The following is a 128855-nucleotide window of genomic DNA, read 5'->3' as shown; positions in this document are numbered from 1 at the left end:
CCAGCATACTTTCAGTACAATTTCACTGTTTCAGTGATAATACACATTTTCATTTTGGTAGCATATGGGTCAGCTCTCATGTTAATAATAAATATTAAAAAATTTTTAAATATGCATGTAAAGAACATTTATAAGAAATAAAAAGGTGCCATTATGTTGAAATTAATTGTGAGGTAACTCATAAGAATCATTCAATTAATCACGATTAAATATTTTGATTGACTTACACCCCTAGTTTAAAATAACTGCACTGCTACATCGCTTGTAAGTTCCTTCGGTAGTTTTGGACTTGAAAAGGTGTTAAACTTTTGCATGCAGATGAGGTGAACTGCAGAATAGCTCACAGTTTTTTTCACACAGTCAGTTGTTCCATCATTCAATTCCAAACAACAGACATGGCTTACAGATGTGAAAAATGTTTTAATGAAAACTTTTTACGTGTGCAAATGGTATGAAAACGGGTAAAGGTAAAACAGACTTGAAAAACTATATTAATTATATGCACGTTCATTCCCTTTTTAAAGAGTTATTATTATTATTATTATTATTATTATTATCTATGTCTGTAAAGGCAGCTAAGGTGTATAGCCCAAAAAGACAACTAACCTGAAATTAAACTGAAACCGAATGGAGCAGCATTGATGAAATTTAGTCGAGCTGTGATGAACAGAGCTGAAGGGGATTGGAGATCTGTGACGACTGACCAATGACATATTGCTGTTCAGTCCAAGTCACCGGGGGGCATCATGAGCTGATGGAAAGAGGAGGAAGAGTAACATGTGAGCCCTGGTTTGTCCCAGTCATTGCTTGTTTGACAATATTTACTCCTCAGAAAGACGGAAACTGTATACAAGACGATTTAGGCTGCTTCCTGTGGAGAACAAATAACTACCTGGGTGTCACTTGTTTACACTTGCTGGAAGAGGAGATAGTCCCACATGTGAGAGTAACATAGTCCATGCCCACAAAAATATACAATGGTTACATATAACCCTTCGTTTTATTTTCAACACACGTTTGAGGCTGTTCTTCAGAGCAGCTGTGCAACAATTAAGATAAAATTTCAAATGTACAGTTGTTACAGTATATATCAATTGATATTCTCATCAGCATTGGTAGAGTTACTAAGTTACTTCTTTATTCCAGATAAAATATCTCTTTACCTATGAGATGGAGCCCAGTGGATAGATCATGCTGACTTCATCGATTCATTAACTCTCCCTCCAGCAGCTCAGAGTTCACATCTCAGCAGTCTGCTGGGTGTGTTGGTACAAACCTTTATACCACCCATTTATGTTTCCCCCTGGATGAATCATAATAGCTTTGGTGACCCCTGCTGACCATTAAACAATAGCTTGAGGTCTAAATTTGATTTTATAAATATTAATTTGTTAACATGATGATGTTAGCATTTCATTCAGAACCCCTTGCCTCCGCACAGATGAAGAACTGCATGCGTACTTTCAGATTAGTTTTCTTTCCAAGGTAAAACCTATAAAGTTGGGCTGCCAGTGAGCAAGACACTGCATGAGCCACAACTTGGCAGCTCATTCTTCACATTGTAAAAAATAACACTTCAGTACATTTTTACATCTGGAAGACTTATTTTAGTTTTCTTTCATCTTTGAAAAAAACAACATATCCCCCCTTCTCTTATCATTCACAGTATTTTATCTAAAGCATTATTCATAATGCTTGCCTCATACTTACACAGTGGCTATTCGCGTCAAAATGTTTTGTCAGCTTCTCTTTAAAGAGTGTAATTTATCCCATCATAAATCTGTTGAAGGAGAGGATTGGGTGGCCTGAGGCAAAGAGACACAGGCAAGTCAGAGAATTTCAGAAAGACTTGAACATCATGGGAATTGCTCATTAAAAAAAAAAAAAATCCTGAGTGCTAAACCACAACCTGTTATATATGTAAACAAGAAACAAATATAAGAGTTAATCTGAATTCGAATACCATTTTCCAGATAGTAGGCAGACTAAATACTGCAAATGCTTCAAAGGGAAGACTAATTCCTAACTCAGTCAAGGTCTCAGACCAGAGTCGATTGTGTCCATAAATGTTTTAACTGTGAGGCAGTGGTTGAATTGAATTCTACACTGCAGGTGAGACCATAAACTGGAACTCTTGTATGGATAAAAGCACCGTGACACACTGAGTGGGTGAAATAATTTTATGCCTTCCCTTGCTTTATTATATTCTTTCATTACCTTGTATTCAAGTTTGTTTTATTCAGCGTGGCACTTGGTGGGAACATGCAATTAAAGTGCAACTGCAGACTTTCTAAAATCCCTTTTAGACTGAATGCATTACATCCACAATGGGATGGTCTCCGCTGAGGTCGTCATCCAGATAAGAGAAGCAAAGTGGTGATAAAAAAACTTACTATTCATGTGGCACTTTTTTTGCCCTGGGCTTTTCATTCAGGCTAACTGTTATTGGTGGAGCATGATGTAGCAGAACAGCATATTTTTGTTTTGAAGAACAAAGTGGAGTTATCACAGTATTAATACTTCACACACCTTTCCCTTTTGTTGTTAACTTTTAATCTTTGTTCACTGCTCTTTGTCAGCGTGCTTGTTTGTCAGATGTGATTATGAGTCTCATGTCTGTTTCTCCTGACCTGCAGAATAAACTGCAGAGCAGTTTTTCACTATGTGAGCACAGCAGAGAGTCCAGATACAGTGCCTGGCTGTATGCTTATATGTGAATGTATTTATGCATTCAAGCTGCTGATTGAGCTTTTGGAGTTGAATTCACATTTGTGTTGGTCTTTTGTCTTCCTGTTGTCAGTCTTCCCTGTTTCAGCATGTGTTGTGCTGGGATTATTTGGAGTCTCTTAGAAACAAACAGTAATTTTGAGCCTTTGCTCTAAAACCAGATTCCCACTCATATGTGATAACATCACAATAATCCAACTGTTGTCCAGATTTGTGTGCCTTGTGCATGAAGATGGTCACATGCGCTTCTCCAAATGAGAGCTATTTCATCAGATACAACGTGAAAAACAGGTACAAGTAGTTAAAATGGATACATTGTGTGTTGCATAAGTAGATGCTAGCCTGGATAAAAGCAGTGATGTGTGTGTCTGTTTCTGTGAAGGTTATGATACACCAGGCAGGTATAGCTGATTATTTTCCAATGCTGCTGCTTTTAGTTATTTGGGTCATGGCTCTCGAAGTGAAGACTCACAGATGCACCCATAGGTGCAACTGGCTGCTCAAATTGTCGAGGACACAATGCTGGTTTGTGCTTTTACAGAATCCTGTCTGAGAAAGAAAACCCAGAGGAAAGAGACTGTACCTATGTGCTTTAAGACTTAAGACTCCATCCCTGGGGAGGGCAAAGAATGGCAATCCTTCTTTCTCCACAGCAACCCAGGCTGTCAACGGTGGGTCAAGGTTTACCTGGCATTTGGGAGGGAGATAGTTTTGATCAGATTTATGTTATAAGGGACCGTGTCAACCTAATTAAAATATTCATGCATTGCCACTGCTGCTCTAGAAGTGACACTAACGACCCTTATCAACGTTAGCTAACGCTAGCACTCACCTTTGCTTTGACAATAAAGAGTTTCTCGTCCTTCACCTCCCAAACGGCAGCATTACTGACACATCCTCAGAGCTGTCCGTACTTTTGTGTGCCCTCATCCTGGCGGCAGTGTAAGAGGAGGGATTCTCCACAAGATAAATGGAAACATCGCCGGCAGAGGCTTGGCTGTTTTAACGGCTGAAATACAGCGACAGGTACCGTGTATGGGTTGCGAGTGCCACAAACATGCAGTTTAATCTTAGATTTTGTGTTTTCTTCTTTAAAGAGATGATCTAAATATTCGTGGCTTAAAACCGTTTGGAAATTAACAAGTTTGCGTTGCTGTTCTCCAGCATTTCTAGTGTTTGCCGCCATCTTGGACCCGTTTTTTTTTTTTTTTTTTTTGCCCTCCAGGGTTCAGCGCGAGTCACGTGACTGGAAACTACGAATTAGCCGCTGATGATAGCATGAGTTAGCTGCCTTTTTTGACCATTTGTCACACTGTAAGCATGGCACATGGCCCCAAAAACGAAGGATTAAAGTTAACGTAAATGTATATGGCGCTTGTGTACTTTTCCTACATGTGAATACATCAGAAAAGACGGTCATGATGAACGTAGGCTCTCTGTGCTGCTATCTTGACCGCCTGATTTACGACAGGGTTTAGTTTCCTTTACGGCAGGATTACAGCGCCAGTCACTCACAATCACAGTCCTGCACTGACCTCCTAATGGCGAGGACTAGCATCGCCCTATGGTTATTTCAGGTGAAGCAGGTGGATTTCACCTGTATTTTAAGATGACACAAGTCCTTTTAAATGATCTTAAGGCAAACTTTATACTCAGGGTGCCATGTACACAATCATTCATTATTTAAAATTCTTTTTGTTTTCTCTCTTAACCACCAATTAGACAAGCAGACTTGTTATTCCTTTTAAAAAATACAACTTAAGAACTCCTCAATCATTTTAATTCTACCCCTTGTGGTTATGTTTTGTTTGTGCAAGGAAGCAGGTGACGGGTTGTGAATATTATGTTTGCAGCCACCGAAGGTAACATGTCTAATAAGTTGTTAATGCAGGGTTAATGAGCATCTGTGAAGGTGTTGCCTCTGTGAAAGAAAATGTTCACCCTCACCATGGCAACAGGACAAAGCCCCTGCCTCCAAGTAATTCACTTTGCAGATACATAAATGTGGTGGTATCGCATCAGAAGAATAATGATACTGTTAGAAGAGTGTGAATTTGGCTTTCCAAACACCAATGGTTCCAGCCATTTCTCTCCTAACAGCATAGAGTAATGTGTCCCTTTTACAACGAGTGGAAATGGCATGATTGATGAAGTAAAATTAGGTTAATTAGCTCATCAGGCCTTTCCTGTATTAGAGGAAGCCATTTATCCAATTTATGTATTTTTACGTTGTGCACAGAATGTCTAAATTCTTCATAAATGGCGTCTCCACATAAAAACACTGAAGTTTATAATTGTTTATAATTGTAGGTTGTAAGCCTTACCCTAAGCCTTACCCTTTATGTTTTGCTCAAAAGCAAAACATAAAGGGTAAAATACATCCCGAGGCATTGGCTAAAGCTCATGTGAGCAGTCTGAAAGGAACATTTGAAGTGTTTCTTAATGTACAGCAGTGTGAAATCCCCTCGCGGTGCCTTCTTGCTCCATCTTCCCTATGTCTCCTATACCTACCAGCACAAAGCACAGCCAAGCTGGGAAGTTGACCTCATGCACAAATACTTTCATTTGGCCACAGGAGTAAGTCTACATGGTAAAATATTTAATTCACAACTTAACAGCAATATTGATTTAATGTGAAAATCAACAGCTTAAGAAATGCCATAACTGAACTGAAGCAGTCCCTGGTGTTCAGTTTTTGAGAACGCTTTGCACATTTAAAGTGATAAAAAAAAAATCTCTCTTTTATGACCACAAGATGCCTCTCCGTTCTCTCACTTACATAATTAGTTGTGTTTTGTTTTTAATGTGTGAGTTTTTGATTATTAAAGCAATTATTAAAACAAACTTTCAGTGATGACTTTGAGCACTAGTAATGGTCATGTTGAACAGTTTTGCTTCGAACAGGCCTCCAGCACGTTTAGTAAATGATCTCTGCCCATTTTCTGCCTCTGTGAAACTATAATGAGACAAGCAGGGACATTATCTTGATTAAAATCAATTCCTATTGGATTATACTGTGCTACGTTCCCTCGCTTGGCTTCACTCATTAGAGCACAGAGCAGAAATCAGAAATGAGGAGGCTCTTCAAAGTGGACATCCATGGACCACCTGACAGACTCCTCAGTTATTCTGAGGCTGTCATGGCGTTTTATTATCCAACATGTTTTCATTCTCCTGTACTATAATTGCATTGTGTTTTTTTTTTTTTTTCACGGAATATATTTGAAAATAATGTAGATTCAGTTTACTTTTTAAGACACTGTCAATTAGAGAAATTGTCACAATCCCTCTGGTGCTTACTGTATGTAGTGAAGAAAAACAGGAGGTAAGAAATAGAGGAAGAGAAAACCAAAACCAGCAAAGCGGAGATGGAATTTAAAAAAAGATGGAAAAAAGGAAGGGAGATTTTTTTTTTTTTTTTTTTAAAGGAAAGGACAAAGAGACTAAATCAGGTTTTGGATAGTTTGGAAGCAGGACAAGGGTGGAAGAAAGGAGGAGAAATGATAAATTATTGGGAATGGGCAAAGACAAGGGGTGAGTATGGGAGTCTGGATACAGGAGGAGAGCATATAAAAAGGGATGGGCAAAAGTGAGGAATAAAAAATGCGAAGAAGGGAAGGAGAGAAGAAAATGGAGTAAGGGAAAAGACAGTCGAAGGGGGCTAAAACTAAAAGGAAGTATGTCAAGGTAGGAGGTGAAAAATAGAGGAAAAGGAAGAAACCTGGGGAGGAAGGGAGCGAGGTGATTCCTTTTCACGCCGTCGCTTCTGTCCTGTGCAGGCTGTCTGTGCGCGCGAGGCTCGTCAGTGACCTGAGTCTCTCTCGGGGTGCCGTTCACCCTCCCGCATTCTTCAGCACGAGCACATTTCACGTTACCGGCGCTGCTCCGAACCCGACAGCCAGCAACCGGCAACCGGCAACCGGCAACCAGCCAGCCAGCCAGCCCGCCGTCCGCGCACCTGAGGAGGGGGAGAGGACACACACAGCACACCGAGCGAGCACCGACCGGGGAACATGGAGAGCGCTTTAAACGGCTCGGACGCGGGTTACCGGAGCCAGCTCCCCGCGCTCTACAACAACAACAACAACAACAACAACAACAACAGCGGCGGCTTCTGCCGGAACTTCACCAACAGCACCAACAGCAGCGGCTTCACGGAAGTGCGATGCAACGGGGACCCCGGACCGAGAAGCGCCTTGGAGGATGATGCCAACCCGGTCATCATAGCCATTGTTATCACCGCTCTCTACTCCATAGTGTGCATGGTGGGGCTGATCGGCAACGTGCTGGTCATGTACATCATCGTCAGGTAAGACAGTCTGGAGGGAAAAGCAAACATATGCCTTTGAAATTTTCTGAGCACAACTCTAAGCCAGGGAGGCATCCCAACCTGTTGGACGCAAAGGACATGAAGGTATGTGTCTAAGTGTTTACGAGGCCGAGTGAGACACGTGAATGCGGCGCTGACGGCGCTGCCGCTTCAGCTGCCGTTTGTGCGTAAAAACGCCTCCAAGATCACAGCGAGTCTCTCCGGTGCGCAAAGGCTGATGCACAAAAACACGCTTAATATTCTCTGACAATGTCCTCAACAGAGGACTAACATAAAAGGCCACAGAAAGGCCAAAGCGTGTCTCTTCCATACACGATGCCGGAGCTTAACAGCTGATGTTGCTCGAAACAACATGATGCAACAACATGATGCTGTTTTCATACACTCGGCGGTCTGGTCTGTTCCCTTCTACTGGGCTTGTGCTGAGTCCCATTTAATTAGATGGGTGAACTTGAACAGTTGCCGCAGAAACAAACCATTGGCACTCAAATGGCTTGCCAATCGTCAAGTTGAACATGACCGGCTTTATACAAAAATGAATAGACTAGTGAGCACCTGACAGTCTCTAAACCTCATAGGAGCAGCATAAAAGACTTCCACTAGACGCTTTGTGCTCCCTTGTTGCTTACATCCTGAATCAGTTTAAATTTACATCTTGAACTCCTGTTAGATAATATTTCATTTGTTTGAAAAAAAAATGGCATAATGTCAAGTTCACCGCAATCATTCCCTCAAATCACCCTTCACAAAAAGAAAGATTAAATAATACATGACTACTTGAGTATGAATGAAAGCTTTCAAAATATTCCTTCTTTCTTCCTGATATAAACTTGAGATTTTTTACCTTGAGCTATATTTGCACCCAAAACACACCTGGAGAAACCAATTCACTAAAGGGCCCTTGAACAACAACGTAACTCAGTGTTGTCTTATAGAACCTGGATGTTTCTAATTCTGTCAGCATTGATTGTAACAAATTTGAAATTCTTTCTAGTGATGGAATTGGTAGAAAAGAAAAGAAAAGAAGAGAATGAGATTGAAGAGACTTGGAAAATAGCTGGAGGGTTGAATTTAGAAAGACTGATGAGAGTTAGAAAGTGAAAAAAAATGAGGTAAAGGTGATAGTGGACATCATCATTTTTCTACCTTGCAATTATCCACTTCAGCAGCGTGATGTGAGTGGAGGGTTTCCTGTGTTGAGTGTGTCAGAACTCACTTTGAAATGAGTAAACTGACAATGTTATTGTGATTATCACACCAATAATTCATCTATAATTCAACTTGTTTTTCTGTTTTATTTCCTGGTCAGATGAAGTAAGTACACCCATTTTCACACATTGTCCCCTTCAGTCTGAGTGCTACCAGAAATAGTTCTGTAAAGAATGGACACAGATTTAAAGGATGCTTTTTGCCTCTGCTGCATATTTTCTAACCTAAAGGGGGAAAAGAAGAAAGGCTCCTCACCCTTTGAAATATTAGTTAGGAACCAGCATTGTCTAAATTCTGAGATAAACATGTCTAGCTGTCTGACATCACAGCAACATTGTTTTGGATTTATGAGCTGTTATATCTGCTTGTATCATGTATTCCAAAGCAGTTTGTCTTCAAAGCAGAAGGTAAAAGGTGAAGAGCATTACTTGAGCTTTGGCTCTTGCATTATTAGCTGTATCCCGTGAAAGCAGATTTATCTTGACCCGCCTGTCCTGTTGCACCTTCCATGGTTATGAAATGGATAATGATACCAACAGACACGAAGTGGCATTTCCATGGGTGCCAGATCTGAATGTGTTAGGTGATAAAGAAAGGTTTTGCAGATTTCTGCTACTTTTTGACCTGGATTAATGCTATTACGTGGGAATCAGAAGGAATCCAATTTTTCTGAAAACAGCAATCCATCAGGGTTGTTAACATCAGACTCCTTGTCTTTCTCTCTGTCACTGCCTGTCTCTATTCCCTTTCTCTGTGGTGACAGACTGACAGTGAACAGCCATTTAGCTATTGACACAGTGGATATTTACTTGCAAATGGAAATACAGTCTAGAACCCTCCGCCACCGCTTTACAATTATGGCTTTGAACGCAATTTTGCAAGATTAAATAGAGACAGTTGTGGATGAATGATGCCCCCCCCATTCTGTCTGAGTAATGATAACCTTACAGTCATAAACCTTTCCCCTCTCCCTCTATATATCTGTCCATTTGCTCTCTCTTTGCCTCTCATCTGTTCACTCCACACTTACATCCGCAAACTTCTCGAAAGCAAACACACAACCAGAAAGCTGCACAGTCAATCGGAAAAATCAATTGCGGTTGAACAGAAACCATTGAGTTCCACGAGGAATATGCCACCAGTGCAGAGTGCTTGCTGTTACCATGGAAACACAGAGACGTAATGAGTGCAAAAATGACTCCAGCACTTCCCCAAACCCCCCATCCCCCAACCAGCTTGGAAAACTGTTGTAGGTGATTGGTAACATTCAGCAGCCGAGCGTTTCTAAAACTTTGGATGCTTTGGTGTAACAGGCCAGAACATCTGGGTATCTATTTCTATATCAGCTTACCTGGATGATCTGAATAACCGTTCCATTGTCTGTGCAATAAATCAGTTAGTGTAATTCTTTGACCCTGCTATCTGATGTCAAATAGAGGCTAAACACCGGTGTCAAAGCACTTCAATTACCACAAAATGATGTTATGATAAGCATCACAACACTAATGCTTAGATCCTCACTTATGTTTCTCTGTCATGGGTTTCTTACAGCTCCTGGTGCCTGACACGACAATCAGTAAATTACCTTACTGCGATACTTCTGTAAATCAAGAGGACGTCTTTCTTTTTTCTCTTTTCCCCCTTCAGTCAGAAAACTCTCTCCAGGCATAAAAAAAAAAATTGAAAAACGTGCTATATTGATAATCACCTGATTTCAACTTAGACCACAAACGTCTAATTTTAGCTACAGCTGAACTATATAAATATCAAGAATATTTTGTTGTTAAGTGTTGTCCACTATTTTTTATAATAGAAGTCTTGGGAAGATACATATTGAACCCTTTGTGTTCATTTTGTTTAAAATTTTTTCCATGTTTTCTGCAAGACAGATGCAGACAGTCAAGAGATGTACAACTGGAAACTGTGGGGGTGGTGTAGCCAACAAGTTGAATGTGCATAAAAACTTCAAAAGTTTCAGAACCTTTGTTTCAATATAATTCCTGACATCCCTGCCAACATAACGGTCACATGGAAGTACGTGAACAGGGATAGTTACAAATGTTTGAAGTATCTAGTTTTATAATTAGGAGGAGAATGACTGAGGCCCCTTTTCCAGGGACTCTATGTTACAGACTATAATAATCAACTACTATTATAAGAGCATGACCTGTGTCTGGTGAAAAAGACTTTCTTTCCTCTTCTTAACACAAATGAGTCACTGTGCTTGCATAGCATTTTTTAGTTAGCCAAGTAAAAATGCACACAAATTGACCCGTAGGATCAATGACCTTATTTCAGATCCTTTTTTTTTTGTTTGATGATTATCAGTAGGGCCTGTTACCTCAAGAATCTAGAAACCTTTTGTGTATATTTATGAATGTCCCCAGCATGATAGATGTTTGTTCTGCTTATGTGGCTGTTCCCACGTGAAGGCTGAGACAGTGCAGGAGTATCCAGCATTTCCACAATTATTTCAGGTCCTTCACATGTGTTGTGGAGGAGAATCGAATTACCTGCCAGCAGGTGCTTGCATGTCTGTCTACGCAGCCCAGAGTAGCATCTGCCACTCAGCGCTGTATTTTATTGTGGGTGTTTGTGCATAGTGTAGCACTTGGCATTTACCTCTCCAACCTCTGCACTCCTACCTTTAATAGAGCAACTGCACAGTACTTAACATTAGGCCATTATGCACTATGGTCTTCATTGCTATTAACCAATGGCAAACATGATGTTTGCTCATTGATTCTATGCAGCAATTCTTTTGTTTGCTTTGGCATACTGCCAACCTCACCTTGTATTAAATGAGTCAAGAAAAATGTATTGATTCAGCGAATATCGTCTGCCATTGGCAACAATAAAACTGGTAAAGTCAGGCTGTTATTAAGATTGGTTGTGTGATCTGTACGTTCACCACAAAGCTGCCTGAATTACACGAATCATGAGTGTTAAGCAGCTGGACAGCTTGGCGACAGAAAAAGGTATTCACGACACTGTTAATTTGTGTATTTGCACACGACAGTGTGGTACACAGACTAATTTATTCTGAGGGAAGCAATAATGAGTAGAAAGTACAGAGTGGTAATGAGTCTGTTCTTCCTGTGTCTATGAGTAATGACCTTTTTACACCACTGCACACTGCTGGAGAAACACAGCACTGTCAATCGGGTTTCAAAAGTAAGTGTCTTGCTGAGCTCAGCAATAGAGAAAAGTAAAGGAAGAACCAACAACAATGAAATAGAGAAAAAGCCCATTTGTGACCAGGTACATAAGGTTCTCAAAACTTTCGAGCTCGGAAGACCTTGGCTGTTGAGACTAAAGCGATCATTTTGGAGGAATAGTCACTGAAAGCTGCAGAGAGAACAATAGGAGAAGTTGCTAACAACAGAAGTGGGAACAAAAGTCAGACTTTGTATCTTTGTTTTTCTGATGGTGGATTGGAGTTCTTTGGTTTTTGTCCATCTGTCACTTACAAACTGACTCACTCTTTTACCCTGATACTGCTGTTCATACTTTGTGACAGCTACTGTTAAATAAGTCTTTCTTCATGAAGACAGACATTTCAAGTATTGTCAAATTCAAGCTGAATTGTCAACTGTAATTGGCTCTCAAGTTCAATACGAGGATTCAAAGGAATTCTCACAACTGATGAACGAACAAAACAAAACAAAAACAGCGAGGTCTTCATAAAACCCATAGCAGCCTGTGAGTTAATTGCGAGACAGGGTCTCTGGATGCAGAGAGCCCCATTCTGAATGTTTTTCAGTAGATTTACAACTATGTTTCTAAGCAACAAGATGATGAACTCTCTTTGAGAGCTTGGCTTCCATTCCCAGTGGCACTGAGGATCTGGCTGTGGCCTAAATGGGGTCCTTATTTTGTTTTTGTCATATTTCTGGAGATGGAAACCCATTTTAGGAGTGAATCAACATGAAGTGAGCAGCCATGGTCAAACCCATGATCAAAATTTAAAATAGCATTTGTTGAATACATGCAGTCTGTTTTTTATTCCAACGTGATCCAGATAATTTTGATTAGAGGTAGTTTGTCCATCTGTCACTCAGCAAACTAAATTCAAGCTTCTCTTAAGTAGGCCAAGTTTGGATTGTTTTGATCATTTAAATGTCTTAATATTTTTAAAGCTGCTACAAAGTAAAAAAGCATCATGCCATGAGGTTATTATCTATGATTTAAAAAGCTCATGATGCAAGATGGCGGCATGCAAGGACGCAGTGGCTCCTACTTCTCGGACCTGACCTTGTCCATGGTTGTAGTGCGTTTGGCAATCAGTTTTGATGCCAAATAAGTCGACAGCAGCACAGAACTGTTGAGCAGCTGTCCCCCTCCCATATCTGGCTCTATCTGACCATCTTACAGTAGTCTTCATTCCTGCATACGCTCCACACAGAAGGAAAAGCAAACCATGCATAAAAACTGTAAAAACCTGGCTAAAGGATGCACTTTCTAAGTCAGTCATAAGACAGTCATACCTCAAGGTCTGCTTATCCGTGTTTACCGGAAGTCTTGGATGACAAGCAAAGCGCAATGAATCCTCAGGACCTGCAATGCCACCTTCAGGACAGGTGACAGAGGCCCATACAGCACAGACCTAAGAATAGGCATCAGAGGATATATACAAGACAAAAATGTCCAACAGTAACCGTTGTCATCTGTGGCATTGTTAAAAAAAACAATCTCACAAATTACAAGCCAATTCCCCTGCAGCTGGCAGAGGACGCAAATCAGCTCTTTGCCCTGCTTGAAACTGCAAGGCCCCCCTCCAACTTTACAGCAAGTGAGAAGTGCGTTCAGATCTGCGAGCAAGAGGAAAGCTGCTGGGCCTGATGGTATGCCTGGCGAAGTACTCAAGAGGTGTGCTAACCAGCTCTGAGCAGTTTCCACTAAAATATTCACTCTCTTCACACTCACCATTTTCACCATAATCGCTGTCTCTCCTGCCAGTAACCTAAATGATCGTACTAATACCAGTGATCACAAAGACATTAGTGTCACAACACATTAAGGACTGCCTCCCCCTGGCCCCATGTTTGAATGCCATCATTCCACAACTGGTACTGCATATCCACTGGCATCTTACTTTCATTTATAATGTCTTACTGACGGTTACGTTTTGTGTGTTTCTTATACTTGTGCTGACTGATCAATTTCGTTATGCAAGCGCCTGTACACCAAAATTGAAGACTTATTCTATTATTTAGTGCCACGGGTGTGCAGCACCGAGGCGCTGCTTATTCTCCATACTTATTATGTATTTATTACGATACTTCCGCCAAATTTTGGCACATAACTTGTCCTGCAGCTTTGAGAAAACCCTGACAATATATACATCAGAGACCTCCAACTCCGGGCCTGGAGAGCTACTGTCCTGCATGTTTTAGATGTTTCCTGCTCCAACACACCTGATTCAATGGATCAGCTTCAAGCTATGCGAAGTCTGATAAGAAGCCACTCATTTGTTGTGGGAGTTGGAGACCTCTGATATACATCACTACATGCGGCTCGATCGGGAAAGAGGTGCTCTAGCTTTTTGTGTAAATATTCCAACGTTTTCATTTTTTCCCAAAGTTATTCCCAAAAAAGCTGGCAACAATTTACCGTGGAAAATGAACGGGAATTAAAAAAAAAAAAAAAAAACGTTTTTCTGAGTCACCTCGCTCCACTATACCTGCACATAGAAATGTGATTCAAACATTTAAAGCGGAGGAATCCATCTGCTCTCTCCAAAACACCAAACTGTTTTTACATAAAAAGGAAACTTTTCAAACTATGAGCACTGAAAGGAGAAGTGGTAGTCACCGCTGTCTGCACCGTGCTACAGTAACTATATAACAAGAAATTTCTCCAAACCGGAATATGATCAGGGTGAGTTTTGAACACTGGAAATAAATCATGTACTCATCCCGGCACTCAAAAATTCCCTTTCTACCATCAGATGGTCATCCATCTTAAATCTTTAGAAATCTTTAGACAATTCTATATAAACAATTCCTGATGATGTCATCGAAGCATCATCGTCACTTGTGATCAAACCTTAAATACTTAAGAAACTCTGTGAAACTGCCAGATAGTCAGTGAACACGTGAGAGAGCGAAACACAAAGTTCGAACTATCAGAAATGGAAAACTTTGGAGAGAAAGTAGATTTCTACCTCAGCTCCCTCGAAGAAGAGGTGAGGTCTGAGCTTCAGGACAACAAAGCCAGACTCACACAGAGCAACGACGGGATGGTCCTTCTTGAAATCCAAGAGGACACGTTAAACAAATTCCTGGAAATGGTCCAAGACGCTAAAAGATGGTAGCAACAACATCTGGAGACAGGAGAAGAAGCAGATGGAGATTGAGATCTGTGGCCTGAAAGCCCTGCTGGACAAGGCTCAGGCCAAACATGTCTCATCCCCAGAAGCTGATACTGAAGCTCTGCAGGCCAACCTGAAAAAAACCAAGACGATCCTGCAGAGGTTTAAAATGGACCTCCAGCATCAGACCATCCAAAACATAAACTGACCATCAACTTAAACTGGAGGCCGTCCAAAAAGAGAAGGAGGCCCTTCAGCAAGCGATGGAAGCAAAGAAGCTGGAGGTTCATATTTTCAAACAGCTGCGCAACATGGCTGACAAAGAGTTAGAGAAGACAGCTCGTTTGCTGGAGGACCAGCGCCTTCATCAAGACTCACAAACAAAAGAGCTGGAGAAAGACCTTGCTTTTGAGAGGACTCAAACTGACAACCTGACGGAAGAATTGGACAAGCTGAAGGCCACACTTCAGAAAGAGAAGGACGATGCAAAAACAATTATAGAGAAATTCCAGGTGTCCCATCAAGTCCAGCTGGAGGAAGCCAGAATAGAGACCAGCGAAGTCTGAGCCGCCCTCAAAAAGGCTCAAGATCAGCTGGAGGCAGAGCTCCACTTCCTACAAAATAAAACCTTGCTGGAAAAAGAGAACAACCTCCTCAAAACTACTCTGAACAAGAAGGAGGAAGAACTTCACCAGCATCGTCTCCAGATCAAAGACAACCCGAGGAAGAGTCTGCAGGAACAAGACCAAGAGAGGGAGAGGATGGAGACCTCCATGAAGATTCGACTGGAAGAGCTGGAGTGCAGAATCACCAAAAAGAAAAAGAAGTGGTACCAAAAACTCTTCTGAGCCCAGCTCAACAACTCCACCATTCAATATATTTTGAATATCGAGGTGCTAATCAGGTCCTTTATTTTGAAGGACAAACATCATTTCAATAATGTCAAATAACATTAACAGGAAGAAAACAAACTGAAAACAAAATCTGAAATAAGAGGAATAAAAACATATTTTCTACACCATCCAGTTGTTTTGGATGAATAAAAGAATCTTAAAATAAAATGTAAAAACCGAGTTTGATACAGACATATAGATGCACACAGACAGCCCCGGCAGCAACCCACCGAGGCACTCTCAAAATGTCTGTGAATGGTTGTGACTTTGGATGATTTGTAGCAATTATCAGGCAGTTTGAATGACCTTTTTCAGTTGCCCCTGTTCGTGTGGTAGAATGGGGTTGTGTTGTAGCAGTAAATGTAGATTAATATTACACATATGTTGTCTCCACCTCACTCAAGTTTGTGTTTCCTTGGATATTGATCTAGTGCATCTATTTCGGTCAAGCCAATTACAGCGCCACTGCACCGTGTTACTTTTCACTCCTGCTGAATGCTTTTATTAAATGTTCCTTTAGTGAGCTCATGGTGGCAGTGCAAAGGAGAGGGGTGTGTTTTCTATTGAGTCAAGTATTTATTCCTAAAGATATAAGAAAGGAGGACGAAAACTCAGGTGCAACATGCTAGCTCGGGTCGAAAAGTACAGTTAGTGCCCCAAGTGAATTTTAACTGAATCTTGACTGTGTAGGCAGCAGAGATGTACCTTTTCTTAAATTTAATGGAGGGATTTTAACAACATTTTTTCAGATGTAAAAACTAACCTCTCATGGGTAGTGCTTTCTGAGTGTTCGAGAACTATTGCAGTTTGCCGGGTGATCTAGCACAAACCTTCAAGCTGCTTTAAGCTCACTTCAACTGTTAAATGTAGTATCAATACTGAGAAGAGGTCTTGTTAATGTAAGTGATAAAAATGTATTTTGTGGATGGAGCATGTTAATCCATTTTAAGAAACTAGTTTGCCTAAATTCAGCAGTGCTTTGCAAACAAGGAAGGAAAAAGTTTTGCTCTTCTACCGCTTATCCCTTTCTGGCTCACTGGGGGTGCTGGAGCCAATCCCAGCTCACACTGGTTGGTTGACAGGCTGCCAGTCTATTGCAGGGCCAACAGAGAGAAACAAACAACCACTCACACTCACACTCACACTCACATTCAGACCTACAGACAATTTAGAGTCACCATTTAACCTAATGATGTCTTTGGACGGTGGGAGGAAACCGGAGGAAGCCCACGCAGGCACGGGGAGAACATGCAAGCCCGGGAATCAAACTCACGACCTTATTGTGGGGCAACAGCACTAACCACTAAAATCTAATTATTGATGTGACGGCGCTGTGGTTAAGGTTTGAACTGGTTTTAGCTCATTCCTAAATTTTCAAATAGGTGCACTTACTGCAGCAACCCTTTCAAACTACTACTGATCATTTAATATAGCTCATATAAAAATATATAAAAAAAAAAAAATTAAATATACATTTCCAACAATACATTAAACAAAAGTGTGTGCATGGCTGATTTATTTGGATCTTCTATCACAGCTTAATCCTACTATTGTGTAGACCAAAAAGAAAAGCCATATATTCACTGTACTGCCTCTAAGGGCAAAGGGCTTTGGCATTTATCCTATTTGATTTCTAGTGCTGGTTAAAGGCTACGACAAAAATACTTTTGTCTTGTCTCGTCTCGTATTTAATTTCTTCTCATTTACTTGTTCCTTTTACAGTTTTTTTCACATCCAAATCACAATCAGGCTCCTCCAAACCATTAAGACATCAGGAAAAAAAATCATTCAATTACAAAACTCAGGATATGATGAAAACTACAGAATTGAAATGCATAACTTATCAAGCATCTTATTACTTCAGCTATTATATAAAGCACAAATTACTCCAGCTTTTATTATGTATGAGTGATTTGTACCTTTAGAATCACATTAAATGAAACTCAAATGGATCTCTTTAGAGGTGAGAGCCTCAGCAGCAGCTGCGGTCATCATCAGCTGAATCAGTCCAAAAAAAATATCTGTTTTCTATTTGCACACACAGATTGATGTTCCAATCTACTTTATTACGATGTAGATATATATCCATACTTTATATACATTTCCATTTGCAGTGAAAATGTTACCACACGAAGCACATCAATGCAACAAGCACAGAGACAAATCTCTGAAACACATGCCCAGCAGTCAGGCATGCACAGTCACCCCCCTGAGCACCCTAATCCATCATGCTCTTGACAGTGTGCATGGACAGTGTTATTCGTTTGAGCCAGCAACACAGGGAGAGAGTCTGTTCACATGAGCAGCCTCTGTTTCTGCAACCAGGACTTAATGGTTTATCTGCACCCAGCGGCAGACCATGAATCATACACAAAGCTAAACGTACACCGGCCAGCTTTACTGGCTAATGATGAATTCTGTTTAGCTTTAAAAAAAAAAAAAAAAAAAAAAAAAAACGAGCCATGAAAATTAATCTGCTTCTGTTCCAAACAATTGACCTTAAGTGTGTAGTTTTCCTCTTGACACTTGTTGGAATCTGGTGACAAGATTAATTATAGGAATGTCAAAAATATCCTATAGATACACAAAGCTTGTAGAGGTATTTCAAAACACGGCCTGTCTGTTAGCGTTTCAAAATTATCAATGTGAAACATCAAAGAAAGCAAAAGCCAACAATGAACCAGGCATCAACTATAAACTAATAAACATAAATATTTATCTAATTTTATGTTTACAGACTCTTGTGTCCCACAACTTAATAGCCACATCTGTTTTTCTTCTCATTTGTTATGTGTTAGTGTTTACTAAATAGCTCTGAACTATTTACTACTGAGATTTGAAGAGGTTGTTTCGGCAACTGAATTAAACAGGAAAACACAGAAAGACGCTAATGTTGAACCCATTAGCAGCAAGCAGCTGAAAGCAAAGACAGGACCATAACAAATGTAAGCCATGTTTATCTTCTGATGATTTAAAATTCAGAAATTTTCATTGTCACATCACATGATCATCCGTGCACCACATCCTAAGATAAATGTTATGTTGTGTTATGATAATCAGGTCTGTAGGATCAGTGTTGTTGCCATGGGGAAGCAAAAGCTGAACATGCAGGTGCAAGAAGAGGATACTTATCAACCAACCAGCATTCAGGCACAGTTGTATGGCTCAATGCTGTGTATCATTTTCATTAACTGGGGATACGCAGAATGCGTTTTCACATCAGGCCCTGTCTCAGTGTTCTTTCATCAAACCCGAAGAAAACAAGACTCAGACTCTCTTTGCAGAAACAAATAATCGGGCCAGCGTTCATCTCACTGAGACGCTGGAGGCAATCTGTCTTATTGCAAATACACAGAGAGCACCTGTGACGGTTTTTTTCTTTTGTACTTACACCATAGCAGCATAGCGCCGCAGATCACAACACTACGGCCAGAAGGCTATTCAATTCTTGACTTTGAAGAGTTCCTTCGACTTCCATACAAACGTGGACCGTCCCTAAAAGTGGCCTTCCCTGTGAAAGTCTTGTCAGCACTAAATTACATCAGTTAGCTTTTATGGACTACTGCATTAAGATGTCACCTAACAATGAAACACCACTATGGGCTGTATTGAGCTGCTTGCAGAGGTGACATGCAGTGCTTTTAGGAGAGGCTAGCCTCCAAAACAGGAAAAGTGTTCTCCTTCAATTGACTAATGACTAATTAACAAGCTAACTACCGTCTTTTTCTACATTATTAGCAAAAAATGAGGCTTATTTGGAAGCCAGGCTAAAGATGATTAAAATTCGATTCTCAATTTGTCATACAGCATAATTACAAGGTTATTTGAGTCTTCATTCAAAGCCGAGTGGTTTGTATCAGTTACAATTTTGCCACCATGTCCATCGTAATTAGTATACATTATAAAATTGTAATAGAATATTGAAGGAACAAATGCTCAACTACTTTTTATGCATAAACAGTGAAATTAGTTCATTAACACTGCTGACATTGACATGTATCGACGCCTTTTTGAATAATGCATCCTCATGTGCAGCCAAAGAGATTAGGTCTAAGCCTTTCTTTTGACCGGGGGCCCTTGTTATGATTTTGTAAAATCTGTTTCTCATCATCTCAGGAATAATTTACCATGACTAACAATTTGTTTGTATTCAATTCAGACGAATCCATTAGATCGCCTTCCCAAGTTGATAGAAGGCTATGACTTATACGTGATTTCAGTGAAAGGATGAATTTAAGGTCCATTACAGAAAATTCATCTGAGCCCTCCACAGTCCAGTCGTCCAGAAAAAGACCAAGTCCAGATAGTTTAGAGGCAGAGACTCCAATATCTCTTGTTGAGTGTTCGCAGAAGCAGTGTACTGATGAGCCAATCTTTCCAGGTGATTACTTCTGTCTGGTCTTACTGTGGCTTCCCCTTCCTCTCATTAATAGGCTCAGGACTCAGGATATGTTGTGACCAGTTTTATGCATTATCTGTTTTCTAACTTAGAATGAGACAGCGTTCTCATTATGGTACGAAAAGGGCTAGTTTTCTTATCAAAATTATATTCTCTCACGGAAAAGAAATTCGCGGGAGATCTATATCATGGATCGTAGTTTCCACATAATTGCTGTTGTCAAACTTTTTTTTTTTTTTTTTTACACTTTCTTAAGTACTACCACGTTCAGTTTCACAAGAAATGATCAAATTTGGAACTTAATCTTAATTAATTAACACAATGCTGATAAAAGTGTTTTAAATTTGATGAATGAAATAATGGGTGGTTCTTTTGAGGAAAACATCGTCATCATCTTGTGCACAGGCACCGCCACCCAGAAGTTATAATACGATATAACAAATTTCCCAACATGGCTTGGGAACCGGAGGGTCACTGTTCACATCCCAATGTGGACTGGTGGATGGAGAGGTGCAAGTCCACCTCCAGGTGCACTTGGGCAAGGAACCATCGCCCGAAAAACTGCTCCAGGTGCACCAAGCAATGGTGGCACCTTAACTCTGGAACCGCTTTGCATGTTTGGATAATATGGGGCCCAGCATACAGTGTAAATGTAACGTTGCTGTGGGTGCAATGACTTCAGTGTGTGTACAATGAATATAAAAGATTCTTCTTCTTAGTCAATTAGTTAATTACCTTCTATTATATTCCTGACTGAACAAATCGTCAGTGTTCAGCACATCTTTAATTTGCTTTGTATCATTGATGGATTCATGTTTCAGCTCTCACAGCTTCGGGCCAAGTTGAGGGAAGACAGGTTTACTCAATGTGACGTTTAGACTTTTCTTAATCTTAACAAAAATGCTTCTATTACCAAATCCTTCTATAGTGGTAACAACACATTCATGCACCAGTAGCATACTTTAAAAGACAAAAAAAACGTGATCAAGACTCTAAGGAAATCTAATCATACTGAGAGTGAATGATTAAAGTAACAAAACCTCAAGGACAAAAAATAAATGAAAGCCAAAAAAAAAACAACAATAAAATAACTCATTCAAACAATTTAGATGAGGTGATGCCATTCCCCTCCATACAGTGTTATGTACGAAAGAGTTGCCTCAGACTTACAACACGCAAGAGTAACACAAACTATCATTTGCAAGCTATCCTCTGCAGACAGTCTCAAAGTCAATAAAGTGATCCTGGAAATTACCTCCGAGTTCAGGGCGGAACTCAGCGAAAGGTGGCGGCACAAGGTGTCTTGTCCCTGTTCAAATAAAGCCCAAAATAACAAACACACTAGTCTGCCAGTGTCAATGTTAATCAGAAAATAATGAAGTAACTGTCATCACTGGTTGTAAAGAGGATTTGGGATTATTGAAGTGACTGCTAAAGCAAAATAGAAGTGAATTATCATGGCTGTCGACTGATGGTTTAATAAAGTGAAGGCCAGCGGGTGCAATTTGTCTTTGCCACTTTGTGGGTGCAGTTTAATTAAATAACATTACGGCAGGGATTTGTCTGTGTCAGTAGGGAGTTAAATGAGGGGACTCATTTCACAGCAACATTTGTAGTTTAGCAGCCCCTCAAAAATACATGTAAGTGTAAAAAATACTGACTGTTTTATGCGTTCATGCTCTTCTTTGGGTTTTTTTCAGACAGACGCAGGATGTGTTGTTGATTTTTCACTTTGGGGTTCATTTGGATCAATCCATTGAAATGTTGCACATTAATTAGTGAGCTTTAGAAGTACAGGAGGGAATATTTTAAGAGTCAGGCAGGCTGTTTCTCACTGTTCCCAGTCCCCATGCCATGCTAAGTTAATGGATATAATATTTAATATTTTATAAGTGGAAAATAAATGTTGCTTCAATTTTCTTTTTCAGTTATTACCTAGTTTGAAAGGTTTAAGAAATATGAAATGAAAGTAGGCATGATTTTTTTTTCCCCCACAGCCTTCATTTTGTCATTCCTGGGTGGATTAATTCTAGCTTAATTGCTGGGCTTGATTACCCCACGATGGTGTGGACTGAGAGGAAGAGATCACTCTCACAGTTCACATAATGAGAAGCAAAAGCAGCCTGGCTAAAAAGTAAAGCTTCCCAACGTCAAATTTTGGCTTCAAACATCAGGCTGAACTTTCACTTCACTTCACTTTCAGCCATAAATATAAGAGGAGCATTTTCACAACATTTCCCACCATGAACACTGAAATTTGCATTAGTCACAAACAAGACCGGATTCATATATATCTGTATCTATATATAGATACAGATATATATATGGATTGATCTGTCCAACATAAATAACTCTTTTTGATGTGATCCAGCTTCACCCTCAGCTAATTCTCATATTCTAAACACAGGATATTTCTTTTCTGACAAAAGCTCTAAACAGTCCAGCTGTTTCAATTGTCTGCGTTCCATCCACTTGGCTCTCTGCTCACACAGCCATGCTTTTTCTGCTGTTGTTTGTACTCTCAACTCTTTGAACTACCTCATTTCTTTTTTTCAGTTTTCCACTATAATTGTGGACATTTCTGGTGATGTATTGTGTAAGAGACAATCTATGACATCTTTTTAAAATGTTTCATTTAGATGTTTTCATTTATTTATATTTAATTTATTCAAGTAGTCTCATTGATATCAATAGCTCATTCACAACCTGAGTACGCAAAAGTAAAAAAAAAAAAGAAGCAAACCTTCAGATTAGAGATAGAGAGGACAAAAAGCTGTAACAGATTTTAAGTTTTACTTGAGGTTAAGAATATCTTGTCTTTTAACGGAAATATGATGAAATGTGACATTCACGCATCATAAATGTTCTGGAAGAATGTGCAGAACATGGTCAGCAAATAGTCTGAGGAAAATCTTTCCTCTGCGATGTTAGTTCAGAAGTTTTAAGAAAATGGGATATATCCTCATTTGGGCATCTGCTTTAACTGAGCCATTAGCACTGATTAAACAAGAAATTTGCTATTACGAAATGTGCTCCTAGCTGACACAGGGGATCTGAATTAACTTGAATTATTCACTTGATGTCCCAGAAAACGCTGCCTTATGTGGCCATGTTTGCAACTTTACAGGAAACAAAGTCACCTACAACTTTAAACTGCCGTTCTTTCTAAACCACCTCCTAAAGGCTATGTCTTCCTGTGATACGGCGAACGGAAAGCAGTATTAAGTTGTTTCCTTTTGTACCATAATGCCTAGATGCATTCACTAGTTGTAAGGTAAATTTGGAGGGCTGTGCAGCAGCTGGATGCAGATTGATTTAAAGTCTTTCTATGAAACAATAACAAACGAAGAAGAAGAAGTGCTGTGATGTAAGTTGTAAGCAGTTGTAAATGTACTTTATTTTTGCATATTTACATGCAATGTCCCATTTAACACCGTCATAGTGTATTATTTATAGAATCCAAAAGGTTTTTCAATGGTTCCTTCAGCTTGAAAAAACAGACTTTTTTCAACTGATAGGAACACCTAATCCCATTATGGTAAAAAGGCTCTGAAGACCGTTTCATGTCTCCGTGTAACCCGACAGAATCAGATGTGATGCACACTTCTGGAAGTGAAACAAATAGAAACACTCGTATGAAGATGAACTAAAACATTTCAAACTCACCAAATGAACGGAATACACTCTTTTATTAATCTCGTTGATATTTCCTCTCATTTTGTCAACAATTACTGCTCTGGTGTCTGTTGTCACATCATGAATCCATATGCTCTGTGCAGATACACTAAAATGAAGACAGCCACCAACATCTACATCTTTAATCTTGCTCTGGCCGACGCCTTGGTCACAAGTACACTACCCTTCCAAAGCGTCAACTACCTGATGGGGACCTGGCCGTTTGGGGACATCCTGTGCAAGATGGTGATGTCCATCGACTACTACAACATGTTCACCTCTATCTTCACGCTTACCACCATGAGCATAGACCGCTATGTCGCCGTATGCCACCCAGTCAAAGCGCTGGATTTGAGGACACCGCGCAATGCCAAGATTGTCAATGTATGTAACTGGATTCTGTCATCAGCCATCGGGTTGCCTGTCATGTTCATGGCCTCCACTGCTGTCACTCGTAAGTGTGAGCACATACGTGCATTATTATTCCTGGTAAACCTTTTACTTTGAACAAATAAATAGATACATTTAGCTCTCAGGTTTCAGGCTCTTAGAAAGATGGAAGTAGAAAGATAGTTTCAACAATTGCAGAGGGACAAAGACGAACAGTAAAGAGACTGCAAAATCATGCAGGTCTGTCCATTGCAGATTTTGAGGCAGGATTCCTTAAAGTAGACAATCGGGAAGAGACCTGCTGTGTAACTGAACAGACAGAGAACCAATTAAGGCGATGTCTCTGACTGATGGGCAACATTATTGCACAGGACACGCTCCACAGTCAGGCCAGCTTTGTATATTTCTAGTAGTAATGGAGGGAAACTGTCACTGATATTGCTGAAGTGTCATTAAACTGTTTGGTGAAGAAAGAATAATGAGAGATTTAGTCACAAGATAAAGTTGGAACTTCGAGTGCACAGTGCTTCAAGATGTCTTTGGTGTAGCTCCACAAAACCTACAGTGAATGTTGATTTATGTTGGTCCAATCTACTCAAAACACTTGAAAAGAAAAAAGTAGAAGGAACAAAAAGGAATTAAAGTGCAGCCGGCCCCAAATGGCATAAACATGGACTGCATGAACACAGCAGTTACATTTATAACAACCGTTTTGTGCATTAGCAGTACTGACATAACAGGAGAGTCTTGGGAAGCATTTTGTGTCTTCATTAGAGATGTGAACAATAAGGAGACAACAGGATATGAAGACAGAGAGATAAGGAGTGACATTCAACAAATGGGCAGAACTCAAATGAGTCATGGTTGGCATCTTAAGCCCAAAGGCACTAAATGACCGACAGAAAAACTAAATTGCTAATAGCTGGTGAAAGAATGGCGCGCACATTGTCTCCTGAGTTGTTGAGTTAGCAAGATGAGTGAATATTGATCATGTTCAATATCTCCGACTGAGGAGCAGTATTGCTTGGCTGGATGCACACAAAGATTAAGGTTTGACATATAACTCCTCAGAGAAAATGTTTGTGTGAATGTTTTAGTCTCTGCTTGCCTCCTCTTTGTGCTGTGCAGCCACCAATATTGTTGACTGCAAGCTGATTTTTCCCCACCCATCTTGGTACTGGGACACCTTGCTGAAGATCTGCGTGTTCATCTTTGCCTTCATCATGCCGGTCCTCATCATCACTGTCTGCTACGGACTCATGATCCTGCGGCTCAAGAGTGTGCGCATGCTGTCGGGCTCCCAGGTTCAGAAAAACTCCTTTTCTTTTATAGACATGAGCCAATATCACTTCATATACTAAGCTTTTTCTAATATTAGAGGCCAAATGTAATAAATTAGATGTAAAGGAATTTTAAAATTCAAGCATGGTTAAGCAAATACAGTCCATTCAGGTCTCTGTGGAAAAGCAATTAGGAAAGGTCTTAAGCTGAAAGGCTCTGGATCTGTTTTAATGAATTGTAGTTTATGGTGATATGAGCCAACAGCATTATTTTCCACTCAGCATCTCAGAACATGTAATAATCTCTGGCTGCAGTACATAGATGTGCACACATTTTAAAGCAGAGCGAATAATAAAACATGCAAATGAAACATTGATCTGGTTGTGGGAATTTCAACCACTGCTTCACTTTCTTAATCGCGTCCCTTTGCGTCAATCAACCTTTTTTTTCTTGTCACTGCCTCTTTATTCGCTCCTCCTTATTTATCCACCCTTCTCTCACGTTTCACTCTTCCTCTTCCACCTTGTCTTTTCCTTTCCTGTCTTATTTACAACTCTTCTCTTTCCAACGTAAATCTTATCTACCTCACTTTTTCACCTCTTCCTTTACTATCCAACGTGCTTCTTGAGGCCCTATTTATCCAAGACCTCTGAAGCGCTTCTCTCACACACAGGAGAAAGACAGGAACCTGCGTCGGATTACCCGCATGGTCCTGGTGGTTGTTGCCGTCTTCATCGTCTGCTGGACGCCCATCCACATTTTTGTCATCATCACAGCCCTGATCAACATCCCCAGTTCCACGCTGCAGACTATCACCTGGCACTTCTGCATTGCCCTGGGGTACACCAACAGGTACAGACCCAGCTGTAGCCATGGCAAGCATATTCACTATAATACTGAAACAATTAGTCACAGTCTGGTACAATAACTTAGTTGAGTGATTTCTTAGGAATAAGTAACACTGACAATTAACAGAATATTTCCTTTCCAATTTAAATTTTGCTTGAGTTTATGAATTTTTTTTTTTTTTTTGGAACCTCTCCAGATACTGAATATGAAAATGAATCAGATTGGCTTTAAACCATGATCTTGTTTTCACCCCCTGCAGTAGTCTGAATCCGGTCCTTTATGGCTACCTGGATGAGAACTTCAAGCGTTGTTTTCGTGAGTTCTGCACCCCAAGTCCTTCAGTGTTGGAGATGCCGAACTTGTCCCGGACTGGAGTCACTAGCCGCAAGCTGCCACAGCGCGAACACAACAGTGGAAACACAGGGGAAAGGTCCAATCAACAGGTAGTCCATGTCTGTGTGCTTTACTTTTAGGTTGTCAAAGGTTGTCAATTTTGGCAGTTCAACTGGCTACCATAATAATTATGAAGCCACATCAGCAACTTAGCTTAGCCATGAGGTTGCCATGCAACCACAGCTGCATGGAGTATGGCACATAATCTCCCATAAAACAATCAGTTATTCCACTTTTCCGTACGTTTCCTGTCTTTAAGCTCATCTACGGTGCCCATCTTTTGATTTTAGCCTCACATCTGCTATATGGACCGATGTACAGGAAGAACAAAAACATGCTTTCACCCACTCTCTGTAGGTATGACTAGCCTTGGAGGGGTCGTCGGTGGACTCTCACTGTTGTGGCGGCGTTACCAACGACGATCTCAACTCAGAGGTCACACAGATAACCACAGGGCTCTGACCACACACATACACACAGAATGTACACACAAACGATCCCAAACAAGGACCCGACTGAGTCTCAAACTGCACGGACCATTAATGGCACGTTGAAAGCTTGACTGCAGAGCAAGGCTTTGGCCATGAATCATTACAATACCATTTCCTCCTAACTGAAAAAGGTACTGCACTTTGCCGTGCAGTAATGCTAACACTTAAGATTTCTATCAAACTGTCATTATGGTTCTTATGACAGCTAACTATGAAGACAATGTGTATAGTATAGACAGACATGCATAGACAGCTCTGTAAAAGCAACTTTCACAGTCCACTGATATGTTGCTCTGCCCCGTTCTAAAAGCTGCCTCACTGATCTAAGTCTGATCTCATTATCCCCTTTGTAGAAAATCTAGATAATTAATTAACTTGTGCTTTCTGATCTAACTTGCCTTCTGTCACTTTTCTTCCTCTTGTTTTCTCATGTAATCTTTCACACACGTGTGTGGAAACATGGATTAATAGGGAGTAACAGTACAGGATCTATTCTGATAGTGGATCAACAATGGGAGCTCAAAGAGCGAGTGGTGCACTCGTGCCATGAGGACATTAGTGGACAGGATGTGCTATTCAACATCATTTACAGCTCCGACTGTTTTTCATCCTGCCTCTGCAAGGCTACAGCAGCGGCTGACCTGATCACACCTTACACCTATTGACATTGTGTTTTCTGATGATTGATCTGCACAGCGCCATTCTGGCTTCAGACATTTGGAAGACCAATGGTGCACAACTAAGCTTTCTTTTCACAACCCACTCAATCCTTTGTTGTCATTTACTGCCCTCTACCCTCTCCTTTCCTTTTCCTTTCCTCCTATTTTGTCTGAGTTAAAATGTTTTTGTGGATTTTTGCTGCACTTATTATTAGGTGGACGTCATATTTTCTAAGCCGAATTTGACGATTTTGTGAATGTACAGAGGGGAAATCAGTTCTGTTTCTCACAATGGATCCTTGTGCTGAAATATGGATCCTTTAAACCAGCAAAGCTGACACATCTGTCTGTTTGCAGAGTGCACTGTTAGAGCATATAGTACAAATGTGTGTGAAAACCTGACAGCCACTACACCGGGTATGGTTTAAATGGAGTGGCTTCTCCAATAAAGTGCTTAATGATTATACATCTGCTGTGATCTTTTGAAATGCTCGTGCTTAAATGTTGTGTTGTATGCTGTACTTGCCAGTTGCCTTTTTCAGTAGCTATACTCTATATTCTATGTACCAGTATTTTTGCTAAAGATCTATAAAGATTTTGTAGCAATCTACCGTGTGAAATACTGTAAGTATTGTGTTGCTTTTATTTATCAACATGACATCAGGAAATGGTTAGAAAGTAATTTCCAATCATGATGGTGGACCAGGAAGTTAGATTTTGTCATATTGAATCTGCCTCTAAAGATGTGTAAAATAGCCAAATAATGTGTATTAATCATGAACCAAAATGTATAAAAAATTGTGGATCTCAAAATGTTCGCAGATTTAACTGTCTTGTGTTTCAGTTTTTTGTGCAGTTTTCTGTTTGATATGACTGAAAAAATGATGTGTCATGTAACTATCATTAATACTGCTGCATTCTGCCATTTTCAAAGGAATATAAAGTATAGTGTTATTCTTTCATATTGTTATTCATCGGCGCAGATTTTGAAAAATGACTTGCTACAATCATAGCAGCTGAATTTGGGGCATAAATGGGCCACATGCTGAATTTCAAGCACAAAGTCTTCACTGTGACAAAAGATTTAGTATATTTTCATGCCACAAAGCTTGTCCTGTAAAAAAAATAATCGTCTTGCATGCTATGGAATAAATTTTAGGCCAAAATGAATAAAAGTATTAAAATGCCCCGTGCATTTGAGAGTCTATATTCCTGGATTGTTCAAATGTGTTTTCTTGCATTGGCATATACCAGATGAAATGTTATTTAGTAGTTATTTTGAGTTTTCCCATATTTGGTTCCGTACACACCTTAGGCCTCAAGGGTGCAACTTATACTAACTTGAAGTATCAGTATCAACTGGAATTAAATAATGTGCTTATTCTCTTCAGGCTACATACCAAACGACGCAAAATCAGTCCATCTCTAGCTGCAGCATACACTCTGACACTAAAGATGGCATTTTTCATATCATAAAAAACCCCATTTTGCAGGGCACATCGCTTGGTATTTAGAATATAGTTTGAGCTGCATGGCACAGCACAGCATGACCGATGATCACAAATGAAACAGCATTTCTTTTCATCTAATGTACAGAGAATGCTTTTACTTAATGATGCTGTAACACGAGGTAGAATTTTATGCTTCATGAGTGCGCAGTCTATGGAGTTAAACGTGATTTTAATTCTCAGTGATTGCCTTTTCGTCCGTGTGAATAAAGCATCACCTGCACTGTGTTTGTCTCCAGTTTGTTCTTTAATTTGGTATCAAAGGATTAGTGACTCACTCATTTACTAACACTTATCTGTAAGTGTCATCAGAGGGGGGTGGAGCCAATCCAAGACAACAATCTGGGCGAGAGCGGGGTACACCCTGGACAGGTCACCAGTCCATCACAGGGCCACCACAGAGACAGACAGAGACCAACAACCACTCACACTCAGACCTACGGACAGTTTAGAGTCACCAGTTAATCTAAACATGATGTCTTTGGACTGTGGGAGGAAACCCACGCAGACACAGGGAGAACATGCAAACTCTGCACAGAAAAGCCCCAGGTCCGGGAATCAAATCAATGACTTTCTTGCTGTGACGCCACAGCGCTAACCACTGTTCCACTTTGCTGAACAAATGTAGAAACCAATATTAATTTCCATGATTCCTTTTCTGGACAGTGAGAATTGGATTAAATAATATCAAGTAATGAACTGCATATGTTTTCCCAACTCAGCAATTAATCCTATTATACTTTATGCAATGGGCTTCATTACCTACAGTGAACCATCTGTCACCCTTCACTTCTCCTTACAGTGTGTTTCAAAAGAAATGTATCTTTAATGATTAGATCCGCTGAAGGGCAGTTCTCTGACAATGCCCCCTTTGCTCAACATATGGTGTTACACACCACCAGGTGTAGAGGGGAAGTGAAAGAATCCATTAAAATGGGCAGAAGCCTGTCCACACACGTTTGCCATGATTGCAGGGAGGCCATTTCACAAACACAGAGGACAGTTCAAGCTATGGTCACAGAATCTCACCTCAGATTTTGCCAGAAACACAAAGGTTTTCTACCAGGACAATCTGTGTGTGTTTTAATGTGGTTCCACATGTTCAAAAGGGTGTGTACTCGTGTGCGTCTGAGTGACCATTGCAGTGTCGGTATTATCTCAGAAACTACATTGTGTATTTGCAGCATGCATGTAGATCATGGGCATGAATGTCATTTTAAATTTGGGCTTTTAATGATTTATTTTCACTGTTCTTTTTCCTGAGTGGAATGATTATCAGTGGTGGACAGTAACAAAGTAAATTTACTTTAATACTTACTAATAGAGTTTAATACTTAAATACAGTTTTTGAGGGTCTGTACTTTACTTGAGTGATTTACTTTTTGGAAACTTTGTACTTTTGGCTTCACTACATTTCTATGAAGTACTTTGAATTAGTGAATTCCATTTGTTGTTGTTTTTTTTTTTGAGGAGGGGGGTGTGTCATGTTCGGATTTTGTAGAGTTAGAACATGAGAAGCCAGTCCCAGCCAACGTTACGGCTGAGGGAGGGGTCCATCATGGACAGGTCGCCAGTCCATCACAGGCCCAACACTTACAGATATACATGAACAAGCACTGACACTCAGGCCTACAGTTAATTTAGAATGACCAGTTGACCAAGACATGCATGTCTTTGGACTTTGAGTACCTGGAGGAAACCCATGCAGGCACAGGGTGAACACGCAAACTCCACAGACAAAGGCCTCAGGCCGGGAATCAAACCCGTTTTATGTTGTATAATCATTCCATCCTGGAAAAAGAATGGTTCAAATAAATAATTTAAAGCCCAAAATTAATATGACATTTATGCCCGTGACTTACAGCCGTAAATCACGTATCTCGAGGAGGCAGAAGATGTCCTGTTGGAGTTGCCATCATCAATAAGCCTGTCATGGTGAGTATCATCAAGTGGCATGGACCGGATGTCATGGAGCTGCATTTACACACTTGCACAGCACTTAAGGCTAACATAATAAAATTCGGCACTGTGTCCGTAATTTCAAGAAACGTACTTCGTATTCACTCCAAATTTGGAATTTTAGTTCTGCCATTTCACACTGAGAGCTCCAAAGAAACTTGTTTTAACTTCGCCTGAGGTGAATCTGCCTTCAGCAAGCATGTTTTACTCCGACCATAGCTGGTGGTCAGCAGATTTTTTTTTTTTAAACAACAAACGAACAAATAAATATAAATCCTTCATGAAAGTTTGGGAACATGAATGGGTGAGATTCTGTGATCACAGCCATGCCAAATCTGATTTAAGCCCCCGTAGGCCTTTACCCATCAGCCATTCAGGCCTATCATAGAGCAATAGTTTCCTCAGGCTTTTTCACACCTTGATGAATGGCTAACTGGCTCTCATCATCCATCCGAGGGGGTGCTAGCGTGGCTCATCGCACATGTAGAACATACACAGAATCCCAGCTGTTGTGGAGGAATTGTCCCAGGAAGAGTTGGGAAGTAAAGCCAGAAAACAAAATCAGTCTGATGCAGGCTGAGCTGATGTTACAGTAAGCAAATGAGTGGAATAAGTGGCCCATCAGTCGCAGAAAGCTGTCATAGCCACCATTACTTTACCCGCCAATAAAACTGGCACCAAAAAAGCAAGGCAGATTGTAAGTTGACCAGTGAGCCGCCACAATGTAACAACCCTACAGGGTGTCATTTGTTTTTACGTCTTCTCTCTATCTTCGTCTGACGTCTGGTGCTTGGGAATGGGTTCTGTCTTAGGCTGTTGGTTTAAATCACTTGAAGTATTGCTGACTCCGTTTTTATAGGCTATCACTCAGTAGGACTGAGGGGCACAGAAGCCACCCAGTCAGGTAATATTCCTATCCATCCACCTAATTTCATTACCCTTTCCTCCTGTTAGTGCTTTGCTCTGCAATTTCCAGGTCTGCTCCCTAAAAGATTGGTTGTCAAAATTTAATAATTACCCCCCCCCACACACACACACACCCCCATCACTATTTGATTTGAATTTATTAATACATGCTTGCAGTGGAAGCAAAGTTTCACAGATTTTTTTAGAATTACTGTTATTTCATCACATATTAAGACAAAACTGCATCTACTTAGTTTCTGACAGAAACTGTAAAAACAACAAGAGAAAAATAACTCATACTAAATCAGTGTGCATGTGTTACACATACATGCACACACTTAAACGGAAGTCCGTGCAACCCTTCGATTTATTCAATAAACCTGAGTCCTTGTCTGGCAGAGTATCTTGACATTTTGCGTGTTATAAAATTGCATTAAATTCCACAATGCTTCAGCATGATGAGACATTTTCTCCAATATTGTGCTCAAGTGGAGCTACACTGATACGTACCCAGGTAATACAAAAGATTACATAACGACACATTTTGAATCGATGCTGAATAATTCACTATTCTCTGCACATTTCCTCCTGGGCAGTCAATCTTAACCTTAAATGTCATGTAAGACCCAGCTTGCAAAAAACAGCTTTGAAAGAAAAGTTTGGAAGAGCTCTGAATTATAAAAAAAGATGGATGTTTCCCAAGGAGGGAAGTTCTACTGAAAGGTGCTGAAAGGTGTTTGGCGCTTCATACATAAAAGATATTTATCTCATTCAGTTAATTTTTCCTTTCAACTGAAATAAGAAAAAAAATACAGAACTCTTAACTGGCTAAGAAACTAAAATGTTTCTGGATTCTCCACAGCGTCCAATAATTATAATGCAGTGCTTGTAATGCAAACTGTTGAATATTAGGGTAATGAGTACAACAGACTGGAGTGTATTGGAAAATAAAGGAAATGTGTAATAATGAGTAGGCTCAGATGCAGGCATGGAGATAAGTGAGAGGACAAGCATGAAGTAACAGGCCGTATGATTGCACCTCTTTTACTTCCCCATTCTATTTTATACGTCCTCCCTCAGCGGATATCAGAAAACTAATGACAAGCGCATAATCATGCATTTTTTCTCATTCAAATGTAAATCCTGTCTCTTCAGCTATCCACTGCCCTAATTATGCATTCAGCTTCCCTCCTGGAGATACAGTCCAGTTTCATCCTCACAAATACACACCACTTCTTGCTTTTCCGATTTTACAGATAAAGACTGAATGTGTGACACCAGAATCACAAAGGAATGGAAAGCTGCAATCACAATTCTCTGAGTGCTGAAATGCAGATAATATCAGCCTCTGTCACAGCTGGGCTGTCACGCAGCATTGAGCTCACTCCAAATGCTTTCTGCTATCAGAGATGGTAATCGCTTTCTCTGTTGATTTTCATGGCGCAGAGTGACAAATGGACCATGTGCATTTATCACTGTCATCCTTCAAACCCAGGTATTGTTATCAAGTTTCCTTCTACAATGTGAATAAACTAAAAAGAAAATCAACAGTCAAGAACAACAGAAGCCCTCATAGTACTTCAGGTAATAAGCTATGTATGTCTAGTATAATCATATAAGAAGGTGGACCACATTGAATTGCTCCCATATCACGAATAAATCTTTACTTTATTGTCCACCTTTCAGCGTGTCACTTTTGTGCTCTATTTTCATGGCAACATGGACATAGTCAAACAGAAAAAGTGCTATCGACGCCAAGTGAAAATTTTGTTGCTTTTCCCAAATGTATCTTAACTTACAAATGCTCCGGTAATCTTCTTATTTGCCTTGTAAAGAAAAAAAAAAATTCAATTTTTCCTCAATAATTTGCTGGCTCAAGATCTAGAAACACAGTAAAAAGCTAATTTAATGGCTCTAGAGAGAACAAAAGTAATAACTTTCCTGTTGTTCCCAGTTGGTGAAGCAAGCAAAAGGTTACAATCATTTTGCCTACGTGGGGTTTATGTGGTTGCAACCGCTGGTTTATACCACCTTAACATCAGAGGCCTGTTGATTTGAATTCCTGCTTGGTTAATCGACAAGTTGTGAAAGGCTTTTTTGGAAGTCTCAACATGTGACATGGTGTGCAGATGTGGCATTGAACATTAGTTTTGCATCAAACTAACATTTCATAACTCCATCCATACAGTGAACATATGTGAGATCACAGAGTCACTTTTTAAGATAAAGTCTGTTCTCTGTGGTTTACTCTAGTGCCATCATGAGGGTTGCTGTGTCTAACTAGATGATCACATTTTACAAGAAATTACTTTTCTGAAGACTTTATATCAAATCAAATCAAATTTGTTTTTATAGCGCCAAATCATAAGTTACATCACGGCACTTTACACATAGAGCAGGTCTAGACCAAACTCTTCAGGGAGTTATTAGAGAGCTGACATATCCCTCCAAGAACAAACACTAGGCAACAGTGGCGAAGGAAAAACTTCCTTTAAGAGGCAGAACCGGGCTGAGGGAGGGCAGCCATCTGCCTCAACTGCTTGGGCTGAGAGAGAGAGGGAGAGATGTGGGAGGGGGGCAGAGAGAGAAGGAGAGGAGGGGGGGGGCTTGGTAGAGGGATGCAGAGAGAACAGGAACAGGAGAAAAGAAAACAAACAAAATACAAGAAACATACAGTGATTGCAACCTGGTGGTTCTAAATGTGCACTGGCCAATATTAGCAGCAGGGGAGAAGAAGAGGTTAGTGGACGAATGGGAAGTGAGTAGTAGTGTGTAATGATAACTAAAGGGAACTCTTAAAGCAGCAGGAACATGGAGCAGAGATGATTCAGATTCTCTAAGATGGGGACAGGAAGAGAGAGGACAGGAGCAACAAAACACAGACTACAGGAGGAGACAAAGTTAGAGTTAGGGTTGTAATGTGCATGCATGGGGGAAGAGAGAGTCACAGAAAGACAGGGAGAGGCGTCAGTGCAACCCCAGCAGTCGACAGGCCTATAGCAGCACAACTAAAAGAAAATCAGTTTTTGACTGCAGGCTTTGTCATGAAGAAAAGTTTTAAGCCTGATGCCTGATCTTGAAAACTATTGGAGACTCTCTCCCCCGGACTGATACTGGGAGTTGGTTCCATAGAAGAGGAGCCTGATAGCTGAAAGATCGGCCACCAGATTTAATCTTGGCGACTCTAGGAAGCACAAGTAAACCTCCATGTAGAGAGTGAAGCGACCTCCTGGGACAATAAGGAACAATGAGCTCTGAGATATGATGGAGTGTGGCCATTAAGAGTTTTGTACATCAAGAGAAGGATTTTAAATTCTATTCTGAATTTTACTGGGTGCTGATGAGAAGAAGTTAACACAGGAGACATATGATCGCTTTTTGTAGTCCCTGTTAATATTTGTGCAGCAACTTTCTGAATCAACTGAAGGCTTGTTTTATATTCGTTTCATTGACGTATGTAAATGACGTATGTAAATGTTATACACATACAACATTGGATAAACAAATTGTGGGTCCAATTTGTGTTATTGCACTTTTAAATCAGAGACGGAGTCCAACATGAGTCTGCGTCATTGTTTCCACCGGGCTCAGTTTGAAGGGGGACCCGCAGGAAGTCTTCGCTCCGCCACTTTGTGAAGAAGTGTGGTCGAGTCTGGATATTATTTACATCTTCTGCCTTCGCTGATCAGCTAATTTCCACACTCATTGTCTAGTAAGTATACTTTACAAGCGAAAGCTGTACGATCGTAGATAAACCGATGTTTAGTTAAAAGAACAGGTACACTTTTATGCTAACAGCAGCTAGCTAATAACAGTAAGAAGCTAGCTAGCCACCAGTCACTGTTAGCATGCTAACTGCCTCCATGTAGTACTAGGAAACATTCAAGGACCCAAATAAATATTAGCTTTCATTGGGGAAGTAAACAAACAAGTGACTCAAACACACTGGTAATTCATTTCCAATAAAATACAAATAATTAAAAACGCAATTTCCAGTTACTGCTCCCACATTGTCAGCGTTAGCATTAGCCGCCTCCTTCACAACAATCCGAGTTAAGGATAGACCTCATTGATAACTTTCTGCAGTAACAGAGAGAAAGCGACTGTGGTACCTTCTCCAGTTAGTTAGCAGATGACAGTGGCTCATTGCAGCTTTGAGATCACATTATTACCTTTTGAATTCCTAAGACACCGACAGCTGAAGCTCTCATCGTCCAGTCATTACCAGCTGCTCTCTCGGTAAGAAACCACGTTTGGTGGAAGAGGACGCAGAGTCAGAGGTGTCGATGCTTATTTTGTTGCTTTGATCGTGGGGTTGAAAAACTTCTACTTCTGTGTGAAATATAGATTAACTTTTACATTTATGTTACATTTTGATCTTTATTTTCATTCCCCAGGGAAAAATGACGGACAGATACAACATCCACAGTCAGCTGGAGCATCTGCAGTCCAAATATATCGGCACGGGACACGCTGACACCAGCAAATGGGAATGGCTGGTGAACCAGCACAGAGACTCGTACTGCTCCTACATGGGACACTTTGACCTGCTCAACTACTTCTCTGTTTCTGAGAATGAGAGCAAAGCGCGTGTTCGCTTTAACCTGATGGAGAAGATGCTCCAACCATGTGGACCGCCTGCAGACAAACCCGATGATGCTTAGAGTACGTACACTTGGATGTACAGCATTTTTTTTTTTTTTTTTACAATTGATTTCATTTTTCCTGGACATGCAAATTGGTAGCATTTTCATTTCATATCATTTTTGTTCTTCAAAAGTGTTCCACCAAGAATTTGTACTTCTGCTACTGTGTATGTGACAGAAGACACCCGGACATAAATCCTGTTTGCATCTGAACCACTGAAAAACCAATGTTTCTTGGACAGATCTGCATCTTTTGGAGATCTTGGCTGTAAAGATAGCAAGAAAGAAAGAACCAGGAAGAGCTTCAAGACCGAAAGGGCCCAACATAAGATTAGAGATATGGCAAAATATTGTCGTCTTTGCATTATCTGATTGAGCTGTTGTTTTCTGTGATTGAAATGTCTGTCTGATCTAATTAAAAATTTTTTTACTCTAATTTGAAAAGTTCATAGCATGACTTATTTACATTGGTATTTGACATTGTGTGTCTAATAGTGGAGTGTCATTCATGAATGATTCGTTCCTTCTGAACTAATCTTTTGTATGATTTGGGAGTAACAAGCCATCTCATTGAGTGATTTGGTTTTTTTTTGCCTGGTCCGTGCACCACAGGCTCAGATTCATTCACGAATGCGTCTTTCTGCCATATATTCTCAGCGTAGGAGTGACTAATTCGTTCACAATTCAAAAGTATGGGTCTTCTGAGTCTCTCATTCAGTTGTCACATGGCTGCTGCTCAGGCTCAGTGTAGAAATAAATGATTCCTTCACAACTCAACTACGGGTTTCAGATCTTTTGTTCAATATCCGCGTGGTTACTGCAGTGACCTGACCAATGCTGTTATGACTGGTGAGGAGCGCTATCTGATGTTAGTGTGAAAGCTAACATTCGCTATGTAGCTATGGGATGGATGTTTAATTTGCCTTTCCGTTGGAACAAAATCATAGACTGCGGGTCTTCAGTGAATAACCATCATAGAATATGATTTTTTTAATGATAGGGGGAGCGCTCTCCTATCGGCAAATGAAGTAAGCAGTAATTTCAACTTCAGTGGGCTATGGTCCAAAAGGGTGCTCAATAGTTGAACTTGTTAAACTTGTGTATTATATGCGAGGTGAAGCAAACCATGTTGCTCTTCAGTGTTTGAAAGCCGGGCTTTTTCAGTCATTACTCAAATGACAGCTGCAGCCCCACACTGGTTCCAATCAACGAAATGAAAGAATGACTTGAAAAAAGATTTGTTCATTTTACTGAATAAGATTAAAAGACCTGAGTCAGTAAAAACATCCAAACTTCCCATCACTAGTGTCTAATAACTCTGCGGACATCTGCTCATGATTAATGTGCAGTCCTCGAAAGTGTTCTGCAAGACTACACACAGATGGATGATCAGTGAAAGGAAGGCCAGTAAAAATGTGCCTTGTGCAGTGCAACATGGTATCTGCGCCTTTGCATAACTCTAACATTTCTATTTAATGCCAGAGGAGGGATGTGATATCGTCTTCCAAATACATTCAGTCATTTGATGTTTGGTGGTGGAGAAAGGTTTTCTTTGTGGTGAGGTCTGGGCAACTGAAGGCGTTAGTGTAAGATTCATACATATGAACGCGTCCTGCAGCCTAGAATATTAATAACCCCCAGGACAGATTTAAAGGTCTTCAGCTCTATGTATATATCGTATATATTGCTGAGATGTTTATTTCACCACCAACTGCATGACCTTGCCAATTCAACTGTTGTCCACCTACGCAGTCTCTCTCATGCGCCACGCTATTACACTGCATACATTTGTGTCCAATTGTCCACCCACACATTTCACTTTGGCTTCACTTTGATCAGTTGCAAATCATTGAAAGCAAGTTATTGCATTGACATGTTTTATGGTCCACTGCCTATTTTACAGGCAGCAGTATATTACTCTTCATTGTTTGAGGCCATGTCTGATGCTAATATTATATGCTCATGGTTTATAGAGCATATAGGAAGAAAAAAAAAAATCTCAAGCAGGTGTGTGAGTGAAATTCGCTTTTCAAGCTGTGACACAAAACATCGTGCAGATGCAATCCTGTGTTGAATATGAATCCTCAAAAGCATCAGTTCAAGATGCCACTGCTCATAACAGTGTATATTATGTGTATATACATATGTGTGTAGCAGCTATAATGCAAATGTATTGTGTTGTTGTCACAGAGTGAGTCGTAGTGGGATGCGTGGCTACAAAGAAACAGCACGCACTGTTTTGACTTGCTGACTTCAGGTCATTTATAAAAAAAAAACATACTTCCAGCCAGATTCACGGACAAAAATACATACGCTAGGCATGACTCATTATTGGACTGAGGCAAGTCACTGGGTGCCAAGAAAGTTCTCGTGTTGTGCAGCGCATCGCAGTGTGTGTGTGTTGGAGGGTTTCTTAGCAGGGTAAGTCCTTGCCATCTGTCCTCACTGAGAGTCGTGTGTCACGAAGACAGCCCTGCCAAGTCAGGCGAGAAAGCAGCATGGCTTCTGTCGGTGTGCCATCACAAAAATACACACACAGACATAAAACACTCATAGATTGCTTGACTTGTTTTCTCTTAGAAACGGGCAGATGAATAGACATCTGCTCAGTTTCTAGTTGCCTCACTGGAGATAGGCTCACTTTTTCTAAACGCGGTAGAAGTCTGTGTTTTTTGATCATAGGCTCTCAAGTGAAACTGTAAGTGAATAAATCAGAGAATCCTCTTCTGCAGCCTTTTCCTTTCAGTGCTTTCTTCAAACGAAAGGGAAACATTTACTCTGTTAATTCTTCTGAGAAAGTCACCAGCAGAAGTGAAAAAATGGGCTCATCAATAACAAGGTGCTTTCTTGAGTTATTTTATTTTATAGGTGATTGAGAAGAATATATAATTGCAATGTTTTTACCCAAATCCAACCAAACATTGGTAGCGAATCTGTCAATAACAGCTTACTCATCTTGTTCAGTCCTTCTGGAGTCCTTCACAATGCCTATAAAGACTGAGTCCTATCTGTCTATCTGCCAATATAAACAAAGAATTATATACAAGCTTCCACAGAACAGGGACATAAAAACTGTTTGCGAAAAATCAATGATCACCTTTGACAAGACATGAACAAAGTTCCAGATGCTGTATGTGCTGTATTTGGTGTTAAATAAATATGTTCTCGGCACTGGTTGTGATAGCATTGATCCAAATCCACAAAGATTAATATATTTTAAAACTAAAACTTGAAAGCAGCTACTGTGTTGGTAAAACTTGATTGATTGATCCTCTTACACATATATTGCCCACATTCCCTATATCCTTATTAAATTTATTAGTGATTTATTACGGCACCATGAATAATTCTTTTGAATATGCAGAACGCTTTTTTCCCCCCAATTTCACTTCGTCTTTCTAACCTCCAGAAGGAATAATATCAGTTTGAAGTGCATCTGTACTGACTGGTTCGATCAGTGTTTCTGAGCCTTCTCGAACATCTCACAACCCAACAGTCACTTAATGGGTCTCATCCATCATGGGAGCTCATTATGGCTCCATCTTGGTGATTATTCAGGATCCCACGTATTAGTACTTCCAAAAGACAGCTGCTAATAACCATTCGCTCTTTCTGTGTTGATGCTGCTGTGTCTCACGACCAGTTGTCCACATCTGCTCCTCCTACTGATGACGCAAGCTCAGCCAAACGGTCAAAAGGTCCAGGAAGCACATTCACCCTTATCAAATATGAATACTTCCATGATTCAATTATCTTTGCCACTCTATGCAGCCCGCCCCTTCCATCTGTCTGCGTTAACTTTTCTTTCCATTGTTCCCCTTCAATAAACTCTTTCCTCTCATTTTTTTTTTACTGCTTATACACCCTCCTGCAAACCCCATCACATCCTCCTTTCCTCCTTCAGATTACGCCCCCCCTCCTCCATCACTGCAGCTCAGATAGGCCCAGCAGTGGAGTGGAAACAACCAAGATAAAACACACGACACCAGTAATGACTCTGCAGCCGGAAAAAAACACGCACAAATGTTTTCTGTGACGAGGTATTCTTTCTGGCAACATTTCCTGGAACAAAATGTACTAAATTTTCTGAGGAATAATGGCAATCACGGGTGAAAATGAATAAATGCTTGACTTCAATGACAGAAATACTCCATTTAGTGTCTGGTCTGAACTGTACTATGCCATAAATGCCTTACAGCCGCCTCCTACATATAAACACATTTATACTTTCATTTATGACCAATAGAGTTCATCATCTGTGCAGACCTTCCCTTTTTCCTTTCACCGGTAACCTTTGCTGAACATTTATTCATTTTTGAAAGGACAGTCTGTCATTTCAGGAGTGGAATGAAGGCAATATGAAGAGCGCCACATGGGCAAAACAAACCATCTGATAATCACACTTTTTGTTACCTCAGAGAATATTAGACTCATGATTGATATCCACCATTTTCCAATTAAACAACGGACGTGCATTACAGCTGAGACCTCGGACAGCATGCCAGGAACAAAACTGCCTTCCCACCCTACCCAGGAAAGTCCATTAACATCGGGGAATGTGTGTGTATGCGTCTGTTTTACAGACACACACACAGTAGGATTTTGGGGCTAAAACTTGAAAACATTTTTGAGGAGATTTGGTTGTTGAACAGTTTGAAAACTGAGAGTCGCTCTAAATTTAAGTTATAGATTTTCACTTTGAGTTGGAAGATTATGGCCGGAGGGGATTTTAGTAATAAAATTGAGGGTGCGCACATTAAAAAATGAGCGTATTATGTATGAGAACAGGATGTTTATGATCATTGCGTTCTTTGGGAACCTCTTTCAGATACAAGCACCAGATACTACAGTTACCTTTCTGCACTCCCTTGCTTTATTAAACCCTTTATCACAGCCATCAAAAATAATATATATCAATATATTGAACAAGGGTACTACTGGTCCTACTACATCTCTGTTAATATAAATTGAGATGTTTCATTCTGAGCTCATCAGAATTCTGTCTTTGGGCAACATGAATGTCTGTTTTGAGGCCAACTAATTGCAGTGTCATACTGAGGCTAATTGCAATAGAGATGTGCTGTCCCACTTTTTGTTCTGGGCCAGCACATCTCTATCATGCCCTTCTGTAACTCAAGCAGAGACTCAGTGGTTTTCTGGGTATAATCTGAGTAGAAGGCTTTTGCCAATTCTTCCTAACATCCCAGAAAGACTTAATTTTATCATTTCAGGAAATAACTGAGTGGTGTATTTAATAAAGTATCATGTGCACGGTGAACTTAGCAATACAGCCTCACTAAACTGAAAAGTGAAGCCAGCCATAAAAAAACGACAATAGAAAGGGATCGATGGAAATGAACCTTTTTTGCAAACTAATTGGGATTCACACTGCAAAGAGAAGACAAGCAGGGGCCACAGTGCAATGCAGTGCTCTTCCTTGTATTTCAATGCGAATGTCCATTTTGTATCTCGTGTTAAAAAGTTGGCAGAGTAGCGGCATGGTGGTTAGCGCTGGTGCCTCACAACAAGAAGGTTGCGGGTTTCCTCCCACCGTCCAAAGACATGCATGTTATGGTTAATTGGTGACTTTTTAAAAAAATCTGTTTTAATGGCAGCGAGCTCAGCTGCTAATAAAATTTAACTTGTTAATATTTGGCGTCAGTCTTGCTCAGGTCAGTTAGTAATCGGGATAACAAGGACAAACAACAAAATGCATGTGTTTTTTTTTTTCCCACAATTTTTTTTATATACAAAAACATGATACACAGTTTGAGAGTTTGAATGTAATAAGAGCATGTTTGGGGGTTATATGACATCATCCTAAGAGTTACAAAGATACAGTAAAGGCATTTAGAGTCTACATGAAATGTCCAGTCTTGTAACCTTGCTGCTTTTTATGTCTCGATGTCTTCATAAGAGAAAACAAACAATACCATGTCCTGACCTTCATAAACATGGTAAAGATAAAGAGGTTTCAAGCAGTATTGTGTTATATGGCTCAAAATTAGAGATTTCAATTGAGGGAAGTGACAAAGAACAAAGTGGCAAGTATTCACAAAATAAAAAATTTTATGAACTGGCGCACGTGTCCAGAATGGCAAAGTGGATGCCGATGTTTTAAAACAATACACCTGAAATTTTAAAGAAAACACTTTTAAATGAATAGCAGGAATACTATTTTTAAATATAAGCTTTATTAACAACAGTGTAAAGAAATTTGGGGAATGATATAACATCTGCATTTTCTCTGGATTTCTTTCTCCCAGAGGGTTTATTGTTGTTATTTTATGGTCCGAAATTAGATAAGATGAACCCAGACTGCAGCCATAAAGGCTTTTATAGGACTCCAATCTTGCATTTAATAAACTGAGGTTAATGCAGGTAATAAAGTCACCATCTGTCAAGCTTCCTTCATAGTATCAACTGCCTAGTTTACATGTTAATATGCAATTCTGGACTAAAATATGGAATTAAGCATCTGTACTTAAAAACAAATATTGTAGATGTGTAATCCAGATCATTACCCCCCCTCTGATATAAACAACCAAAGCCTCCTGCTGGGAACCTCTTTACTTAAAAACCTCAATTCGATGTCAATTCGATATTTAATCAAATATAAGGACAGTGTTTGTTAGTATATTTTTCCCATAACTTCTCCTATGAAGCATTGATAACCTGCATAATTAATATATTCTAGATGATATGTATGATAAAAGTATAATGTTGTTGTGATGATAGCAAATCCTGAATACACATGTACAAATTTTTATAAATGTGTTTTGAACTTGTCAAGACATAAAATAAAACATTCTTTATCCCATTAGGCAGTTAATGCTTCATATAAGGAGCTAAATCCGCAAAAAATACAAAAATAAACAGTTATTGTCTTTATATCGGTTCACTACGTAATTATTGTTTTCCCCTTATAGAGAGCAAGACCGCTCAGACCTGTACTTATGTTACACTGTACCTAAACCAGGAAAGTCGAAACTTGAACATGTTTCTTGAAACATCAGCTTGAACTTGCAATTATTTCCTTTAAAGAGATAAATCAAAAGTGAGATCCAGAATGGAATATTAATTGCTTTTAACCTGGTCAGCGAAGTAGCGTCATTGCAAACTTCACTTAAAGTGAGGGCAGAACAACATGTCATATACTAATCACATTTATAAGCTATCTTATCCATAACCCCTTTAGGGAACAGCTGCGTTTCATATAGACTTGGCAGTTTGGGTCTGGGAATAGTAAAAAAAAAAAAAAATAAATTACTAAAATCAGGACATTCACACGTTGCTAAATTTGCATTGGACCAGATTGGTAGTAAAGTTAATTTCAATGTATACACATGCTCAATGTACATTCTGTACAAAATACTCAATATATAACAACATAGACACTGACATGAATGAATACTGTTGGTTCCTTCCATCACTGTACATCATTTCATGTTAATACCACCACTCATTCGGAAGCAAAGGGAATAGATCTGCCCATTTCTGTTACTAATTGTAAGAATGATGACTGTCGTAAAGGCCGGAGGTCTATTCTTTAAACACAAGCCTTTGGGATGTTAGCACACTCAACTCGTCAATCGCTTCTTAGCAAGCAGCCACAACTAGTCCAAATATGCTGGAAATGAAAGCTTAAAAAGCTTTTTGCTGAATTTTTATGCGAAAATCCATAGTGAGTGGCCAATAACGTTTTGTAGTTTTCCCCCTACAAGCTTTTATTAGTCTTTAAACATTTTTGACTGATTCTCCATCTACAGATATGTTTGTTTAAATGTGACCTTTTGAGGATTCCTTTTCTGTTAACTGTCAAAGTATACTGAAACAACTGATCCCATTGAAATTTGGCACCAACATGCATCCTGATTTTTTTTTTTTTTTTTTTTTTTTTAAACACACAGTTATGCGTATGAGCACGAATGGCTGTAAATCTCCATATGTCAGCCCTGTGATACACTGGCGAGCTCTTCAAGGTGTAACCCACCGTCGCCCATTGTCCACTGAGACTCCAGCCCCCTATGACACGGTAAGAATAAGCTGAATGCGTATTTGATTGAAGCTATTGAGCTTCTCCAATAGTTTCAAAGAAAGCCATTGATTGTTTTGAGTGTCAATTAATATGATGATCTATTTTTTTTTTTTTAAACAGAAAATCTCAAAAAAGTCCAGAGTCAAAGCTGACCTGATCTTCAGTTGAAGTTTTTTGGTTGTTTCATCTGACCAGCAGTTTTAAATTTATAGTTTCATTCTCTGTGGTTTGCTGGTCAATAATTTTACTAATCGTATAGAACAGTTCCACTTTATTAAGATTCATCATAGTATTCTACAGTTTGATGCTAAAAAGACGACCATGTGTTGATAAAAATCAGACCTTTAGCAGTGGATCCAAGGGGCACGTTACAACGAGATGTAAAAGGGCCACTTGATAAAGAAGGCTAACACTGTGTAATCAACTCCTGCTTTCTATGTGACACCGAGCCATTCTGGATAAGAGCTCAGTCAGTGAATGAAAAGTAAATTCACCAAACTAATATTTTGCGATCACAGATATGTGCTTTATAAGTTATATATAATCATCATGTATCATTACAACAAGTGCCAAAGAATTAAAAGTGGCTGGAAGTGACATCATTCTCATTGCACTTCACTCGTAATGCTTCCGGTACCCACTGGTCCCTCAGCTTCAGCAGTTATCAACAGTTTATTCTTCATCTACATACACATTCTCATTCTTACAGACTATAAATCTTATGATATAATGCCCTCTAGTGGCAATATACTTTAAATATGGCTATAAATGAACTGCAGTATTTAGGATTTAACTCTGAGAGGCACATTTGAGCAGAGTGACCTGCCTCTCTCCCACTCTGATCTATGACATAGGCACTGACATCATCACAAAACCATCCAATCACTCCCATTTCCTGTGCTAGGAGGATGTCCATATATGGCAATTTGCCATAGTTTAGGCATACATTCATTATGTTGAAGGTAATTTTGCCCGTTTTCCTCATTGGAACCTCTCTTTCTAAAGCCTGATGTCGACCAAAAAACAAAACAAAAAAAAAAACATCATCGAACATCAGGCTCTGGCCATCAACATGAATTTATGGAACGCGAATCAGAGCGCGGCACGCGACACTGTTGTGACAAAGTTATACGCCCTAGATGGCCAAAGCCTGAAGACACACCTGTAGCTATCAATGTTAAACACTTCAGGGGTAAGAGGATCCCACAGCAGAGTGCAGTGAGCTGTGTACTGAGGGTCTGCAGGGCCAGGGGACTGCTGGCAGCTGTGTGTCAGAGAGCTTGTGGTGCTGACGTACAGCTGGCAGAGAGAGTGCTTAGGGTCGATGGAATCTGAAAACACACAGGCATAATGAGATGACACACATTAACATGTAATAGTTATGAGGCTTACATATCATTCCTCATCATGAGTTAACAGATAGATATAAATGGTTCTGATGACATAGTTTAATTCAAGCACAGCTTAGACCAGCTTCAACCTGTGCAGAGCTTTTATTCTCACTATTCTGATCAATTTCTTCAGATTATTGGTACACAACAGAAGTGTGATTTATTTAATAACCTTCTGAGCAAGTAAGGCATATTTCAGTTAAATCTGCATACTCTTTTTATAATAATAACAATAATAATAATCATACTAATAATAATAACAATAATATCTTCAGGTCCATCTTGAGCCAATAGCAAAGTTTATTATTATTAAAGTGCTATGTGCCTTGGACAGAGAAGGTAAGAGAGATTTTTCTCATTAAACAAAGGTTACATTTGGAAAGGTGGATTTATGAGGATTTACGTGCTTCCAGTACTACCCGGTTTGGCCAAAAACCTTGGTGGAGCTAAAATATTCGGCTTAAGGCTGAAAACATTTATGAGCTGTTCAAAAACATTCCACAAACTGGATGAGGGGATAGGAGGGGATGCTCCGGATGACTACATGCAATTCATAAACATACATGTTATTTATTATTTTATTATTATTATTGTTTATTAAATGTAAATTCGACCCTTACAACAATGCAAATGTATTTTGTGTAGTTTGCTCAAAAACCTATCAGGCTTTCATGGTGGACATAGTTTGCGTAATCTTTTTACAGCAATAAAATATAAAACCATGTCTCACAGAGAGAGAAACTGATCTTTATTGGAAATCAATGCTTAAGGCTAATGAACTACAGTTGACCTTGGTGTATATCATGACTCCAGTGTGGTTAGTGAAAATGGCTTTGTGGGACCAAAATTATATAAATATTGATCAGTTCCATCTAATAAAGAGCTAGATTCACAGTGATAAATTACCAATGAAGCATAAGTTATCAGAGTCAGACTAAATGGTGGAGGCCATCGACTGCTTGAATACCTGGTGAACTGTTTGCTGTCTTCATGAACCTCCATTTCTCGGCTCTTAAACTCATTCAGCTCCTTACGGATAGCAGCCTGAGGGGCAGAAGGCACACATACATGTCAAATTAAAACCAAAACTCAGCTCTGTCTAGATAGCCGATGGTCCTTGAGTGCAGGCTTTGCCTCAGTGGATGACACTAAAATAATGCTGTAACGTTCATCAAAATTTAAACTAGTGCTGGAAAGAACAAACTGATATGTGAACCAATTTTTTTTTTTTTTTTTTAATTGTTCTTTGGGCACAACAATGTTGATTTGTTTTCATCGCTTATCTCTTATTAATCTCAGCCAACATTAATAATAATGTAAAAGGTCATTATATTCAACAACTTTGGAGCAAGCAAGTTAAACCGAAATGACACCACAGTAAGTGCTGAGTGGTTACAAACAACCGACAGCAGAGGTCAGCATTGAGGACAGTGTGTCTGTGTTTGCATGGATGGAGGAAGGAAGGGGGGGTCTCTGTCCCTCAGTAAGGAGCTTTATAACGTTGTAGTGGACCTGATACATACATGGACTTGCTGTCATCATACTTTGTGCCAACAGTTGAGGCAAGTGCTTTTCCCTGAACACAAAGTGTTGCAGTGCAGCATATGAACCACTGTACCTTGTCAGCAGGAGTAAGTCGTGTCCAGGGTTTGTCTGCCCGCCGATCATAATCCTTTGCATCTGTTACTTCAACATACTCGTTGAAACGCAGGATCCGTCGAGCAACAAGCTCTGCCACTGTTGGCCGCACACTCAACTACACACAAACACAGAGAAACACGTAAAACAGGGATGTAAATTAGACCATAAACTTCTAAGTGAATTTATTTCTCATATGAAGGTAATAATAGGCTTGCAATAAAGTCTAACGTAGCATACATCCCTGTGCTGTCACGTTTCATTTGCTTTTCCTGCATTGATTAATTCATTCATATCTGGCAAGCCAGATTTGGAATAACAACACTCACAACTTTGGCACTAATTATTTTCCTTTCAGTTCCGTATTTGTCCGATGGTTGGCCCATTTCACCACACACAGCTTTTTGTCTGCCTCCAAGCATGACTCATAAGGTGGAGTAAAACATATTAGCAGCTAAATATACACTCACTCTGTCTTTTCTGTTCTCTCTTTAGACAGATAGATTTACCTTATTGATCCCAAACTGGGAAATTCTTAGTGTGTATCTGTGTGTGTGTGTGTGAGTCTGAGTGGTTGGTTTGTCGATTACCTTTCTGGAGAGTCTCCTTTTGATCTCTTGCTTGGCTTCTTGCTCCTCTGCTTCATTCTTTTCTGCATGCACAGAACCAGTAGAGTCATTTCACACCCGCTATGACTGCAACAAACTTCTACTATTTATAACTGGGAGATGGAATTCACTATATTAAATCATGTCCACGGCTAAGCGGTGAACAAAGAAAAGGAGGAATAATGACTAAATTGTGATTTATTTTTTTTTTAGACTGAATGAATTACGTGAGGTTGATCTATGATGGAGGTAACGTATTGTGTCTTCATGGATGTGTTTTTCACAATACGTGTGTGCGTGAATGACCTTTAGTGACTTGGCCTGGGATACTGGTAAACTCTTTGACCTCTTGTCTTCCCTTCAGAGATGGATATATAATCCGTCTGGGATCCCAGGGGGACCTAACTCTTCTTTTCCATAACCAGAACAGTCATGTACAACAGTTTCCTATTTCTGTTATTCTTCCTAAATGGAAATGTTTCAGAGCTGTCAGAGGCTGGATTTCATTTTTCTCATGTTGTGAGCTGACTGAGGTTGTACGTTACACTGTGAACAGTGCCACTTTAAAGTATTAAGCCAGATGCTTTGCACTGAAGTGAACATAACACTTGAAATACCTTAAAAAGTTTTTGCATCAATTTTAACAGAAAACGCTATGTGAGCAGGTTGGTGTATCGTTTAGTTGTAAAAGTTGAGCAGAGCTGAAATAGCGTCTAAGAACTGCCAGTGTTCACAGTATAGTGCTGTAACCAAAATATACTTCAGCTCACAGTTACTGCAGTTTCTATCACCTATGTAATCGATGATATCAGACTTCTCAGTAATCAGTTATTTACAAGGGGTGTATCACATCTCCCTTTTAATAGCGCATTTTATAGACTTACGCTTGAGAATATTTCTCTGCTCCAGCTCCTCTGTGGTGGGTCTTTGGCTAAGGCGCCTGAAAAGAAAAAATATGTTCCAAATTTAAAGGAGGCGAAAATAACTCCATTATACAGATATTTACAAAGAAAAAGACACAGAAAAAAGATTTTCACTGTATTTTTTTAACTGTTATTATTATTATTATTTTTTTTTACTTAACACTTATTTGTTGTTGGTCCAAAGTGTTGCCTGCAACTAGTCTTTATGGGTCATGTGGTAGAAAAGGCCTTACGAATATTCAGGACAGATTTTCACTGTGCATTGGAACTCATACACAACCTTCAGAAACACCACAATATAGTTTACCATCGCCGTTATTGGCCCGCAACTTTGTCCAATCTGTGTGTGTACCTGACTAGCTTGCAGCCTATCTGCTGGCGCAGCTCGTGTCTTTCTGTTTCGGAGCTCCGTGGCAGAATGTTTTTCTCCTCCAGCTCTTTCTTGCTGGGTCGATTCCCGAGCTTGATGTTCAGTGTGTCTCGTCGGCGGATTTTAATGGCCAGAGAGCCTGTAAAAGAGACACAACATGTTTCTTTGGGCCTGGAAACTATTAACTATTTTTGGGATAGTTCAGTAGCTATGTTGCAAAAATGACTGGTCGGAGATCGTAGAACTCCCACATGCTCTGTCTAATCCCAAACAGTCACTGTTAACACATTCTAAAATTCCCCGGTGACAGATGAGAGCTTCTAGAACTAGAAACAACTACTGAGGTATTCTACAATATCCAACCCGCTGTTGACATCATGTAAACCTCCCCAAAGACTTCTGAAACATTCAAGATCTGAAAAAAAAAAAACCAAAGAAGCTATAAATCCATTCTTAAACTCACTAATCACTATTTGGGAATTAAGGAATTACCACACAGCTGTTGAGAAGTCTTAACACTAAAAAAGTGTTAAAAAGCAACCGTGCTGTGAAATTCTGACACTCCTCGATGTCTTTATTAGACACCGTAGAACTTCAAACCAACTGTGAACACGTTCTAAAACTCACTTAGGACTGCTGGTAGAATCCAGACTTACAAAGAAGCTGTTGAGAAATCCTTACACTGAAAATGTGTTAGCATATTCAAAAACCCCTTACGGCATTCTACAACTCCCAAACAAACTCTGGGAGATTGTGGACCTCCAGAATAACTGTCCTGAATAACTGTATGTTACAAAACGCCTCAATGAACACACTAAAGAACAGACTTTGCACCGGCAGATTATACAACTACCCTGAAAATCTGTTGAACTATTCTAGAACTCCCGAAGAATCCACCAAAGGACTGCTGGGAGCTCCTGGAGCTCCTGAATGGGCTGTGGACACAGCGTAAAAATCTTCAATCAGGTTCTGAAATTCAGATCGTTTTCGCAGTGCGAGTAAGAGATTCTAGAATTCCCAATCTGCTGTTGAGCCATTCCTGATCAACAAAACTAACCTCTAACCTCGAACAGCTGTTGAGATGAACAAGACCTTCCAAGCAATGTTGCGACATTCTGGAACTACAAAACAGATGCTGGGAGATTCTAGAACCCCAAAACTCTTACTGAGAGCTTCTGTAGCTCACAAACACCTGCTGGGAAGTTCTGGGAGTCCCAAACAACTACTGAGAGATTCTCGGATTTTCAGATGCCTTATGGTTGTTGTGCTTTTTTTCTCCTTTATTGTGATTTGTTAAAAATCTGACATACTATTTGTGTACTCATCCTCCTCTTCCTCCTCCTCCTCTTCATCTCGGTACAGGATTGGGCCGTCAGAGTCAGAGTCACTTGTTTGGCTGTAAGTCGACCTATTAGGGATCACTGTGACTTCGGCCTGCTCTGTTTTCACAGTCTGGCCCTGAGGCTTTTCAGCCGGGCCCTCTTCTGTCCTGCAAACAAGAAATTACATTGACTACATGCCACTGTTGAGGCAGGACAACTCTTTGAACCTGTAATGTTTATGTTTTACTTTCTTGGACATTGTTGAATAAATTGCAGATTTTCTGTCAATCAGGTCATTATAGCATTAAATGTACATAAAACATACAGATTGTAAAAATGTCAATCTGTCAGAAACAAATGTTTACCTTTTCTTCTCAAAAGCAGAATCTGCTTCTACTTTCTTCTTTTCTTCCCTTTGTCCTTCTCCTCCTGTTGTCTCTTGTTTCTCCTTTTGTGAGCAGCTCTCCGGTTCTCCCTCTGTGAAGGAAGTGTCCTCCGTAGCGGCATTGATGTGCTGTGACTGCTCTGTGGGTTCAGGAGCAACACCTTTCTGAGTGTCCTCATCCACAGTAGAAGCACTGGGAGGTAATTGAGAAGCAGCCTTACGTCCCTCTGTGTCACTGCCTGAAGCTTTAGGTAAGGCAGGCTTGGTGTCTGAGGAAAGGGGCAGAGGCTTTAACTCCCTAGACTGGCTTTGAGTCTCTGCAGAGGGCTTTTGAGAAGCAGAGGAAGAAATGGGGACTGATTTCCGGTTTGTCCTTGCATCCTTCCCATTAGTCTGTGCTGAAGTACTTGGGTCCTTAGGTGCACGAGAGCGAAGGGTGGAGGTGGGGGTAGTTTTCGTTGTGCCTCCTGTCTTCTTTGGATGGGAGGATTTGGCTGAAGAAGGGCGATGGCAAGAGAAAGTGAGAAAGGAACGAGTGAAAGTCAACATTTTTCTTTCAACTGTCTATGTGAATGTGGTTCTATATAAATGCTTTATCTTATTCTAGTTTTAACTTCCAACTTATATCAAATTGACACATTTTTTGTATTCAATATGTTTTTATGGTTTTGTTTGTATAAAAATATAAAAGAAAGATGTTGTTTGGGCAATGTTTTAAGACATGGCTTACTTATCATTATATTTTGTTGAAATAGATGCTTGCAAATCCCAAAAAAAAAAAAAACAAAACAAAACAAAACAAAAAAAAACCCCAAACACTTAAATAAGCTACTTATGACTATGACTTCTGACTACTATAGCTAGACCAACATGAAAACAAAAATACATATACTCATACAATACAAATACTCAATCATATGCACAACAGGGCTTGACTCCATGTTTGTTTGTTTTTTTTTTTTTAATGGTTAATCCATTATTACTGATTATTTTCAAATTAATGTTATGGGTTTTGCCATTAATGGCTGGAAATTTGAATTTTTTTTGTCCGACATGTCACACAATTGACTAACAACTAACATCTCTATTGGAACATGCTGGCAGCAATAATATTTACCGACCAGATTAACCATCTGGAATCACATCTTTAAAACAGAGACAAAGATATAATAGTCAAGGTAAAACTGAAGACTGGAGAAGCACTTTAGGAGTCTGTAAAGTGTCTTTGTGAGCTGGTAAAGCAGCTTGCGGGAAGAGAGGAACTGAGAAGCAACAGAAAAAGCAACTTTTGTACGGTTCCGTGATAACAGAAAAATAGACAGAGCCCCTCAGCAAAGACTGCATGAACATCACATGCAATATTTTCTCTCAACTGTTTACTTTCGCTGCGCTGTACAACAAGCACACAAACACACACACTGAGAGGAGATGATCATTCCCTAAGATCATGCCATCCGTCAAAAGCATGTAAAGTTCTTAGAGCTACTTTTTTTTTTTTAATTTTATGAAAGAGGAGCTAAAGTCACATACTGATTCACTTACTCTTTAAATGAAGTAAATTTAAGAGAGCTACTCTAAATCTTCACTTCTGTTTTCTCAGAAAATAGACTGCTACTTGTCACACAGAGATCATAACTGCAACACTCCTACAGTTACTCACTGGACTGGAAATTCCTCTTGAGGAAAGGGTGCTCTCCAGTCAGACAGACTGGGAATAACTCTTTTTTTTTTTTTTGTTGTCCATTCACAGTTGTCAGACACTTGACAGAATGCGTATGAATCCATGTTTTACAGGTGCTGAATGGATTATAGTGAGTATTCTTTCTCTTCAAAGGGACGTTTTCCATGCAGGGAGATGGGCAGACATGCAGTTGGACAGGCAAACCCAACTCGCTGAACTTACCAGTCCCACGACTAGTGGTGTTAGTGCTCCGTAGGTTAGCTTTAGCCTGAGTGGACGTGATAGCCTTGCCTGTGGATTTAGTTGTCTTTTTAGTCCCCAACGACCCCTCTCTGTGCTTGCTGGTGGCTGCGGTGCCACCCACACTTTTGGAAGTATTGGGCAGAGTGGCAGATTGCTGCTTTTTAGACTGAATGTCTCGAGGTCGCACCTGGTTAGCCCGAGGGTTGGGCTTAGTGTCATACCTCTCTGAGGAGAGCAGAGCAAGCGGGAAGAAAGAGTATAGTGTTTAGAAGTTAAAATGGCAACTGAAATCAAGACTGACATCTCAGCAATGGACATGCAGAGAAGCAAAGAAGGAAAGAAAACGCATAACATTAACACAAAAGATAAAGATTGAAATTGAATTATCTACTAAAGAAGTTAAATAGGGAGACTTGGATGTCTTTTTTGTAGTATTAACAGCTAATATGAATCCCTCGACCTTTCAGACTTCCAGTATGATGCTATATGTTCTGTTACTGTATGTGTGTTTGGTACCATTTCCTTTCTGATTGTCGATAGATCAACAAACAAATGGGCTACTACTTCAATGCTAACAGGGTTGAGATGAAAACAGTGCATCACTTAAGCAGCATCAGAAGGAAGAACAGTGGCTTCTCTCTTGGGGCAGAGGTAGGCATTAGGATGGAGACGTGGCTGTGTTCAGAATGCGAGCGCCTGCCGTTGGCTGATATAATGAGAAGATCCATTTGAACACATCAGGCCCGGACAGAGATCCCAGAGGGGATTAAATGTGAGGAGAAGAAAACTTCTGCCGATACAAATGCATTCCACACTGGGAGGAAAGGGCTTCAAAGCTACCAATGTCTAAAAAAAGCTGCAACATTTAGTTCTACCCTATAAAAATAGAATCGCTACGGGCTGTAAAAGTCCCACATTCCTGTGTAACATGACATGTTTGGGAGAATGCAGCCATATTGATCAGTCCAACATTTACCAGCCTCTAGGTTATTGAGGACTGAGATTCCTGGTAAGTGCACAGTGTGTCACTTCTGTAAATGAGAAAATCTCTATTTATTGAAAATGTTTGAACTAGAACCAAAAAACTCAGAAGAAGATGGATTGGAGTATATCTACCTGACCAAACTGATTCATTGTCTAGCATGAGGAGAAAGAGTCTCTCTCGCCATTTTATTTTCCTGTGCGCTCCTTTTTCACATCTGCATGACACTTTCTTTTGTCCGCAAACACTGTGCCAGTATCAGTACCTCTGTGATGGTTAACATGCAGTATAATCCGTGCATTATCTGAATGTTGGGTTCATGACATGTCAGACAGTTACCTGTTGTCTCCTCAGGGTGGACAGGAGCAATGGCCTGTTCTTCCAACAGTGTTTCTGGAGACTCAATGTCAACTTTGACCTCTTCTGATGTCACACTGGATGTGGCATGGCCGTTGAGATTTTCACTGTTGATTGGTTCATCTAGCTCAAAAAGAAAAAAAAGAAAAAAAATGAAACAGTTACTGCGACCTCTGATTTTCTATAAAGCAGTATCTGTTCACAAAATGCATTACATTCCACTGTGTATGGTATTCATTGTAAGTTTAAGTGTACAATAAATTGAATCGAGAAGAAAAATATATATCTAGTTGAAAAAACAAATCAATTTATCTACATCATTTTCCCTTTTTCCCCCCACCCCACCCACAACCAATTTCATATCTGAAATTTTGCAATTTTGCATCATTAAATATATTAATGAACACACGTGATTGAACAGTCAAACAAACCTTGATCAGGGATGAGAACTCCTTTTCTGATGAGCTCCTCTCGTGTTTGTCTGGTGGAGATTTTCCTCTCTAAAACTGGAAAATGAGCGGTGTCAAGGTTGATGTATGATTAGCTTGTGAAAGTCTATGCGGTCTTCCTTTATCTATATTTTTGTGGCACTGAGGTTGTGAAACGGTTACACTATGTTGCTCCTCTTGCAAAAGCATAATGGCAATCCCCATCCTGCACAACAGCATCATGTTTCAAGTCAGATGAGGAACTAAGTCAAGTCTGTCACTGTGCTGTAGCTTTGCATTACACAGTCCACTACATAATTATAGGTGACAAGATAGTAGTCAAGATTTTAATCTGTGAACCAACCCAAACAAAATACATCACATTTGATAAAAATGAAAACCTTTGTTATTTGAACATAAGGTTGAATGAAAAATGAGAGAAGACACTACTTTGGCTCTGAGGGATAACAATGCACATTTTTACCATTTTCAAAATTTGCTAGACTGACAGAAAAGATCGTTTAAGCAATGTTAAATTTAATGAAAGTCAATGTTTGATTAGATAAGCATTTACAAATCAACATTCACATTCACAAATTGGTCTGTATACAGTTAAGTCACCATCCACAGTCTGCATTAGGCAGGGTAATTGTCAACATTTTACACTGCATCAGCACACGCGAGGACTTATTGACTCAAGAGAAGTGCAAAAGGGCAGTTATAGTAATGCACTTCATGCCTTTGAGCGAGGAGAATGGAGGAAACATTAAGGGGATAAGACAGAATCTCTCCCACTACCAGGGATGATGCTCTCTGGCTGCTCTTGACCTCCATAAATGTGACTCCTAAAAAGAGGAACTTGACCCTAACCCACGACGGATCTGTGAACTATTACATAAACACAACGGCTACAAAGTAAGAGTTGATCTCCGGATTAATAACTTTTGCTTTTTTTTCCCCTCTTGAAGATTTTCCACTTCAAACTGGACAGTAGTTTGAAGCCAACTACCAAGCCACAGAGGTATGAAACATATGTGCAGCTACATAATTGGGTTAGGCTCAGATACACATGGCAACCATGAAGAAATAGTCTCTGCTTTTGTATTTGCTTCTGTTCTTTCATTTCCTAGCCAGCGCTTCAGGAATGAATCACAGGGAGCAAACGATTCACTCTTTTCCTTTTAAAGCTTTTCTGGGAGCCACAGTGCTCCTGTTCACACACAAAATGCTCAGCACCAATCTAAAAATATAGGCCATGATACTGCACAGATGCTCAATTCTGGAGATCAATTCAAAAGCCTCTCATGTTGTTCATGCAACCTCAGTAAAATACAACCTACACGAGATAACTTACCTTTGGAAAGATCCTGGAACTTGTCGCTGCTCTTCTTCTTCCTCCACTTCCAGGGTTTGAAAAGCTTTCCTAGTGATGACAGCTTGCCTCTCTGCTGCCGTGATGCAGAGGAATTTTGGGTATTGGTGGTGCTGTCCACCACCATGTCACAGCTGGCCAGTGATGATTTCTCCAGTCCATCAACTGGAAGACACACATGCAAAAAACATCAGCTGAAGCACAAACCATATTGCTGACATATATCGATCGCACTCTACAACTCAGCCTTCAGCATCAATATCAGAATATTTCTAACTCTGCCTTTGCATGGTATTGTCAGTGCGCTCATGTGTGTTGGCTGGATCCCTGTCTTTCCAAAGCTCCACCTTTTCCTGCTGAAAGATTACAAGTGCTGTGAACTTTCTGGAAAACTGGAGATTGCGGATGGTGTTTGTGTGTGCGAAGCATACTGGAATTTGACAAAGGAAAGAAAGGTGGTGTGTGATTCCTCAGATTCAGGCTGAGGAGGGTTTCTGTTTTTACAGCTTCTAACCCTGCTGAATCGCTCAGGTCTCCAGAGTGCATGCAGCCCCAGCATGGGTCAAAACTTCCAAATTTCCATGAATCATATGATTTGTAATTAGGGCTGCAGAAAATGAAAATGTATCTGAAGTGGCTTGGTAGCCAAAAAAGATATCTAGCTGCCCTTTCAAAATGTGTAGCATGAACTCCCAAAGTTGCAAGCGCTTGCTGCAGCCATGCAGATGCATTCAGCGGCGTTCAGTCTACATATCAGTTTAGTCCATACTCTCAAGACTCATTTATGCTTAACATTAAATATGGGTGCGGAAGATGCTTTCCATCTGTGCTCTGTGTTCATTTCATCCGTGCATCGTTTTTGAGACTAAGGGATTTAGTAAGAACTCAAACGTCAGTTGGACTGTAGCAAAGGAGCTGCTCTGAAGTGGATGTACCGCTGAACATCCATGTCAACATAAAAGACGCATGGAAGTATGTGGGCAGTGACAGTCATTTGAAACAGATATTTATTTATGCACTAAATGGAGCATACATGAGCCTTTGAGCGGCATGTTTTAGACGGTCCCAAATGGTGGTTAAAAAAACGCTTTGTTAGAGCTTGCTTGTCAAAAGTGTGCTGGTAAAAAGGATAAAATAGTTGTGAATATTCCACTTTGACTGCCATTGTGACAGATTAGGTGGAATATAACAACTACTATACCATAAAAAACTATTATTCTTTGCCTATGGAGGAGAGCCCTGTTTATCAGATAGATGGATTCACAAGAGTAATGATAAAAAGTAAGTATTATTTAGATTTTTTTGTTTGATATTTTGACTGATGGCATGTGTTGAACTAAACAATGGGAGCATGTTACCAGAGTGATATACAACCTCTACAAACCCTCCATGAGCCAGGAGTCCGGCCCCATTACACACAAGAACACCACCAATTTGTTGGCACACCTTAAATAGTATCGGTCTTAAAAATCCTGCATCAGTCGGACTCTATGGAAAATCCTTAGCTCAACTGAAAACAGTCAGCTGCCAGTGTATTGGTTGGATTTCATTATTGCTGATGCCAATAGATTTCTGAATGTCGATAGCCATCTGGTGCTCACTATGTCTGACTGATGGAAATGTAATTGATGATAGTAAACTGTCTCTGACTGGCCCTTACTGACGACGACGGAAACTGTTATACGATATATAAAGATGAGGTTAATGGCCATTTAAACAAATGTTCCTCAATCAGCTTCTTATTGCTAATAATGATATTTTTCTGCAAAAGTTAAAAGTTCTAGCTGTGTTAGAAGGAGGTGATGTCACATGCCCATGCACCAATCAAGTGCTGATAATCTGATGATTATCTTGTGATTGTTGCTTATTTTAGTCATGTCCCATTACAGAGAAAAGCCAAGCTTTCAGGGCTTTTAAACATTTAGTGGCCTTTAGAAGAGTTGAAACGCATGATGTGAAGATAGTCTGAACTATAAAATGGGGTTCCAATCATGAAAAGCAACTGTGATGTGTGTATATATATATATATACATATATATACACATATATACACACACACACACACACACACACACATATATATATACACATATATACACATACACACGTACATATATATACACACACACACACACACACACACACATCCGCACACACAATTTGTGCATGTGTGTGCACATGCACACACACACCCATCCATTTCCTGTTCCTGTGTTGATATCAAATCACAACAATAGTTGCATTTCAGCAGCTGCTTTGTGCTGCTAATGATGGGAAAATCAGCTCCAGCGATTATCATCACCATTAGTCCAACTATTAAACCTTGAGTGGGAACAAATAGGTATAGGGAAGAGAAAGGAAAATGAACGAGTGAAGAAGAGCAAAAGAAGGCTTGTTAGAAACTTTGGAGGGGACATAGTTCTCTAAACACACTTCCCTTTCTGAAAGTACCCACAATAAATAGGCACTTCAAGACAAAAAGAAGTATGTCACACAGCAATACAGGAAATGGATATATTAGTAAAGTGACATTCCTGTGTCACACACATTGCATTTTTTGTGTTATAGTTGCAGGTATGTAAGTGTTGGGAAGTCACACTAAAATCCATTCATTTTACACAGACACTGCAAACTTCTGCAGTTGTTTTTTTTTTTTTTTTTTTTTGACAGTAGTCCTGTTACATTCAAGAAAAAGCCTGGGTATTTTCACCAAGTGCTGACTCTACTCATTTCATACCAAGGCGTTTTATTTCACAACAGATGACTTGTAACGTCATGCTAGAGGGGTATAACAGGATCTGGTAACAAAGCAGCTGTGAATGTGGGTGGACTAATAAGAAACACAACTTACGACAACTGACATCTGAATGAACTAATAATACTTTTACTCAGTGAGCTGTAATTATTGTGCCTCAACAAGCCAATGATGTTTAAGTCATCCTGAACTCACTGTACGTTGAGCTGGTTTAACCGTTGTTCAGCCTGGAGGCTGTGTTCTGCATGTTCTTATTCGTATGAAACGGTAAACATTACTTGGCACAACTTCACAGAATTTAAGTGGCAATGTGCTGTGACAAAGCTAGCATTTTTTTTTCTGTTATAGCAGGAACATGTGTTGAGGAGGAGGGGGAAAGGGATAGGCTTCCTTCCTTCGCTGTGTCACCGCAGAGGGAAGAACCAGACGTAGCAAACAGAGGAAGAGGGGATGGAGGGGGAGAGAGAAGGGGCAAAAAGTGACAAAAGAGAAGAGAGGAGAAGAAAAACAGAAGGAGAGGTGGAAACTGAGATGGGGAGAAAAAAAAACACAGTGGAAAGAGAAGGAAAGAAAAGGGGGAAGGAAAGACAAAGAAAAAGGGGCAGCAGGAGGTGTTGGACGAGAGCAGAGGGAGAGGTGGCACTGGGCATTAACTTGAGTTTCAACACTTGGGTCAATTCTTCCAAATCATTCTGCGGTGTAGGACAGAGAAGTACTGTACCACCAAACTCATGATACTCACAGGACCTAGCAGTTTGGAATAAGTCAAGTGTAACAGACCAAAAAGAAACCAAAAAGGAAACCACAGATTTCAGTATTTTAACATACGCTAAAAACTAATTTGGGATCACAAGATGTCAATGGTATGAGAAGGTGTTTCAGTAAAATCTTGAGAGGATCATTTCTCCTCCTGCTCTTAATGCAGGAGAAGCAGCATTTGAACTACATTATTATATAAACCATAATGCAGCTGTGTAGACTATAAGCATCATTATCATAGTCTGAAGTTCCGAAGCATGTTGGCTTAAGTGCTTCACTAAACCGTTTAGGTTTTACTTGAATTGCTGACAGCATCATAAAAAGTACCCAGTTTTGTTTTAATCCGGCGCCCTTCCTCTCTTCCTCTGCCGCCCAGCCTTAAAGCTTTCCCATAAGAAATTTGAACAAATGTGAAATGTTACAGCTATCCTTCACAGACAGGCCACAGGCTATATATTGATTTCCCAGTTTGGAGGTATATTATGTGGTTCCCACACTAATCCCCTGACTAGGGTCTGTTGTATTTTGTACCATCCTGTGTAGCCACTCATGCAACTGATTTTCTTCAGCTATAGTTTGATCTGTAAGAGATCAGAAAACAGAGATGTCTGTCCATCATGACCTCCAAGGGGGCATGGTGGCATCTTCACATTCGACCAACGGCAGTCCAAAAATCCAGCCACGTTTATTTTACTATCATGGCCCCGGCCTCAGCATCAGTGAACGTCTCTCTGTCTGTTAGTGAAACAGTTCATCATTCATCCATACATCAATCAGTTTAGGAGCAAGCAATTTCATTTTAAGATTTTGCAGCTGTTCTTCAGACAAGTGATTAATTGATTTTGATTGATTTGACCTCGCTGTCGGCATCAAGAGATAATAATGGTTCAGTTTTGCTATTTTCTGACAGCATGTAGACAAAACGATTAAATGTTTTGCTTAAAAAAAAAAACAAAAACTAAAACTATCCAATGATGAAAATAAGCATTAGAAGCAGTCCTTGTGACAAGTTGCAACAAAGCACACGACTCGTATTGTTGTTGATTGTGCACACCTTCACATACTACATACTTCAATGACAATGTCTAACTAAATCCATCAGACGTGAGACAAAACTTAACTCTGTCACCAAATTCAGGGAAACACCAGTCAGTATTTTATGCACATTTCTACTGACATAAGAATATGCTGTTGAAAACATTTAGCTGCTTTGGGTGTAAATGGAGAAACACATCACACTCAGATCCTTCCATACGAGGCCTTAGCGAACTCCCGTCTCACCGTTCTTCCTTCAGACTGTGAAGTTTCAGCGCCACCAATCCAGTGATAGCTTTCTGGTATAAAAATGTCTTTCTCCAAAAATTCGCTTTTCAATGAAACCAAATTATCCAAGGGTCTCGAATACATCACAGCCATACAGAAACTATTTCAATAAAGATGGATTCATTCAGATTTACATGTTGTCATGTCCTCTTGCAGGAGAAGTAGACAAGAGTAAGAATCTAAGCAGGAATTGGCAGATTGATGATTCGATGGGTGTGACGATAGTGCCAATTGTATGCCGTGGCCTCCACAGTCAGCAGGTGTCCGTCTACCTCAACACATTTTTTGACAGGTTGGAACGAACATGCTACAAAAAAACCCCCCCAAAAAAAAAACAAACTCTCCACCAACATCATCAATACAGCAAATGAGTGGATATATTTTGGTTATGTTCATCCCTGCATTAGACCCCTAGAGCCTGAAACCTTACTAAGACACGTTGAACTGTTTCATTCTTTACTCCAGCCTAAGCTAAAACAGCTGAAGAAATGCCTCATGGTCATGTGGTGCATATTGAATTGCTGGTGTCTGGTTGCACCAGGTGGCAATTTGCTTTGTACTGCAGGTGTGAAGCAACCCCTTGATTCAGCAGTGAGAATTAAGAGTTTATTGGAGTTGTTTATTTTTTGGAGCCGTGTGTACAAAGGATAGAAAGATAAAGAAAGAAAAAAAAAGATTAAACTCACGTAGACCTGAAACTATTGATTGGTTAATGGAATTATCAATAAACTATTTTCATAATCCATTCGCTGCAGTCATTTTTTCAAGCAAAACTGGAAAACAATCTGATTCTGATCTTAAAATCACAAACAATCACAGTTTTCCTCTGATTTAATGACTTGTTGTTTGGCTTGAACTGTGGTGGTTAATTTACAGTTACAGTGACACCAAGTTCAGTGAGTCAATCAAATAATCAGCACATTTAACCATGAGGCATTAATTACATGTATGAATACAGCATCCTTCCTTTTAGCCCGCACAATCCAAACACGAATCTCTGCTGCCATCCAACCAGAACTCTGACTGATGAAGTTTCCGGTGCAGCCTTGACAGAGATGAGTGGGCCCAACTGTTGACTCATGACGTGACGTCGTCTCGTGTTTTCATAGTTTCCTGACTGTGAAATAAATGTGAATCCGCTTACAGTGGACTGAGCTACAGGAGCTTAAAATGATCCTCTGCTCTCCTCCGAGAGAGAGAGAGAAAAAAAAAACACTCATTAGTGGAAAGCTCTCCTCTGGTTCAGCTGGACTCATGTCAAACTGGCTGCTTAGCAGATGAACTCCTACCAAACGGTGAACTTCATTACCCAGAAGCAACAATGCAGCGCTCTAAACAAATGTGTGCTTATACAACACATCCTCTCCCTTCACACTGTTATGGTGTCACACTGCCAGCAATCTTGAGAAACAGAGACCGCTCTGTGATGCAAGAGAGTTTAAATTCACTTCAGCACACATCACATTCAGCAACTTCACTGACACCAACCATCGCGGCTGCGTTTGTGTTCATCTGCGGATCAGTCTGCCAGCTTTTCTGCGAGAAGCAAAGTGAAAATGAGCAGACTTCCTGACTGCAGATAGCGGAATGTGTGTGAAGGAGACCAGAGGAAGGGAGGCTGCAGACTGTACACACACACACACACACACACACACACTCACCGCTCGAGGTTTGGGACACGGCAGACAGAGCAGTCTGACCCATATTCAGCTTCTCCGGAGAGCCGGGCCGGACCGGGCCCCCCACCCCTCAACCCCGAACCCGCGATCACGGCCTCCTACGGCCGCATAAATCCCGATCCCGCCGACCGAGTGTGTTCATTTCAGACCCCCCCCCCCTCAAAAAAAAAAAAAAAAAAAAAAAGTTCCACACTGTGATGGCTGAGTCGCTGGAAACTTGGTTCACTGACTGACTGACTGACTGACTGACTGGGTCGCTACTCTACTACGTCGCAACGTCCCCTCCCAGCTCTCCCTCCCCCTCCGCGGGGCGGGCTGTCCAACAATGTCTCCGCCGGTCGGAGCGTCGCTCCTGGGGTCAAAGGGCGAGGGGCTCCGCTGCCAGGGCGGGAGGCTTCAAAATAGGAAGATGGAGCAGATCGGGCGTCTTAATGCTGAGAGGATGATCGGCTGATCGACCGAAACAGAAATGTTTCACAGCTTTTGAAATTAGAATATCTGCTAAGTTGTCAGTTTTTTTGTTTTTATTTTTATTTATTTATTTATTTTGGGGGGGTTACTATTAAAGTAAGTGTTAATTTACAATGTTGCACTATTAGCAGCTTATAGTGAAACAACTGTTGACTCCGCCTTGTTGATTGAACAACACAAACGTGCATTTTCTGTGTTCAACTTGAAAGAAAAGGAAACAAAAACGCCACTTCATGACAGATTAGCCCAAATAAACAAATTTAGTGTGGTTCTAACCATTTTGTCATGAATGAAATGATATACCACCCTGCCTGTACTGTATGAGATTATTTCCACATTCTTAGTGGGTGAAAGTAACTGAGCACAATTTCTCAGGTGCTGTCCTGAAGCACAATTTTCAGGCATTTGTGCTTTACTCAACTATAAGAAGTATCTCTCGCAGCATTTTTTGTAAATACTTTCAAGATTCTTATTTCATGATTAAAACATGCAAACAGCTCATAATAATAGAACACGTTAAGGTTGAACCAGTGCCTGCTTAAAAGTGAAATGTCCGGGGGGGCCCTCTGTCATGTTTCAGATATCTATGAATCATTTCTCAGCTTAACTTCTGCAATTGTTTTATTTAAATAAACATCTGAGGTCCAAAGAGGTCAAATTGTTGAAAACATGTTTGTGTCCAAACAATTCTTTTTTTCCTCCCTTTTTCCACTCTGGTTAGTCATATCATGACCTCTCAAAATTATCCGGGGACTTTTAGGAGGGGCCTGCATTTGAAAGCGCGCTTGCCTACTTTGACTTGTGATCAAGACTTTTACTTACAGAAAGCTGCTGAGTGCTTCTTCCATACATTCATTCTTAACAGTTTTCAAAGAGTAAAAATACGCCTGGGTGAGCAGACGATGGACATGGGGAGCAGTCTGTGATATAGCCTTGCTCAAGTCTTGATATCACAGAGATCCACAAATAGACCTGACTGTTGACCCTTTGAAGCAGGGAGAGATAAGAATGGACAGTTGGATAACGATAAGAGGTTTGGTAGGATCGGTGCTCAAACAATAGTCAATTAGTACTTAATGAATTTTCTCATTCTTGGTTTATCTGCAGGTTATTTTCCTAATTAAGTATTTGGTCTGCAAATTTTCAATCATCAATCAATTATGAATTATAAATATGATGAAAGAGGAAACTCATATCTGTTCTCACTGTGATACAATATGTTTGGCTTAGGGTCTGCGGGTTTCTGGGTCTGAAGGGGACAAAATCAGCCAGTCAGTCATTATGGATATTTAATGCTTTGTTAATAGGACACATAAATAATATCTGTTTTAATATATTATACACATGAGCTCAGGTCAATGCCCACTGCTGACTGTGGCCAACCAAGCCCAACACACCCGATACAGAGTAACTCTCAACATGGGAGTCAGCTGGAGTGCAATGTCGTGTAGTCTGGTGTGTGCACGTTTTCTGTCAGGCTGGGTTCTGCATGGTCTCAACTGACACTGTTGACAGCGATGACAGATAAAACGCTCTCACAGACACACACACATAAACACACAGACACACACACACATAAACACAGATGGAGAAAGCGACTGAGAGACATTCAAAGCCAAGAGTGCCACCTTGTGTTAACTTCTCAACCATTACTATTCTTTGCACCTACAAGAAAGATTATTTGTCATTATCAAACTCCTCTTCATTATTATTATGAGAGTGTAAGCATGAGAAGCCACAAACAATCTTATCATGTATAAAGTCAGATGAAGACAGCATATCCTTGATAAGGGTTGCTGCTCAAGCAAAAATAGTGACCTGTGGACACAAGAGTTTGGCGTGTTCACACAGGAAGAACGTGCCAATTTATAAAAAACAAAGAAAGAAAGAAACAAACAAACAAACAAACAAAAAAAAAAAAAACTTAGTATGTGGCTCCTGCAGGTTTTACACAGCCTTAAGTGACCATATTTGAGTCACCCCCTCTTAATGAAGACATCCAAGTCAATTGCAATCAATAATGCCATTTTGGAGGCTTAACATGTATTCAAGAATAACAGCAGCAGAAAATACTGTTGTAATAGTACAGAGAGAGATCTAAATTAAACAGGTGTGCGAACCCACTACTGTTGTTGCTGAGTTAATCAGTCAAAAACCCAGTCTTCATTAGTCTTTCATTTAGAGCTGATAGATGGTGATGTTTAGATAACTGTCCACTTTTACGCCATCAATTCACGGTTTTACAGGAGGTCAGCTGGTGTAATTCTATTTATCCTCATATTTTACATATATTATGTTGTGTTATTTAGATTTGATGCATTTCACCATATCTTACATCATTTTTCCCTGAACTTTACAGCTCACATAGCTGTCTACATAAATCAAAAATGACTCCTGTAGTTATTGTAATGATATGCCACGTCTTTACTGATCCACTCCAGTATTATGAATGCAGAAACACAGACCCTCAACCCATGGCAATATAACACAACTCCACCTTTTACTTTCCATATGCTCAGTATTCCTTGGATTTAAAATATGACAAAATGTGAATGTGTGAAGCAGGCAGACCCACAAAAATTTAATTTTTAATCTCATTTTTAAACTAATTTCTGAAACTTTTAGCCACTACTTCATTCACCTCTGTCAATTCCTGTTGCTCCATATTGATCTAACTCAATCTGACCATTTTCTGTTCATCTGTGCAACGATAAACCATCGTCTTTTGGAATATCCTTGAGGTCAACTGGACACTTCAGTGGATACGGTGAGGGCAAAGTGTAGGTCAAAGTAACAGTTCTTAGGAAGCAGTTTTTGTTTAAACTGACACGAAATAACTTTGATCACCTGAGCTGCTTGACCTTTCTTTTCACCAGAAAAATCAAAGAGGAAGAGAGGAGAGGAGCAGGAGAAGAAGGTCAGAAGAAAAGGAAAGAGTCATCAAATATTAAGTAGTAGCCTCAGCGGAACAAGGGGTAATAATTGTTTAAGTGCTACTTTTTAGAGCAGTTGCACATCCCCCTCACATGAATTCATGATGCGAACTGGTTAAAGTGGGAGACATGAAACCTGTTGCTTTAAATGTAAGTTGTGGAGCAGCTAACCATTTCAACACTCAGGAGCAGGATATGTCTGTATCAGGGTCATGACTCAGACCCCAAACTGTCATAACAGTTAAGTGTGACTCAGCAAGAAACAGGCTGTCTTACACAAGTGCACCTCACAACCTGGGGACTCAAAGCCATGACTGACACATTTTAAAGTACTATGAATGTTATTGTTAAGATTGTTAGAGACCTTAAATACACTGACCTTGCTGTCAGTATACGTGCAAGGCCTCTTGAGCAGGGATCTCTGAGAATAGCAAAGCTCGTGAAAAGTCATTCTCCATCTGTTTTTTTTTTTTTTTTTTTTTTTTACAATTGTCATGCTTTGTAATGTAATGTTCCAGGAAAACAACAACAACAACAACAACAAAAAGGTACAAATGCACCACTGACATCAAACTGCTTGAGAAGAGGGCAACAATTTAATGAGATTTAAAAAAAAGGAAAGGCAAACTGCTATACAACCCTAAAGAAAATGATGGCAAAAATACGGATTCAGTTTGTTTCATGTAACCATTTTTCAGGAAGGCAAGTACTGCTTTGTGTGTTTGTGTGTTGTTTGGTTCCTGCCAATCAAATCTGACCAGGCAACAACCCACACAGCCCTGATGAAGCAGAGTGACAATTCCTTTTTACAAAACCTAAATATTGACTTCATGAATATTTAATGTTACAGAAAAAAAGACTTTTGTACCGAAGTTTTTATTTATTTATTTCATCACACATTATCTTTGCTCTCAAAAGGTCTGACTTTCTTTGTATTTTTAGAGGGAAGCTACAAAATATAATTGAGTGACTGGCATTTAACACTCGCCCGTGTGGGCGTGAATTTTCTTTGAGAATAATTTGCAATACTTGCGATCTTAGCTGCTGAAAATAACATGAAATTATTACTTAATATTGAACAAATTCAATTTCAATTCAAAACGGAGACAGAGAGCCTGTATACAGTTCAGCCTGCCAATGTTTAATCATTTTCCATAACAAAAGAAAGGAGTTCCTATTTACTACTTCTCTTTCTTATAGCCTCATACTTTTCATTGAAAGGGATAATCATCTCATCATACAAACTGTGCAGTTTCATATTGTATTGATACAGTCACCGTTACTGTCATTGCTCTTCCTCTTACCATCTACGAGTCAACTCATCTGAAACCTGATCTCCTGTTTGTTGTATTCTGTTTGGCACAACCCATAAGCTGCCATCATTGCTAAAATGCTGCCTGTATAAATCAATAGTTGACATCCTGCCAGACAGGCAGCCTGAGAGCTTGAGAGAAAGTGCTCAAGAGAGACAGAGAGAAAAGAGACAGGGACGGAGAATCCTGGAGTAGAGACAATATTCTCTTTAACAATAACCACAATAACGGCTGCCGTGGCAGGAAAATTTTAAACAAATAAGAAAATTCAGACATAAAAAAAAAAAAAAAGACAAAACCATGACTGTGCTTTAGAGGAGAAGACTGCATGGTGAGTAAAACAAACAGTAGCCAGCATTTATTTCTACACCTTCACATTCAAACTATATAAGGCCACATCTGTGCAGATGTTGACAGAGCTGCTGTCAGTTGGAAAAACAACTTCCTAAGCATAATCATCATGTTTGCTCAGTAGTGACTTGTGGCTGTTTGTCAGGATAATGATACTCTTATGGAGAGTCAGAATGGTTTGTGTTACTCTACAGTGCCCTTGGTGGATGAGTGTTGCTTTGGCCAACATCAAGTTGCCTTTTAACTGACGCTGTGAGGGCTTTTTTCAAAGTGGCAATTATGATGTGAACAAAAAGTAAGTTTCACTTGCTCAATAAAATATTGTGACATTTTCTCGATAACCATTTCTAACAATCAAGCCATTCAGTGAATCATTTCATCATCATCAACCTAACCCTGCGAAGCCTCTGCCAAACTGGATGTTTGTTGTAGAGTGAGCCTCACATGAAAGCACGAATGTGTAAGAACGGGACAAGCAGGCTTATCTAACGAAGACTAATCCTAACTGATTTATCACTTCATTAACTGGCAGTGTAAAAATTACAGTTTTCCTAGAAGAAGGCAACTTCACTTGCCCAAAATACAGAGGTGGATGTGCAATCAAAACGGGGGAACTTCAACTGAACTGTACTTTCTTAAACTGCGCTGGGACTGTTTTCATTGGCATATGCATAAAGCACAATCCCTGCAAGCGCACAATGACACAAGATATGACACATCAACAGTGAGCAGTGAATATACACAGAAGGCTGTTATGACATACATTCATGCTCAGTGTAGCCTCATGGGCATCACCTAACATGCGCGTATGAATGTGTACGCGCTGCTTTGCAATGCAAAATCCTGTTTTACAAATTTACAACAACAGAAATTTGTTTATTCTAACTCAGGAGGTGGCCAATAGCTCCGTCGCTGCAGATCAACATGCACATTATTAGGCCAAAGTGAATTGCTTGCTGTACATCTCACCTGAGACGAATAATGGAGTAAAACAAACAACTGCAGTCTAAACATTACTGCTGCTCCGAATTTCAGCCTCTTCCTTAGCACATGGCAACAGAGGCAACAGTGGCCTTTTGTCCATTAAATATTATATGATATGACAACCTCTGCAAACAGTAATTAAACTATATTAGATAACATGGGCCCGATATAGCCTTCCTGCCTGCCTCTTCTCAGAGTGTCACATCATCCAATGCAACATATGATTGCTATTAGGTTCAATACACCCCAGACTGCTATTAGGTAACTCTACCTGGAATCACTGGTGTTCATATGTCCCTCCCCCCCCTTCCCCCTGCATAAATTGTCCCATTAAAGTTACAGTGGGTGTGGCTTTGTATTAGCCACACAGAGAACTCAGAGACTGTTGGCAGAACCAGTAATTGCTTTAAAAATTAAGCACATAATAACCATTGATTCATAAGCATTGCCAAATAATCTTTTAATAAAAGTGTCATCAGCAAAGCTGGTCCCAACTGTCCACCAGAAGCCTGGTTAAGTGGAGATATGGCCAACCTTAATGTTATTAAGTGTTCTACATGCAGCATTAGCATCTTATTAATATTGCACACAGCGCAGAGCCTTTAAAGTAGTGTTCCTGTACATTATGCATGACCGTGTGTTGTTGTCACTGATATATTTATTTTGAAACATTAAACCAGGCCACTTAGCAGAAAAACCTGCTCCAATTCTGCATTTGTCAGACAGCTACAGTGACAGTCAGCCAAGTGCACACTGACAACAATGGTCAGATGCTCATGTTGCAAAACAGCCAAAGACTGAGTCATTTTAATGTAGCATGACCGCCTGTTTCGATGAGAGGTCTTTACAAATCTCACCACAAATTACATTGACCATAAGCAGGTTGGGTCTAAAAATCTGCTGAGATTGGCTGCAAAGGACTACAAGCATGTGCATCTACTTTCCATGTGAAGCAGTGACTGGCCAAACAGGTGACATCCAAAGCTACATATATGGAAAGCATGAGATAGGAGAAGTGGTGGAAAGCTTCCCTCTGTGTGACTGACATGCCCTCTGACAAATTATCGCAAACAGAGAGCCACTGAGACAGTGGACAACACACGCACAGCTCAATAAAAGCATATTATATTAGAAGGAAACTCACCATCCTGCTCCATGATTTGACCCAGGGAAGACTATCAGCAGTGTGAGTTGATCCTTGCCTCTTACCGACAGACCACCTCTCAGTCTCCCTTCCTCCCCCTCCCTTTCTCGCTATGCCCCTCCTCTTCTCTCTCTCTCTCCGGCTATCTACTTCCCTCCTTCATCACTTGGCCCAGCCTTCCTCCCTCAGTCTCCCTTCACTTTCTGCTACTTCCTTGCCCCTCCTCCCTCCCCTGTGCCTCCCTTTGCTCCAATAAAGACCATTAAAAGTTAATGTTTGTTTCCATCTCAATTCCTCTCTCTTCCTCCCAGTCTGTGTGCCGTCCTGCATTTATCTCCATCTCCTTCGCCTGTCAGGATTTTCCTCCCACCTCAAGCTACTGAGTCTGGCTTTCACTGTCCCTGCTGTGCTGAGGTCCCACGGTGACGTAGGAAATAAGAAACTGAGAGCAGAGGAAAGGATAGGGGAGCTGAAAGCAGATGAGGTGTCATTGCTTTGGACAGAGGGAAAAAGGGAGAAACAGAAGAGAGATGCATCAAATAAACAGCAAGTTTTCTGTGTGGTCTGTGTCTTTATGCATGAGCCACATTTTTCCTCTTCATTTTTATTGCAGTCAGTCAGCTTTAGCAGAAATGCAACATTATTGTATGGAAATACCAGTTTCATCTGCAGGAGATTATATGAATCATTGAATAATTGATTAGGCCTTTTAATTTATTCTCTGAATAAAGCTTTACAAATAATATATTAAAACACGGAAGAAATTTGGAATCTTTTCTGATTTAATACATCAGTTGTATCATTAAGGTCCTGGAAAGTGCTGAAAATGTGCTTCTTATAATGAATGATGGGGGTTTTCATACCAAGAAAACATGCAAAAAAATAAAAAATAAAAAAATTGATCTCAGTCTGCTTTTCTTTTCTTCTCAAGAGCGATCTTTCTGGTTTAAGGTGGGCGGGGCTTTGTTGGAAAAAAGTGAGCGTCATATTAATATGGTACCTATCAGGATTTTACAACATCCAGCCCTGATGACAGCTGGTAGTCTGTTTAAGCACTGTCAATCAGACCTCAACTCCACGTACACAGTCTTAATAAAGCACATACAGTTTTTTTTTTAGAGTGAATAAATGTTAATAAACGACATTGAATGGATAACATTTTTTAAACATGATTGTTGCTTGGAAACAATATTTAATAACATCTAAAGACAATTAAGAAGTTCGAGGACTACCAAAAATACCAAATTAAGAACACACCTGAATGGCACCACAGTGACTGCACCATGATAAAAAATAATGCAGATCAAAAACATCACATTAGTAACAGACAGAATGCTCTCAAGTGCGCACACACAAGTATCGATAGAGATGAATCGCAGAGACAGAAGATAAAAGGGCAAAGAGAAAGACGTGATCATTTGTTGTGTTTTTTCTTTCCCATACAAATCTCAAATACTGTTTGGAGCCACTCAGTGAGTTAAATATGTCATCTGTATGCCAGTGAAGGTTTGATGCTGGATGTTGCAGCACGCTGTGAGTCAACATGGCCAACAAATCATAATTGGTATTGTGTGTCCATTTCAAGTAACCTTGCACAGACTACTACATTACTTAGTGTGTGTGTGTGTGTGTGTGTGTGTGTGTGTGTGTACATCAGCTGATTTTAATTTCCTATTCTCAATAAAATGTCTCTCTCTATTTTCATAAAGCTCCAATTGTGAGAAGAGTAATGGAGCAGGCTCTTATAAATACACCGATCGACTGAAAACGAGAGACATGAATCTGTCCGTGTGTGTGTGTGTGTGTGTGTGCCAATGTTGAGCGAAATAGACTTGACTGAGAACAGACGTATTGTCCACACAACCATTAGGTTATTGACTACATAAGAGCAGCAACTATTAAGTCATACTGCATCATGCTCGTTTCCCCACTTGGACATCCATTTTATTGTTCTATATGCATTCTAACTTTTATGCTTTATTCTTTTTCTTTTCCACAAACTATTCACTACCTCTCCTTTCAAATCCTCTCCGCAACGGTTCGATATGGCAAAATCTTTAAATATTACATTTGCTGTTTTTCCCCCTCACTGTTCTCATGCTCCACCGGCAGTCTGAATTGATAACAAAAACCTATGCATTCGATCAAATTTCCATAACACATGCATACACATACGCTTATTGTATGCACACAGAATGATTAGAGTGTAATGTGAACATCCTGTTCAGTTGCTGAGTTAATAGAGTTAAAGGCTAAATGAGTAACCACTTTGAATTACTGCTAGACTTTGACTTGTAATGCAGTGCAATGAAGTGGGTTCAAAACAAACAAGAAGAAAAACAACTGGTTCATCAGCTCAAACCCAAAACACACGCGTAAAAAAGATCTTAATTTTCACAAGTGTCAAAGCTTACATAAATTCAGGCGGATTGAAATGAACAAAAATGCAATCATGTTTGTTATTGGATTATGATGATCTCATGACTCACTGCTAAAGACATGCAGTGTCGTAATTAGACAGAGATGGACAGCATATAATGTATCACAATATCTTAATTGTTCTTGAGAAAGCAAGGACAGAATTTCCTTTTGCAAGAGACCTGCATTAACTGTCAGTAGGAAATGAGAAGCAGTGACCTCCCATGTTAGTGTCAGCTGACCTCAGCACTTGTTCCTTTGCCCTTATGGCTAAACAGCTGTTATAGAGGGTTGTGTCACTAAAATGTTATGGTGTTACTTTCGGGGCATATTTAAAGCACTTATGCTTTTGATTTTCTTTTCTTTTTTTTTTTTTTTTTAAGCTGGGGAGGCAGATCTCATCTCAGAGTCGTAAACGAGGGGTTGATAGTGAAAACATGAATAAAGCATAAACGTGATGATTAACCTGAAGTAAAAGTCGGACTCTTCCTGTCGTTCCACCCCAATGCTCGCATTAGATGACTTCAGTGAAATGTCTTTAAAAAGTATTGACCATTAGATTTGATATTCAGCAACAGCTGAAAGCGGTGGTGAACAGTTCGTACTAAAACACACAATTACAGCAGAAACCTTTCATTCCTGGAGAACATAACACTTTGGTTATGTCAGTGGCATTTACTGCAGCTACAAGAGTGGCTGAGGATAGACTGTGTGTGGGCAGTGAAAGGGGGAAGGGCTGTTCTCCACATTATAGTACATCTAACAAGTAGTTTTTGCAGACTTAAGGGGCATATAATCAATGTTATTTTAAGGAGAGCACCACACATCCGCTTCTTCTCGTTGGCCTTTGCTTTTGCTTTCTAGTCCTCACTAATCATCCTGTCTTTGCATTCTCTTTTGCCTCCTCTGTCCTCATTTCCTTGTCCCCATCAGACTACCTCCTTTACGTTCCACTCTTTGACTCTCCTCCTTTTGTCTTTTTTTTGTCCCTTTTCTTTACATACTGTATGTACATCTTTCCCTCATTTTTTCCCCCTCGTGGTCGACCGCTAACACTTTTGCCACCCTCTTCTTTCTTCCTTTCACTGTGTGTGCAATTACCATAGCAATACACAGCTACCATCTGGAGAACAACATGCTATTTACAGCCGACAGCAAAGATCATTCCAACCTACCTAATTATACCAAATAGATTTTTTTTTCACAAACATATACATGAATATTCATGTGTAAACAAATATTAAGATGTATTTTAATATTCTTATAGACATTATTACTTTTCTGTTTTCTGAAGTGTTTTAATATTAAACATATTTATTAAAGTTGCATATATAGTTCTGCACAAGCTTCAAAATATAAAACATTTTAGATAATTGGTCATTTTCAATATCCACTAAGTGACCAAAAACTCTCATACCAACTTCCACTTAGCAGTGTTTCAGTCTTATCACATTATTATGAAGCTCAATATTTTTCAACTTTTGATTGTAAATCTTCCAAGAAAAAACAAAGCAACAAGACAATCTATATTTAAGTGGATGTAGTAGCTACAGTAAATATGTTAAAAGATCTGAGTAAGTTCAAGTCCTCTCAAATCTTTAAAGGGTGAATGGGGCAAATAAAGGAGGAATAAATAATTGTACCGGTTTGTTGGTGGATTATTGATGTCCATCAAAAATCTGTGAGTTTTGTTTTACCAAAAGTGATTTACCGTTTATCTCTCCTGTTGACTTGAGGAATGGGCCACTTCCCTTTTTAATGCTCAGTTTTCTTTTAAAAAAAATCCTCCACTTACACATTAGTTCTGATAATATTCCTCACCGGGATAATTTCTCTTGAACAAGAGGAGAGAACATCAGCAGAGTCAAATACATCCCTTAAGGGAAATATACTATGGGTGTGATTTTTGGCTTTATAACTGGCTTTTTCCATCAATAAATCCATTTCGAACATTCTTTGGAAGCTTTACATCTTCATGAAGATGGATGATGAATTTGAGGGGCCGTTTTAATGCACATTTTTTCACAGCATCTCTGGAAGACTAGCTCCCCCTGTTGCTTGAATGTACAAACTGTTCGGTTTACACAACACAGAGTATATCCTATAAGGATATTCTCTGAATTTAGTTCAGAAATCTGAATGCACATGAATGTACATAGAACTATGTTTAATAAAACAGATAATGTGATGATTTCATGAGTGGACTGTATATGAACATATAAAGTATTAAGGAATGAGTTTGTCTTTAATATTCAGGCTGAGTCAAATTACCCTTGGAAACTTCCAAAAGGAGACATAAACAACTTTGGACATCTAATTTCTTAACTGTGTCATGACCATTTCCTGTAATTACATCTTAAGCAGAAACACAGAGAACTTCTTGTGGTGGCTTAACACAAGACATACAGCTATACATATTACCACTAACTTAGAATACCTCAATCAGACTGCAGCACGCGGCAGACTAATGGAAAACCTGCATCTTAATACATTTCACGTTTGCAGGGTTAGGGTTAGGGTTAGGGTTAGGTGGAAACTACAATGAAGACCACCACTGTAGGATGAGGTCATGGCAAAAGCACTATAGACATCAGATAGGAAGTGGTTCTTACCACTGACATGATACCGATCAGGTTTTTCTCAAGGCAATGGCCTCAGAAGGCAGAAAGAATGTGACTCTCACATAAGGCATGGAGGCTAAGCTGTGGCTAAGCTCTATCTGTGAAAAAGGTTTCATCTCTTCCCTTTAGATGTGATGCCTCATTGTTTTACAATACACAATCTAGAAAAACTAAAAAACTTTGATGTAAGCTGATAAAATACAGACAAAGTGGTGACTTATTGAGTCCACAAGATGTACAGGTACAAGTTTTGGTTTTTCGTAACTTTATTATATATTTGTTTCATGTGGGGTTTTTTTCCATCATCTGCCACGTTTCAGTTCAGTTACATACAACTGAAAGTCACTTTCTGCACATTTATTAGACACAAAAAATCTCAAGTCACCAGAACACAAGTCAGATATTCATATGGGTCCAACAGTGATGACTTGGGTGTGCCATACAGTATAAAAAACGTCAGACTTTTCTATGTAGCAGAAACAGTATAAGCATAAACAATTACATTTTAACATAAGGCCTCGATTTAAAAGGAGCAAAAAACAGAAACCGTGGAGGGGAAAGGTTATTCTGTTAGAAGAACAGGAAGCCTACAGCACCTTCTTAGTCATCTAGAGATACTGTGTACGAGCTAGAAGCCTATGGCTTGTAAAACCAAAAGAGAAATTATATGTTGAGGTCACATGGCAAGTTAGAAAAATTAGCTCTGATGTTTACAGCTGAACTCAAGCAATGCGTTAATCTAGGCCGAAATCTAGTAAACAACATAATCAGCAAAGATTCCCACAGTTTCAAGAGCTCATGACGAATATAATTTATTTCATAAATTTGCCCTTTCTCCAAACCTGCAGCTGGTCCTACCTGAGCGGGCTCCCCTGAGCCTGAACAGGACCCTGGAAGGTAACCTGAAGGTGTCACTGTGAGAGCGGAACCTTGGGAGAGGCCACAGCTGAGGGAAGTGCCTCATCTCCGGGTGGGGGTCTTCTTCCTCATCCATGATGGTCTCCTTTGACAGCTCGCAGATTCACCGTGGCGGCAAGACGAGAGAGTTTAGGAGAGTTTCTTCAGTCCCAGCTGCAGCAGCTGCAGCAGCAGCCCGCCCCCACTCCTCTAACCAAACTTTCCCTCCGCACAGGACGCTGACAGGCTGTCTGTCAACGCCCATCGACCTAGAAAACACATCTGAACCATTTAACCTGCCGGATCAGAGTGACCCGGAGAAGCACGGTACCTGCGTGCCAAGCAGAGCATGTGGCTGCCAGTAAAACCCGCTCTTTTCATTTCCATCCGTGCAGGATCGATGCCACACCGACCAGGTGACTTGTGTAAATACACCCAGACCTGAGTCAGCATGTGTTCCTGGAGCTTTTGTCTCCTTCTCCTTGTCCCGTCTCCCCTGCAGCTCCACCCAGGCCCATCTGGTTTGGAGATCTAAATTGGTCGTGCTGCCTTTCTGGTCTGTGTGTGTGTGTGTGTGTGTGTGTGTGTGCGCGCGCGCGTATATTTCCTGATTCTTAGGTCTTCTGTTGTTTTAACATGGTGTCTTGGTTATTTGTTCTTTTTGTGTTAAACAATTTTCTCTTGTGTTGCTGGGCTTTGGTTTTGGGTGTGATCCGTCACCGAAGGGCACCCAAAGGTGCGGCCTGTGTACCAGTGGACTATTTTTAACAGCCCAGTCTTCCTGCTTTGCCCAGGCCGTATGCTTATGGCTGCTTATTTTCTACATGAATGTGAACGAATATCTGCGATATGTGTTTGAAATATCCCGGGCCCCTGATGTGGGTCAAATACTTTCATGTCAGAGAACTATCTCCCGGAATTCAGTGCGCTCTTAAGTTGTTGAGCCAACAAACTAAAACTTCGAATCAAAGTATTTTAATGCATGTGGCCTAAATTTACTGAGCAAAATAAATGAGCAAATAAAAAATGTGCAACTTTCTTCTAGCTGGTGGTAAACACAGAAATCAGTTGTCTAATTATTTCATGAGCAAATGACCGGCCTTCGACGACAATCGTAAACACTGTGGTAGATAATAGACAGATCCAGGTGGCTGTAGCCTTGAAACGTTAGATGTCGCTAAGTTTCCACGTTGGTTTCTTTATTTCACTTTGACACCCACCGCTTGTCGCATACTTTACACTTAGAGGTGGTAAAATAAGAGCTCTCACTCCGATCTCGTTTACGAGAACCAGATCTTTTAAACGTTTGGCAAATTAGTGAAAGGTCTGAGAGGAGCAGATCACAACGTGTTCGGGATTGCTATTCTATTTATACATCCATTCAATCGCTCATTAATTTGTAGACTATCAGACCTGACCTAAACTAAGTATAATAGAGGCTTGTTGGTCATGTTGCTTCACATCAAATACAGGTTTTAGGCTCAGTCTATGGCACAGTTGCTGCTTGCAGAACTTAACAAGGTGGTAATGAGGTAAAAAAATAATATAAACAAAAGGTAGGGTTCAAAACAGTTTTCGATCTTAGTCCACGTTGAACATTCTTGCTAAACATTGTCATGTTTCAGGTGCTAACTAAATTGGCAATGACATTTATGAACCAGTAGCTGAAGAATATGCATCCATGTTTCTCTCACTCACTGTACTGAGAGTTAAAGCCTTTGTGTTGTTGCACTAAGATGTAATGTTGTATATCAAAGGGGATCCTAAATCCCTCCTATCAGAATAAGCCCTTTCATCTGTGCGTAGCATTGAACCATGTTGTGTTATTAGTGTGTTCATGTAATAATCTGATAATCCTCCCGCCCCTCTGTTATGTTACCAAATGTAGCATTTATACACTCTGATAATAAAGATTTGGTTGTAAGTTTGGAAGTCATTTACATAAGGTGGAATTCACAAGATATACGTCTATTTATTGATATATTCACACCTATTTACATTGTTTGTGTATTTTGACGTTTTTGAAAATGCTTGATTTATTTTTATATGTCCTATTGTTTCGGTAAACTTAACTACCATTGCACAAGAATTTCCTTCCCGATAAAAAATAAATAAATGAATTACTTTGATGTAATTAAAAGCCCCGTGAATTATAGCATGTGATGTGTGACGATGGGAGAGACCATCTTGATGATAGACGATCTTTGCGGCAGCAGCGGCAGCGGCGGCAGCAGCGGAGCTCACCGGGTGGAGAAGAGGCGGAGATGGGGTGAGGCGGAGCGGACAGACCCGACAGCACCGACACCGACCGACCCACACAGCAGCTGCCACACACCGGGAAAGACTCTGGTAAGATTAACCCCAGCATTTGAAAAAACAAAACAAAACAAAACAAAACACCGTTTACACTCACGGTCCTAGCTTTGTCTTTTTCCGTCCGGTTCAAGTTGTCTGTTGAATTTTCCGAAGCTGCCTCGGACGGGTCGCTAATGTTAGCTAACGTCAGGTTGTCGTATCGAGACCAAGACTTAGCAGTCAGGACGCTCAGCCCCGGACAGAAAGGAGACATACAAGCACGTAGGAAGGACAGTTCGCACTGTTAAGTTGATCCGTGTGATATTTGTTTTATGGAGTCTTGTCATTTGCTGACAGCAGGCTAACCTGAGCCATGTCTCCAAGTCAACTTCAGGCCAGAGTTACTGATGCTAGCACAGATGGTGGTAATGTGAAGAGATTTTTTTTTTTTTTGGTCTGTGTGTTACTTAAGCCAAATGGCCAAGTGGCTTGATTTGGTGATATGTGTTTCAGGTAAACAATTAGTGCTTTCCTTTAATTTGTCCTGGTTTGGATACACAGATGAACTCTGCCTGTCAAACCTGCAGGCCTTGTGTGCTGCTTTCACAGGAGACATGCAGAGCCAGTCTGTGGCAAGAAATGACCCTTTCCAGCTGAACTGGAATGACCTGTCCCACCTTTGACATGTAAAGAGCCCATTCAGCCCAAACCCTTTGTCTCCTGTGCCCCTGGTCCTCTGTACTTCAGGGCACAGGGCTCTCAGACACCTCACAGTTCCCAGGTTTAGTCCCTGTAATCCAGGACTGCTTAAAGTGATACAGATAAAAGTTGGGTTCTGTCAAATTCCATTATTATTATTATTGTTATTATTATTATTATTATTATTATCTCTGTCGAGTGATCAACATAGAAAGAAGTCAAAAAAGATTTTGCCATAGTTTCTTAAAAAAAAAAAAAAAAAACAGAACAAAACAACCTATCACTGTTAATAATTGATCAGGGTTTTAGCCAGTTGACACCCAGATTCGTCATTTGTTGTCACTTGTTTGGAGTATGTAGGTTACCGTTTACAGCTGTCCTCTTACTTTCAATGTTATGGCAGCAGTCTGAGATCCTGAAAGGAAAACAATGACCTTCCAGCTGTTAGTTTAGTCTCACTTTATGACTTCTGTGTGACCAGTTGGTTGCCATGTGAGTGTGGACAAAGCCCTCCATCAAATATAAAAAGCGAGTTTAGTGGGGGAAAGTTTGACCAATTGAGAAATCAGCTTGTATCATGCACTCTCACATGACCTTCTTCATACTTGTATCTTTAAATTTGCTTGCTTGCCTAGCTCTGCTTTTGAATGCTTTCGGGTAATTTTGGCAAGTACTAGTAAATATATATATACATACACACACACACACACACACACTTTCAGTATATACACAGGAGGCTTATTCAGTCTACGCCAACATGAAACTTTGTAATGACTTTGCGTGATTGTTTGGATGCACAAGATATAGAAGAAAACCTTCCTAGAAGTGTTGATTAGAAAACTCTGCATCATGTCATGATTGTGTTTACAGAGGACATTCAATAACCAGCACAATGTGACCATCAGAATTGGAGTACCGGTGAACATGTCAATCTGCTCTGTCTTGTCCAACAAAGCTGAAGGGCCTTATCTTTATATGGGACACGTTAGCGGAAAATTGTTAGGCCAAATGCATGTGAAATGAAACAGTATTAGAGATGATGTGCGCTGAATGTTTGAATTTGATGGCCAGTAGTTACCAGAAATGGCAAAAGTATGTATATATTATTTAAACGATGTGTCTTAATGATATTGTTTTCCACCAGAAAGCAATGAAGTGTAATTTGTCGTTCTAAGTCCAGTACCAACTCCCTCAGGAAAATATCTGTTTCTTTAGCAGCTAACAATCTACCATTTTCACCAGCTAGTTTTAAACTGTCTCTGTTGTTTTGTCAACAGTGACTTTTAAGAACTTTTTTTTCTTACGGGCTGATATAATAAGTAACAATATCAACCTCAAAATCCAGTATTGGACTTTCTGTAATTGAGATATATATATATATATATATATATATATATATATATATATATATTTCCATAAATATTAGAAACAGAGGCCACCAATTTACCTGTCATTAAATTCCATGTCTACATGGTAAACGTGGTTGCCTGCTCACCTTGCTCAATATCTAACATCTAATTTGCACCACTGAAATGTGAAGATACAAGCAGATTAACTTGTGCATAGCACCTCATTTACAGGATCACCAAACTCTATAGAGACATCTCTCGCTCTTACATTACAATCAGTCTTCGTGGTGTGTTGAGATAGTCGCCTCTAACATTGTTGCCCCTTTCTCCTGCCTGTGTGTCAAATGGGATGACTTCGATAAATGCAGGGGCTAACTCAGATGCTCCCAGACCAGACGCCATGCAAAACAACTGGACCTTTTGTCCCGGATTTGCCCCCATCCGCCCACACAGAGCTCATAACGTCACAGAGAAAGAGCGTCTTTATCTTTCCTCTCCAAAGATTCATCTCACTCACATATTTTAGGCTCAGATCGAAAAGACAGCAGCTTAAACCGGCAAATGTGACAATATGCCCACAGTAATGCCGGGTGTATGCCCACCCACACAGGGTTTGACACTGAAATGCACATGTAAAACCAAACAGATGCACTTGAATTCTTTACTCTTTTTGTTAATTTCCAGTGAGCAGTAGGTTTCAGGGATGTACAGTAATCAGCAGGTCAGATATTGCACATTCTCGGTGTGCAGCTCTTCAGGGTTGTGTTGTTTCTTTGTGTCGAACACGGGTGAGCTTTTTTTTTTTTTTTTCTCCCTTCTTTCTTCTCTGACAATTCTCAAATGGGTGCTCAGCTGTGGCAGGAGGGAGGAGATAGAAGGGGCTGGCCAGAGGCTTGCCAAATCGGATGAGAGAGCAATTGGGAGGAGATAACACTGAAAGTGAGAGAAGAGAGGCCAGCAAGAGAAGAGCGAGCAGCAAAGAAAGAGGGCAAGTCAGGGTGGGTGGAGGATATAGAAAAGAGAGTGACAGAGTGTAGCGTGTATTCCAGGAAAAAAAAGAGAGACAGTGAAGGAAAGGAGAGAGAGGGTGAGGCTAATATAAAAGGATAAAGGCGGGGTTGTGGTTTTTGTCACATGATCCCTATGCAGGCTGTAGCCTAGTGAGCTCCAGGTGGCAGAGAGACCACAGATACAGTAGATACAGAGAGAAAGAGGAAAAGGGAGCAGGACACGCTAGTAAGACTCACCACAAAGACAACAGAAATTCCTAATTTACTTCCTCCCTCCCTTACAAACATCTCCTTGCACTCTCCTTGTCTTGTTGTCCTTCAGGAATTCTTCCCACTCCTGCTCGCCTCTGCTCTTCTCGTGCTTCTCTCCAATCCCGGCCCCAGCAGGCCAGGGAATGTCCCGGCAGCGAGATGCCTTACGTGGACCGACAGAACCGCATCTGTGGCTTCCTGGACATCGAGGAGAATGAGAGCAGTGGCAAGTTCCTGCGCCGTTACTTCATATTGGACACACAGCAGGGAAGCCTGGTGTGGTTCATGGACAATCCACAGGTAATTCATTAGTTTAATTCCTAGCTGTATGTTTCTTTTGGGGAAAAAGGAAAATAATGCAGTTAACTGTGGTGGCAAATGTTTATTTTGTTAATTCAAAATGGGATTATTTGCAGGCTAGATTCTCCCAGATAACATTACTTACACATGTAGATGAGTTTGGGTAGGGTTAGCTCTCACTGAGTTTTAGGCTAACTGAAGGTCACTTCCAGTTTGACTGTCTTCATTAATTGTTAACACAAAGCAAAGGACAGGTGGTTCAAGACAAACATGCCTACAGCAATTTGGAAGCACAATTTAGTTGGAGTCACAGCACTATCTGCTAACACTGTCTGTGTTTCAGCTATCAGTACACGTTAATGGCAACCAGGTTAGAATAAGAAGAGAATTCAGTTAACTCTAATCTGGGGATTCGTTTTTCTGTGTTTTAGACATTTTGTTGTTAAGTGGACTGATATTTGCAGGGAGCACAGTGGTCTACATCTTCTGCCCTATGCTCAGTGTCACTGTTGTTAAAGTATCTCTCCCCTCGGTTTGTACATCTTGGTAGTTTGGAGTTGCTGTATTTGTAAGTGTGCTGTTACATGAAGTATTCATAAATGATGAAGTGCAGGAGTAATTTTAAATAATTCAGTAAATCTCTTTCTTTTTATAGATCGAAAAAGGTAAAATTTTAATGATGTTAAATCTGGGTCCCCTAGTTTCAGAAACACAGCAAGACTTGGAAATTAGCTGTCATGGAATCTAGCCAAAATATTACTTACTTTATAACTCACTCACTTTTCAGAACCTGACTTGAAAGCTAAATTAATTATGAATCTAAAACTAGTATGAATTGAATTATGAACACTAAAAGTAATTATGATTTATTTTAGCTTTTTTTTTTTTTTTTTTTTAATATTTTGTTGTTTTTACAAAATGTTTCCTTAGAACCTTCCTGTGGGTGCAGACTGTGTTGGCTCCCTCAAGCTCACCTACATCTCAAAGGTATACAAAGTTACCACCACTGAAGCTTATCTAACATTAGCATGATAAGATTATGTATAAATAGATTTCATTTACAGTATTTGGTAGGACTGTGACACTAACAGTTGTGAACTTTGTCCTACTCTAGGTTAGCGATGCCACTAAGCTGAGGCCTAAAGCAGAATTCTGCTTTGGTAAGTAAATAGAAATCATTATAGTCTCAGATATATTGAATGAAATTCTTAGCATTACAAAACAAATGTTATAGTTTACAGAAGGAAAATAATAGAAAATCGTAGATGTACAAATTGTATACAGTTTAAATTCATTCTTTCTTTCTTTCTTTCTATTCTTAGTAGATTATCCATCTACTAAGAATGGATGTTGGAAAATATGAATGACATGTCAGATCATTTTAAAGACTGCAAGAAACTTGCATCATTTAAACACCAGAAAACCCCTGCAGTGGTTTTTACACCTGAGCACCGAGTGTGTAATTAATCAGAGGTTAACAGAGTTGACTACTCCCATGATAAGGAGAAGAATGTTTGCTGTCCTGCTCTGCCCTCTAGACTTTGTCAGGCATTGCAGTCCACTTTATCCATCACTGACTAGGCAGCTTTGTCCAACATTGTCTGTTTAGCCAACACACACAGATGCAGGAGACAGCAGCTGATGATCTGGGCTTATGCTCATTAGAGTTAACCATTTTAGGCTTGTTTGTATCTTCCATTTTTCATAACAGTATTCAGTGTTGTGCTGGCAACTTAAAAGTTTTAGGTTCAATAAATTCAGAGCTCCAGCAGTCAGACTTTGGTCCTGCATTGGTTCTATAGAGCAAAGTGGTCCACAACTTCTTGAAGGGGGAATGGGACTTCTGGATCTCCTGGAGTTGGAAATGTGTTATTAAGTATTAGAACCCTTAGTTTAGATAAATATAAGTTCAAATAACTTCAGTGACTTAAATTTTGATGCATGTTTAGACAAACAAACACATAAACATTTAGGTTCAATAACACAGTCCATGAACTGTAGGTGCTATTTTTTTACTTGAACTGGATGTAATTGATTTACTTGTATTATGCATAGGTTAGTTGACAAAAACACTTGATGCTCACCAGTGAATATTTTTTATTTAACTATTATTCATGTTTGTCCTTTCACGCTGTTGTTCAAGATGGGAATGAAAAATGTTGCATTAATATGAGCCTTCATCAACTTATTCGGCCTCCATTCATTGTTAATATTGACCAGCCTCTCCCATTTTCTTCCATTGGTTTCAATAGCAGGAAATATTAGTGTGTTACACGAAGTTGACTACCGTGTGATGTGTGTCTGGACGTGGATGCCCCCATGTTGTCTTGCAAAGGTTTCGACAGGATGCCAACGTCCTAATCGGAACTTGATTCTGATTAAGTTATTTTTAGACTGCCATTTGTGCCCCCTCCCCACCTTCCTGCATCTAACAACTTTAGATTAAATTTAGGAGAAAGGGCAATTTAGAAAATTCAGGAAATGGCCATCAGACAAAGTTTTGTACAGTGAAAAACTCCAGCCTGTTTGCAGTCTGTGATTGATATATAGTGATCATATAGATCAAGAGCTGCATTTGTGTGAACTTTGGTGCTTGGTTGGATTTTGTCAAGAGGACACATTTTATTATGTGTATCTATGACTCAGATCTGATAACTTCCACCTTGTTATTGCATTGCTCATGAAAGCGCTACAATTCCACTGCTACCAGGCAATGCTCCCAAAAGTACAGTGGGCACATGAGAAGGCAACAGCATTGGATTAAGTCATGCTGATCACCTGAATGACACCATACAGACTGATTATTTACAGGGCACTTGGGGGGGGGGGGGAGTGTGTGTACTTGCATGAGACGAGCTGGACCAAACACACACAGAAAGAGGAAGAATGATCCTCATTGTGTCAGAGTTTTCAGAGCTTTTTTACAGCTCACCACACCCCCCCACATTTACCAATCCAGCTTTAATGTAATTTATTCCCATAGCATCAAAAGGAAACACAGGAGACACAAGGATGGTTTGAGCTGCAGAATTTGGGAAGAGAGAGAGTAAATCGGAGGCTTGAGAGTTTTTCAGCTCCTAAATACTGATCCATAGCTAATCAGCATTTGACCCAAAAATTTCTTTGTGATTGAAAATGGAGTCTGCTCATGTTCACATGGGTATGAAATTATGTGGGACTGTTTTGTGGTTGGTAGCTATAGGGGTTTTCTTTCTCCACCATAGTCATAACTGGGTAGATTGTGGTAGGCTGAGGTAGCTGAGTCGAGCTGGGTCATCATCTGCATGGAGAGAAAATGCTGCTGGTGTGTGGGAGAGTCCCTTGGCTTAGTTGTTTTCCACTTACAGAGAATTCTGTGGCAGTTCTGCTTGCATTCACATAATCTTTTTCTAAACAAGAACAGTGTGGTCAATCATTATATCTTGTTCTTGTAACACTGTATGCATGCAATTGATATCAAAATTAGAATTAATCAGATGGTTTGTGAAGAGAATGTAATCTCAGTGACTGAAGTGGTCAGAATATGTTTTCACTCTTTTTATTGGCATTGCTTTTTTTTTTTATGATCTATTAGTCATCAATGCGGGGATGAGGAAGTTCTTCCTGCAGGCCAATGATCAACAGGACCTCGTGGACTGGGTTGACGCTCTCAATAAAGCCACCAAAATCACTGTGAGTACACACACGTACAGAATGCGCACAGATAAGCATATAAAACCCACAGTTCATCGCAGATTCAGATCCACTCATTTGTTTTTTTGATTTTACTCCTATTTTATCACTTGGAGAAACTTTAATTTCTTCCTCTCCTGGAGAAATGAGTGGGCTATGATGAAACAAGACAGACGTGAGTCAGAGCATGACTAACAGGATGCCATATTGTTAGCCTGAGTGGTGGGAGAAAGGACTTTTCCATTGTTCTCCATGAAGCCTTAACTGTCCAGAAAGGAAAAGGATATGAAATTTGTCGAAGGCTCATGAACTTTTGTATTTATTGAAGTTTTACTGCATCCCAATATGGATCTACAAAATGCAATAACATGTTTATTCATGTTAAATATCTGTCTCATTAAAAACTGTTTTCGGCTTTAAGTCTGTTGTGTTCCTGTTTTTTTAAGGTGCCAAAGTTGCTTGATGGCCAGCAGAATTCAGAGAATCAGAAGGCTTTGCCAGATGTTACAGGAACCAAGAAGCAAGTCTCCTATAAGACTGAAATCATAGGAGGAGTCCCCATTGTCACCCAGACACAGGTTCTAATTTTTACTCCAAAATGCAGACATAAACTTTGATCTAATTTTTTTAAAATCAGAGTTTAAAGCAAGAGGTTCAAATTCAAGATAAAATTCTGTCATTATTTTTTTATGGATAAGATCGAATGAATTATTCTGTTAAGTTACTTTACATTCCACTCAAAATTCATTCTAACATATGGCTCATGTTTTGTGATCTTAGCATTTAGGATGTCTGCATTTGTTTAATTTTTGAATGAATCCTCCTGTGTCACTCATCCTCCAGCGTGAAGGTGCTGATGGTGCAGACAGAGCGGAGCGTGAAGCCATGCATCGCTCACACAGCCAACTACCATACTTCCTGGGCAGACCGGCTCAGGAGCACACCGTCATTAAGTCTGGCTATTGCGTCAAGCAAGGAGCTGTGGTGAGTCCCTGCCACTTTCACGGTTTTTTGTTTGCTTCCACTTTACCCTCAAATGCCAGTAAGCCATTCACATCAGGTATGTGGTGGTAACCTGAATCAGTGGCTGCATATGGTGTAATGACAGGCTGTTCATCATGGCTATACAATTTACAATAAACATGTAGTTAAAATAAAAGTGATTGCCACAAAAGTAAAGTCTAATGACTTATTTCAAGCCTTATGACTTGGGGAGTGAGATTTCATCTTGATGGTGATGTATTACTTGGGTGCTGAAAGAAATCCATGTTCTCCAGTGTGCACAAATCTGTACTTGATCAATGATAAATGCCCCCTCCCCCTCTGTCTCTCTCTCTCTCTATATATATATATATATAGATATATATATATATATAAGATACTGCTTTCACTATAATAACAAACTGATGACTGTGGAAGATCTTCTTTAGCCAGAAAATGAAACCAATGTTCTAAACATTTCTCTCCCCAGATGAGGAACTGGAAACGCCGATATTTCCTCCTGGAAGAGAATTCAATGAGCTACTTCAAGTCTGATTTGGTAATGAATGATTAAGTTGTGTGAAACCATCAAAGAATATTTGTTGATGATGTAAGTAGAGTGGATTCACCCCAACAGTCTGAGACAGTAACACACAACCCAGACTTCTAACGTGTTTTTTGTTTTGTTTTTTATCCACCGTCTGTGGAATTCCTTGCTATAACTTTACATGTCCTATCATGTCCTACCCCCCCCTTGGCTTTTCTTACACAGACACACACATGCATAGACAGACTGTCCTCAAGACAATACTGCACATCCCATTCCCTGTACTTGGCAGAGTCTGCCCTTATTTGACAGTTTTATCAGTCTATTTGGCTATCAACAGGCCCAAAGGACACAGACACTCTGTCTGCTGTATCACTTAGCCAGGTCAAGAATATTACAAACCTTCAGGGTCATTAATTTGAACTCAACTGCTTTATTCAATACTTATGAAACTGGAAAACTAATCCTTGTTTTATGCTAGAATACATTATGAAAAGCATTCTTAATATGTATCCTGTTTATTTTACTTTTGTCTTCTACAAGTGTTAGTTAACATTTGTTTTCCTAACTTTAGGAGAAAGAGCCTTTGAGAATGATCCCGCTGAAGGAGGTTCACAAAGTACAGGAGTGCAAACAGAGGTATTTACCATGTCTTAGCATTCTCCCACTGTACAAAAAGAGCAGTTGTTTACCTTTTCTGATTCAGATAAAAATGACAGATGAGATGAATATATTTTGACTTGTTGTTCACTTTTGTTGTAGTGACATTATGATGAGAGATAATCTGTTTGAAGTCGTCACCACATCAAGGACATTTTACATACAGGTGCATCTTTTTCTATGATAAAAGGAGTGAACAGTGGATTCTCACACACACCAGCTCACACAGATGTTTTTGTAGCTTTACCTATGTGCTGAAATTTTTGTACTTTAAAAGCTTTGTTGCCTTTTTCTCCTTTCACCACTTATCTCGTTCTTGTTTCCTCTCTGTCTCTTTCTCATCATTGTGTTTTCTCACTGTCACTGTCCAGGCGGACAGTCCAGAGGAGATGCATAGCTGGATCAAGGCTGTTTCTGGGGCTATTGTAGCCCAGCGGGGGCCTGGGAGGTCTGCTGCCACAGTATGTATCATACACCATACAAAGTGCAGCACAGTCGCAAATTTAGATACCTCACGTCTTGTGGAAAGGGAAAATGGCTTAAGGCTTAACTCACTTGAAAATAATTCGCAACACCTGTTTCTACTGTTTCACTCATGTCATTTATTGATTCTTGCTCAAAACAACAGCTCACACAATTGTAAGTTTGAGATGTAATGCGAAACCTCTTTTACTTGGTTTCAAACGAAAGCACTGTATTTTAGAACTAACCCTTATTGTGGCACTTTAACAGTATTAAGTCCAGTTGTATTATAGCTATGTTTTTATAGTATGAGGCAACATGTGTAGTCTGCACAGCTACTTCCCAGCTCCTGAAATGAGAGCTGGTACAGGAACAGTTGCTACCAGGCCCCAAGGAAATGTGATTTGGCAAAAAAAAAAAAAAAACTCAATATAATGGAAAGAGGCTATTTTGGGCTGTATTTCCAGTGTTTACTGGTTTTCAGACAAGCCCATTTAGCATTATCCCACCACCCAATAAAAAATACAGGTGTCCTTTTAAAAGTAGTTTTTTGGCCACGTTGCGAACAGTTGATGGATGACAGACAATGAGGGGAGAGAGAGATGGGGAATCATGTGTGACAACGGTCTTTAACCCCAAATGAAATGTTGTAGGTAATGGTCACCACCTTATTCTTCAAGTTGCATCCCCCTATTCTGACTTTTTTTTGGGGGGGGGGGTTAGGGTTAGGATTAGGATTTGGGGGGTAAAAAAAAAAAAAAAACACATGCTGGCCAAGCTGTCATCAACACTTTTCAGTATATGCGATTTTGAGTGAGTATGCTACGTATGTTTCAGAGCTGCTTAACTAGCTCAGCAGCCCAGAAGCTTAGAGAGGAGGACTTGGCAAGTGAGAAGACAGAAATAAACGTTCTTTAGTCCTGATTGTAGAGGAAATACTATCCTCTGATGCAAATGGTTCCTTCTTGTTCGACTGGAATCATTCTCAACGCGTCTCCGCTGACTATTTCTCCACAGTTACCTCTATCTTGCCTTCGTGTCTGTCTTTCTCTCGCTTGTTTTTCTCTCACCTTCTTTTCCCTGTACTGTGCCTGTTCTCTGTATTCTCCTCTTTCCTTTCTTTCTTCCTTTGTCACTTTCTCTCCACCTCCTCCTCTCCCAGTAGGCAGATGGCCCATCTGCTCTAATCCTGCTTTGCACTGTGTTGTTGCAGATGCGGCAGGCCAGACGGCTGTCGAACCCCTGTATACAGAGGTATACGTCCCGAATCGGGGAGTGCAGCAGCACGTACGTCAGCTCGTCTAAATTCCCCCCTTTAAACTATAAGTTCATCTTTTTTAATACTATTTTCCACTCACTGGCTGGCCCTTTGTGGTTGTAGACATTATGAGGGAAGATCAGATCTGACGGCACATCTGATGCTCTGTTTTTTTCCTTTTTTATTTTTATTTTTTGCTAAGAACAAACTACACCCTACGTATGGCTGTGATAACCCAACAAGCGCTCCTCTCTTCACGCCCTCGTCCGCACTGCTTCTCGCATCCACTTCTCTTCCTTTTTGCTTTTCTTTTCCCTTGCCAAAATGTCACTAAAATCTCAAAGTTTACAGCCCTTTGCATCTGGATACTTTCCGGCTAAAACTAAAAATATTGTAAATTGTGAGATTCGAGGTGTGCTTACTTGAGCTTCTCTTGCATGTCATGACTGTCACCACAAACATGGCAACTTAAAGAAAGCACACCTTTAGTCTTTCAAATGCTAAAAAGTGTTGCCCAGGTAAAGAATGACTCTCAACGGTTGGAATATACTCATCTGGCCATTGGAAAGGCCTGCAGACACTGCCCCCCCCTCCTTTATGGCTTCACTTTCACAGCTTTTACATGTCTTCACCATTCAGTGTAAGAATATACATGAGTTGATGAGCAATCCACGTGCAAACACATACTCAGTGCTTGAACTATGCTACCAGCACAACTATGAATACCTTAAGCCTGTTTCTATCTGTCTTTATTACTGGGTACATGTGTCTTTCACACCTTCTGTTTCTCTTCCCTTCATGCCCTGTTATCTCTGCAGTCTGCTGCAGCTGTGTACCTGTCTTAGATGTGTGACATCCTGCTTGTCTCTCCTCCTCCCTCCTGTTCGCTGCCTGTATGTTTTTTTTCCCTTTCTTTCTCATATACACAGTAACTTGTTTCCTTTTGTGTGCTAAATGTTGAACATTTTTACAGCTTTTAAATTAGAATGTAGCAGCACTGAATCCACAAGTCCAGAGTCACAAACTAAAAGTTTTCATGAAGTTGATATACCTGAAATTTCTTTTTAAAAACAATTCAAGTGTCTGAGTGATGTAACTACCAATCAATCAGTGCAATAAATGCAGGGTATTTTCTAGGTCCTCACTTTGTTAGATTTTCTGGTGATCTGTCTTCTTACATTCAGCAGATGCCAGATTTTGGACCTTTGGATTCTGCATTAATCTCTTAACCCTTGTGGTTCCCCTTTGGAAGAAGAAATTGGTTCTTAAATCTTGTGATGTGTCATGATCCTTATCAGAAAGTTCACAACCCTGTAAAGTGTCAGCATGTCACTCTGTCACTGTTGCGTCATGCTGGAGAAACTGTAAGACTAAGCCTTATTCTAGACAGAGAAACCTTGTTGAAGTTGACAGAGATATTTGTATTGGGGTGTGTCGGTGCTTTATGGTTGGGATTTCTTGCCAAGCAACATTTTACAAGCTACTCAGTGGATACTGGCTTGTTGTTTTCACTACTACTTCTGTGTTGTTTCCTCCTTCCCATGCTTCTACTTTGTGTTTCAGAGATTGAAATCTGACAGTGAAAAACTGTGAATTAATGAGCAACAACCAACCACTGCTTCCTAAGACGCTCTGCTCTTCCACTGCAACCTGTTGAGACTACCAAAACTAAAACCTGCTGACACTACTACCGCTACTCCTGCTACCTCTACTACTACTACTATTACTACTTCTACTTCTTCCGCTACTACCACCATCTCCACTCTATCAATGCTACATTCTTCAGTATCTACAGCCTTCAAGCTGCGTCAGGCTCCACACGTTGGTGCTAATTCCAAGTCTGTGACTCACTTTGGCTTAAACTACATATATCAGGATACTTACTTACTGTTAATGCCATCCATTATTCCACTCTCATTCTTGCTCTCTCTCTATCCTCTAATGTTTCCCCTACAGGAACACAGCAGCCGTTCCACTTTCTACCGCAGCCCCTCGGGCCCCCCCGTCCCTCGCTCGCCCATATCTGCCATGCCACCATACTACCCAGAGTGGGGTGCTGCTGTCACGTGCGGCACATGCTCGCAGCCTGGCGTGGGACAGCGAGCACTTCATGAGCCTGCTGCCACGGCCCAGTCACAGCCACACGCCAGCACGCCTGTCCCTGCAGGAGACGCGTCTGGCAAAGTGACCTGTGAACCACCTGTGACCACCATCACCAACTTGGAGGAGTCACCGTGGCGTCGACGGAGCAGCTTTGAGCCCTACATGCCTGAACCACCCCTGGACCTGGATGACGCTGACCTGCCAGTGAGCCAGGTCTGAGCCTATGAACTGGACATTAACCTTTGCTCATCTGGATGGTTGTTGACAAATGCCATGGATATGGAGGAAAGCATGCTCAACAGGTATTCAAACAGGGCAGACACTGGTTTTCAAACTGAAGCTGTTGGAGGAAGAAAGTATACAACATCACAAACTTGTCTTTTGAGCTCCTCCGCCAGTGTGCAAAAGAAAAAAGTTGGGTCATCACTGAACTGCACCTGTGTGCCAAAGACGGCCCAGTCTTTACCTACACCCTTCGCCTGCCTGCTGCCCCATTTGCAATGGCATAAGTATATGCTATGAGTTGATGTTGTCAAACAAAACTACAAATTTTTGTTTACTTGTGCTAATTAGACTTCAGTGACATAGCTTTATTTTAACCTGTACAGACACAGTGATCCATTTATTGGTATTTAGTGGGAGAGGATTTTTGTAAACCACTTTGTTCCAAGAAAATAAGGGAGCTTTTAATGATGCAAGGGGGTTTTCTCATATCTGAAAATAGTGTCCAAACTGAGGGCTAGCTTTTCATCACCTTTCTATAATCTAACTTACACAGTGTGGTCTACACACTCACTATTGTAACACTGGATTTCTCTACTACCATTGCTCATTGTTAAGGATGGAGGTCAGGCCTAATCTGACATCAAACCGACACCTTAATACAACGAAATACAATAATTTAACCATTCTGGACTGGTCAAGGGCCAGATACAAAAAAAAAAAAGGAAATATTTGTGTATCATCCAGTGTATATAATACTCAACTAAATGACCACTGGCAGTTGGTCAGATTCTTAGTTGCTGAAATTTTGATTTAAACAGTCAGTTCTTCAATTTTATAGTGGTGTTCCCAATGACTGTTATTGACCACAAGCCGAATTATCTTATATGTAAATGTACAGTTGTTAAAGTTATTCCACCTCTGAAAGTAAAGTGCAAGTACTGTGCAGAGGCTAAAAAGAAAAGCAAGACAACTGAGCGCTACCACAGTGCATGCATCATTTCACATCCTGAATTGGCATTGTTGCAAACTGCATTTTAGCATACCAGACTTTGTGAACTCACATTTGTAACACTGGATGACGTGGCGAAGGAGCAACAGAGTAAACAGAAATTGCAAGACGTAGAATTATATGCCCTTTATAATTCATAATTGTAAAAGCTTCAATAACAGGTCAGCTCTAAATAAGCTTAATTGCCATTAACTGACGTCAGATGTCATTGCGTGAAGATGATTGGTCCACGTGAACACCATGCAAACATTTGCAATCATGATGTAACAGAGGAAACATTCAAGCTCTCTTTTTGACTACATGTTGGTTGTTAATGAATGCTCTGGTTCTAGTTTTAGTTTGTCTACAGCTTCTGTGTGTGTGTGTGTGTGTGTGTGTGTGTGTGTGTGTGCGCGCCGAATAGAGCTGTGTGCAGCAGAATTATTTTTGTATGCTTCTAGAATGTTTCCTGGTCTTATCCCGTTTACCCGTGTTGCCATCTCTGCAGCAGGCAGTATGGTTTTATTTAAAAATCTCTCACTTCTGTTCTGCTTCATAATAGACACTAATCTTTTATTTTTAAAGTGCCTGCTCCATTTCAGCTCAGCACAGCCAAGCTGTTTCACCTGTGTTCAATCTGGTGTAATTGGTTTGAATTGTTTCTATTTATTACATGGATGACTTGAAAGAAATAAACACTGAAAATGTGCTCCGATCTCCTTGATGATCATTTATTAAGATGACTGTGTAACTAAATCGTTCATAGCTATAGTGAGTCTGGGGAGAGGGAAAGCCACGCCTGCATTCATACCTTCGTTTGTTTTCAATGCCACTGCTTCATCACTCATCACGTCTTCTCCTGCCCTCTTGTGGTGATAAAAAATACTTGCACCTGCGTCACTGCCAAACACATCCCATGGATGTAAACTCCACAGGTGCAACACATGTTCGAGAATCAAGTAGAGGAAGAAAACTTCAGCAAACCATGTCTTCTATTTTCTCCAATATTTTTCCTCAACTGCCAGAAAACACGGTGATTTCTTATAACTGCAATTATAAGAAATCCAATTATGAAAGAATCAAAGTGCTGCTCGGTGTGATCCACTTGCTTTTGATTGCAGTGTGCTTAGAGTTGGATTTTGAATTGAAAGATTATGTATGACAGCTGAGCCCTCATTACATGAGCTAGCTTTGTGCTTACAAAACCATTTACTACCAGTATTTTCCAGTATGCACACGTGTACTACTCTGACTTAAAATCCTGAATTGATAATGCTATTACGTAAATAATAGGACATTATTATTACTATCATCATCATTATTGTTGTTGTTGTACTGATTATAACTATTTAATTGGAATTTAGAAAATGTGCCTGTAGAGAAAATCAGCACTAAAGCGCTTGTGTGGTGGACTAAAATGTCAACTGTGTTCATGCCTTTTCTACAGTACACAACCTGAGTGAATGAAGTTCCTCTTATTTTCCTTCAGCACTGACATAGTTCAACATCTTTAACGCCTCTTCATAAGCGGTTTGTAACACACACAGCCTCTGGCTTCATACAGTATCTTCAAATGGATTATTTGCACAGTGAGGTCATGGAGCAACACTGAACGTTTAATGTAATGGAATATGAAAATGTGTTTTTAATTAGTTAGATAACAAAATCTGACTGTGCTTCAGTGTTTGAAAGGACAGAATACAGTGGATGCTCCCTGTGTAGTGATGCGGATGGTGATTGGTGGCTTACAGAAACCTCTCAGCATAGCTAAAGCTGCTGGATGTATGGGATACTGTGGCTGAGCTGCCATATCATCACTGATCTTAACAGTGGGATGCAACACTTTGTTGTGGCTTCAGGCGTGGACATTAATTCACACACAAACAAGGCAGTTTCTCAGACTCGGGCAGTGAGATCACACAGACCTCACTGGCATCCATCCCTGTTTATGCTGGCTGACCTCGGTCAGAGATGGGTGTGACTTATAGATGAGGTTGTTTTCATCTGCAGACTTTCCCACTGTTTCCTTCCTGGATATAGCTTTCATTCATTGTCAGTAGTGTATGTGTGCATTAAAAAAAAAAAAAAAAATTCTTCAAAAACAATTAGCCAAGCGTGAACACTGAGGTACAAGTCTATATTTTGTATGTGCTTATTGTTTCCTGTGTTGTACAAGCCATGACTGCCCCCAGTCCCTTTATCCCGTTGTGCCCTCTCTGTAATTGCCCTTTGGATACAGGAGCGTGTTCTGTCACACGTCAGAGTGCTTTGGGTCCCCCCATTAGCCCCCAAGAGAGGTGATCCCATTCACCCGACTGCTGTATTTTAAACCTAGAGCTTCCAAAACAGCCCTGTACCCATAATCAATCACATTGTTCTGGGGCAGTTTATGGCACTGATTCATTGCCTTGTGCCTTTACTGGACTCTTTTACAGCTCACCACAGACATTTAAACCCAACAAAGGCTTGTTGTTTGCCAACAGTAAAATTGAGTCCCTTAATATTGGAAATGTGTGTCATTCCAACAAACAGTCAGTGTAAACTTTAGTTTATGGGTTTTCCATTAACTCTGTGGCCCAAACAATTATTGGGAAAAAAAATATGAAAAGGTGATTTATGCTTTCATTTGGGAGGCCGTGGTAATCATTATTTGGCTCTTAGCAATACTTGTTTGTTTCCCTGCAAGCAGGGTGCTTGGAACCCGTAGGACTGGAATTAAGTCATAATAAATGGATAAATCACGATCTCTGGTTGTTTTTGCACTTAGAACTAATTTGGATGTTTATCAAGTGTATGTGAGAGGACTCGACAAATTCCCACAACTTTTCCCAATTAACCACAACCCCCGTGTGGAGTGCCAGGAGTGACTAATTCATATGGGTGTAAACTAAAAATGCAGAAACCAAGAACAGGATGTGTGTGTGTGTGTGTGTGTGTGTGTGTCTGTGTGTGTGTGTGTACTTTCTGAAACATCTGGGCAGTGCTACTCCTGGAGCTCTGATTCTATATTTTTACTTGCTTGTTTATACTTCAGTCAGGTTCTGTCCCATTATCAGCAGATGATGAATAAACGGAGCTTTCCACTGCTTGTCCAGAAACGCCAGAGGTGAAGTTGACCTTGACCTCTCTGACCTCCTCCACTTTGTTTTGTTTTTTTTTTTTCCACTTTACTCACTTTTTTTGGTCATCACAGCTCTTAAATGAGTACAGCAGATCTGCCATCCGTCCACAGGCAGGCTTGACTCGTGCCATCCCGTCTGTCACGCCTCTCTGCTCTCTGGACTGTTCGTGACGTCACGACAGGCCGCCAATGGCTGCTCTTGTTGTGAACGTGCAGAGAGTGACGCAGTGCCGGAGTTAAAGTTCAAGCCCCCTGATTGGCTGCGAGCTGGACTTTCGGTTAAATGCCGCTTCCAGCTGAATTGACTCCCACCTCAGCACTACTGAGCTCTGCCATCCCGTCACACTGCAACTACAACAACTTTTGGAGCTCTTCTAAACTTTAAGGTTTAACTCAAACAAGGACACAACAATTATTATTTAAAAGGAAACAAACAAAAACGTTGGATTGTTTCTACTTTAAATCATGTTTTGGTCGCTGTTGCTGTGCGTAATTGCGTCCGCGCCCGCGGTGGCCCAGACCTCCGGCCGGTATGCCATAGGATGTCCTGCGAGGTGTGACAAGTCCATGTGTCCCCGGGTCCCGGCGAACTGTCCGGCGGGCCAGGCTCTGGACGCCTGCCGCTGCTGCTCGGTGTGCGCGTCCGGCGAGGGGGAAGCCTGCGGCGGCAGCGGGAAGCTCGGGGACCCGGTGTGCGGAGAGGGGCTGGAGTGCTCCGTCTCCGGCGGGGTGGCGTACTCCGCCACGGTGAGGAGGAGAAGCAAGAGCGGGATCTGCGTGTGCAAAGCCACCGAGCCGGTGTGCGGGAGCGATGGGGTGTCCTACCGGAATATCTGCGAGCTGAAGAAGGTGAGCCGCCGGGCCGAGAAGCTGCAGCAGCCACCTGTTCTGTTCATTCAGCGGGGAGCCTGCGGGAAAGGTAAGGAGCTCCAGGAGCCCCAAACAAAGCCAGACAACTGGCCCTTCACATCCAACTAACTTAAAGCCGCATTCAGTGTCACACAATCCCTATTGTGTGTGGGACAACAAGAGCCAGCATTCAAGTGCGTTTCCTTCTTCTCCCTGCATTAATTAGACTCGATCAGAGAGCCGATTTTACTTTCGCCAGGCTGAGTGAAGTCATGAGCTCTACCCTGATGTAAAGCTGGATGGGAGCCTTTGGATTATCTCTGGCACGCAGGAAACCTACAGTCACATGGCTATAAAGTGGCCGATTGTTTCAGAAAACAGAGCCAGTGCCAGGCTAGTTCAACACAGAGAAATATTTCCAAAAAAGCATGACAGTATGGGAAACAGGACCCCAACTTGACTGGTGACACATGGACAGTATTTCCCCCCCAGTCAGTGCAGCTCAGTGATAAACAGACATCATTCGTCACCTCTGCCACTCTGTGAAACAGCACACACTCACAAACCAGTGAGTCTTCATCATCATTAATGCTACGTGTGTGAGAGAGAGGGACACTTGTACAGATGTGGGACTACAGGTGGTAAAGACATTCAGACATAGTATCATTCTTCAGTTTTTTTGTGCGTGTGCAGCTGTGCTTGAGTTTTACTTACGTCCATCTGAAGTGGGCACCACATATGTCTGAACGAAGAGCTTCAGCACCTGTCGCCTCACAGACCTGCGATTCACCTCCTGGCTTGGAAACCTGAGGGACCCCTCCTGCCCCACAAACCTCTCTCCCTTTTCTGTTTCAGTATGTCTCTCCCTCTCTGTGTCTCTGTTGTCACTCGTAAATCACACTTAACAGTCACATGAAGGAATGCCTGGCGCAGATTCGGAGTCAAAATTTGTTCTCTGCGGAAGACAGTTTAACACAGGCAGGAGGAGGGGGGGGGGGGGGGGGGGGGGGAGACAAGATTAGCAACCCATACTTTTGGAAGAGTTTTACATTTACATCAAAAAGCATGTGAGCGCAGCAGCAGGGCAGACTCTATCACCACATTTGTTTGTCAGTCATGTAAGCAACTTCAATAGTTCAGTCATTTCCAGACAGCTAACCATGTTGAACCCACAGCAGGACTGTGGCGAGCCTATTGATTTTCCGTGGCACCCAGTGAAAACATTTCCTTTGCGCCAATAAAACCAGTCACGTTTCATTTGGTACATCACATGTACTTTTGTCCACACTGTCAGGGAAAAATAATGACGTCTGTGAGAGAGCGTCTCCTTTTTTTTTTTTTTTTTTTTTTTGACGTTAGCTTCACTGTAGGAGACCAGTAGGCTGTAGGCTGTGGAGCCCCTCTGGGCACCCCGAACTACCCAGTGAAATGGCCCCATGTTAAGAAAACAAACGCACCTACACTTTGAATGATGTCATTTTGTGTCTGCACTATAAAGGCAGTGATTCTGAATGTCAGTCATTCTGGCATACACTATGTCAAATTTAGCTTTACACATATATATATATATATATATATGTAGTGACAGTGCAGAAATTTCCAGGAAGAAAAAGTAGAGGGATGGGCCAAGAGATTTATAATTGAAGGGTTTGCATCTTTGACCTATTTGTGATACAGAACAGCATTCACGGGCTGCTGAGAAAAACTACTCTGGGCAAATAAAGTTGTGATCATGCTGATTTTTTTTTTCTTTTAATCATATTGAAAATCCAATGCAAGACTGCACTGCCCATTATGGTTTTGCCAGCTAATGTTGCAGAATGCATTCCGTGACTCCGGGCGAGTGACATTGTGCTGACTGCGCACATTCTTGTCCAACTCCTCTCAACCACTCGTAATATTAAAACGCCATCTTTGTGCATGTGTCTGTGACTTTTTTTTTTAAATGTTGTTTTATCAGTCTGTCTCTGCTCCTGTTTCTGCATGTCTGTCTGTTTTTCTCATCTGTTTCCTCTCCGCTACACGAGGCCTGCACTTCTCTGTCTCTTTCTTTCTTTCATTCTCCGTCTGACCTTTGATACAGGAACTCCTATTGCAATCTCTTTCAGAGATTGGATCTAAGACTGACTATGAAATAGAAATGTTATGTTTACGCTTCCTCTTTTCTGAGATCAAACCTGATGCCCTTTCCTTTGTCCAATCCCTGTCTCATCTCCTCTTGTTTCTGTTGGACCATGATGAAGTTTATCAAATGTAGCGTTAACTGTTGCATTGACCCCAGAATCTACAAGCTTCAGCGTCATAAGCAGTTTTGAAGTTAATAGGTTAAAATTCTCCAAAGATTGGTACCTGGTCTGTACAATAGGCCTGTGTATCTCTTTTATTCCAACAACAAAGGAAATAATTTTTACTTTATTACTGCTGTTGAAACTGCCACTCTGATATGTATTTTAGGGCCCAGATGTTTTTGGGTTGTATTCCAAGAAATTGATGAAAACTAACTTTTTAGAAATTGGAAATTAGAAATAGAAAAATTTGTTCAGTTCAATTTACCCCGACTGTTGTGCAATGTGTCATCTCAAAATGTTTCCGGTGTGTAACTGTGACATTATAAACAGCAGAAAGTTCAAAAGTACATCTTAAATGTAAACGCAGCATCCCTTCCAACTGAGTCATGACTGTACACTTGAGTGGGCTGAGATTCACATTAAAAGTGTCATTGAAAATGTCAAAATCAGTCTCAATCAGTCAAGTTAAGTCAGGGCCAAAGCTCATCTTCAAGGCTTTATTTTACCTAAATCACGCACAGCACTTAAGATAAGATAAGATAAGATAGACTTTATTAATCCCTTGGGAGGTCTCCGTCAGGGAAATTGTTGTTCCAGCAGGTACAGCACCGACAAGAACAGTAAAAGAAAACACACAGTTTGAAATATATAAACAACAAATGTACAACCATAAATATTCAGTTTTTTTAGTGTCCCATCTTCTCCAATCCCTCTTTCTTCCTGCTACTCCTCCCCCTCCCACCTAGTGCAGAGTTATACAGTTTTATTGCTCGGGGGACAAAGGAGTCTTTGAATCTGTTGGTTCTGCACCTGGGGAGAAGCAGTCTGTCACTCAACAGGCTTTTCTGTGCACTGATGACAGGCTGCAGAGGGTGACTGGCGTTGTCCGTAATAGCCAGCAGTTTGTTTCTGGATCTCCTCTCTGCAACTGTCACCAGAGAGTCCAGCTTTGTGCCAACCACAGAGCTAGCTCGCCTGATCAGCTTGTCCAACCTGTTTGAGTACTTCTTTGGTATTGAAACATTTCCTTTAGTTTCAAGTATTTTGTGTGGCTTTGGTGGACCTCAGTTTGCTTTACATCAGAGAATCAGTGTTTGTAAGTAAGAGGAACACTGAACTTGCCTTAGTGGATTTATGTTCTATCAAGCTTCTCTCATTGAGAGGATGAGAAAAAGCAGTAACTATATAAACTATACAGAACTGTGCGTAATTTCTGAGAAATAAGAACAAGCTGAAATCTTGACCTTAGACCCTTGTGGTGAAGGTTAATGTCAAGAGAAGGAGGGGTAATGGGCGATGATGGCAGGGGGCACTGAATGTCTGGATGAGATAGAGAGAGAGAGAAAGCAAGAAAAAGAAAAAGCTCTTTCTAAACGCTGAATGCTTCCCTCCCTCACGAGTCTTTCAACACATGTTTATTGTGAAATTATGGTCTGCGCAATGTTATAATGAACTTTCGTGAGGAGCGACCTTGCTTTAAAACAAGACATGTCTTCCACCTTCGTGTCTAAGATCTTTAGTTCAACAGGCCATAGATGCTGAGGACACAGAGGAAATTCATTGCTCTTTATATGGCAGTATTCCAAAGTGTGTTTTGCGAGCCAAAGACCTCAGCAGGTATAAATCATAAATTCCAAATTTGTCATGTGCCAGAGTTGCTTTTTTTAGTCTCAAATGGATTGTGGTGTCCCCCACAGCTCAATTCTTGGTCCTCTTTAATGTTGCTCTCCGTTGATCTGAAATGATTAGATGTCTGTGTTCCACAGTGTCTGTTATTTCCAATTGGCAATCATTTCTTTATTTAAATCACAGTCAAATAAAATTCCTCATTGTCAGCACTAACAGCACAAAATCACAAGAAGAAATATTGAAGGTCTGGCATGGGCTATTGTTTTAAGGTGTAAGGTGATATTCTTTTTAACCCCCCCCCCCCCCCAAAAAAAAAAAAAAAAAAACAGTCTTGAAAACATGTCACTTTTGCTTATCTTGTTTAGCTTCCAGTTCTTCAAACCATTTTTGTTTATGTCTTTGTTTCTACCTAACTCATGTGCCTGATATATAATTAAAGTCAGGCTGAGGAGTTATTGTTAGTAAAATCCAGGATTTCTGGCACGCTAATGTTTCAAACCTCCTTGTCCAGATGCTAAGTATGTGTGTGGTGAGGTGCTCAGTGACTCTTGCTCTTAACAGTATGTGAAAAGAAATCTTTCTTCCTCACTTCAGCGTTAGCTTTTCTTAGTGGCTCTAAGCAGTTTTTTTGTAAAACTACATCAAATAATTGGGTGAAAATAATCTGCAGCTCCTGTACTAGCTGCAGCAAGGTTCAACTCCAGCTGTTTGGTCAGTACATTTACTGGTTACCTGTGGCAACTAGTCAGCAAAAAAATGTTCCGGAAGGATTATGTGGACGAGGCAATAATGAAGGAGCTTTATATTCCTACTTTCCCTTCACACTGTCGGACAAAGTTCTGGATGAATTTGTAATTTTTTTTCCCCGTCATTTAAAGAGACAGCTGTTTTTCAATTTGGCTTGAAAGGCAACATACTTGAACAACAGGAAAGCGTCTTTAAGCTGAGCTAAAGTTACTGAGCTGTAGGCAACATTTGAGTCATGATTTCCCATCATGACTCAAATGAATCAAAGGAGATCTGGAGAAAACGGAGAAATATGACTCCAGTGTCTTTTAAAAAAAAGATGACTCTCAAAGTGGTAATCAGTCAGTGAGTCCATCATTTCTGTCCTAACTAAAAAAAAAATAAATAAATCAACAAATTGATGCTTCCCAAATGTTGAAACTGAAATACTTTGGTGACCCAGCAACTTTTAGTCTATCACCGCCTTGAGGTTTAGAGTTTTGCCTCTAAGCGAAAACTTAACTTTTGGTAAATGCGCTGACATGAAATTTGTTGCGGATTTCCATCTCAAACTCCCTGACTCAGGGGATCTCTGACTTTTTCTGCAGCAGCTCTGCCAGTCCAAACTCTTGCTCAAATATCCAGAGGATACAACCTAATAACTTAGGTAATCCCCTGATGAGTCAAATTCGTGATTTTTGAGTGACTCTCTCACCAAGAATTGGTACACACTATGTAAAAGGAATGTCCTTTTCATGATGATAAAAAACTACAGGTGTGGTATTTTTTTTCTAATTGGCTAATGCTAGAATGCGAAAGTGGTAAAAAACAAACAAACAAACAAACAAAAAAAACCTGATCAACATGGAAAACACCATGTTAGCATTTCGCTAATGTATGGCCTCACATTGTGTGACTGTAGACTTTCGAGTTTTGTACATTTTTATACATACAATTTCTCTGACTGTCAGCTATGACCCAGTGATCACATAACAGCAGAATTTTCCCCCTGCGGGTTGACAAAGTTTTCATACTGTATAATTTAGTGGCGTTCGTTACGGCAAGATGGTGCTCATTCCATGCTTGTGTTAGCTTAACTGCACCTCAAGCGGAAAATCTCTTTCTCTTTCCTTAACCCTTCACTGCAATTATTGATATCCCAGGGTTTATGGGTGTCTTTGACTTTCACAAAATTTTGTCCTCAAAGAGAACATAATAGCTGAAAATTGCCCTTGCAAGGCAAAATCGTTGGCGGTATGGGGCAAAATAAGAGTTTACGAGTGAATAGATGACAGAAGGGTCGGGAGAGTCTTGATTCATAGCTTTGGTGAAACTGTCTTCTGGGCAGCATTTAATTACCAGGTAAATCAGTCAACATTTCCTGACTTGCCCAATGCCTGATAGATGGTGAGGTGGGTGATTCAGGGAACTTGGCAGTATTCATATATACAGTTTACGGCAGTATGTGCATAAGGGGTATTATACTTACGTGGCGAAGTTTTGTCTTGAGGAAAGAGCTGTCAATGGTTTAAGAATATATTATGTACAGTCATCCACGGCAGAGATTAGGGTAAAAGTGAAGGTTAAGTGTTTGTTTGCACTTTTTATTGCCAGGGTTCACCTATGATAAATGGTTTTATCTGAGGGCTTTCCAGTCTCATGCAGCTCTTCTCATCATGCAGTATTTCAGTGCATTTGTATTCACTTGCCTGACGTCCTACGTGTGTGTGTTTTGTATTTCCAGCTCAAGACAATCCAGACAGCCCAAGACACAAATACAACTTCATTGCAGACGTGGTGGAGAGAATTGCTCCGGCTGTAGTTCACATTGAACTTTACCGCAAGTAAGAGCTGTGCACGAGGGCCGCTCTGCAACACACTAAAATTTACAGCCCACCTGTGTACTTAACCAGACCACACCAGTCAGGAGGTGCAGCTTTCTCCCCACACCCCACCTTTCAACGTCTTCTTTTTTTCTTTTTCGTCTCCCCCGCTTTTGAGCTCTGTCATCTCTGGCACTCGCTCATCTTTGACATCTCAATTCCCAGTGTGTGTCGTCTCTATTCTGTCTGTCACTGGTTTGTAAAGTGGCTTTTCAGTGTCTGCTCTTCCATCTTTGGCTCCCTCAGCCCTGCTTTTTATTTTCCCTCTTCTTCTTTCCTTTGGTCTTGCTGCCTCAGGGTAACTTGTGCTGTTTGTAAAAGTCAGCTTGCTTCGTTTTCCTGCTGTTTTTATCGACTTAATCTCTCCAGCTCACCTGTCAGTAGAAACATGCCTAATGTTTATGTGCGTGTATATATTTACAACCTTTTCACAAAATTAATGCAGACACTCACATTCTTTCCATTCCCTCCTAAAGTTGTCTCCTTCGCCCGACAGGATGACCTACAGCAAGCGAGAGGTGGCAGTCGCCAGCGGGTCTGGCTTTGTCGTGGCAGAAGATGGCCAGATTGTGACCAATGCCCATGTTGTGGCCAATAAGCATCGAGTGAAAGTGGAGCTGAAGAGCGGCGCGTCCTACGATGCAAAAATCAAAGACGTGGATGAGAAATCGGACATCGCCCTCATCAAGATTGATCCACCGGTCAGTCAAAGTGTAAAAGAGTCTGAGGGTATGGCAAGGAGATAAAACTGTCAGACAGCTAGAAAGGTCCTGGTGAAGAAAGACAAATCTGGACTCATTAATCTTTTTTCTACCCACTTTTATTCAATATTTGCCCACTTCAGCCACAGCCTCTTTAAAGGAATATGCCAACACCTTTGCTTTCTCCCACCCCCCTGCTGAGAGTGAGGGGAAAAAAATCAATACCACTCACTTTACCAGTCTCTACTGGGAAAGGAATAAGGTTTTTCCAGGTTTATTAGAGGATATATTTTCTCCACTAGCCAACTCTACTGTCTCTTACTTTAATTTCAGTCTCTGTAGGCTTCCAGTTTCCAGCTTCCAGCTTTTTTATTATTTCTATATTTACTCATGTCTAACCCGCCATTGCAAATCAGTCTGCCACTGTGCTTCTTAAATACTTTTTCTGTATTCTTAGTGAATTATCTTGTCGAGTTCTCGAAACTAACAACCCTCCCGATTTGCTTTAGAGACAAAAGACTTGCTTGACTTCTAAATTAAGAAAAATACATGTCTTTGTTTCTTAAGTGCACTTTAATGCAAAGAGTCATGAGTCACTTGAAATAAGGACATCTGTAGATGCACTCTACACAAACCTCTCTGTCAAAAAGATCAAAACATTCGCTAACTGTTTTATAAATCTGCTATTTAACTGTTAAGAAAAGCTTTTGAAGACTTGAAATCTGAGGCTTGGCATGGAAAATATTCTAAATCTAGGAGATTATTCACTCCACAAGTGTTGTAAAGTGAGACTGCAGGTGCGGCCAAATCTGTGTTTAAAAGACAGCTGGCTGGCAGTCATCGCTGATTCTCTTGGAACAGATAAGACAACATGCACCTGACAGATATTACACAAGTCATGTCAGGAGCAACTTCCAGGGGCAGCTCCTTGTTACCAAAAATTGGAAATGGGTCTACTTTAAAGCATGTGTGGTGTGTAACAGAAAAGACAATGCAATGTAACTTTTGCTACATATTTTTCTCTTTCTATCTGGATGTCGGTCTCTCAGTCCACATCAGATTTTGATCACAGCTTGGAGTCAAGTGAAGGAATGTATGGCAGAGAGCCAGAGCCTATTGACGGAAATACATAACAGAGCAGAGTGCATTATGGAGCTCACTCTCATAGCTGGGCAATACAGCTGAATAGATGCTCTTGACAGTAACACAAGGTGTTTTACAAAGACCTCAGATTCTGAAAAGAAGTTGAAATATTCAGGTTTTGTTTGGTTGACAGTGTGAGGGAAGGATGCAGAAAAGAGCGGTGACAGATGCTTTCTTTTCAGCCATCTTATCATAAAAGCCATTTAAATTGTTGATGACAGTCTGGGTCATTTACGGGGTGGTGGGGGGTGTCACCATGTTGTTTGCATCGCATGCTCTGCTGATCCTGTCCCCTGTACAATCAGTTGTGTCAGCTTTAGGAATGAGTCATACTGGTATACACATTGCATGCCATTTATTTTTTGGCCTTTCGCTGTGCCTGTATTTGTAGCATTCCTCAGCATGACGCCGTAGCTGCTCGGTAAACCATGTGCGGTTAAAAGTGGATTCTAATCTATTAAGATGAAGGAGAGGTTACGTTGGAGAGGCCACACGATCTGACTAATGAGGAAGAATTTGCATGTTTGTGTGTGTCTAACATTTGGACAGTTTGCAGAGGTACTGCATGGGGAAATTAGAGGATGAGTGAGTTATAATGAGAGGGCAGGAGTACGAGTAGAGCTGTCATTTTGGATGACACTTAAAAACATTAACTTGAGCTAATCTGAACCTCTTGCTACAGGTTGTTTATTTGAAAAGCTAAAATGAACTATTGGAGCTTCATTGTAGCTAATCCCAAAATTTGGAGTGTATTTTCTGGGATCAGACAGAATAATAAGGTCCTTACCTGTCCTAAGTCTCAGGTCTTAAATCACTAACCCATGACAGCAATGTGCCACAACAAGTGATGAGCAACACAACAGCTCCATATTGAGTAAAAGAAGAACAGCAGTAGGATCTTTTCAGATTGAATTTATAGGAACATTTCTACCTCCATAAGTAAGAATTCCAAAATTATCATTTGTGGTTTTATGAATTCATACGACTGGCATGTTGTGCTTTTCTTTAGTCTTTCATTCCCCTTCCCCATCCCTCCACCCTGTTTCTCTGCTCCTTACTGTCTTTTTCAAAGCACTCTGTATTAAATAAACGCTGACTGCTGTCAACATCAGCACCCCAGAAGCAGCCACGGATAAGCAGTAAACAATTGCATCAGTTTACGAGTGAGAAAGTTTAACATAAAGTTTTCCCCGAGAATAATAATTGACTTTTGTCGTCTTTCTCTTTCCTTTTCTATGTGAAATTGGAGTTTATTGGTAGCAAGGCCTGGTCCATTCTCGGGGCTGTGGTCTACCCCTCAGCTCTGGGGAATACATTAGTCTGTCTGCAGCAGCTGGAACTTCATAGGGGAAGGGAAGGGGGGAGAAGCCCTGTACTCACTTGTTCCTGTCCAAAGAGAGTGAGGGGGGAAAAGAGAAAACAAGAAGGACAGAAAAAGAGGGAACAATGCGGTCAAGGACTGGAAAATGAATCCATATGTCTGAAGGACCAAGTGAGCTAATAGGCTAATGAGAGCACTGTGTGTTGTGGTAATGGCACAATAAAGATAACTCATTGTGCCTCAGGTTTAAAAGGCTTCCCATTCTCTAATTCAGAACTTGGAGGTTCATTTGGAAATGCTTACAATGAATTGGACACATCCACTTTCACCTGGAAGGCCTTGCACTGACTGGAAAGCTTGCTGAATTGGTAGGATGTGTATTTAATCCTATTAGCTTGTGTTGACCCCACAGACTTGCATGAGGCCATAGTGTCTTGGAATGACTGAAAAACACTCAAATGTACTGTGCAGGCAATTTTCCATTGTGTTGCAAATCTTTCTTCGCGGCTTGTGCAGTCCTTATCTTGAGGCCGAGTGCTTCATGTTGCAAAAGCATTGATACTTCACATTTAGGTTTAGAATTCAGGAAAAAAAAATCAAATTGCCTGTGGTGAGCCCTTTGCTATATTCTTCTGAAACACAGGTGATCCCACAGTAGTTGAGCAATGATAGGCGCGGCATGTGTATCAAGCTTGATGCCTCAGTGTGCCAAAATTTAATTTATGACTGGATTTACAAGAGTTTTTAGAATGCTGATTTTATCCCTATTATGTAACTGGCAGTGGTATAGAGTTTTGTTAGGCAAATAATTATTATATTAATAATAGATGAAAATAGAATCCTACTCTAATTTTCCTCATTTCAGCTCATGAAAGCAAAGATTCTGAACCATAATCAAGAAGATGCTTTTCTACATGTTTGGAATAAAGAATCCATTATATCAAAAATTACATATATCAATTGGAAAACATTGTCTGTAAAACAATAATGCGTGGTACTTCAGTGGAAAACTATTAAGTATCTAGAGGAGTGATTTCTGAGAGAAGGGCCTGCAATTTTTCACTTCAGGTGGTACAAAAAAAATCTATCTCAAATAGACTTCCATCCCACTGGATAAATCATCTATAAATGAGCCATAAACTGAACCCTCATGCAAAAATCAGCCTCACAATGTTTTTGCAGTTAAGAAAAGAAAACTGCCCTCATATGCTCCCCTGAAAACAATGGCAGTGTTTGTGTCTGCACTGCCCATCACCTAGTATTACGACTGAAACCATTCTCTGTGGGAAATGGTGGTTTGGATAGACCTATTACTGGAATACGCATGTGTGTGTGCGTGTGTGTGTCCCTGTGTTTATGTGCAGAGAGGAAAGAGAGGAATGTGACTCCACATAGTCATTTGTAGATGCATTTATCTGTTTATCAGTAACTCTGGGTAAATGTTTCCGCAGGGTGTGAGAAATGGTTCCTTGGATTAGCAGTATTGACAGACAAAAAAAATAGCAATCAATTTAAATCTTTGTTTGGGAATCCTTATGTGTCTGTGTGTGTGTGTGTGTGTGTGTGTATGGAGGGGTTTAAGATGGCTCACTGCAGGGACACTCTCCGTTTCTGGTGGAAAGACGCTGCATGTTGTCCTTCAGAGACAGGCAGACGGGAAACGGATCACATCCTCCTTTCTTCTTTTCCATCCTCCTCCTCATCTTTTGTCTCTGCAACTAAAATGGTTCCCATGCTTAAAGATGCAGTTGGGAAGGAAAAAAGCCAAGGAAAACACACACCCACTACACACACACACAATCTTGCCCTGCTGAGTTTTGATGCATTTTGTTTTGGCCTACTTTTTGGCTGCATAAAATGTTCTCTCAGCCTGCTGGATGGGCACAGCATGGCGCAAAACTGTGTCTTGCCAGTTATTGACATCATTTTATATGTTTCAAATCTGCTGTTGTTAGAGTCAAATGATAGAGAACAAACGCACTAGTCAAGACATTAACTGGCTATCAATTTATTTCATTCTTCTTTTGTTCTGAAAGCAAACAAGGTTACTGTGCCTTGTTATTATGATGATTATCCAGACTAGGGGTGTTTACCTTTTAATCAGTTGTGCCTTTTATTATCTAAGCCATTTATTGCAGCTGTCATACTCAGCTTGGAAAATGCAGCACATATAGACAGTGCTATAACCCTTTAGTTCCTAAAGTGGGATTCGAGGACCTTCAGAGTTGACTGAGGAGATTTCAGTGAGCTCCCAAAGCCTCATAAAGAATACCTGAGACAACAGACATATAAAGCCCATAGGAACCAGAATTACCGCCATAAGCCTCACTCTTGCCACTACTCTTCATACACATTGTCTAAACTTTTTAATGCTGGAACATTATCCCAGTGCACCCACAGGTCGAGATGTGGAACTAATGCTGAAATCCCAGTGCAATCCAGAGCTGCATAAATACGTGAGATGACATTATACTCCAGGTAAAAAAAAAAAAAAAAAGATTGTGTGTAGTATATATTTAAGTGAGTTTTGAGACCTCATCTCCTCTCATCATTGTGATTTGCACAGTTCAAAGTTTTGTGGTGTCTAGCCAGAACTGAGACGCCTTCAAATCCTCGGAGCTCTCATGCGAGCCTGCATGGAGTGGAAAATACACATGGAACTCACAGACATATGTTTGCTCTTACACAGACTTAAAAAACCTTCCCAACAACATATGGAAACCATAGTGGTTTCCAAACTTGTGTTGCAAAGGTATGGTGTAGCCAGAGTGATGTGAACATGTTGATATTAACTACAGTGCGAGGAACTGCTTTGTGTGACGAAGTCCTGCTTTACGAGTGGACTGTGGCTTTGATAAGCGTGTTTGTCTGTGAAAAGGTTTTCTGTAAAAATCATAGTTACAACAGTCACTTACATTTGTGTTTTGCTTTTTTTTTTTTTTTTTTCCTACACAAGCATGCACAAACAGGCGTTCACACATACAATACTGAATCAGTTACGCACCATACAAGCATCCAGACACACACACGCTCGGTGTCCCCTCTCTCCAGCCCCTCGGTCTGATCTCCTGATCCTCTGGCTTGATGTTATGTGTCAGCATGTTGAAACCTGCCCCATTTTTTTTTTAATCTGCATTACCACCACCCTGAGGGCACAAGTTCAGACCCAGCAGTAAACTCCTATACCTTAGTGTACAATTTCTCAGTAGAACTCCCTGTTTCGAAGTCACCTGTATGAAAGACACAGGAGCACTTCAGTGACTGAAATTGTTATATACATTTGGAGTCACATGCTGACCCTAAACAGCTACTGTGTCGGAAAGTGTTTATTTTGAAGTGGTCTGACTGCATGCATAAACAGTGCCAGGTGTGTGGGTTTTAATTTACAGACTTGAGTTTGTGAAAGTTCAGGCTCAGGCAGCCTCCTCCCTCTCAGTGTTCCTATATCTGTGTTTGTGTGTGTGTATAAGTGTATAATTAAACATTTGTCTCAGTATTATTAGTCGTATTAGTCCATTCCAGCCTGACTCGAGTTAAAATTCGCACCTGGCTTTTCATAAAGTCATAAAAGTGGTAGTTAGTTTAATGGCTTTTAAATGAGCCTCCAATCCTCCAAGGCTGTAATGTTAACCAATGACACCTTCTCTGCAAAGTTCAAGTCAGCCTGTTAGCTTGCCTGCCAGCAATCTTATTATCTATCCGCCATAGTTGCCCTGATAAGCTAACTTTGACGTTATCTGTATGCAGGGGATCAAAACTCACCTCCATGAGAAAAAAGTTGACTAAAACATTTGGCATTCTTCTCAGCACGTGCCCAATTACAACAACTCATATTGTTCAAGCAAACAAAGCTATTCTTTCTCCCCTCCTTCCAGCTGATGCCTAATTTTCCTCTCTTATCTGAATGTTCAAGAGCTTGGAAAACACAATTTGCTTTGTGACTCGGGTAAAAAATGTCTGGCATCATACTGAAGTTTAGCGACATGAGGCAATGAAGTGGTCTTAACAAAGCATTCATTTTCAGAAACTAGATGCTATCCTCGTCGACCACATCGGGTTGTTTTCAAGAGCTCTGGACTTTAGTGTAGTTTCCTGAGATATTTCCAAATTGGTGCTCTTTTGAGTTTCAGGGCAAAAGTATATTTTTTTGGCAGTATCTAACAGAATGTGTTTGCCTCATTCATCTCATATCCTCAGACTCTCTCCCTATGGTTTGCGGTGTTTGTTGTTCTCCCTCTTCACCTCACCTCCTTCTTTTACGTGTGGCTGTAGAGTCTTTTTGGTGAAGCACCAGTGCTTCCTGACCATCATCTGAAATAGCAGGTTGAATCACTGAATGGGTGGGCGAACTCATACTGTGAAAGGATTTTCCACAAGTCATTCCAAATTGCTGACTAGTCACGATTAGTAAGTGATACGTAAGCTAAGGGTGTCTGACAAAGACCAGCCTGTATTTTCAGTGTTTATTCTGCCTTCTCAAGTAAGCATCACTTGGTTCTCAGCAAACTGATACGTTTCTCACCCTTGGTATGTGATTTTTGTGAATGCATTGTGATTTGTCGGGATATGTGATAAGATGGATAAAGACGTCTATAGGCTGCATTTATTAAACTCTTTCAGAACACATTAGGATTTAGTAGCTGTTCCTGAAAGCTGACGTTCTGGAGAAACAAGGTTTTCACCTGGCAGCAACAGTCACCATGACAGCACTGGTATCACTGACTGTTATCCACTCATGGTGACCAGCAGTGGCCTGATCCTGAATGTCTTGGCAGTGACTCACATCCACCTGACATCTCTACTCTTCTCTCTCTCTCTCTCTCTCTCTGTGTGTGTGTGTGTGTGTCTTGCTTCCTCTCTCCATCTGGTTATACTCTTATCTCAGCGTGTGAAGAGAGGAGGGGAGCAGGGCTGATTATACACATTGCTGCTCCTGTGTGTTGGGATTATGTGTTTGCACATGCCTAACGCATGTTTCTTGGTTTATATGTACTCTGTTGAAGTTTGTGTATGTGCCATGCGTTCCTTTAAGATCCCCCATATGATCAAATAAGCTCACAGGCACCCATGAGACAGCCTCAGGCAAATGTCACGTGTGTGTTTGTACGTTTGGATCGGTGTGTGTGTGTGTGTGTGTGTGTGTGCGCGCGCACATGTAAGGTAAGGTGGAAAGTATTACTGAAAGGTTCACTTCCTCAGTTTACCGGCTGTCACTGACTTTGTCATCTTCTAATTATAACTTCATCGGGCAAGATGGTTTACAGTGAAGTCTAACACACTGGCACATTATTCTAAAGGCTGTGTGTTGAATGATTTCTCACAATCCAGTTATATCATTTGGTTTGAAGGAATAAATCAAGTGTTTTAGCGACAGCTGAGGACATCTGCAAACACAGAGGGGAAATGTGTGCATGCGTGGGCAGCAAGGGGTTATATTTCATGTTTGAGAATAGTCTAATTTGAGATTTGTCTGGAATATCTGAAGTATCAAGCTGGCATACATATTTCACGTGGATCCTTTTGTCTGTCTGTGCCAACTTGTGTTGCTGTCTAAGTTACCATGCAGCCTCCTCTGCCACCTATTTATAACACTAAGTAAACAAAATGGATACACAGGAGGACCACAGGTCTTTTTTTTTTTTCTAAGACAGGGCCAGCTTGCCGTCAGGGCGTTGGACCTGTGTACAGACTCAACGTCATGTGGTGGCGCGTGGGCTTTGACTGCGGGCTGCCCGGCGGAGATGATTTCATTCAAAGAAGGAAACTGTCACTCCCGATGGATAAATATATCCTCTATGCGTCTGTCTGCAGAGACAAGGTCTTACTAGTTTGGTTTCCGCTGCTCAGTGTAATAGGTCTAACTAGAGCCTAAGGTAGTCATTATTTACTGTATCAGTCAGTTTTCCAGCATCTGTGGTTTCTTGGCTCACACTCACCATTAGGAATGATTTGTTAGTGGGCTTGTTCTTTCAATCCTACAAAATAAGCTTTTGATGTTGATTATTAGCATTTTCAGTTGAGATGTTTGGCATAAATGTTACACCTCCCTGCAGTGGAAAAGAGTATAAGTGTTCCTGTATGTGAGCATTGCCATGCAGTGTAGATTGGGTTGTGTTTAGCAGACTTGTGGTTTTGCTGTACCTATTTTGCGCGTGTCGACTCACAAAACACACAATCATAAGTTGTCCTCCAAGCTCTGTTTAGTTACAACAAAAATTACAGGTACTATAAGTTTCATAATAAACTGTGATACTGCTTTTTTCAAATGCAAAATACAGGCAAATATGGATTATACTTAATCATCTGACTCTTAACACCAAATATTTCAGCATTACTTCCCACCTCTAATTATCCTATTTTAAGAGCTGTAATATTAGGCTTCAGACCACTTGTTCTTGTGTTGAAAGGATAAAAAAGCAGTTGGCAATTTTCACTGAGACACATTCACACACCACCTTTTTAGGAAAGTCTACCATTTCTGATTATTCCAACTTTCTGAAAACATACTATTACGTGCCAGTTTTCTGTCTACCTGGTTGTTTAGCAGTGACAGCTTTTCTGAGTGTATGTAAATACATCGTGGTCTACATGACCTTAGTTTTACTTTGCAAAGCTGGATGTATAAAATTTTACAGTATTGGGTCCTGCAATATGAACATTGACACTTTGTCTTTTCTGCAGACCAAGCTGCCCGTGCTGTTGCTGGGCCGCTCATCAGACCTGAGACCAGGGGAATTTGTGGTGGCAATCGGCAGCCCGTTTTCCCTCCAGAATACAGTTACCACAGGAATCGTCAGCACAACTCAGCGAGGGGGAAGAGAGCTGGGCCTACGCAACTCTGACATGGACTACATTCAGACTGATGCCATCATTAATGTAGGCGAATGAAAAAGCATTGTCAGTATACAAACACTGTGTCTTCCCTACAAGCATAAATAATATCTGGTGCATTTTTTTTAACAGTATGGCAACTCTGGAGGGCCTTTAGTAAATCTGGTAAGAGCAAAGTCTCTATATATTAATATACAGTTGTCTTTTTTCTTGGAGAATAAATTGATGTTTGCTGTTGTAGGATGGTGAGGTGATTGGGATCAACACATTGAAAGTGACAGCCGGCATCTCCTTTGCCATACCCTCCGACAAGATCCGACAGTTCCTGGCAGAGTCCTATGACAGACAGTCCAGAGGTACGAGTGTTCACCGACACACCTCATTATGTTTTCATTTCATTTTATTGCTTCTCTTGATTCACCGGGACAACTGTAACAATTCATTGACTTGGCTGCAAGAGATGGAGCAAAGTCCCACGTCCACATATACTGAAGGACCACATAAGGCAGCACATCATTCTCATGGTTGCCAAAGCTCTCTTGAGATATGCTGATTCCACACTGACTTTTAAGAATCCATGTAGGTGATATACAAAGAACAAAATGCCAGTGTACGTCATGGTTGCTCTTTTATTTTTACTTCTTCTTGCCCTTTAACTTATTTGATGTTATTGGATCAGCACACAAATGCATTTTATGCCTCCCCATTCGATTTGTCTGTCTTTGTCTTGTTTGATAAAATAACAAAAAAAAAAGAGCCAAATTTATACTGAAACACATCGATAATGAAGTATATGGTCATGCACAAGTGCACACTACTCTGCAGAACACACAACATTAGTGAGACAGTCCGTAACTCTTTTGTCTGGTCTAAAGTGGTATTTCTTTAAGTCAAATACAGAAGAAAAAAAAAAAAAAAAACCCACTCTGGAGATGTGTGAACAAATGGTTTTCTTAAACTAAGGTCCCAGACTGTGGTAGGCAAGAAGATGAATCATTTGTATTTGTGAATGTTGTCTCTCCAGGGAGAACAGCTGCTAAGAAGAAATATATTGGTGTGAGGATGATGACTCTCACTCCAGCGTAAGTTCCACACTGAAGTGTACAAACATCTGACAAGCTAAAGGAAAAACTTACATCTAGAGTCTTGGAGAGGTGTTGGTCCTCCATTTGCTGCCAGGACAGCTTAAGTGCTCTTTAGCATTGATTCTGAGGTGCTGGACTCCACTGGGGGCTTTGAGCACACAGACTGTCTATAAAAATGGACCTAGACTCCTGGTCTGATATGTGGAGCCAATATGGAAGTGCCTTAAACCTATATTCTATCTAACAATCATTAGGGAGCGACACCATTGGCTTGGCTGTCTTGAAAACTATAGGAAAATGGCCCTACTTCCCAGTTGATTTATTGCCCTGCATTAAATGTTAAAGTAGGGTATGCATTGAATTGTGGCTACCAGAGCGGTAGAGAGCGTTTGTTTTAAATCGCCCATAGATGTTCTATTAGATGTCTATGAAGAGAGTGACTGTGAAGGTCATAGCCTATGACATTGAAATACCAGCATGAGATCTGCATGAAATATCTTCAATGATTCGCTTTATTGCGCTTCAGACAAAAGGAAATCGCTGCATATCCATTTCTTGTTTTGGGCCAGGTTTCAAAAAAGTGATAGTTTCTCCTTCACTGCTGTCTCCGTTTAGACTGGCCAAAGAGCTGAAGACTCGACACCGTGACTTCCCTGACATTACCTCTGGGGCTTACGTTATGGAGGTCATTGCAAAGACACCAGCTGCAATGTAAGCATAATCATGTGGTTTCCGTGAACTGCAAATGCACATCAATTCTGATTCTTTCTGAGCCACTGGATGTTGTCATTGGCACTTTGTCCTACACATATGCTCCTAATGTGCACAGGATTCCTTATCACTCTCAGATCAGGAGCTCCCCTCTCAGAATGAAAATAGACAGTATATTTAATTTCCTTCCTGAATTTAATTTCTTTCCCCTCACTATAAATTGTACACACAGGCATACGTAGGCTCCGTCACGACTGTCCCAGTAGTAGGTAAATTCATAGCTCAGTCTTGTGTGCCTGGAGTGCCTGGGCTTCTAAAATATCCCCCTCCTCCCACAATCAGAGCCAAACAGCCACCACCACAGCTCCTATAGACTGGGGCTCAGGAGATGCTGAGGTCAGCTATTTCCTTCAACCTCATGCAGGGAGGTTTCTGGCTGCACTGCGGTTTTCCTACGCTTGCCCATGCAGCCCACTCCAAAATGAATTCCCCTACAAGGCCTGGTCAGAGTTTATTCATTGCTTAAATCACCCTGCTTTTTGCAGCATAACATTTCTGTGGTCTCATTTTGTATTTTGTGTTACTTTCTGTCCTACACTGCCGTGCCTTTGATCTCTCTCTGAGTTGTGCTGGTCTACAAATCTTGACCGCGCTGTAGAGAAGCCTCCATTTGGAGTGTTTCTGGAGGTGTTGGAGCAATTGAGTGTAATGAGGGCAATACTGAGTAGCAGTTGTGTTAATGGATGCTGTTACGAGTTGAGGTGTGGTGGTCTATGCTTACATCTGGCTGTAATTAAGCTGCTTTGTTGAGCGTTAGCTTCTGATACCACAGCTGGTAACGGCCTTGGTCTGTGTGTGATTTCAGGTTTACAAGTTGTTTTTTTTTTTTTTTTTTTCATCATGTGTATGTTTCCTCCAACCTTTCTGTGCCATCATTGAATCATTATTGTTGCATCATTAAAATTCTCCCAACAGATGTTAAATGCAATAATTTAGACCTCACTGGCCTGCAAGTAAATCTGACCGGAGTACAGTTTAAATACAATATGTTTGTATACAAAACAAGAACCATGTAGTTAGAGAACCGTAACATCTGTGGACCATTAAATTGGCTGGCTGTTTTTATTCTTCCTATGAAAACCTAAAGAGGAAGCCTTTATGAAAGGAGAGGAAAAGATCTGCTGTAAAACTGAAACGTCATTTAAAGATAATCTCGAGGTTAAGCTTTTCTTTTCTGTTTCAACTATTTCAACAAATTCCATGGAAAGGAAAAGTCCAAAACCAAATAGTTGGTTCCTCCTAAAGAGATGAGGATGTAAAACCTTTAATAGTGAGTCATAAATAAATAGATTATATTTGACCGGCTAAAGAATTATTTTGATGTCTTCGTAATATTTGTTCACAAAAAGAAAATAAAGGTTATCATCCCATCCCTTAAATTCTTCCACACTGCATATACTAATGGAGACCGCATTCTGAGCAGCTTTTATCTTTTTGTTGTTTTCGATGTGGCTTTTCAGCATGTATGAGATGATACATGGCATGGAACTGACAGGAAGCAATGATGAACACATAGTGATTTGGGTTGTATACAACAGCTGGTGACCTTCATGAACTATAGATTTCCATTCTTAGTGGCTAAAACTCCATCAAATAAAAATGGTACTATGGTATCAGCCTTGGGAAACAAAATTGCCATTGTAATTTGCTGTTTTTCACATGAAACACACTTGACTAAATCCTTTTTTCTCCACTCCAGTGGTGGAATGAAAGAGCATGACGTCATCATCTCCATCAATGGCCAGAGGATCTCATCGGCAACTGATGTCAGTGCTGTCATCAAGAAAGAGAACACTTTGAGAATTGTCGTGCGTCGTGGAAATGAGGATGCTATCCTCACCGTTGTTCCTATGGAGATTGACCCTTGACCCTGCAGAATTCACACCATAGGAGCTGGAGCTAGGTTTTACATGTCACCAGTGGACCTTTATTTAGAGGGGGGCTTCATTGACACACCCTCACCCTGTGGCCAAAGGCCAATGGTGCCCACACCCAGGAAAGTCCTGGTTTTGCCTTGAAAGGAACAACTGTACAGATACTGCAAAAGTAGCACTCGTGTGTTTTCACTTTTAGTCTTCCATGCTTTCATCATTGCTACTACTGTTTGGTCACAAACATCAGAAGTTGGGTATCACCATATTGTTTTGATCAGCTTTTTTTATGCCTTTTTTAATATGGAGCTTTGCTCAGTCCCGCCTTTTAAATTTAGAAACTCGCTGAGCAAATCTCATTTGTATAACAGTTTTTTTTCTAAACTCTTTTTTAAAATACTTTAGAATGTTTTGTTGTCGTTGTTGTTGATTGTGTGATGCATAACGAGAAAATAAATGACCTTTTGCTCTGACACTAACCTTACTGACCATGCTCATTTTCTTTCTATTTCTCTTTCACTCAGATTTATGCAAATGTAACATACACACACATTTTGAGATGGACTGCACCCAGACTGACAATACAATATTTTCTTTGTGAGAGTGCAGACAGTTCTTCACCATTTCTTCTACACATGCACACAGATACACAAGAGGAGCATTAAAGGAATCAGGATCTGGTTTAGATTTGATTTTATTGCCTTCATATGGGTTTGATACTCATCTGGTGTGATTGTGGGGCCAGGGGATCTGCAGGCTGACCTCAGAGACGGGAATGCAAGCCAAACAGAGATCTGACCCTCAATGCAGTGGTCACAGATGTGGGGCTCCAAGAATATGCTTAATTTTGTTTACTGCATGAATTCTGGATGACGGTGACAAAGTAAAACTCATAAACTGGTATACAAGAAAATCTCTGGCGAGAAACACATTAACTAAATATTAAATCTGCCATTGTTTTGTTTTCCTTATTATTACTCACTATTACTCAAACAAAAAGTCTGTTTTCTTGTACTGTCTGTGACCGTTAAATCAACTGCTTCACTACATGACAGAAGAACATACAGTTTGTGTCTTCTCAATGTGACAATGTTGTACTGCTTTGTAAATTTCTAACCTCTGGTGCTCTCATCCCTCACAAATTTTCAGATTTCTATATATAAATGTGTATCATTCAAAGGAAAAGACATGACTTTGAAAAAACAAATGGGGGATAAGTAGCACTGTTATATCAGTGTTGCAGTCTCTTATTTACACTAACCAATACAAATGTGTTGGAAATGTTTTGAAGATGTTGCACCCAAAGTTGAAATTCTCAGTTTTTGTTTGGCTTGCTAATGAAACTGATTCCTGAGTCACTTATTCCAAGACTGCAAAACAATTACAGTATACATATACGTAACATCAAACTCATCATGTCTCTGAAGTCATGGCTATTTGACTAGATGGCCAAGAGCTTAGCACAAATCCATCAGTCTCCCAGAGCAAAGCCATATTACCTCACTTCCTCTGGCTGTGGAGTGACAGTCTCCCTCTGCTGGTCCAAACACATGCAGATGCCAAAGAGCTGCATGATAAACACTGTACTTTTTTATGCTCCTACCTTTATCCAGATGTGTTATGACAAATATGTTCATAAAGTTGCTTCTCTGTCTCTGTCTATATCCCCCCGAGGAAGCACATGCTGTGGAGGGGATGTTTTGATCTCTTGTATTTTAAAACCTTTCTCATTTTTTCTCATTTTCTTGACACCATCTGGTACCCAGACCAGTGCCACTGTTTATCTGTAGTCTCTGTGTCTGCAGCATATGGCAGTTGTTTAAACATTACTTCTTGTGAACACACAACAATTAGGCCCACGTATATAGAATCACATTGTTATAGGCTGTATGAGATATACCAAATATGTTTAATTAAGACCAAAGAAATGTGTTGTCTTTAAATAATATGCCACTAAATTCAGGAAAATGTACTTAAAATATCAACAGGAAAACAATTGATATGTCAGAGGTCAGCTTGTGATTGGCGTACCATTACATATTGTATCATGGATTGCTGTTAGGCCTTATGGTGTGTTTATGTAGGCCTGAGCAGGATTTTCCTTTATGAATTGCAATTATAAATGTAGTCGTTCAGGCTGGGCCTGCTTTGGATATTTTCAAACTGACTAATTTCCTCAGCTCTACTTTTGATGGTTTATGACAAATCATGACATGCCGTTAGCTCTTCTTACAATTGTTTGCAAAAATTGTTAATTTTGAAATCAGTTACAACTGTTAATTTCACGTGATGGAGTAAAAAGTTACATTTTCCTATGAAATGGGATGGACAACCGTAAAGAGAAAACAGTTTAAGTACCTCAAAGTTGTACTTGAGTACAATATTAAGGTGAATGTAACTTTCCTCCTCTGTTTAAAATAACCACATTTGAGGTTTGTGAGATTTAGATTTTGAGTCAGTTGAATACACTAATAAAGGAATGACTTCAGGTTAAGCTCGGCTGTTGTGCGCCATTAAGAGATAACGCCTAAAGACGGCACCATCATCCGCAGGAGTTCCATCTTCTCCGTCTTCAGATGGAGAAACGTGGTCCTTCGGCGCCTCCTATCGCTTACTGTGGCCCCGGGTTTAAACCAATCACATTCAAGTTTGCAGACGGAGCGTTAAAACACGAGACAACATGCCAGTCGCTGATTGGCCAACCCGCTTCTCGCAGCGCATCGGGGTCTTGTCAGGGAGCGAGGAGGGAGGGGATATTTTAATGGCCGTCAGTTGCACTACAAAATGCAAGAAGTCCGGATTATCTACATTTTTTAGACAATTTTAGACACTGGTACGTGTATGTTACCGTTCTTTGGTAAGGAGCATTGCTTTGGGAATATAATCGGACTACAAATGTGTTTTTAGTGCATTTTCTATTGCGCTGAACGGACTTTACCCGCTTGATTTGTGCGCTAGGCCTAGCCGGCTGGCTAAAAAACAAGCTGTCGGTTAGCTATTCACCTCAGTTGAAAGGTAAAAGTAAACGCTGACTCTCCATCCTATCCACGACGATATTCAGCCGTCACGTCTACGCTTGTAGGTGCGTGTGCAATCGCACAAAAAATGCATTTAAAACACAAGCTGTTATGCCGTCCGGTGTTGTATGTAAACAGGGGGCTAACGTTAGCACAGTTTAGCAGTGCTGAAGCTAACGGCTAACTTTAGTAACTTTACAAGCTGGAGCAGGCCTAGCTAGAGTTAACAAACGCAGATGACTTGACTCTTCGGGCGGTGAGACGTTAGGTAACGCAATAAAGCCAAAGTTTTACTAAAGTTTAGCCAAGTCGCTGTAGCCTCCTGTCGGGTTGCGCACATACGACGCAAATATTTGATATCTGCTGCTTATGCTGGCCATGCTAACAAACAGCTGACACATGACTTAGAGATAACGCCAAGTTCAATGATCCAGTCTTACCACTCGGATTGCTTTGTTTTGCTTGTTTTGAAACGTTATATTAACTTGCCGCTCTATAAATAACGTTAAGATTCTAATTTAAGTTACTGTTATACATGCATTAATTGATCCGTGCGTTTAAGTACTACAGTGAGTAATGTGCATTATTGATTTGTTGTTCTTTGGCTCTTTCCGCAGAGAATATGTAACATAATACATCCAAAATGACATCCAGATTCGGTAAAACATACAATCGTAAGGGAGGGGAGGCTAATTCTAAATTTGAAGAGGTCTTCTCCAATAAAAGGCCCACACTGACCACCAAATGGGGTGAGACCACCTACAAAGCTCAGCTGGGGGCCAAAAGGCCGCTGCTAAAATCTGACGTTTCTGAAGTTCCCAAGAGGCCGAGGCTCGAGGATAGTGACAGTGAAGAAGACCCATTTGGGTTTGACAGTGATGATGAGTCAAAGACCGTAACCTCGCAGAATGTGTCACAAGTGAAAGTCAGTGAAGGAGATGTGACAAAGGCAGCCACAGTGCAGGGTGTTGGGACAGCCTCAGCCTCGGCTGTCACTTCTGCACAAGACTCAGCAAGATCAACAGCAACTGCTACAGGTAAATAATCAATCAGTCTTCTAGAGCAGTGGTTCTCAAATGGTTAAAAGTGAAAAACAGCAATCAATTCAAAAGCCCTTAAAATGGTTTAGTTTTTTAGTTGAGTACCCACTAACCATTAGGGGGTGCTCAGCTGAAAAAAGGGGTATTTCACAGAAAAAAGGTTGAGAACCACTGTTCTAGACTAATGTATTGATGCCTTAAATATACTCCTTATTGTGGTAACTCACATTTATCTGACTATCAGTAACCTATGTGTCATTTGATAATTTATAGGATAGCTATTTATTTGCAATGTCAGCTTTTTTATGTGACCGACTGTGATTTTCTTCTCCAGGCAAGCAAACAATTGAAGCGAAGGTTGTTAAAAATAGCCAGCCCTGGTATAAAATTGCATCAGATGGCAACCAGAAACCTGCATGCATGGCCTCTTCTTCAAACACAGTCCCATCTGATCAGAACTTCCAGAGGCCCATCTCTTCCACCACAAATATTGACACCTCCCTCAAACTGTCAACTGATGCACCGAGTGGTAGCAGAGACTTCCAGGTGTCTTCCTCTTATGATACACAGCCATCAGAAGAGATGAAAGGTGTTGAGCTGGAGCCTCCCACAGAACCTCCACCTGAACCTGTGGACAACATTCCCCCCTCTCCATTTACCCTAAGGGCCTCTAACTGCAAGAAATACCAGCGACCCAACCGGCTGAGCAAAGCATATTCTGAACCTGCTGAAAACGACAGCAACAAGCCCACTGAAGCAGCCATTGCCCAAGATAAACCCAACAGTGTCCTTTCTGCTAGTGCAAGTAGTACTACTGCCAACACTAAAACAGCAGCCAAACCCACAGGCAGAGGTGGTGGGAGAGTACGGGACTACACCGTTCTGCACCCTTCCTGTCTATCCGTGTGTAACGTCACCATCCAGGACTCAATGGAGCGGAGCACTGATGAGCTGATCACCCCAGCTGCACCTGCTGACATTGGAGAAGCAGGCCAAATGAAGAAAAAATCAGATGCTCCTCCACCCAAATCTACAAGGTCTGTCTGCCCTATCTGTATTAAAACACACAGACCTAATTTTATGAATATTGCTGAAAAATTATCCCTACAATTTGATAGAAGTATGAATAGAAATAATGTAGAAAATCTATTGAATGATGTTTTTAATATTTTGAGAATTCTTTGCATTTCTGGTACATTCAAGATTCTGCATGCATAGAATATTATAATAGAATATTATAAGAAATATATTGATTTACATACATATTGAGGAAATCGCAACAGGTAGAGGAAAATATCAACTGAAGCTTTTCTTTTTTTTTTTTTTTTTTGAAGGAATTAAATCCTATGACTAAAATTTAAATCTTGGAAGTTAGCAGAAATATATATATATATCATTCCATATACGCCATCACCCCCCCATACCCATGAATGTTAATAAGTATGAGGGATTTCCATATTAGATAAGATTGGTCAGCTGTTTTGAAACAAGGAGCGTATATAGAATTTCTGGTCTGTTGTATAGTCTTCAGCATGTTCAACGTCTTGTTCTGCTTTGTTACATTTCTCTATCTTAAATGTGATTTTTGTGGGTCATGTTCTGCTCCAGTTCTCCACACCTTCCCACAGACTCAATATAAAAAGAAAAACATTTGTGTTTTTCTGTGCGAAAACAAACATTCCTGTTCTACCTCTCTAGGTTCAGAAACACCCAGACAAAAACCAAGAAAACAAAGGCTGAGACCAAGCTAGAGTTCTTTGGATTTGAAGACAAAGAAGACCAGGACGGTGAGGAGGGGTCCGAAGGTGGTGTAGCCGGCAAAAGTAGTTACAAGATCAAGTACTTTGGCTTTGATGACCTCAGTGAGAGCGACAGTGATGATGAGAGTTCTCAGGCCAAAGAAAAGAAAGCCAAGAAGGCAGCTGCAGCCTTGGCCGCTCTGAGCTCCAGTGTGGACAGTCCTCATACCAGTGACTCTCAAGACAGCCAGGCAAGCAGTAATACAGGTGAGCTGGCATTTACATTAAAGAGACAAAGAAAAGGATTTTCTGATAATGTGATTGAAATTTGTTGCATGACCTATGTAAACTTCCAAAGCTTATCTATTTTAATTGTGCAACATGTGGAGCCTATTTACCTACTGATGCAGTTTATCCAACAGATGCTTTTGACTTCTCTGATGACTCCAGTCCTGGTGGCACTGAGGGCCAAAAAGGGCGCTCTGGGAAGCAGAGTGACAAGTCTAAGGATATTGGCAGTGGACTCAAAAAGATTTTCAGTGGACCCAAAAAGGTAATTGCCAGAAATGTCCGAGCCACCCTGCTCACTGTCTAAAGTAATGTTTACCACTATTATGCACCTATTTCTTTGAGTATTTTGCCACATGGACTTCTTGTTTTGTAATTACACAAGCTGTGAACAGGCAGGAATGCCTTGGCCGCAGTCCCCTTAGATCAATATGAAAAGGTCAAGGTGAGTTAGCTAAACTGCCTTAATGACCTTCCTCCTGAAGAGTGTTGAACTAGGGGTCTGAGACTCCTTGCTTTGATCAGCCATTTCTTTTAATTTTATTGATTTTTTTTTTTTTTTTTTTAATGAATATTTTGGAGCGGAATACCCAGCATTTCTAAAATAGATTGAAATAATGGGAGAGGGAAGAGAGAAATGGAGCAAGTAGGTGGGAATGATGCTCAACTTAAATGTAAATTCATTTGGTTGTCATTTAATCGAATGTAATTCTTGATTCAGCAGAAAGTTGTGCCAGATCTAAAGTTGGAGTTTTGGGCCTACCAATCGTGATGCCCAAGCCTCTGCGACAGCCCTCTCACATAAAGGGAGCAAATGTGTGCTCAGTCACACGCACAGCATAATCTTCCATTATTAGGCGGGGCAGCTGAATAATACCTCATGGTCAGACCCATATTTATCGGAATAACTCAGCTTTGATTTGTGCAGTTTGTGTAATGATCACATTTGCTCTGTTTATTTGAATTATGTTTTGCAGTGGCTTTGGGTTATTTGTGGACTGTCTTCCAAATTCTTTGTGTTCATTGTTTGTATTATCAGCAAAACTCCAAACATTGTCTTTGTGATATATAATTGAGTCACACAATGTGTCATTTTCAGGAAATGTTTTGTGCTGCTTGGGGACTGTTGTGTTCCACGCTGTGGCTGCTGTTGTCTCAGTCTATCATCATGATTGCAGTATGCAATATGTATCTGCTCAGCTGTAATGATGAGCAACAACAATTCAAATTTAAAATGGAAGCTTCCATACAGTATTTTTTCCTCTAGGTGCTAGGAGCTTAAGGTGGCTGAGGATTTTCATTGCAATTATTTATTTGCAAAAGTAAACAAGTTAATGAAATTAGAATATGCAGGCCAGTTGAGATTTCATGTTCAGTTTCTGTTTAGACAACCAGGGTAATCTTATAACTCTTTGTTTCAGTCGCCTGCTAAAGCTGTGTACAATGCTCGCCACTGGAACCAACCTGAGCCGGAAGAGATGCCTGTTCCCTCCCTTTCTCGATCGCAGACTGCTCCAGTAAGATGTCCTTCACTTGAAAGTTTGGGTTTAATGTTTAGCTTCAGGTTCTTACTTAGCAAATGAGTTGCAGGACAACTTGTGATGAACTGGGCTCCTAGTGAGTGAAAACGCCGAATTTAGTTTTGTGAAATGTTATTGTTCTAAATGTAGGCATTGATTTCGTGCATGATGCAGGCAAGTAATAATACAGCGTTATAATGACTAGCACCAATTGTTTAATTGTAGAATTCCCTGCAGTCCACAATCCAGAATATTGTTTATTGGTCTTGTAGTAGTCAACATTTCTATTAATTATTCTAATTAGTTTATTTCTGTTTCCAAGGAGTATTTTTCCAAACTAGTAAATCAGTGTTTACTTGTATATTCTGTGTTGAACTCCCTCCATGGATATACATGTTTGTTCAGAGTTGTTGTTAACTTTACGCTACTACCTCATCTGACATCTGTTAACAACACTTATTAAAGACTTGTGTGCTTAACAGACTGTTCAGCTGTGGTAAATCTTACAGACGTATCATTAAACAGATTTTGTTGCATTGGTATGAGTCCCATTTCTCCGCCTCTTTTTTCCTTAGGGCGCTTTATCGAGCAGCAGCAAGGACAGCAACTCCCATAAAGATGATGGCTTGTTCAAAGCCCCCCCACCTCCACCCAAAGTCATTAAGTCAGAGACCATCCCCACACGACCCAACCAGGATATAGTCACAGCGCTCAAATGCAGGAAGGAGGACAAGGAGGTGAGTCTGAAGAACACAAATGTTTTTTGGTGAAAGCTTTGAGTTTAAACTGCATTTGTTTGCATGCTGTTATACATTCATCTGTTTCATACTCATCCGAGGTGTGCTAATGCAGGATGTACAGTAAAACATAGCACTCATGGCACAAAGCTTGATGCCAAGCCTACTCTTGTTTTTTTGAACCCTTGAGTGGGTTGAGGGCAGCAGTGATTACTGCTGCTGTTAATGTAAACTCCCCTACAGCTTCTTTCATTTACAGATGGGCTTTTTAGCCTCAGATCAATCTGTTAGCCACATATCACCTGAGGTAAAATTGTTTCAGCTAAGTTATCACCACACACTGGTGGTGTCTTCAGCTGAGGTCTTCCCTCTTGTGCCATGCTGAGTGCACACACAGCATGACTGTTGATATTAGTAAACATATAGTGTCAACTGGTGATCAGGCTCCGACTCCACATGCTGAGCTGATTGATGAAGGGGATTAGCACAGTCAGCTATTGCTGGTAATGGAACCAGCAGAGAGGAATTTAATAATGAGAGCATTTCTCTCACTGTGTTTGTGTATGCATGTTTCTGTCAGTTGATTATAACTCTGGACAAATGCACTGCTTCCCTATTAGCTGTAATTAACCCCATTCCCCTTCCGCCAGCTGTACACGGTGGTGCAGCATGTGAAACACTTCAATGATGTGGTGGAATTTGGAGAGAATCAGGAGTTCACAGATGACTTTGAGTACCTGGAGACAGGGCTGAAGAGCAGTCAGCCACTCAACACAAGATGCCTTAGGTAAATGGGGGGGGGGGAAATCTTCTTGTAACACTTGGATGTGTTATGTCTGCTCTGACACACTTTTCTTTTAGTATGTTGTTGGCACTGATTTCTACCTACACTGTTTCTTGCAAAATTGATTGAATGCCACAAGCATTTGTCACTTGATAATTGTTGAAGTCAGTCAGGGTTAGCCTATTTGGAAAGCATTTGGACAAGAATTTGCCTTAGTGGATCAAATCTTTGTGCAGCATTCGTCCTTAATGAAAAGTAAACAAATAATAATCAGAGTAACAGGAAGCAGTAAAGCCAGTTGAATACAGAGGAATCCAAAAGTCTGAGGCCATCAGTGAAAATACTGGGTATTTTACATTTGTTTGCAGAGTAATTATTATTATTTTTTTTTTAAATAGAAATTATCATTTAGAAACTCTATCGAAAAGTATTGTCTGCATAACTTTCAGACTTTAATTTGCTCTGTCTTCCTTTTGCTGTTATTGGCATGCACTAGAGCTGCCATTGACACATTTGTACAAAACATGAAAAGATGACCCAGCCTATCCCACCATGAGTTCACAATACTCCAATCAGTAGGCAGGGACCATGCTTTCACTGTTTGCCACTGTACACCCATCTGTTACTGCTGTAAATTTTTCCAATCCTCCACTGTGAATTGCCAATATTTCTTCAGCCTATTCCCTTGAGTGAGTGACAATCCGTACTGCAGGTGCCACTTTCCAGCTTTCTTTTGACTTTTGCACAATTGAGCAAACTTTCATTGGAGGTTCATCTACAATTACCGGTTTTACAGGTTACAAGTTATTTTTTTTTCCCCCCAGGGGATGACATAATTATTACAGTCGCAGATTTGACAGAGAAAATTACATTTTGTTTTTGAGTGGGGGGAATTTTTTTTTTTTTTCCTTCTCACCCCATGAGGCCTGAGGAACTGTAAAGTCATTCTGATGTTTAAGAGAAAAAGCTTCAGGGAAGGCAGTCATACATGATGATCAAGATTTGGAGGCAGGCTGTCCCACATTCTTTCTTATTTATCTTAATTTTAAGCACAAGACTGGCAAATATTTGACCCAATATGTATGTAATTCTTTCCTGCATTCTGTCTCTCCCTCCCTCTCGCTGCTTCAGTATAATCAGCTTGGCCACAAGGTGTGCCATGCCCAGCTTCAGGATGCACCTGCGGGCCAGGGGGAAAGTAGCACAGGTCTTCAAAATGCTTAGTGATGCTTCACAACACCCGGTCAGTAAAATCATTTTTTCCAGTTTCACTTTTCACCCCAAAATTTTGATATGCAATATGTTTACTATTTTGGAACAATAAATGCTTTTGTTACTCACTTTGTGATGGATATAATTGTCTTTCATTTCCATTTATAGCTATTTATATAGGGCTCAGTTCCAAACTCTTAATCTAGGGTGTTTGAATTTGTTTGAGTTAACAAACAAATGACTCCCAAAGTAACAAATGCGAAGATGTGTTCAAATGGTTTGTGATTTGACAACCACAGGTACAGTATCTAAACTTCAGTTTGTTAATGCACTTACTAATGTGTCTTTTCAGGATTATACACACAAGTTATTGCAAAAAATATACATGTGTGTAGTGTTTATGTGGTATATGGTGGATAGTGTTCTTCCTGACTCGCACAAAGGCACATTTTCAATTAATCTATGCATCAAGGAGAAAGTACAGAGAGGAGAGAATGCACGTTTAGTCTTTTTTATTATTATTTTCTTTTGCACTTTGTTAAAGCTTTCTCTTATTTCTCTACCAGAACCTTGCTCTGTGCACTGCTGCCCTGATGTATATTTTGAGTCGAGATCGTCTTAACATGGACCTGGATAGGGCATGTCTGGAGCTAATGATCAAGCTGCTGGAGATGGACCAGGACTACTCGGGCCACCAGGATCAGCTCACTGCAAAGGAAGTTGCCAAGGTGAAGGAGAAGATCAGGAAGCTGTGTGAGACTGTGCACAATAAGCATCTCGACCTGGAAAACATCACGGTGCGTTGTCCTTAATACACTCAAAACAAAAAGCTTCAGCTCTGCACATATGTTATGTAAACTGAACAAAGACTTTTTTGTTCTGTAACACGCAAAACTGCAAAAATGCTTAACATTCAGTTTTTTTTTAATTGATGTGAGTCTAAAGATTTCAGTCTTTTTCTAAAGAACAGCAACAATGGTTTTGGAATCACAAAAGGCATGAGTTTTGTGAGGTGAATTCTGTGAACAAAGGCATCAGTTTCTTTGCAGGTCCATGTTCTGTTGCAGTGGCACTTTTTGACATTTGGAACTTTATATTCCTTATAAGCCATCTTTAATACATGTGTTTAGGAGTGTATATGTATATCTAGAGACATACATACACTACATATACATTTTCTCTTACAGACTGGCCACCTTGCTATGGAGACATTACTCTCTCTAACCTCCAAGAGAGCTGGAGATTGGTTCAAAGAAGAACTGCGACTACTGGGAGGGTTGGACCATATTGTAGACAAAGGTGTGTGCGATGCTTCTCCATTTATGTTCAAGAGGCCAACTCTCCAAACTAGTTTGTGTGGTTTGCCAACGACTTGGCAGATCCATAGTCAAACGTCACAACTGTAGATTTGAAGATGGCTTTCAGGATGTGTAATAGTAACGTGCCTTGTATGTGTGTATGTTACCACAGTGAAAGAGTGTGTG

At 40.4% G+C, this 128855-nt stretch overlaps 6 protein-coding genes across 11 annotated transcripts in view; 5 read left to right on the top strand and 1 right to left on the bottom strand.

The window, feature by feature from the left end:
* The first annotated feature begins 23650 nt into the window (after positions 1-23650).
* Positions 23651-27060, top strand: oprm1 (opioid receptor, mu 1). Its single transcript, XM_029520517.1, has 5 exons — positions 23651-24006; positions 25065-25240; positions 25891-26069; positions 26326-26509; positions 26817-27060. Exons 1-5 carry the CDS (start codon positions 23661-23663, stop codon positions 26820-26822), a joined length of 891 nt encoding a protein of 296 aa, XP_029376377.1. The 5' UTR covers positions 23651-23660; the 3' UTR covers positions 26823-27060.
* An 8499-nt stretch (positions 27061-35559) lies between these two features.
* Positions 35560-37064, top strand: sf3b5 (splicing factor 3b, subunit 5). 2 transcript variants are annotated; one of them, XM_029521533.1, is made up of 3 exons: positions 35560-35694; positions 36380-36647; positions 36763-37064. In XM_029521533.1, the coding sequence occupies exon 2, from the start codon at positions 36386-36388 to the stop codon at positions 36644-36646; it is 261 nt and encodes an 86-aa protein (XP_029377393.1). In that variant the 5' UTR covers positions 35560-35694; positions 36380-36385; the 3' UTR covers position 36647; positions 36763-37064. The 2 variants fall into 2 exon arrangements, with proteins under 2 accessions (XP_029377393.1, XP_029377391.1); XM_029521531.1 differs by having other exon boundaries at positions 36380-37064.
* Positions 37065-44480: 7416 nt separating this feature from the next.
* Positions 44481-76487, bottom strand: phactr2 (phosphatase and actin regulator 2). Of its 3 annotated transcripts, none has more exons than XM_029521722.1 (12): positions 75976-76487; positions 56349-56531; positions 54998-55072; positions 54549-54689; positions 51284-51797; positions 50907-51085; positions 49579-49735; positions 49188-49243; positions 48286-48347; positions 47676-47813; positions 47025-47101; positions 44481-45997 (listed from the first exon to the last, which is right to left on the bottom strand). In XM_029521722.1, the coding sequence occupies exons 1-12, from the start codon at positions 76109-76111 to the stop codon at positions 45982-45984; spliced, it is 1734 nt and encodes a 577-aa protein (XP_029377582.1). In that variant the 5' UTR covers positions 76112-76487; the 3' UTR covers positions 44481-45981. The 3 variants fall into 3 exon arrangements, with proteins under 3 accessions (XP_029377582.1, XP_029377584.1, XP_029377583.1); XM_029521724.1 differs by lacking the exon at positions 75976-76487 and adding an exon at positions 70079-70136; XM_029521723.1 differs by lacking the exon at positions 75976-76487 and adding an exon at positions 62865-62996.
* Positions 76488-78231: 1744 nt separating this feature from the next.
* Positions 78232-93530, top strand: LOC115055193 (pleckstrin homology domain-containing family A member 1-like). Of its 3 annotated transcripts, XM_029520763.1 has the most exons (14): positions 78232-78363; positions 81690-81919; positions 82850-82906; positions 83034-83079; positions 85494-85591; positions 86038-86169; positions 86435-86575; positions 87063-87131; positions 87694-87758; positions 87882-87945; positions 88151-88240; positions 89455-89528; positions 90318-90392; positions 91456-91817. In XM_029520763.1, exons 2-14 carry the CDS (start codon positions 81779-81781, stop codon positions 91685-91687), a joined length of 1284 nt encoding a protein of 427 aa, XP_029376623.1. In that variant the 5' UTR covers positions 78232-78363; positions 81690-81778; the 3' UTR covers positions 91688-91817. The 3 variants fall into 3 exon arrangements, with proteins under 3 accessions (XP_029376623.1, XP_029376624.1, XP_029376622.1); XM_029520764.1 differs by lacking the exon at positions 90318-90392; XM_029520762.1 differs by lacking the exons at positions 89455-89528; positions 90318-90392 and having other exon boundaries at positions 91456-93530.
* Positions 93531-96401: 2871 nt separating this feature from the next.
* Positions 96402-117031, top strand: LOC115055192 (serine protease HTRA1A-like). Its single transcript, XM_029520761.1, has 9 exons — positions 96402-96855; positions 103173-103272; positions 103808-104012; positions 113158-113352; positions 113440-113472; positions 113549-113663; positions 114332-114389; positions 115008-115103; positions 116863-117031. The coding sequence occupies exons 1-9, from the start codon at positions 96402-96404 to the stop codon at positions 117029-117031; spliced, it is 1425 nt and encodes a 474-aa protein (XP_029376621.1).
* A 2759-nt stretch (positions 117032-119790) lies between these two features.
* The window catches only part of wapla (WAPL cohesin release factor a), a 17649-nt gene continuing 8584 nt past the window's right edge, over positions 119791-128855 (top strand). The window contains exons 1-12 of the mRNA XM_029521725.1: positions 119791-119891; positions 120669-121088; positions 121426-122128; positions 122790-123097; positions 123253-123383; positions 124540-124635; positions 125214-125375; positions 126026-126162; positions 127291-127402; positions 127938-128168; positions 128559-128670; positions 128842-128855. The exon at positions 128842-128855 is cut by the window's right edge and continues 84 nt beyond it. Of these exons, the coding sequence (XP_029377585.1) occupies positions 120695-121088; positions 121426-122128; positions 122790-123097; positions 123253-123383; positions 124540-124635; positions 125214-125375; positions 126026-126162; positions 127291-127402; positions 127938-128168; positions 128559-128670; positions 128842-128855 (2400 nt within the window). The 5' untranslated portion in view covers positions 119791-119891; positions 120669-120694. The remainder of the gene's footprint in view (positions 119892-120668; positions 121089-121425; positions 122129-122789; positions 123098-123252; positions 123384-124539; positions 124636-125213; positions 125376-126025; positions 126163-127290; positions 127403-127937; positions 128169-128558; positions 128671-128841) is intronic.

The sequence above is a fragment of the Echeneis naucrates genome, chromosome 15, assembly GCF_900963305.1.
Source record: "Echeneis naucrates chromosome 15, fEcheNa1.1, whole genome shotgun sequence".
In the NCBI taxonomy this organism is placed as follows: Eukaryota; Metazoa; Chordata; class Actinopteri; order Carangiformes; family Echeneidae; genus Echeneis; species Echeneis naucrates.
The sequence above is the reverse complement of the archived record's forward strand: the minus strand, read 5'-3'. Positions and strand labels throughout refer to the sequence as shown.

Coding starts and splice junctions, on each gene's coding strand:
- oprm1 (XM_029520517.1), top strand. CDS start 23,661: ATGAAGACAGCCACCAACATCTACATCTTTAATCTTGCTCTGGCCGAC. Junction 24,007..25,064: donor CACTGCTGTCACTCGTAAGT/GTGAGCACATAC, acceptor TGTGCTGTGCAG/CCACCAATATTGTTGACTGC. Junction 26,070..26,325: donor GCCCTGGGGTACACCAACAG/GTACAGACCCAG, acceptor CACCCCCTGCAG/TAGTCTGAATCCGGTCCTTT.
- sf3b5 (XM_029521533.1), top strand. CDS start 36,386: ATGACGGACAGATACAACATCCACAGTCAGCTGGAGCATCTGCAGTCC.
- phactr2 (XM_029521722.1), bottom strand. CDS start 76,111: ATGGATGAGGAAGAAGACCCCCACCCGGAGATGAGGCACTTCCCTCAG. Junction 56,532..75,975: donor GCTCAGGGGAGCCCGCTCAG/GTAGGACCAGCT, acceptor TGTGTCTTCCAG/TTGATGGACTGGAGAAATCA. Junction 47,814..48,285: donor AAAGGAGACTCTCCAGAAAG/GTAATCGACAAA, acceptor GTTTGTGTGTAG/TTGAGTGTGCGGCCAACAGT.
- LOC115055193 (XM_029520763.1), top strand. CDS start 81,779: ATGCCTTACGTGGACCGACAGAACCGCATCTGTGGCTTCCTGGACATC. Junction 81,920..82,849: donor GGTTCATGGACAATCCACAG/GTAATTCATTAG, acceptor ATGTTTCCTTAG/AACCTTCCTGTGGGTGCAGA. Junction 87,759..87,881: donor GTACAGGAGTGCAAACAGAG/GTATTTACCATG, acceptor CTTTTGTTGTAG/TGACATTATGATGAGAGATA.
- LOC115055192 (XM_029520761.1), top strand. CDS start 96,402: ATGTTTTGGTCGCTGTTGCTGTGCGTAATTGCGTCCGCGCCCGCGGTG. Junction 103,273..103,807: donor CACATTGAACTTTACCGCAA/GTAAGAGCTGTG, acceptor TTCGCCCGACAG/GATGACCTACAGCAAGCGAG. Junction 113,353..113,439: donor AGACTGATGCCATCATTAAT/GTAGGCGAATGA, acceptor TTTTTTTAACAG/TATGGCAACTCTGGAGGGCC.